General features: G+C 42.3%; 6 protein-coding genes and 1 long non-coding RNA gene across 23 annotated transcripts; 4 read left to right on the plus strand and 3 right to left on the minus strand.

Annotated features, from left to right (window-relative positions):
- Nucleotides 1-583: 583 nt before the first annotated feature.
- Nucleotides 584-15,629, plus strand: saga (S-antigen; retina and pineal gland (arrestin) a). Its single transcript, XM_021612644.3, has 16 exons — nucleotides 584-645; nucleotides 1,048-1,128; nucleotides 1,683-1,743; nucleotides 2,300-2,344; nucleotides 2,600-2,799; nucleotides 3,023-3,082; nucleotides 3,289-3,356; nucleotides 4,056-4,191; nucleotides 5,965-6,049; nucleotides 6,472-6,544; nucleotides 6,717-6,854; nucleotides 13,901-13,978; nucleotides 14,099-14,113; nucleotides 14,250-14,302; nucleotides 14,446-14,455; nucleotides 15,417-15,629. Exons 2-16 carry the CDS (start codon nucleotides 1,081-1,083, stop codon nucleotides 15,523-15,525), a joined length of 1,179 nt encoding a protein of 392 aa, XP_021468319.2. The 5' UTR covers nucleotides 584-645; nucleotides 1,048-1,080; the 3' UTR covers nucleotides 15,526-15,629.
- A 2,381-nt stretch (nucleotides 15,630-18,010) lies between these two features.
- Nucleotides 18,011-22,629, plus strand: LOC110529955 (uncharacterized). 2 transcript variants are annotated; one of them, XR_002474464.3, is made up of 5 exons: nucleotides 18,011-18,109; nucleotides 18,212-18,344; nucleotides 21,190-21,361; nucleotides 21,546-21,621; nucleotides 21,886-22,629. It is a non-coding gene; the product is annotated as an uncharacterized LOC110529955 (long non-coding RNA). The 2 variants fall into 2 exon arrangements; XR_016482388.1 differs by having other exon boundaries at nucleotides 21,248-21,361.
- Nucleotides 22,630-28,182: 5,553 nt separating this feature from the next.
- LOC110529956 (uncharacterized) lies at nucleotides 28,183-33,353 on the minus strand. The gene is made up of 5 exons (XM_090181751.1): nucleotides 33,222-33,353; nucleotides 30,137-30,599; nucleotides 29,691-29,771; nucleotides 29,457-29,537; nucleotides 28,183-29,311 (listed from the first exon to the last, which is right to left on the minus strand). The coding sequence occupies exons 1-5, from the start codon at nucleotides 33,246-33,248 to the stop codon at nucleotides 28,416-28,418; spliced, it is 1,548 nt and encodes a 515-aa protein (XP_090037877.1). The 5' UTR covers nucleotides 33,249-33,353; the 3' UTR covers nucleotides 28,183-28,415.
- Nucleotides 33,354-38,290: 4,937 nt separating this feature from the next.
- proca (protein C (inactivator of coagulation factors Va and VIIIa), a) lies at nucleotides 38,291-46,171 on the plus strand. Of its 2 annotated transcripts, XM_090181752.1 has the most exons (10): nucleotides 38,303-38,439; nucleotides 38,765-38,795; nucleotides 38,970-39,069; nucleotides 41,134-41,291; nucleotides 41,386-41,410; nucleotides 41,747-41,857; nucleotides 42,134-42,274; nucleotides 44,611-44,729; nucleotides 45,077-45,194; nucleotides 45,488-46,171. In XM_090181752.1, exons 3-10 carry the CDS (start codon nucleotides 39,000-39,002, stop codon nucleotides 46,033-46,035), a joined length of 1,290 nt encoding a protein of 429 aa, XP_090037878.1. In that variant the 5' UTR covers nucleotides 38,303-38,439; nucleotides 38,765-38,795; nucleotides 38,970-38,999; the 3' UTR covers nucleotides 46,036-46,171. The 2 variants fall into 2 exon arrangements, with proteins under 2 accessions (XP_021468321.1, XP_090037878.1); XM_021612646.3 differs by lacking the exon at nucleotides 38,765-38,795 and having other exon boundaries at nucleotides 38,291-38,439.
- Nucleotides 46,172-47,842: 1,671 nt separating this feature from the next.
- Nucleotides 47,843-56,253, minus strand: dusp28 (dual specificity phosphatase 28). Its single transcript, XM_021612647.3, has 2 exons — nucleotides 55,456-56,253; nucleotides 47,843-49,362 (listed from the first exon to the last, which is right to left on the minus strand). The coding sequence occupies exons 1-2, from the start codon at nucleotides 55,813-55,815 to the stop codon at nucleotides 49,246-49,248; spliced, it is 477 nt and encodes a 158-aa protein (XP_021468322.1). The 5' UTR covers nucleotides 55,816-56,253; the 3' UTR covers nucleotides 47,843-49,245.
- Nucleotides 56,254-59,158: 2,905 nt separating this feature from the next.
- Nucleotides 59,159-99,505, plus strand: wdr33 (WD repeat domain 33). Of its 15 annotated transcripts, none has more exons than XM_021612648.3 (23): nucleotides 59,159-59,392; nucleotides 62,343-62,570; nucleotides 65,498-65,566; nucleotides 65,798-65,902; nucleotides 69,450-69,545; nucleotides 69,755-69,906; nucleotides 73,767-73,864; nucleotides 80,912-81,038; nucleotides 81,451-81,605; nucleotides 82,174-82,252; nucleotides 82,578-82,688; nucleotides 85,618-85,712; nucleotides 89,748-89,834; nucleotides 90,048-90,187; nucleotides 90,330-90,440; nucleotides 91,304-92,074; nucleotides 92,397-92,457; nucleotides 94,876-95,200; nucleotides 95,541-95,633; nucleotides 96,284-96,444; nucleotides 96,600-96,704; nucleotides 97,105-97,305; nucleotides 98,044-99,505. In XM_021612648.3, the coding sequence occupies exons 2-23, from the start codon at nucleotides 62,367-62,369 to the stop codon at nucleotides 98,154-98,156; spliced, it is 3,459 nt and encodes a 1,152-aa protein (XP_021468323.1). In that variant the 5' UTR covers nucleotides 59,159-59,392; nucleotides 62,343-62,366; the 3' UTR covers nucleotides 98,157-99,505. The 15 variants fall into 15 exon arrangements, with proteins under 15 accessions (XP_021468323.1, XP_021468325.1, XP_021468328.1 ...); XM_021612650.3 differs by having other exon boundaries at nucleotides 94,879-95,200; XM_021612651.3 differs by having other exon boundaries at nucleotides 59,192-59,392; nucleotides 90,054-90,187.
- A 504-nt stretch (nucleotides 99,506-100,009) lies between these two features.
- On the minus strand, nucleotides 100,010-102,113 carry sft2d3 (SFT2 domain containing 3). The gene has a single exon (XM_021612654.3). The coding sequence runs from the start codon at nucleotides 100,935-100,937 to the stop codon at nucleotides 100,263-100,265; it is 675 nt and encodes a 224-aa protein (XP_021468329.2). The 5' UTR covers nucleotides 100,938-102,113; the 3' UTR covers nucleotides 100,010-100,262.
- Between the last annotated feature and the right edge of the window lie 42,066 nt (nucleotides 102,114-144,179).

A 144,179-nucleotide genomic window follows, 5' to 3' on the forward strand; every position in this document is an offset into this window, starting at 1 on the left:
GCCCTTTATCTACTTCCCAAGAGTCAGATTAACTCTTGGATACCATTTTATGTATCTGCATCCTTTAAAAAGCAACAACAACCCTCACCCACATAAGCATTTTGCTGAGTAACAACACGACTGTTTCTACTAACCAAAGCTTTGATTGAAGACTACGATGAGATGATTAGTAGAATCAGGCATGCTGGGTTGTACATCAGTGGGATAAGGGGAGGGTGTGAGGCTTTTTATCTGTAGAACGTGAGGAAGAGGAGTAGCGCGTGACTCCTGGCTAATACTGGAGAGTGTGTGTCCTCGTGTCAGAGGGACCTCTCACACCATCTGTGTGTGTGTGTGTGTGTGTGTGTGTGGTGTGTGTGTGTGTCTCTCTCTCTCTCTAATCCCACCCTGTGCTGAGCAAAGGGGAACCAATCCCAATCCGCTCAACTAGGTACAGTGGGCCCAGGAAGTCTGTGTGTGTGTGTGCACATACGTGTGTGCATGAACATATCTGTGTGTGTGTCTGCCTGTCTGTCTGTCTAAGTGTCATTGTGAGGCAGAGAGACTCACCTGATTGGTCAGGGAATACATTGACGGACACAGGGTACAAATAAAAGTCCCTCCACCACTGTTCTCCTCCGATTGTCTCCTGCTCTAGCAACACAGGTCTGTTTGTGTGTGTGTGTGTGTGTGCATTTTAAGTGTGTATGCAGTCACACTGGGCTACTGTAAATTAAACAGTTTGTTACAATGATGGATAGCAGTTAGGCAGTGAGGGGAACGATGGGAAACAATCGTATTGGATGCTTGGCAGGGCTGAGATGTCATATGTCAATTTAATGTTGATTTGGGGTTTGTGTGTCAGGAGGGGTTTGTATGTCATTGTGAGATACCATGTTCAAAATACACACAGTGTTGTGTTAATTAGGATATTCTTTACATAACTGTAAATACCAGGTGGTTGTTCAAATTAATAATGGCATTAGTAAAGAAAGCATTGGGGATTTGTCTAATCAATTATTTATCTCCCTCTCTTCTCTCTCTCTCTCTCTCTCCGTAAACCCATAGATCTTATACTCATAGATTTTCCAGTTTGCCACCATGAGTCCCAAGAACGTAATCTTCAAGAAGATGGCCAAGGACAAGTCGGTGAGTGTGTGTGTATGTGCGTGTGTTGGCAGGTATGCGTGCGCATGTGTGTCTGTGTGCTAAGCATTATTGTTAGAGTGGCATAATGCAATAATAACAAAATATGACTATTCTTGATATTTCACACATTGACTTATATTCGACAAGCAAACATAACAATAGTTCTGCTCACTTAGCACTTACATATCCCTCAGTAGTCTCTTTCCATAGTTGCTTGTCAAGTGGCTGTGGAAAGAGACTGTTCACTTAGATATTTCATGACTGTGTTGTCGTTAGCAAAGTGATGGCGTTAACAGGTGACACGGATGAAGCCATGCGTATGACAGATTACATTGAGATTAGATTAATGTATTACTCCTCTGAGGTGTGTGTGTGTTAAAGGATACGCAACACATTTTCCCCAAGGAAAAAATGCTTGCAAGTGGGTTTAGAATGCTGTGAAAGTGTTTACATGTGTTTGAGTGTTTATGTGTTGTGTGCATGCATGCGCTAATGTGTTGACATAATTCCAAGTGAAGGCCTCAGGTATGATTTTATGTTTTGTACTTGATCAGGTTGGAGTATACATGGCGAAGAGGGACTTTGTGGATCGTGTGGACTCTGTCGAGCCAGTGGGTAAGCTCAGCTCATACTCTCTTCGTCAATTAAAACAATCCGGCCGTGAACCAATCAGCAACTCAACAAGTCAAAAACGAACCAATCATTACACAGCAAACACATAACACACTAAGGGCATTGCAAATCAAACAATGTAACACACAATTGATAAAATGCTGCCAGATCTAGTTGACTCTACATAACAGATGACTTGGGATGTTGAATTTTCTCAAAGGCCACTTTTGAGGTCAGAAAACATCTGACAAACTTAGATATTGTAATGTCCCTTTAATTGAAACCCCTCATTCAAATGGCTTACTGGATTCACAGTATTGCTTTAGACAAGAGCCTTAGCAATAAACACTTACATCAATGTAATTAGTTCTTCAGAGCCTTTGGCCAGGAATCAATCAAACGCAGATAAACTACCTGCAGATAAACAACCAATATGTGATCTCCACAAACCTCTGAGAAACGGCCTTTAGAAGTTGCTAACCTGCATTGGTTTGAATCCTGGCCGCTGTCTTGTCTAATGCTGTAAATTCTAACCTATGCTGTTCTTCACTCACAATAGATGGTGTCATACTGGTTGACCCTGAGGTCCTCAAAGGAAAAAAAGGTCTGCATCTCACCAAACGTGTGCGTGTGTGTGCATGTGCACATGGGCAAGTGTATGTGCTTGTGTGTGTGGAACAGGGTAATTGGGCTCCATTTTAATTGAAGGCAGTCAATTCAGAAAGTGATCTGAATTAAAATTTATGCAACTTTTTTTTAAAACAACTTTTAAAATAAATTGCTTTTACTTCAACTTTTATTGAGAAGCTATTGAAAATAGCAGTACTTGATGTAATCATATATTTTTGACGCCCCCTAGCGTTCGTCCAGCTGTCCTGCACGTTCCGGTACGGTCGTGAAGATATGGACGTGATGGGAATTGCCTTCCGTAGGGAGATCTACATAGCCATCCGTCAGGTGTATCCGCCCATACAGGACAGGGAGCAGTCCACACACACCAAGATGCAGGGCAAACTGCTGCGCAAACTGGGAGACAATGCCTTCCCTTTCTTTTTCGAGGTGAGGGCCAAGGACCTCAAGAGATACCCACATTTTATTGTACACGCACATTGCAAATTAAAAACACATATACATGTCAAGGAAAACACAAAACTCACATAGGCCTACTCGCCTCATTATGCGCAAACACACACACACACACACACACACACACACACACACACACACACACACGCCTCTCGTTCATCTTAATAACATTTGTGTGTGTGTCTGTGTGTTTCAGTTCCCTGATAACCTGCCTTGTTCAGTGGGTTTGCAGCCTGGCCCTAATGATTCTGGGAAGGTAAGGATTGTGAACCTTGACCTGGTTGTCTCTTACATTGCATCATTTTATTATGTGATATTTGTTCGTTATATTTGAAATGCATACACTGTATTTATTTTCTATTCTGAGTATATTGTGACGATTGACGTATACAGTTCATTTAATCTAAAAAGTAAGAAAAATCTATCTCTGATTGTGAGCATGCTCTGTTGTTGTCTTGGTAGCAATGTGTCGTGGAGTTTGAGGTCAAAGCCTTCAGTGCGGAGAGCCAGGAGGCCAAAGTCCGCAAACGGTCAGTGGAGTTTTCTCTGTCCCAAATAACCCCCATTCCTAACCCCAAGTATCCACCATCGGCCCTGGAGAGCGGCTTTAACAGAAATAGCCGGTTGTGGCTCTATATCACAACAAACGTTGATGGATGGTGTCACGAAACCAATAACTAGCCTACCAATGTTGTTGCACTTGCTTCGTTTAGGGGTCCTAGGCCTAGTTACATGGTCTGTAACTTGAATGAATGTGTGCATTTTTGTGAGAAATCAGCATTTGAGGACCATGTTGGATGCACATGTGCCCAGGGAGACAGCCATTTTCCTTTAGGCAAAGAGCCAGCTCCTTCTTGATCTCTTGGTCGGCCAGTCCAAACGGATTATTATTTGTTCTGTTGGTGACAAAACAGAAATATGTAGAAAAGGAAAAATACAAAAGGCATGACCAAACTAAAGACTCAAAAAGAAACAAAAGGCCTCATGGACACCAAATTAAACCAACAGCTTCACAGCCCTTCCAGCTGGGTCAGTGACAATCACATAATTGGCAGCACCTGTCTCCTTATCAACCAGGCTCAGCACCTGGACACGGTTCCCTTGGGGAATGGAGTGTGGAATTGGTAGTGAGCTGTAGCGTGCTGTCTAAACTACCTAACATATTCCATAACAATGGTTCTATCTCATCCATTCCCTCCCTTTCTCTCCCCATCTCCCTTCCTCTATAGGAGTACCGTGCATCTGATGATCCGGAAGCTGCAGTATGCCCCGGAGAATAGCGGGACGGCCCCCTCTGTGAAGACCACCCGTGAGTTTGTCATGTCCGACAAGCCCCTGCACCTGGAGGCGAGTCTTGACAAGGAGGTGGGTAGGATACCATTAGAGTTAACAACACATCACTGGCCTTAGATTTGATGCATGTGCTCATAAATGATTAGTGAAGCATCTACAGTGCATTCGGAAAGTATTCAGACCCCTTCCCTTTTTTTTTACACATTTTCTTACATTACAGCCTTGTTCTAAAATGGATTCAATTGTTTTGCCGCACACACCTATCTATGTAAGGTCCCACAGTTAACAGCACATGTCAGAACAAAAACCAAGCCATGAGGTCGAAGGAATTGTCCGTACAGCTCTGAGACAGGATTGTGTTGAGGGACAGATCTTGGAAAGGGTACCAAAACATTTATGCAGCATTGAAGGTCCCCAAGAACAAAGTGGCATTCATTATTCTTAAATGGAAGAAGTTTGGAACCACCAAGTCTCTTCCTAGAGCTGGACGCCCTTGCCAAACTGAGCAAATTGGGGAGAAGGGCGTTGGTCAGGGAGGTGACCAAGAACCCGATGGTCACTCTAACAGAGCTCCAGATTTCTTCTGTGGAGATGGGAGAAACTTCCAGAAGGACAACCATCTCTGCAGCACTTCGCCAATCAGGCCTTTATGGTAGAGTGGCCGGACATAAGCAACTCCTCAGTAAAAGGCACATGACACCCCGCTTGGAGTTTGCCAAAAGACACCAAAGGACTCTCAGACAATGAGAAACAAGATTCTCTGGTCTGATAAAACCAAGATTGAACTCTTTTGTCTGAATGCCAAGCATTGCACCTGGAAGACACCTGCCGCCATCCTTACGGTGAATCATGGTGGTGGCAGCATCATGCTGTGGGGATGTTTTTCAGCAGCAGGGACTGGGAGACTAGTCAGGATCGAGGGAATGATGAGCAGCGCAAAGTACAGAGGGATCCTTGATGAAAACTGACTCCAGAGCGCACAGTGACAATGACCCTAAGCACACAGCAAAGACAACGCAGGAGGGGGTTTGGGACAAGTCTCTGAATGTCCTTGAGTGACCCAGCTAGAGCCTGGACTTGAACCCGAACCCGATCTCTGGAGAGAGCTGAAAATAGCTGTGAGGCGATGCTCCCCATCCAACCTGACAGAGCTTGAGAGGATCTGCAGAGAAGAATGGGAGAAACTCCCCAAATCAGGTTCCAAGCTTGTAGCTTCAAACTCAAGAACACTCAAGACTGTAATCGCTCCCAAAGGTGCTTCAACAAAGTACTGAGTAAAGGGTCTGAATACTTATGTAAATGTGATATTGCATGTTTTTATTCGTAAATCATATACACAAATTTCTAAAAAATGGTTTTTGCTTTGTCATTATGGTCTATTGTGTGTGGACTGATAAGGGAAAAAAACGATTTAATACATTTTAGAATAAGGCGGTAACATAACAAAATGTTGAAAAAGTCAAGTGGTCTGAATACTTTTCGAATGCACTATATACAGTGTTTGTTGAAAGTGGGACCAGCAGTCGTATGTATTGAGAGTAGGATTTCTTAAATAGGATCAGGTCCCCCCTGTCATGTTATCTTTTTCACTGTGATCTAAAATGAAAAACTGATCCTAGATCAGCACTCCAACTCTGAGAAGCTTGATACACACGATCCCAGCTTTTGCATGTGCTGGGGCTTGTTCAATGGGGTCCAACATTTCAAACATTGCTGGTATAAATGTTATTTATAGACCTTCGACAATGGGATTTTTTCAGAGCGTTCCATATGGTCATATGGCCACAAAAAAAAATGGCCGCCACAAGGAGCCCTCCTCTCTGACATTATTTCCTTCCCTTGCAGATCTACTACCATGGAGAGCCCATTAATGTGTGTGTCAACGTCACAAACAGCTCCAACAAGAATGTGAAGAACATCATTGTCTCTGGTAAGGAAAGACCAACACGTGTGGCAAACTTTCCAAACTGACACATATGAGAACGAACAAGATATCTACTCAATATTATATCAAAACTGTAAAAAGCAGTACCCCGCAATTTGCAAAGCACCAGATGTAAGAACACATCATATCTCCCTTATTATATTGCTAAATGATTTGTGAAGTATCTATTTAGGCATTATAAAAGACTTTATGTGTCCTGTGCGGCTCAGTTGGTAGAGCATGGCACTTGCAGCGCTAGGGTTATGTGTTTGATTCCCCACGCGGTACCAGTATGAAAAACTTTGAAAATGTAAGCACTCAGTACTGTAAGTCTGGATAAGAATGTCTGATAAAATGTAAATGTAAAAATGTTTTGAAATGTGACTGGAGATGTCATACTCGTTCTTTCTCTATATTTTATTTCTCAGTGGACCAGGTGGCCACTGTGGTGTTGTATTCCAATGACAGCTACGTGAGGGCAGTGGCCTTAGAGGAATCTGGGTAAGCATCCAGCCTTTGAATGAATACATGTTTAAAATACATGTTTAAAATGCACTAAACCACAATGGAAATTATATTTAAATAATTAGAATCAGCTATGCAGTGTGACTGCAATACATACAACCTGGATAGCACCCCAAAATGTCTAACTAGGACTCTCCCATTGGTCTAGGGATGCTGTTGCTGCTGGTGCAAGCCTGAAGAAAGTGTACTCCCTCACTCCCCTATTGGTCTGCAACCGGGAGAGGCGGGGCATAGCTCTTGATGGCAAGTTGAAGCATGAAGACACTAATCTGGCATCGTCTAGCATGTGAGTATCCCGTCAGTCATCGCCAGCTAGTAAAGCAAGTGGTGATGCTGGAGGTCAATCTGGGTCGTGTTCATTAGGACACTCCATAGAAAACATTTGGAAAATGAGAAACGCTTCTTACTGGACAAGTTCAAATAGTACCTCCCCTTTACCTTTCGCAACATTTTCATTAGTTTGTGCCTACTGAACACGACTATGGAACATTCAAATATATTGTGTAGAACAGACATCCCAGCAACCAAAATTGGTTATGTGAAAGTTCCCAGAACACTCGTTAGGTCGTGTGTTCTCAAAACACCAAAAATGTCCAGCTGTGCTGATGATTATACACTGAACAAAAATATAAATGCAACATATAAAGTGTCGGTCCCATATTTCATGAGCTGAAATAAAAGATCCCAGAAATGTATGATATGCACAAAAAGCTTATTTCTCTAAAGTTTTTGACAAATTTGTTTACATTCCTTTTTAGTGAGTATTTCTCCTTTGCCAAGATAAACCATCCACTTGACAGGTGTGGTATTATCAAGAAGCTGATTAAACAGCATGATCATTACACAAGTGCAGCTTGTGGACAATAAAAGGCCACTCTAAAATGTGCAGTTTTGGCACACAATACAATGCTACAGAATCTCAAGTTTTGAGGGAGGGTGTAATCGAATAAGCCCCCACTTCCCGATTGAATAAACCCCCACTTCCCTCCATTCTGCTAGCAAATGTGCAATCTTTGGACAATAAAATAGATGAGTTACTGGCAAACTAACATCTTACTTCAGTGGGTAAATGCTCACCTTTGATGGCTTTTGGAAAGCTGGAGAAGTGTGCTCTTCACAATGAATCCCGGTTTCAACCGTAGAAGGCAGACAGTGTGTAGAGCGTCATGTGGGCAAACGGTTTGCTGATGTCATCGTTGTGAACAGAGTGCCCAATGGTTGCAGTGGGGTTATGATATGGGCTGGCATAAGCTACGGACAATGAACAGAAATGCATTTTATCGATGGCCATTTGAATGCACAGAGATACCGTGATGAGATCCAAAGGACTGTTGTGGTGCCATTAATCTACCGCCATCACCTCATGTTTCAGCATGATAATACACGGCCACATGTTGTAAAGATCTGTACACAATTCCTGGAAGCAGAAAATGTCCCAGTTCTTCCATGGACTGCATACTCACCAGACATGTCACCCATTGAGCATGTTTGGGATGCTCTAGATCGACGTGTACGACCACATGTTCCAGTTCCCGCCAATATCTAGCAACTCCACACATCTGTTGAAGAGGAGGTGGCAGGTAGCCTAGTGCGTTGGGTCAATAACCGAAAGGTTGCTAGATCGAATCCCTGAGTTGACAAGGTAAAAAGCTGTTGTTCTGACCCTGAACAAGACAGTTAACCCACTGTTCCTAGGCCGTCATTGTAAATAAGCTCTTAACTGACTGGTCTAGTTAAATAAAGGTTCAATAAATAAAAAAGAGTAGTGGGACAACATTCCAATCAACAGCCTGATCAACTTTATGTGAAGGAGATGTGTCACGCTACATTAAGCAAATGGTGGTCACACCAGATACTGACTGGTTTTCTGATCCACACACTTACCTTTTTTAAGGTATTTGTGACCAACAGATGCATATCTGTATTCCCAGTCATGTGAAATCAATAGATTATTTCATTTCACAGATTTTCTTAAATGAACTGTAACACAGTAAAATCTTTGAAATTGTTGCATGCTGCTTTTACATATATTTTTTCTCAGAGTAGAATGTTTTTATAAACATTTGTCTGACATTTTTTTTATGTTTTTTTATGTTTATGTAAAAGGTACCCAGAATGTTTCATTAGGTTGTGGGAACAGGATGGTGAGAACATTATGGGGACATCACAAAATATACTGTATATATGTTCCCAAAACACAAAAACTCACCTGAATGAAAATTGCTTCGTGTTCCTAGGAAACTATACAGTATTGTGTTATTTCTTACATTGTTACCCCAGGAAATCTTAGGTTTTATTACACACAGTCGGGAGGAACTATTGGATATAAGAGCAACGTCAACTCACCAACATTACGACCAGGAATACGACTTTTCCGAAGCTGATCCTCTGTTTGGCCCACCACCCAGGACAATGGATCGGATCCCAGCCGGCGACCCAAACAATGGCTCCATAGAAGGGGCAGACGGAGCGGTCTTCTGGTCAAGCTCCGTAGACGGGCACATTGCGCACTGCTCTGCGAGCATCCTACTCGCCAATGTCCAGTCTCTTGACAACAAGGTAGACCAAATCCGAGCAAGGGTTGCCTTCCAGAAAGACATCAGAGACTGTAACGTTCTTTGTTTCATGGAAACATGGCTCACTCGAGTCGGTACAGCCACCTGGCTTCTTCACGCATTGCGCCGACAGAAATAAGCATCAATCTGGTAAGAAGAAGGGCGGGGGTGTATGCCTTATGATTAACGAGACGTTGTGTGATCATAACAACATACAAGAACTCAAATCCTTTTGCTCCCCTGACTTAGAATTCCTCACACTCAGATGCCGACCACATTATCTACCAAGAGAATTCTCTTCGATCATAATCACAGTCGTGTATATTCCCCCTCAGCAGACACATCGACAGCCCTAAAATAACTTCATTCGACTATGTAAACTGGAAACCACATATCCTGAGGCTGCATTCATTGTAGCTGGGGATTTTAACAAGGCTAATCTGAAAACAAGGCTCCCTAAATTCTATCAGCATATCGATTGCGCAACCCAGGCTGGCAAAACCCTGGATCAATGTTATTCTAACTTCCCTCCCCTGCCATCCTTTTGGAAAATCTGAACACGACTTCATTATGTTGCTCCCAGCCAAAAGACAGAAACTAAAACAGGAAGCACCCGCGCTCAGGTCTGTTCAACACTGGTCCGACCAATCAGATTCCACACTTCAAGATCGCTTCAATTACATGGACTGGGATATGTTCCACATAGTGTCGAACAACAACATTGATGAATACGCTGATTCAGTGAGCGAGTTTATTAGCAAGTGCATCGGTGATGTGTACCCACAGCGTCTATTAAAACATTCCCCAAACAGAAACCGTGGATTGATGGCAGCATTCGCGCAAACCTGAAAGTGTGAACCACTGCTTTTAATCAGGGCCAGGTGACCGGAAACATGACCGAATACAAACAGTGTAGCCATTCCCTCCGCAAGGCAATCAAAAAAGCTACGCTTCAGTATAGAGACAAAGTAGAGTCGCAATTCAACGGCTCAAACACGAGAGGTATGTGGCAGTGTTTACAGTCCATCACGGACTACAAAAGGAAAACCAGCCCCGTCGCGGACCACGATGTCTTGCACCACGATGTCTTGCTCCCAGACAGACTAAACAACTTCTTTGCTCGCTTTGAGGACAATACAGTGCCACTGACACGGCCCGCTACCAAAACCTGCGGGCTCTCCTTCACTGCACCCAACATGAGTAAAACATTTAAACATGTTAACCCTCGCAAGGCTGCAGTCCCAGACGGCATCCCCAGCCGCGTCCTCAGAGCATACGCAGACCAGCTGGCTGGTGTGGTTGCGGACATATTCAATCAATCCTTATCCCAGTCTGCTGTCCCCACATGCTTCAAGAGGGCCACCATTTTTCCTGTTCCCAAGAAAGCTAAGGTAACTGAGGTAAATGACTACCGCCCCGTAGCACTCACTTCCGTCATCATGAAGTGCTTTGAGAGACTTGTCAAGGACCATACTGACACCCTTGACCCACTCCAATTTGCTTAGGTCCACAGACGATGCAATTGCAATCACACACTGGGTAGGTAACAACATCTCCACCCCGCTCCTCCTCTTCACTGGGGCCCCACAAGGGTGCATTCTCAGCCCTCTCCTGTACACCCTGTTCACCCACGACTGCGTGGCCATGCACGCCTCCAACTCAATCATCAAGTTTGCAGACGACTCTACAGTGGTAGGCTTGATTACCAACAACGACGAGACAGTTTACAGGAAAAATGTGTCAGGAAAATAACCTCACACTCAATGTCAACAAAACAAAGGAGCTGATCGTGGACTTCAGGAAACAGCAGAGGGAGCAGCCCTCTATCCACATCGACGGGACAGTAGTGGAGAGGGTGGGAAGTTTTAAGTTTCTCGGCGTACACATCACAGATAAACTGAAATGGTCCACCCACACAGACAGCATGGTGAAGAAGGTGCAGCAGAACCTCTTCAACCTCAGGAGGCTGAAGAAATTTGGCTTGTCACCAAAAACACTCACAAACTTTTACAGATGCACAATCGAGAGCATCCTGTCGGGCTGTATCACCGCCTGGTACGGCCACTGCTCCGCCCATAACTGTAAGGCTCTCCAAAGGGTAGTGAGGTCTGCACAGCACATCACCGGGGGAAAACTACCTGCCCTCCAGGACACCTACACCCCCCGATGTCACAGGAAGGCCAAAAAGATCATCAAGGACAACAACCACCCGAGCCACTGCCTGTTCATCCCGCTATCATCCAGAAGGCGAGGTCAGTACAGGTGCATCAAAGCTGGGACAGAGAGACTGAAAAACGGCTTCTATCTCAAGGCCATCAGACTGTTAAACAGCCATCACTAACATTGAGTGGCTGCTGCCAACATACTGACTCAACTCCAGCCACTTTAATAATGGAAAAAGTAATGTAATAAATGTATCACTAGCCACTTTAAACAATGCCACTTTATATAATGTTTACATACCCTACATTACTCATCTCATATGTATATACTGTACTCTATACCATCTACTGCATCTTGCCTATGCCTTTCGGCCATCACTCATTCATATATTTTTATGTACATATTCTTATTAATTCCTTTACACTTGTGTGCATAAGGTAGTTGTTGTGAAATTGTTAGGTTAGATTACTTGTTAGATATTACTGCATGGTCGGAACTAGAAGTACAAGCATTTCGCTACACTCGGATTAACATCTGCTAACCATGTGTATGTGACAAATAAAATTTGATTTGATTTGAATGAAACATTCTGGGAACCTTTTTAAGATCAGAAAAATGTGCTCTGGGAACATTCATGCAACATCAGGCAAATGTGTCCAAACTTTTCACTAGTACTGTGTGTATATATATATATATATATACATTCTTTGAATGTTTATGGGATGTTATCATCCCAATGTTAGATTAAACTCTAACTAGAACTTAATGGGAATCTTATGGAATGTTCCCTGTTTGCTGGGATTTATCTCTAAACAAATAATCATGTAACCTCTATTCTTGTCATTTCTATCTGCCACGTTCATGGCGTTGCTTCCTGAACGCAAATGTTATCCTTTATTGAAACATATTAAAGTGTGTCATTAACCTTTCTGATCTCCCCATCCCGGATCCGGGTTCGTGAATACAGACTCAAGCTCATTACCATAACGCAACGTTAACTATTCATGAAAATCGCAAATGAAATGAAATAAATATGCCATCTCTCAAGCTTAGCCTTTTGTTAACAACACTGTCATCTCAGATTTTCAAAATATGCTTCTCAACCATTGCAAAACAAGCATTTGTGTAACAGTATTGATGGCTAACGTAGCATTTAGCATTAACATTCAGCTGGCAACATTTACACAAAAAAACAGAAAAGCATTCAAAAAAATCATTTACCTTTGAAGAACTTCAGATGTTTTCAATGAGGAGACTCTCAGATAGCAAATGTTCAGTTTTTCCTGAAAGATTATTTGTTTAGGACAAATCGCTCCGTTTTCTGCGTCACGTTTAGCTATGAAAAAACCCCTGTATCCAGGATTGTGTAAATCTATCAGCAAGCTCATTAGCATAACACAACGTTAACTATTTATGAAAATCGCAAATGAAATGAAATAAATATGCCATCTCTCAAGCTTAGCCTTTTGTAAACAACACTGTCATCTCAGATTTTCAAAATATGCTTCTCAACCATAGGAAAACAATCATTTGTGTAAAAGTAGCTAGCTAGAGTTAGCATTTCGCGTTAGCATTTAGCGTTAGCATTAGCGTTAGCATCCAGCACGCAACATTAACAAAAATATAAAAGCCTTCAAATAAAATCATTTACCTTTGAAGAACTTCTGATGTTTTCAATGAGGATACTCTCAGTTAGATAGCAGATGCTCAGTTTTTCCAAAAAGATTCCTTGTGTATTAGAAATAGCTCCGTTTTATACATCACATTTGGCTACCAAAAAAAATCCATAAATTCAGTCCTCAAAACGCAAACTTTTTTCCAAATTAACTCCATAATATCGACTGAAAACATGGCAAACGTTTTTTAGAATCAAGCCTCAAGGTGTTTTTCACATATCTCTTCATTGATACATCGTTCTTGGATACATGCTTTCTCTCCTGAATCCCAGGAGAAAATGACCGCACCTGAAGATTACGCACAAATTTAGACAAAGGACACCGGGCGGACCTCTGGAAAATGTAGTCTCTTATGGCCAATCTTCCAATGATATGCCTACAAATACGTCACAATGCTGCTAAGACCTTGGGCGAACGACAGAAAGTGTAGGCTCGTTCCTTGCGCAATCACAGCCATATAAGGAGAGAATGGAAAACAGAGCTTCAGAAATTCTGCTAATTCCTGGGTGATGCATCATCTTGGTTTCGCCTGTAGAATGAGTTCTGGGGCACTTACAGACAAAATCTTTGCAGATTCTGAAACTTCAGAGTGTTTTCTTTCCAAAACTGTCAAGAATATGCATAGTCGAGCATCTTTTCGTGACAAAATATCGCGCTTAAAACGGGAACGTTTTTTATCCAAAAATGAAATAGCGCCCCTAGAGCTCTAACTGGTTAATAGGATACTACAAAGGCAACACTATAGGGCTGATACAAGTAGCCTTTTATACTGGTGACCTAATTACACGTCTCCACTTTCTTCTTTCTTCATTTCCATTTCTTTCACCTCGTTCTCTCTCTCTCTCTCTCTCTCTCTCTCTCTCCATCTCTCGCTCTCTCTCTCTCTCTCGCTCTCTCACTCTCTCTCTCTCTCCCTCTCTCTCTATTGTGCCCTACAGTGTTAAAGAAGGTGTGCTGAAGGAGGTTCTAGGAATCCTGGTGTCATACAGAGTCATGGTTAAGCTCATCATTGGCGGGTCAGTCCACTGTGTGCGTGTGCGGCGCGTGTGCGTTTGTGTTTGATGCTTGGGTTTGTTATTGGTTATGTTCTTTACTTTGTATGTTTAATACGTTTTTTCTCTTTTATGCTTTCGTAGAATATTGGGATCTAGGTATGATGGCTTTATCTTATTCAGCATTGCATTTCTAAGAGTGTGTGTGTGCTGTTGTGTGTGTTTGTGTGAGTGTTTGTTATGGTTGATTATATTATATGTGCGGTTAATCTGTATCCTATTTGTTTTACTTCAGTGAGGTGGGAGTAGAGCTGCCACTCACACTGATGCACCCAAAACCTGACCTAGGTACAAATATTTTTATTTCAATATGTGGTCATGAGTTACATGAGTTGCATTTTTCTGAAGTTTTCAAGGCTTCACTCTATAGTCCAAAAGTAGCTAACCCATGAAATCTAATCACTTGTGTTGTTATTTTTTGCCTTCTGAAGTGAGGGAAAGGTAAAATTGGATTGTCTTTACTCCATGTTTTGCTTAGAAGTCATATGTGTTTACATGATTGATCAACAATTAATCCTTGGAGGGTGTCATATTCTAAATATGCACCTGGACACATTTTATCTCTCTGTCTTTCTCTTGTTTCTCTCTGACCATGTGTCTTCATCCTCTTATCTTTCTGTCTTTCTCTTGTTTCTCTCTGATCATGTCTTCCTCCTCTTATCTTTCTGTCTTTCTCTTGTTTCTCTCTGACCATGTGTCTTCATCCTCTTATCTTTCTGTCTTTCTCTTGTTTCTCTCTGACCATGTGTTTTCCTCCTCTTATCTTTCTGTCTTTCTCTTGTTTCTCTCTCACCGTGCCTCTCTGTCTTCCTCCTCTTTTCTTTCTGTCTTTCTCTTGTTTCTCTCTGACCATGTGTCTTCCTCCTCTTATCTTTCTGTCTTTCTCTTGTTTCTCTCTCACCGTGCCTCTCTGTCTTCCTCCTCTTTTCTTTCTGTCTTTCTCTTGTTTCTCTCTGACCATGTGCCTTCATCCTCTTATCTTTCTGTCTTTCTCTTGTTTCACTCTGACCATGTGTCTTCATCCTCTTATCTTTCTGTCTTTCTCTTGTTTCTCTCTGACCATGTGTCTTCATCCTCTTATCTTTCTGTCTTTCTCTTGTTTCTCTCTGACCATGCCTCTCTGTCTTCCTCCTCTTATCTTTCTGTCTTTCATTTCTTTCTGTCTGTATTTCCGCTTATTTCCAATCACTGTTTGTCTGTCTTTCTGGCTGCCTACCTGACTCGTGTGTGTCTGTGTGTCTGTGTCTCTCTGTCTGTCTTTTCATACACCTGTTTGTCTTTTCATACACCTGTCTGTCTTTTCATACACCTACCTTCTTGCTTATCTGACTGTCCTCTTGTCTTGCCACCTCTATGGCTTTACATCTGTCCGGTTGTCCATCCACACATTTCTTGGGAGCAGCGAGCTGGAAGAGGAGATGGTGTTTGAGGAGTTCAAGCGCTCCTACATGAAGGGGATGGCCGACGATGAAGAGGAGGGCAACGTGTCTACAGGAGACGCCGCTTCCTGAGCAGGGCCCCTCGTCGCTGGCCAGGCAGCCTCTGTCACAGCACCCCTTGTGGTTGCCTCCAGTACTCCATGCAACGAGAATGGAAAACGGGGATAGTATTGAGTAAAAAGTATAACGATAGTAGTCAAAACAATTGTGGTTAGGTGTTTGAGTCACCCTTAGAGGTAGTTTAGAACATTGCTGGTGGATAATGTATAGTTTATTCACAGCTTAGGGGGTCTGTATTTCAGCCTCACCATCAGTAGACTCTTTCAGCTTTGTAATCGGCAGGATTTCACTCACTGTCTTATGGTCACCGTGAGCACTGGGTAATGTAACATCCATCCCTGTCTTTAATAAAGAGTTTGGCAGCCATGTTGTGAGGTGAATGGTGGCCATTTTGAGTCATGTAAAAGATGCTCTGTTACATTGACTATTATTAGAGTTATCTAGTAGATAAAAGTGTAGTGCACTAGATTACTGGACATATATTTGTGCTTGCAGTGAAGACCAACTGTCTTGTACTTGCGTTATGGTATTAAAAGCTAGAGATGTTCTCACAAAAGCTATAGTATTACATTTTCATAGCATCCTTTCATAGAGGGAAGATACTTTGTCAACGCAGGCTTTACTCAAGCCTATAACAGTAACAGCTGGGGTTAGATTAAAATCTACCTGGGAGGCACACTCTTAGAAAAAAGGTGCTATCTAGAACCCTATTGGGTTCTTCGGCTGTCCCCAAAGGAGAACCCTTTGAATAAACCTTTTGGGTTCCATTTAGAACTCTTTCTACAGAGGGTTTTTACATGGAACCCAAAAGGGTTATACCTAGAACCCCAAAAGATTTGACCTGGAACCAAAAAGGGTTATCCTATGGGGACAGCTAAATAACCATTTTGAAACACTTTTTTTGTAAGAGTGTAGGGCTGCCTTACAGGTGTTGTTGAGGGCAGATTTGTCCCTTGTGCTTCAACAAGTCACACACAAATAAGTATGAACGACACAAAGACGGACGCACGGTCAAACCAATCAAAAACAGACAAAGACCAAGAGTTTACATTTGATTTAGGCGAGGATGAGCACTATACAGAACAAAACACAAGCAACAACCGTCAAATCTATGTACTACAAATCACAAAACAACATACTGTATCTACCTGTATCAGAATGCATCACCAATCACTTTAGATACTATTGAGGAGTATACATCTGTTCCAAAAACCACCTGCACCAAATGGTCCATATTCCATCAAAACATGTTTCAATACCCTTCTGCTTTCACCGAGTCTCAATTCACCCAAATATAGTGTAAGTCAAATATATTGTAAGGTTACTTCACAATTCAGTCGATCAATATCCGAACTTAAACAACTAAGACAGATAATAATTTTGACCGCATGAATTCATTTTTCTTATGCCGTCCGCAAGATTAAATGAATGAACAAAAAATGGTGTGGGCATAGAGAGGAAGGTCTGCAACAGGATACGTGTGCTAGCTGTTTTCAAAGCAAAAGCTGTATGACTATCCGACGTTACCTAACCATCTTTCGAGCTAGCTAGCTTTCGTAATATTAGTTAGCTAGCTAGCTTTCGTAATATTAGTTAGCTAGCTAGCTTTCGTAATATTAGTTAGCTAGCTAGCTTTCGTAATAATAGTTAGCTAGCCAGCTTTCGTAATATTAGTTAGCTAGCTAGCTGTCTTACTTCAATGCTCGGTGGCTTTACTGACAGACGACAGGGAGCCACAAAGCATAGAGGCTAAAGGCTAAAGCTAGCTAGCTATTATACCAAACAGGTGTGTGTGTGCTTGCACGTGTCCGTCTGTACACTGTACAAGGATTGTTCAAGACTATCCAGCCCCAGCATACACAGCTTGGCACACAAAGTTTTGACCATTACACTGCAATCGAGTGAGTATTAATTAATTATCAACAATTGTCTATATGCTGTAGGTAGCTAGCTATAGGTAGTCCTTTCCTCCACTTAATAATGCCAGAGATGAAAGTAATTAAGATGGATCGTTCAATTGGGGCGGCAGGGTAGCCTAGTGGTTAGAGCGTTGGACTAGTAACCGGAAGGTTGCAAATTCAAACCCCCGAGCTGACAAGGTACAAATCTGTCGTTCTGCCCCTGAACAGGCAGTTAACCCACTGTTCCTCGGCCGTCATTGAAAATAAGAATTTGTTCTTAACTGACTTGCCTAGTTAAATAAAGGTAAAACAAAAATAAATAAAAATTAAATTGTTCAACCATTCAATTATTCTCAATGGTAATTAGTATGTCTTCAGATAAATAGGTGAGCATACTGAGTATGCCTCCATATAGCCACCACTACACCTGCACCACTGGGTGAGATTGAAGTTGTCTGTGTTAACAGTGACACTACACATATAAGCAGGCACAGCACTTCTGCCATTCCCTGCCTTGCATGGTATGACTTTGTATATACTAGAGATCTCAAACTACATTTTGGACCTTGAAACCAGTTCCACTGCCTTTTTTAATGTTTCCCTCTAATGAGTGACTGATTTATACCTGGGAAACCAGGAGGGTACAATGAATTATCAGGTAGAACAGAAGACCAACAAGCTCCGGACCTCGTAGGGTAAGAGTTGAATACCCCTGTACTAGAGTATAATTACATATTTCCCTCTATTTTTCTAGAGAAGGACCCGGACAGTATGTAATGTATTTGACTTGTGTGTAGAATATTATTTCTCCATAGAGATGCTGGATACAGAATTACAGTACCTTACGAACCCTCACATCCTACACATGTTCAGTAGAGAAGAACATCAACAGACATGGAGCTGTTGAAGCAGCTAGACCACATCCTACAGGTAACACACACACATAGGAATCGATGAGCACACAAACAAACAAACACATGGTCATAAGTTCCAGATAGAAAGGCTTAAAGTCTGCACCGAGGATCTTATGAGATTTATTTGTGTGTGGTGTAAGGTAACGAGTTGTGTGTACGTAAGGGGGCAGAGTGTTTCCCAATGTGCTCGGTTAGAGGGTATGTATCTGAAGGCTCTAACCTGTGTGTGTGTGTGTGTGTGTGTGTGTGTGTGTGTGTGTGTGTGTGTGTGTGTGTGTGTGTGTGTGTGTGTGTGTGTGTGTGTGTGTGTGTGTGTGTGTGTGTGTGTGTGTGTGTGTGTGTGTGTGTGTGTGTGTGTGTGTGTGTGTGTGTGTAGTAAGTGAAAAGGCAGACTGTGTTGTACCCTGTGTCCTCTCTGAAGGGGTTATTGTGAAGGCTCTAGCCTACTGCTTCTGATGCTGCTCCCTCTGAGGAAGAGCATCCCGAAAAACATGACCTTGATCTCCTTTTACCAGGACACTCACATCTCAACCTCCACATACCAGTCAAAAGTTTGGACACACCTACTCATTCAAGGGTTTTTCTTTATTTCAACTATTTTCTACATTGTAGAATAATAGTGAAGACATAACTATGAAATAACACATATGGAACCATGTAGTAACCAAGAAATTGCTAAACAAATCAAAATATGTTATATTTGAGATTCTTCCAAGTAGACACCCTTTGCCTTGATGACAGCTTAGCACACTGTCAGCATTCTCTCAACCAGCTTCATTTCAATTAGGTGTGCCTTGGTTAAATGTTAATTTGACTAATTTATTTCCTTCTTAATGCGTTTGAGACAATGAGTTGTGTTGTTACAAGGCAGGGTTGGTATAGAGAATATAGCCCTATTTGGTAAAATACCAAGTTCATATTATGGCAAGAACAGTTCAAAAAAGCAAAGAGAAATGACAGTCCATCATAACTTTAAGACATGAAGGTCAGTCAATCTGGAACATTTAAAAAACTATGAAAGTTTGTTCAAGTGCAGTCACAAAAAACATCAAGCCCTATGATGAAACTGGCTCTCATGAGGACCGCCACAGGAAAGGAAGACCAAGTTACCTCTGCTACAGAGGATAAGTGTCACAACTTCCGCCGAAGTCGGCTCCTTTCCTTGTTCGGGCGGCGTTCGGCGGTCCATGTCACAGGTTTTCTAGCCATCGCTGCTCCATTTTTCACGTATTCATTTGTTTTGTCTTGTTCCCTGCACACCTGGTTTTCATTCCCAATCAATCTACATGTATTTATTCCTCTGTTCCCCCTCATGTATTTGTGTAAGATTGTTTGTGTGATACGTGTTTTTGTACGCACTAGGCTTGCATGCGTTTTCTCTCATGTTATTCCATGAAGCCTGTTTGTATACATTTGACGGTTGTGACTGTTTGTGCTCGTTTTACACTTTGCCTTGTTGGTTGGAGATTTTTGGACGCAGCTGCGTCCGTCTGTATATTCTCTCCTGCCGAAATAAAGTGTGCGCCTGTTCACAATTCTCTGCTCTCCTGCACCTGACTTCAGCACACGCCTGACTATAAGGTCATTAGAGTTTCCAGCCTCTGAAGTTGCAGCCCAAATAAATGCTTCACAGAGTTAAAGTAACAGACACATCTCAACATCAGCTGTTCAGAGGAGACTGTGTGAATCAGGAATTGCTGCAAAGAAACCACTACTAAAGGACACCAATAAGAAGAAGAGACTTGCTTGGGCCAAGAAACATGAGCAATGGGCATTAGAACGGTGGAAATCTGTCACACCCTGATCTGTTTCACCTGTCTTTGTGATTGTCTCCACCCCCCAGGTGTCGCCCATCTTCCCCATTATCCCCTGTGCATTATCCCCTGTTTGTCTGTTGCCAGTCTGTCTTGTTTGTTCAAGCCTACCAGCGTTTTGTGTCTCAGCTCCTGCCTTTTCCAGTTTCTCTTTTCCCGCCCTCCTGGGTTTGACCCTTGCCTGTCCTGACTCTGAGCCCGCCTTCCTGACCGCCAACCTGTACCTTTGCCCCCCCTCTGAATTACCGACCTCTGCCTGACCCTGCCTGCCGCCCGGTACTGTTGCCCCACCTCTGGTTTACTGACCCCTGCCTGCCTTGACCGGTCTATTGACGGCCCCTGTTGGGATATTAAACTATTATTTATTCGACGTGGTCTGCATCTGGGTCTAACCTTCATACCTGATAGAAATCTATCCTTTGGTCTAATGAGCCCAAATTTGAGAATTTTGGTTCCAACTGCCTTGTCTTTGTGAGATGCAGAGTAGGTGAATGGATGATCTCTGCATGTGTGGTTTCCACCGTGAAGCAGGTGTTATGGTGTGAGGGTTCTTTGCTGGTGACACTGTCTGTCATTTATTTAGAATTCAAGGAACACTTAATCAGCATAGCTACCACAGCATTCTGCAGTGATACGCCATCCCATCTGGTATGCGCTTAGTGGGACTATCATTTGTTTTTCAACAGGACAATGACCCAACACACCTCCAGGCTCTGTAAGGTATATTTGACTAAGAAGGAGAGTGATGGAGTGCTGCATCAGATGACCTGGCCTCCACAATCACCCGACCTCAACCCAATTGAGTTGATTTGGGATGAGTTGGACCGCAGAGTGAAGAAAAAGCAGCCAACAAGTGCTCAGCATATGTGGAAACTTCAATACTGTTGCAAAAGCATTCCAGTTTAAGCTGGTTGAGAGATTGCCAAGTGTGTGCAAAGCTGTCAAGGCAAAGGTTGGCTAGAGAAGTGGTGGGTGTGAGAAGTGTTTTCACTGTTCTATGAAGTTGATGTGCATTCTCAGTTGTGTTTGATTTGATCTCGTTCTCAGACACTTCTGCCCAGATGCAAAAAGAGTCTGGTAAGCTAACGCCTCAAACTGTGTTCAGAAGGAGCTGGGGTGCAGACAGCAGACAACAGATGTTTGGGGGTCGAAGTAGAGGTGTTTGGGGTGGAGAGGACGGTGGACTCAGTGGACGACATCCCAGCCATTTACCTGATGGGTAAGTTGACATCACTTCTACTTATACAATCAATCAAACAAATTTCAATGGCTTTTTTTACCCACCAGCAGATGTCACAAAGTGCTTTTACAGTAACCCGGCCTACACCAGGGGAACCCGGGACATACAGGGCACCACTGTTCCTTCCTCTCTTTCTCTCTGTGTAATGACATATCCTGTTTAGGCACCTGGCCAGCTGAGTGCAGCTGGCTCTCCCGTCAACATGAGGATCCTGCTGCTCCAGCCCCAAAAACACATAGGTACACAGACACACACACGCAGGAATGCTAGCCTATTTAAATGTTTGTGTGTTGTGTGTCAGAGTTAAGGGATAGTAAGACAGTCTTTGAGAAGAGGTGTCTGGTGTGGGAGGAGGACATGGAGATGCACTTCAAGTTTCTGGACAGAAAGGTGACAAATTAGTCTTTCCTTACACCCTACCATTACCCCCTACTCTCACCTAGCCCCTTACACTTAACCGCTAACCCCTACATTTCCAACATGACCTGATGTGTGTGTTACAGGAAGAGTTGAAGGCGGAGCATGCCTTGTACCTGCAGCAGCACCTGGAGCTCCTTGCCATGATGGCCAACTTCTTGCAGTTCCTTTCACCACGAAAACTGAGCAATGTCTTGTCTTGGACTTCTCCCCTTTTTCTTCCCACTTACCTCCAGGTGGCACATTCAACACCTCTCCTTGTCAACACACTGGCTGGGTCTCAATAGTCTGTTAGCTTCCTCTCACAGGCACTATAGTGAGGACAATACTCTTGTCATTATTATGAACATGAGGCCCTCGATCATCAAATATTAACGCTTTAATGGAAGTTTTGTATTTTAATTGTGAGAAGTGTTTTACCGTTATTGTTTGACTGAGCTTCACTGAAAACAATTCCAATCAACTCTGTTGATATGGCAATCAACTCTGTTGATATGGCAATCGCAAGAGTTAGTTACAGTGTGTCTTATATATTTTCCATGGTTGATTTCTGTTATGAACTTTGTGGTCATTTTAGTAACTGCTACTTTGCTTTTGCTCTGATGTGATCACCCCATAAATTTGTAAGAATTAAGTTACTAATGCTATTGTTTGGATAACTTTACTGCCCTTATTTCCTAGGAAATGATCATGTATACTCCTAATACATAATTCATTACAAAACGGACAGCTGGCAAAGATGTACAATGATTCATAAATGTACAGAACCCGCTGCATTTACTAACAAGTCAATGTGTTTATTGTAACATAAACAAATTTAACAAAACAAACAAGTTCAAGTCAAACAACTTCACGTCAAGAAAAAATATAATCAGTTCCAACATTTGACACCCTTGAAAAAGATCAGCGAAAAGGTGAAAACCTTCAAGTTCCTCTGTGTACATATGACATGGTACGCCCACACAGTGTGGTCAAGGTGCAACAGCGCCTCTTCAACCAATAGAGGCTGAAGAAATTCGGCTTGGCCACTAAGACCCTCAAAAATTTCTACAGATGCACCATTGAGAGCATCCTGTCGGGAAATGTATCACTGCGTGGAACAGCAACTGCACCATCTGCAACTGCAGGGCTCGCCAGAGGGTGATGCTGTCTGCCCAATGCATCACTGGGGGCATACTGCCTGCCCTCCAGGACATTTACAGCACCTGCTGTCACAGGAAAGCCAAGAAGTTCATCTAGGACCTCAGCCACCCGAGCCACAGCCTGTTAACCCCACTACCATCCAGAAGGGGAGATCAGTACAGGTCATCAGACTGTTAAATAGTCACCACTTGCCGGCCTCTGCCCAGAACAGTACCCTGCCCTGAACTTTAGTCGCTGTAACTAGCTGGCTACCACCCAGTTCCTCAACCCTGCACCTTAGAGGTTGCTGCCCCTAAGTACATAGTCATGGAACACTGGTCCCTTTAGTATTGTTTACATACTGTTTGACCCACATATGTATATACTGTATTCTAGTTATGTCCTATCCTATTTAACTCTTGCTGTACATATACCATTCTATCCTACGTATTCTACAGATACACTACATATTGTATCCATAAACTGTCCATAATGTCTATACATCCCATCACATACAGTGCCTTTGGAAAGTATTCGGACCCCTTGACTTTTTCCAAATTTTGTTATTTTGCAGACTTATTCTAAAATTGATTAAATAAAACAAATTATTCAGCAATCTACACACAAAACCCCATAACGACAAAGAGAAAACAGTTTTTTTCTACATTTTTGCAAATGTAAATTTTTAAAAGTTATTAGACTTGAAATTGAGCTCAGGTGCATCCTGTTTCCATTGATCATCCATGAGATGTTTCTACAACTTGATTGGAGTCCACCTGTGGTAAATTCAATTGATTGGACATGATTTGGAAAGGCACACAACTGTCTATATACAGTGCCTTGCGAAAGTATTCGGCCCCCTTGAACTTTGCGTGAAGAATCAACAACAAGTGGGACACAATCATGAAGTGGAACGACATTTATTGGATATTTCAAACTTTTTTAACAAATCAAAAACTGAAAAATTGGGCGTGCAAAATTATTCAGCCCCTTTACTTTCAGTGCAGCAAACTCTCTCCAGAAGTTCAGTGAGGATCTCTGAATGATCCAATGTTGACCTAAATGACTAATGATGATAAATACAATCCACCTGTGTGTAATCAAGTCTCCGTATAAATGCACCTGCACTGTGATAGTCTCAGAGGTCCGTTAAAAGCGCAGAGAGCATCATGAAGAACAAGGAACACACCAGGCAGGTCCGAGATACTGTTGTGAAGAAGTTTAATGCCGGATTTGGATACAAAAAGACTTTAAACATCCCAAGGAGCACTGTGCAAGCGATAATATTGAAATGGAAGGAGTATCAGACCACTGCAAATCTACCAAGACCTGGCCGTCCCTCTAAACTTTCAGCTCATACAAGGAGAAGACTGATCAGAGATGCAGCCAAGAGGCCCATGATCACTCTGGATGAACTGCAGAGATCTACAGCTGAGGTGGGAGACTCTGTCCATAGGACAACAATCAGTCGTATATTGCACAAATCTGGCCTTTATGGAAGAGTGGCAAGAAGAAAGCCAGTTCTTAAAGATATCCATAAAAAGTGTTGTTTAAAGTTTGCCACAAGCCACCTGGGAGACACACCAAACATGTGGAAGAAGGTGCTCTGGTCAGATGAAACCAAAATTGAACTTTTTGGCAACAATGCAAAACGTTATGTTTGGCGTAAAAGCAACACAGCTCATCACCCTGAACACACCATCCCCACTGTCAAACATGGTGGTGGCAGCATCATGGTTTGGGCCTGCTTTTCTTCAGCAGGGACAGGGAAGATGGTTAAAATTGATGGGAAGATGGATGGAGCCAAATACAGGACCATTCTGGAAGAAAACCTGATGGAGTCTGCAAAAGACCTGAGACTGGGACAGAGATTTGTCTTCCAACAAGACAATGATCCAAAACATAAAGCAAAATCTACAATGGAATGGTTCAAATATAAACATATCCAGGTGTTAGAATGGCCAAGTCAAAGTCCAGACCTGAATCCAATCGAGAATCTGTGGAAAGAACTGAAAACTGCTGTTCACAAATGCTCTCCATCCAACCTCACTGAGCTCGAGCTGTTTTGCAAGGAGGAATGGGAAAAAATGTCAGTCTCTCGATGTGCAAAACTGATATAGACATACCCCAAGCGACTTACAGCTGTAATCGCAGCAAAAGGTGGCGCTACAAAGTATTAACTTAAGGGGGCTGAATAATTTTGCACGCCCAATTTTTCAGTTTTTGATTTGTTAAAAAAGTTTGAAATATCCAATAAATGTCGTTCCACTTCATGATTGTGTCCCACTTGTTGTTGATTCTTCACAAAAAAATACAGTTTTATATCTTTATGTTTGAAGCCTGAAATGTGGCAAAAGGACGCAAAGTTCAAGGGGGCCGAAAACTTTCGCAAGGCACTGTAAAGTCCCATAGTTGACAGTGAATGGCAGAGCAAAATCCAAGCCATGAGATTGAAGGAATTATCCGTAGAGCGCCAAGACAGGATTATGTTGAGGCACGATCTGGGGAGGGGTACCAAAATCTTTCTGCAACATTGAAGGTCCACAAGAACACAGTGGCCTCCATCATTCTTAATTAAATGGAAGAAGTTTGGAAACACCAAGACTCTTCCTAGAGCATTCGAGGGAGACTGAGCAAACGGGGGAGAAGGGAATTGGTCAGGGAGATGACCAAGTACCCGATGGTCACTCTGACAGAGCTCTAGAGTTCCTCCTGTCCCATCCTCCAGTATTTATGCTGCAGTAGTTTATGTGTCGGGGGGGGGGGGGGTTGGGTCAGTCTGTTATATCTGGAGTATTTCTCCTGTCTCATCCGGTGTCCTGTGTGAATTTAAGTATGCCTTCTCTAATTCTCTCTTTCTTTCTCTCTCTCGGAGGACCTGAGCTCTAGGACCATGCCTCAGGACTACCTGGCATGATGACTCCTTGTTGTCCCCAGTCCACCTGGCCGTGCTGCTGCTCCAGTTTCAACTGTTCTGCCTGCGGCTATGGAACCCTGACCTGTTCACTGTGCTTACTATTATTTGACCATGCTGGTCATTTATGAACAGTTGAACATCTTGGCCATGTTCTGTTATAATCTCCACCCGGCACAGCCAGAAGAGGGCCTGGTTCTGTTTAGTTTTCTTCCTAGGTTTTGGGCTTTCTATGGAGTTTTTCCTAGCCACCGTGCTTCTACACCTGCATTGCTTGCTGTTTGTGGTTTTAGGTTGGGTTTCTGTACAGCACTTTGATATATCAGCTGATGTAAGAAGAATTTGATTTTGATTTGATGGGAGAACCTTCCAGAAGGACAACCATCTCTGCAGCATTCCACAAATTAGGTATTTATGGTATCATGGCCAGAAGGAAGCCACTCCTCAGTAAAAGGAAGATAACAGCCTGCTTGGATTGTGTCTAAAGGTCTTCAGACAATAAGAAACAAGATTCTCTGGTCTGATGAAACCAAGATTTAACTCTTTGGCCCGAATGCCAAACGTCATGTCTGAAAGAAACCTGGTACCATCCCTACGGTGAAGCATGGTGGTGGCAGCAACATGCTGTGGGGATGTTTGACAGCGGCGGGGACTAGGAGACTAGTTAGGATCATGGGAAAGATGAACAGAGCAAAGTGCAGAGAGATTCTTGACGAAGGGACCTCAGACTGGGGCGAAGGTTCACCTTCCAACAGCACAACGACCCTAAGCAAAAAACCAAGACAACACAGGAGCGGCTTCGGGACAAGTCTCAATGTTCTTGAGAGACCTGAAAATAGCTGTGCAGCGACGCTCCCCATCCAACCTGACAGAGCTTGAGAGGATCTGCAGAGAAGAATAGGAGAAACTCCCCAAATACAGGAATGCCAAGCTTGTAGTGTCATACCCAAGAAGACTCGAGGCTGTAATCACTGTCAAAGTGCTTCTGCAAAGTACTGAGTAAAGGGTCTGAATGCTTATGTAAATGTGTTATTTCGTTATTTATTTTTATTTTTTAAAGAATTTGTTTTAAATTCTAAAAACCTGTTTTTGCTTTGCCATTATGTGATATTGTGTGCAGATTGATGAGGAAAAAAGCAATTTAATACATTTTTGAATAAGGCTGTAATTTAGCAAAATCTGGAAAAAGTCAAAGGGTCGGAATACTTTCCGAATGCACTGTACAAAGCCATAAGGCAAGAAATAGCATAAGTGTTGTTTCAGCCTTTAAGTGTCGTGTCCCTGTCAACACTGCCAGCTTCAATCTCACCCAGTGGTGCAGGTATATTGGTGGCCATATGCTGGCATACTCAGTATTCCCACCTATTTTTCCTCTACAGATATACTCACCTATACTCACTAATTATTATTGAGAATAATTGAATGATTGAACAATTGAACGATCCATCCGAATTCCTTTCATCTCTGCCATTATTAGGTGGAGGGAATAACCACCTATATATAGCTAGATACCTACAGCAATTGTTGATACTTATTTAGTACTCACCTCATGACAGAGAGAGGGTGATGCTCAAAACTTGGTATGTCAAGCCTTGTTAGCTGGGGCTGGATTGTCTTGAACGAGCCGTGTACAGTCTACAGACACACACACACAATTGTTTGGCATGATAGCTCGCTAGCTTTAGCCTTTAGCTCAATGCTTTGTGGCTTTAAATATAAGCTCCCTGTCTTGTCTGTCAGAAAAGCAACCAAGTATTGAAGGAAGGCAGCTGGCTAGTTAGCTAGCTAATGAACTGACGTTGCTTGTTGGTGGCCCTTATTTATAACTAACCTGGCGACAGCTAGCTAGCTGGAGCGATGGTCAGGTAACGTCAGATAGTCACACAGCTTTTACTTTGAAAACAGCTAGCACACGTATCCTGTTGCAGCTCCTGCTCTACACCCATACCGTCTCTGTTCATTAATGAAATCTTGTGGACGACATGAAAAATGTATTCATGCAGTCGAAAATATTATCCGTCTTATGCAGGTTTTTATTTTTTTTAAATTTTACAATAGCTCTAATGTTGAATCCCAAAAATATAGCTCTTATTATCAGACCGCTAATATCGTAAACATGTGAGCGACATGAAGTTGGATTTTTGTATCAAAAAGAAGATAAATTCAAACTAGCTAACTGAGATTCTGTTCTCATATATGGAGCTTATGTGTGAACGTGGAGGTCACAAACCTCCAGGAATGAAATATCCTAAATCTGCACTATGCAAGAATACGCGATTTTGCTAAGCAATACAATCATGAGCACACTCTCACTCATTAAAATCAACAAATCAGTCAAACAAATAGGTCGTTTTGTAGGAAATTTTATTCATTAATGTTATAGGAAACTGCCCAGAGCTAACAGGCCATTGTAGATGGCTTTTGATTTATAGAAGGTGCTCTGTTGGTGTTAACTTCGAGAACTTTGTTAATGTATGTGTGTGTGGATTGTGTGTCTTCCAATTATATGTGTATGTAACCTGTGTCTGTGTAACTGACTCTCACGGACTAAGGCGATGGGGTGGTGGATGGCCCCTCTATCTACCCCCAACTATAGTTCCCCTCGTCCCCACCTGGAGCGCCTGCTGGAGGAAAGTCTCGGAACAAGGGCAAGTCGCAAGAGTCGGGGTAGAGCAGGAAGCCAGAGAAGGTGCTTCTGCTCTCATTGTCAGCATACATGCCGTTGGTGATGTTGTCCTTCACCTGCAGCCACACCCGGTCGCCCATGACCAGGTGGAGCACCACCTGGTGGCTAGCGGTGCCCAGTTGAGCTGGCTCCGTGGTCTTCACGATAGAGTTGAAATTATGGAACAGACCCACCTTCAGCACCTTGTTGAACACCATCAGGTGGTAGCTGAAGACATAGGTGCCGTTCACTGGTGCCCTGTAGATGCCTGTGATGGGGTCGAAATGAAACTGCTGGTTGGTGATGACTTCGGTGAATGGCACGGGCTTGTCCGGTAGCGGGTAAATTGTGCCGAGTGCGGCGGTGAATGAGGACTGGATGGCTGGAGAGCATGGCCCGGGAATGCCCGTCATACCGAGGTCACCCTGGTCTCCCTTTTTACCGTTGAGACCCACAGCACCCTTAGGGCCCAACTCACCTTGCTCTCCCTTGGGCCCACGGATCCCTTGTTGACCGTCTGCCCCGTCTGCTCCATTAGTGCAGTTGCACTCGCCCTTCGCCCCCAGTTCACCTTTCTCACCATTCGTTCCGGGGACCCCAGGGGAACCCATGTGCCCTGTTTCACCCTTGGTCCCCGTAGTCCCTGGAGGGCCTGCTACTCCGGGGAGACCCCTGGCCCCAGCCGGTCCGGGTATCCCTGGTTGTCCTGCACGGCCCTGAACACTTTCACAGGACGCAGGACAGGTCCCTTCCGCTCCCTGGGGCCCCATCTCTCCCTGTGCACCCTCCAGACCCTGGTCCCCTTTGTCCCCTGAAACATACAAAAATGCACAACACACACACATACACACATACATACATACATACATACATACATACACATAGATGAGATCTAAAGTTCCAAAGTTGGATGATGGAGAGATGAGTTTATGTTCTGCATCTGTTGTTTGACTGACCTTTGAAGCCGCGGGCCCCCTTGGTGCCGGTGAAACCCACTAGCCCACGTTCTCCCTTCTCATTTTCATCACCCTTCTGACCTGTAACAAATAGGTAGAAAGTAAGAGAAAGAGAGAACGAAGTTGCAAATCATTTTCTGCAAGCTTGTATTACTGTCATTGCTCAGACATGGAACAGTCCACAGTTTTTTTGCTTTTTTTTTAGTCTTAACAGAATTGACAAGTATCACTTACCCTTCAGTCCTTGGCGGCCCACGAACCCAGGCCGACCTCTGAACCCTGTGAGTCCTCTTCTCCCAGGACTTCCTGGAATACCTTTGTGGGTTAAGAACAATGACGTAAACAATATGTGGCTAGCTAACATACTGTATTTAATATATTATTTCTATGCTTGAGAGTGGCAGAAAGAGAACAGAGAATGAGGCAAAGACTGTGGATGCAGCTAGTTATATCATTTGTTTAGTAAGTTTAGATGGTGTGTAGACCTAAAATACACACCATCTACACACCAAAAGAAAAGGTCCACACTACTAATTAGGGTGAAAAAACGACATGTTTTTGATCCATTTCTGATGAACAATTTTAAGAGAGTGTACATCTCTTTTTCTACTTCTAATGGAACTACCTGGTAGAATAAAGGTGAAATAAAAATGTATACTATTCTATGCCTTTCTACATACCTGGCAGGCCCCTGTCTCCTCTGTCCCCTTTGGGTCCCACGCTGGCCTTGCAGCGGGAGCAGACACAGAACCAGGGCACCTGGTCCATGGGGGGCGGCACTGGCACATCCAGAAGTGTCTGGCAGTACGACATGTCCGGCTCCGACCCGGCCTCAACTACCAGCAGTTCCCCAGTTCGCCAGTTCCCAGTCATGTTCATGTGAGTGCTTGGTGGCATGGGGAAGCCAGGATTGGGGTAGTCGGAGGGGGGCATTGGACCGCTGCGGGCATTCATGTTCTGGTTGTTGGTGGGCATAGGGTAGTCAGATCGCATTGGGTACATGTGGAGGTCCGTAGGGGGGATGGGACTGTCTTGGGAGCCTGTGAACGGGAGAGGGGGCATCTCGTTGTATCCCCCTGTGGGTGAAGTATGCATCGCAGAGGAGATGGTGGTGCATAGGAGCAGTCCCAGCAGACTGGTAGTCTGAGAGAGAGACAGAGAGAGAGAGAGACAGAGAGAGAGAGAGGGAGGGAGAGAAAGAGAGAGAGAGAAAGAGAGAAACAGATGTCCAGTTGTTTTCATGATTTTTGTCTAATATGATAATCATTCAAGAGAACTACTTAATCAATTTCAGTTCTTCAAACAATGACCCAAAACGTATTTTTGCTACAAAATGGGAAGAAAAATACAGTGGTATCTCATCGGGCACAAACTGGTTAAATCAACATTGTTTCAACGTAATTTGTGACATGGCATCTACGTGGAAAATACATTGGATTTGAAAAAAGTCCTTAACGTAAACTGTTTTTTTGAGGGTGAAACTTCAACCACAGGATTTTGTCATCATGGTAACCAATTTTCAACATAGACAAACCTTGTATAAAATATGTTGAACTTGTACCTTTGAAACAACGTCAGATCTTCAACGTTATATCAGAAGAAAAAAACAATAGGCTGGGCAGCATCTCCTACTGGAAAGCTGATCTATCTAGAGCTATCCATTTGGTCTCTCATCCAGGATTTTAACCAATCCCAGCTTCGATATTTGTCACTGACTACTACAGATGTTGTATCATGAGAATGATTACTGAGAGATCTCAAAAATAGTTCAAGAATAGGACTAAATCAAACTTTATTTTAAAGTGCATTTAAAGTTTGATTTGATTTTGTCCTATATTCTTGAACTTTTGATTTTGATTGAGCTGGAGACATTGTCGTGACTCTCGGACGGTTTTATGACTTAACGCCGGTCGTTAACTTTCTCTATTTGACTTTGCCGTATTGAGAATGGAATGTCTGAGTGTTACAGAAGAGAGACTCTTGCTAAAAACCTTAACATCAATTGATTGGACATTGGAATATTAGTTTTGGAATCCAAATGTTTGGAATGGTCGGTGGGGATCCAAACAATAATCACGTCATATCATTAAGCATTTTGTGATATCATTTAGGATGAGAATTGTTTTTCGGGCAAAACTTGTGCCAGTCAGTAGCCACTCCAACATATCAATTATGAATTTGTAGACAAACTGGATATTGAATTGTGTTTGGTTGTCAATGCAGCCGAATATCAACATTTGAAGGAGATGTATATTCTACTTGGAAATGTCCATCTGTGCCTCAGACTTAGCCTGGCTTTAATTCCAGTTTGTCTACAAATTCATAATTTATATGTTGGAGTCATGTCTCTATCTCAGCCAAAAATCTAATTCAGTACTATTCTTTAATTTAGATTTATGGTTGAGATGGAGACATGTATCCAACATATCAATTATTCATCTGTAGACAAACTTGAAAAGACCAGACTAGGTCAGGGGCACAAAAGGTACATCTCCTTCAAATGTTGATATTAGGTTGCGTTGACAACAATTCAAAATCACTTTAGTTAAAACTATCTTACAAATTAATGTGACAGTATTTATTCAACCTTAAAATGAGTAACACACCCATGGCCACATTTTAAGATTACTATAAATGTCTTCTTATGTAATCCTAGAAAGCGTGCATGTTCAAGATAGCATGCAAAGGTCACAGGTCTGTGGAGATCTTCACAATTGCTAAAGTAATCTATTGAGAATCTTGAACAGCATTGATGTAATCTCAACTGCAATCCAGGTCATTTGGTTGTGCTATTAAATGAAGCATGGTGATAACACGTTAAGTTGTTGTAAATCTATCTGACATTGTATTCCCATTTGAACTTTGTTGTGTTTTTAAATGGTTGAAACCGCAATGACAACACATTTCGATGACCAATCAGACATGGTTTTTCCATAGAAATTTGGATGTGCTTTAAGATGGTTGAAAGCATAGTGGTAAAACATTCGAATTCAACAAACTTCTGGCTGTCTTTTGTGTGAATAAAGCATGAAATCTCATTGATCAACGTCTCAACCAAATATTACCCAAATCTCCATGCTGAAATTATGTGGTGTGCCCAGTGGGATGTTTTCAGTTAACCTATAACATACTTAATTTTGTTTATCGCAAAGTTATAATAGTGATTAGTGACTAATGTACTTGTTTCCTGAGAATTATCCACCAATCCCTTACCAATCACTGCACACTAATGTCTAACCAATTTATTAAAGTTCACCATGAAGACTATCATCTACTACAGATAATGCAACAAAACAAATTTGCTTCTTACTATAGGACCACGCAATCCCTACCAACCAATAACACATCAATCACCAAAACACTTATCAACACATCAATTGTACCACTCATCCATCATTCACGACTCACCAATCCCATTGGTCAATACTCGTACAAGAACAGCCCAAACGATCAACGGTCCTAACCAACAGCCTTGACTCACTGGTCTTTTGAAGTTTTCCATTTTTCAAAAGACTGTTACCAGTGAGTGCTCCGTGCGGGTTTTCAACCACCACAGATATCCTTTTCACACTACCTTTACATTTCAAACCAAACTGTGCTGACTCTTTCATTTTTACATGGTCCTTTTCAGCAAAGTTCCAGCAACTGTGGTAGATGTATACAACTAGGCCAACTCAGTACAACTTGGTTTGGCTCAGCTCAGTTCTGCTCAGTAGTGTGAAAAGCCCCAAAGAATCCACTCACAATTTAAAGAGTTGCACTCACCATTCCTTTGGAGTCTTGTGTCATCATGTGCAGGATGAGAGATGCTGGTGGAATGATGAGCAGGACAGAAGCATTGATCAATATATAGGCCTTGCACAAAACAACACTTCTTTGGGTCCACCTCGCACCCTCTAGACCTGCAGACAAAGGATAGGAGGGAGGAATGGAGGGTGGGAGGAGGAAGAGATACTTCATTGTGCTGTGGACAGAGTAACTAGGGCTTCTACCTGTAAGATGACCTCATTAGCGATCGACAGCATGGTCCACAGAATTATAATAAAAACAATAGATGGGTAAAAAAAGTGAGAGAGAGGCGTCACCCGTGTTGCTACAGTATATTCCACCCTATTCCTTGTCCCATGACTCCCTCCACCTTGCTATCTCTTCCCTTTTCCTCTCACCTCTCACTTCTCTCCCTTAATGTCAGTCTTCCTCTCTCTCTTCTCTCTCTCCTTTTCTATCACCTCTACTTTCTTCCCCTTTTCCACTATCTCCCCATCTCCCTTTCCCTCTCATTCTCTGCCTCTCTCTCTCCACCTCTACCAGGTTTCAGAGAAGGTGTTGATGGAGAGATAAGGAGCTCAGACAGAAAGCAGATCTATTTCAGACAGCTGGGTCTGTTGTAACCAGCACTCCAGAGACACAAGCGGCTCCACTGGCCTATTTCAGCTCGTGTCTGTTTATGGACTGGACTGCTGTAGGCCCTTAACAGGAAATGTCAGGACCCCCCAATATAGACCTGGGCCCATATTCATAAAGAATCTCAGAGTAGAATAACTCACCTAGGATCTGTTTAGCCTTTTAGATCATAATGAATCAGATTGGATTGACAGGGGGTGACCATATCCGAGATCAGCACTCATACCTTGAGATTCTTTATGAATACAGGCTCTGATAAACCACATTGGAGCGATTGCAGTGTGTGGAGTCTCTTGTATAATAATTATTTTATATCCAGGACTTGCTCAAAGACATTGGTATGTCTGTAATATTTTCCAATATCCCCCAATATGATAAAATATTGTATTGACACACTTTTATTGAGGAAGCATATGTTGAAGTCTTGTTTAAAGTACGAGAAGGGTGACATGGTCTTGGCATATGTTGAAGTCTTGTTTAAAGTCTTGTTTAAAGTAAGAGAAGGGTGACATGGTCTTGGCATATGTTGAAGTCTTGTTTAAAGTCTTGTTTAAAGTAAGAGAAGGGTGACATGGTCTTGTCTTTGGGTTTTTCAGAGAAAAGGAAACTTTTGTAGAAATATGACCCTAAGGCAAATTAATTAACGGCAATAGTTCAGAGAATTTGTGTGACAATTATTTGTAAAATGTCTGTATGGATTAATAATGTTATGTTCATCAATAATGTTAATTCCATCATATAAGCATAATAAAAGATGCACTATGCAGAAATTGCTCTGCTCTTTTCCTGGTTGCTAAAATCCTGATAGTTTACCTCATTTCAGTTTCAGACAAAACAAGCAAGTACTGTATAGTGTAGAGAATCATTGTACCATCTTAACCGCAGTGAAATATATTTTCAATAACTAAAAATATAGTATTTTCAGCTGTTTGAAGCTTGTGTACAAAACCGAAAGTAAAAGATGCAAAATCAAACACGCATAGAACAGATCTACCGCTTGAACAGATCTACCAACTTGCTTACAATGAGAATGACATATCTATAACCCACATTTCTATGTGAATTTTGTTGTGTCATGAAAAAAGTAACATAATTGCAGCTTTAATATATTAAGTCAAAGTAAATCATGTATTTCATGAGTTGAGGATTTACAGAATATCACAAAAGTGAGTACACCCCTCACATTTTTGTAAATATTTGAGTATATCTTTTCATGTGACAACACTGAAGAAATCACACTTTGCTACAATGTAAAGTAGTGTGTACAGCTTGAATAAGCTGTCCCTTCAAAATAACTCAACACACAGCCATTAATGTCTAAACCACTGGCAACAAAAGTGAGTACACCGCTAAGTGAAAATGTCCAAATTGGGCCCAAAGTGTCAATATTTTGTGTGGCCAACTTCATTTTCCAGCACTGCCTTAAGCCTCTTGGGCATGGAGTTCACCAGAGCTTCACAGGTTGCCACTGGAGTCCTCTTCCACTCCTCCATGACGACATCACGGAGCTGGTGGATGTTAGAGACCTTGCACTCCTCCACCTTCCGTTTGAGGATGCCCCACAGATGCTCAATAGGGTTTAGGTCTGGAGACATGCTTGGCCAGTCCACCACCTTTACCCACAGCTTCTTTAGCAAGGCAGTGGTCGTCTTGGAAGTGTGTTTGCGGTCGTTATCATGTTGGAATACTACCCTGTGGCCCAGTCTCCAAAAGGGAGGGGGTCATGATCTGCTTCAGTATGTCACAGTACATGTTGGCATTCATGGTTCCCTCAATGAACTATAGCTCCCCAGTGCCAGCAGCACTCATGCAGCCCCAGACCATGACACTCCCACCACCATGCTTGACTGTAGGCAAGACACACTTGTCTTTGTACTCTTCACCTGGTATCCATCACACACGCTTGACACCATCTGAACCAAATAAGTTTATCTTGGTCTCATCAGACCACAGGACATGGTTCCAGTAATCCATGTCCTTAGTCTGCTTGTCTTCAGCAAACTGTTTGTGGGCTCTCTTGTGCATCATCTTTTGAAGAGGCTTCCTTCTGGGACGACAGCCATGCAGACCAATTTGATGCAGTGTACGGCGTATGGTCTGAGCACTGACAGGCAGACCCCCCACCCCTTCAACCTCTGCAGCAATGCTGGCAGCACTCATACGTCCATTTCCCAAAGACAACCTCTGGATATGACACTGAGCACGTGCACTCAACTTCTTTGGTCGACCATGGCGAGGCCTGTTCTGAGTGGAACCTGTCCAGTTAAACCGCTGTATGGTCTTGGCCACCGTGCTGCAGCTCAGTTTCAGGGTCTTGGCAATCTTCTTATAGCCCAGGCCATCTTTATGTAGAGCAACAATTATTTTTTTCAGATCCTCAGAGAGTTCTTTGCCATGAGGTGCCATGTTGAACTTCCAGTGACCATTCAGTATGAAGGAGTGTGAGAGCAATGACACCAAATTTAACACACCTGCTCCCCATTCACACCTGAGACCTTGTAACACTAACGAGTCACATGACACCGGGGAGGGAAAATGGCTAATTGGGCCCATTTTGGACATTTTCACTTAGGGGTGTACTCACTTTTGTTGCCAGCGGTTTAGACATTAATGGCTGTGTGTTGAGTTATTTTGAGGGGACAGCAAATTTACACTGTTATACAAGCTGTACACTCACTACTTTACATTGTAGCAAAGTGTCATTTCTTCAGTGTTGTCACATGAAAAAATATACTCAAATATTGACAAAAATGTGAGGGGTGTACTCACTTTTGTGATATACTGTATGTCTTTACGATCAAATCTGCGCATTCACATTTTGTGGGTACGAATGAAGCCCCACCAATGATGACTGTGCTTCTCACATGTTTCAGGGAAAGAGGATTAGGGTGGACCGGTAAACTGGTCTGGGACACAAAACAGGCCCCTAGCGACCGAAACAAACCCCTGACCCTGTTACGCGTGGGGGACCGCCTAGCGGGACGGCCAGTTCTGTACCCATAGTGTCCTGGGGAATAACCACAACCTTTGCTCCAAACACCTTTGTTCCCCCCGCAGAACTCTATTATCCAGGCCGGTTCTGTAATAAATCAACAGTGTGGATACAACAGAAACCTGAGCCATAGAAACAAGGCTCAAGCACAATGAGGATAATGGAGGATGAATGGCTAACCCCAATAACTGGCCTCATTTCCACGCTCTCAGACACAAATACAGGCCAACCGAAGGTGATGTGTTGTTGTCAATGTGCCTCTGGTTTCTAGTACCCTCTGCTCTTTCTCATCTTTGTGCCATTTCAACAGTATATCGAAGGTGTAGTATGTCTATGTGTGTGTGTACTCGTATGTATGTGTGTGGATGCGCGTGTGCGCACACATTTAGTCATGCTTTTCTCTGTGCTCTATTGTTCGTCTATATCTAGTCCTATGTGTTTAAGTTTCAAGTACTTTGAGCTTTAAATTGAGGCTTCCTAAGCTTTTGTGTTGAGAAGGACAGTAGTATTTTAAGGAGGCTATTTGATGCCTTCCCTCTTTCTGAGTTGTGAATTTGCATGGGAGTGTGTGTTACATAATTGAAAAATTAGAGTTATCATTGTAAAGGGTGTGTGTTGGTGGCAGGGAAGTCAAGCGCAGGAGAACGAACTTGGTAAAAACGGAGTGTGTTTAATAAATGTTGATAAAACTAAAAAAAAATGAAATGTACAAAATAACAAAAGTGGGTACAAAACCCGTTGCACACCAACATAATACATGCACATCACATACAATCAAACAATCTCCGACAAGGACATGAGGGGAATCAGAGGGTTAAATACACGACATGTAATTGATGGGATTGGAACCAGGTGTGAAGGAAGACAAGACAAAACCAATGGAAAATGAAAAATGGATCAGTGTTGGCTAGAAGGCCGGTGACATCGACCGCCGAACACCGCCCGGACAAAGAGAGGGAAGTCGTGGCAATCATTCATATCTTCATGCCTTTCATGGACAGGGATGATTTGAGTTTGTCCGTATAGCATCGTTATCCACTTTTGACCCAACTTAACAGAATTTTTTGAAGGTATTGGTAACCCTTCATATGAATTCCTTCTCCATTATGCATTATAAGCACATTCACAATGCCTTATGAGCTATGCATAATGCACTATCAACAACAGAGTTGCTAATAGCTGCTCATAAACATCTATAATTACATACATAAAGTATTATGAGCAGGGAGCATGCTTGTTTGTACTATTTTGTCATGTATCTCTTACATGTTTCTTACTTAATAACTATGAATGATTTAACAGAATTTAGTACATTATATAACAAGATGTATGTACATATTAATGACAACATTTGATTTTATGTGTATGACCATAATTAATGTGTATTCATGTGTGGCTTGCGTGTGCTTTTGCTCATTTGTGCGTGCTCATGTTAGAATGGGAGGTGAGTATTGTGTTAGGGAACACTGACTGAGCTGGACATTAGTAACACAGACTGTGGACTCACAGTAAACATCTGTAGTTAGTCATTAACACAGTTTAAACAGCACATCCCGTCAGTCCTGTCCCGGCCTTGTTTCTGAAGATGTGAGTAAAAAATATATATTTTAATGAATGCTTTGTTTTGGCACTTCTCTTTTTCATCTGAAAATTGTCTGGTTTGATCAATGATATGTTTTTATTAGTTGATGGCAAGGTCATGAGTCAATGCTAATTCACTCTATGGGCATGTGTCCCTCCTCCTATCATTTGGATAGGGCCATGTTTGTGGAGATTCCACAGTCGCTAGTCATATCTTTATAAACGTTGCATGAGGAAAGATGCAACCGAAGTAACCCAAAGCATAGGGAATTAGCACACCAGTTTGTGTTTCTCTATGCATCACTAATATTTGAATCTCTGTGTCTTAAAGAAAAACATTGAAGTGGAGATAATTGAGTTTGGTATGGGACCTCTATTTTTATTTAGCAGTAATTAATGTGGTTTAATGAAGATATAGATCTTATACCAATAGAACTTGCTAATAAATACTGAGTGTACAGCTACTGTGTGAACATCAGATTAACGTAAACATACATCTCTATGCTACCATTCACAAATGTGTTCCCTGTGGACAGTTTCCATTGGCTGCAGGTTCTGTAGACATCATGGGCGAGCTTTTCCTCTGTGTGACTGTGGCTCTCGCTTTGTGGTCGGCTTCAGCTCTCAGCACATCAGGTAAAAAAATGTATAATCTGAAGACCCAGTAGCACGTTTTTCAATGGCATTAAACATATTGTCCACCACCAATATGATGCAATCGCCTGTAAGGTCACAGCTGTACGGACAAACACTGCAAAATGTTTATGTATTTTTGTCATGTTTCTATATAGTATATAATAGTACTGCATGTGCAATAGGAGAAACCAGTGACTGGGTTGTGTGTAGATAGCAAAGGTGTTGTAATTCCAAATATCACAGGACTACAACAATGCACAGTTCTGGTGCTTAAAGAGTTACATTTCCTGAAAGCTTGTGTGCCATGTTGCACAAGCACATTGAATAACATTCTAACCTTACAAGACAGTTCATTGAGGTCTAATAGAAGTTGCCAATGGCAATGCAAAGCAAAAATGAAAGTTTCATATTGGACAAGTACATGGCAGTGGTGGGAAAAAGTACCCAAATGTCATACTGTAGTAAAAGTAAAGAAACCTTCATAGAAAATGACTCAAGTAAAAGTGAAAGTCACTCATTGAAATACTACTTGAGTAAAAGTCTAAAAGTATTTGGTTTTAAATATACTTAAGTATTAAAAGTAAATGGAATTGCTCAAATATATATAAAATATAAAGTATCAAAAGTAAAACTGTGAATAATTTCAAATTCCTTATGGTGTGCACACCAGAAGGCACATTTTCTTGTGTTTTATTTTTTTTTACTGATAGCCAGGGGCACACTCCAACAGTCAGACATTATTTTTAAAATGAAGCATTTGTGTTTAGTGAGTCCACCAGATCAGAGGCAGTAGGGATGACCAGGGATGTTTTCTTTTTAAGTGGATAAATTGGACCATTTTCCTGTTAAAATGTAACAAGTATTTTGGGTGTAAGGGTAAATGTATGGAGTAAAAAGTACATTATTTTCTTTAGGAATGTAGTGAAGTAAAAGTAGTTGTCAAAAATCTAAATAGTAAAGTATAGTACAGATACCCAAAAAAATCTACTTAAGTTGTGCTTTAAAGTATTTTTACTTAAGTACTTTACACAAATCAAATCAAATCAAATGTATTTATATAGCCCTTCGTACATCAGCTGATATCTCAAAGTGCTGTACAGAAACCCAGCCTAAAACCCCAAACAGCAAGCAATGCAGGTGTAGAAGCACGGTGGCTAGGAAAAACTCCCTAGAAAGGCCAAAACCTAGGAAGAAACCTAGAGAGGAACCAGGCTATGTGGGGTGGCCAGTCCTCTTCTGGCTGTGCCGGGTGGAGATTATAACAGAACATGGCCAAGATGTTCAAATGTTCATAAATGACCAGCATGGTCGAATAATAATAAGGCAGAACAGTTGAAACTGGAGCAGCAGCACAGTCAGGTGGACTGGGGACAGCAAGGAGTCATCATGTCAGGTATTCCTGGGGCATGGTCCTAGGGCTCAGGTCCTCCGAGGGAGAGAAAGAAAGAGAGAATTAGAGAGAGCATATGTGGGATGGCCAGTCCTCTTTTGGCTGTGCCGGGTGGAGATTATAACAGAACATGGCCAAGATGTTCAAATGTTCATAAATGACCAGCATGGTCGAATAATAATAAGGCAGAACAGTTGAAACTGGAGCAGCAGCACGGCCAGGTGAACTGGGGACAGCAAGGAGTCATCATGTCAGGTAGTCCTGGGGCATGGTCCTAGGGCTCAGGTCCTCCGAGAGAGAGAAAGAAAGAGAGAAGGAGAGAATTAGAGAACGCACACTTAGATTCACACAGGACACTGAATAGGACAGGAGAAGTACTCCAGATATAACAAACTGACCCTAGCCCCCCGACACATAAACTACTGCAGCATAAATACTGGAGGCTGAGACAGGATGGGTCAGGAGACACTGTGGCCCCATCCGAGGACACACCCGGACAGGGCCAAACAGGAAGGATATAACCCCACCCACTTTGCCAAAGCACAGCCCCCACACCACTAGAGGGATATATTCAACCACCAACTTACCATCCTGAGACAGCTTACCACTGGTACATGGTAGTCCCTCCCTGGTAGTCCCTCCCTGTTATGAACATACCTGGTTTTGTTGGTCAGTGTTTTCCAGTGGTCCTGAGGCCCACATGCTTCTGCGCTCCAAAAGGGCCAACACCTTCCTGGAGGAACTGAAGCCTCCATCGATGGAGCGGGAATGCCTGGAGGAGAGATGTGAGTTTGAGGAGGCAAGGGAGATTTTCATAGCCAGGGAAGCCACGGTAAGCTGTTTTTAATTCAATTACATGTTACGTTTTTGAGTATACCATTTCTGTAAGGAATAATAGACATTGACAGTTTTCTACTACTTTTCAGTTGGAATTCTGGACGGTTTATACAGGTCAGTGAAGTCTTTTGTTTCCGAATAGACTCATATATCCTTCTAACTGCCTTGCATTTTATACTATTTATGTTGTACACTTTGTAAGGACATTGGCAAACATGTATATTCGGGAATCAGTTGAATGAACAAACAGATATCTATCTACACAATGTTTAAACTACAAGCAAATGTTTTCTACCAAAACAGCTTCACTGTCGGTCTCCCTGTGTCAATGTACTGTACCTCTCAGACACAGCGTACAAAGCTTCTGTCCTGTGATGGAGAGAAAATGTTGCCATGTTGTTTGGGCTGCTTATTGTTCAGGGTTACATCTGTCTTTGGTGTGTATCTTAGATGGAAATCAGTGCATTTCAAACCCATGTGTGAATGGGACCTGTGTGGACCTCTACCAGTCCTATGCCTGCCGCTGCAATCTAGGATTTGAGGGAAAAGACTGCGACCAACGTGAGCCCCTGACACCGCTGTGTTTTATACGTTTGCACCTGCGATGTTCTTGACTTTTGAGTGTTTGTTGTGTAGCTTTTTCTGTGATCAACTTTCTGTTTTCTAATATATGAGAAACAAACATTAACATGTGTTTGTCATGTCTGTGATGTGAAACATCTTTTCTGATTTGTGTGTTTTGTCTGGGAGAGTACTTGTTACGTCTCTGGTTCTGGTTCTGTTCCTTGTGTCAGTGCTTCTTTGTGTTTTGGCTTTGATACGGTCTGTTGTGTTTAGCTAGCACAGCCACTAATTGTGCAATAGCCAACGGTGGTTGTGACCATGAGTGCCAAAACCACAAGGATGGCCTGAGGCGTACGTGCAGCTGTGTCCAGGGATACCGTCTCCACCAAAACTCTAGACACTGTGTCCCCGAAGGTAAGAATTACTCTGGGGCCCTGTTTAGAAACAATCCTGGCTATGCCTGGCTCTTTTCTGTGGTACAGGGAATTCTCCTCAAACGGGATAACATTTATGTAGGGGATTGTCTAACTTGTAAGTATGTGTTGTAAAAATGTGTACAAGAGTACACAGTGTTTTGGAAATGTTCATCCATGTGTGTCTTAAACGAAAAACTCGAGCTGGTGGAGAAAGCAGAATGAGACAGGTGGAAAGGATGGGACAGCGATGTTGTGTTTCCATCTTTGCTGACAGCTATGTTGTGTTGTGTGGATAAATTGGTCTAATTTAGCATGTATGGTAACGCCTCAACCCTTAGATACCTCTTCAATTTGAGCAAAAAAAAAGTTCATAATGACAAAATGTTTTGTGTTTTGTGTGTCTACGGTGCCCAAATAAATGAAAATAGAGAGACGTTCTAATTGAGCGAGGCATCAAAGTGAACAACCCACCCACGTGCTTCGGTTGGGTCATTATAATTAAGCAATAAGGAACGGGGGGGTGTGGTATATGGCCAATATACCACGGCTAAGGGCTGTCCTCTAGCACGACGCAATGCGGAGTGCCTTATCACAAATCCCAGAGGAGCCTTATTGCTATTATAACCTGTTTACCAACGTAATTCGAGCAGTAAAAATAACTGTTTTGTCATGCCTGTGGTCTGATATACCACAGCTGTCAGCCAATCAGCATTCAGGGCTCGACCCACCCAGTTTATAATTCAAAACAATGCATTCTAAAATAAATCACACACACCAGTGGGGGTCAGTGACATTAAAGGGTGGACAAAATGGCCTTATTTCTATTACAGCATATTGGATGACTCTCATTCATACTCTAGTCACCCAGTTCAATGTGACAGCGATAGGTTTAGGCTACTACCTGATACTACAATTTTCCCTATACCCATCATGGTTGCTACACCCTAGCCTATGAATGAAAGTTTACAACATAGGTGCCCACAGGTCGAGAGACAAATTTGAGGTAACAGTGATACATGGCACACAGTGACATTCAATACCGCCTTGCACACTCTTGCCTGCACCTAGCTGATATAGGGTGTAATCATTAGTCCAACAGTTGCAAACAATTTTCTATTGGACAAATTCAGGTATGTTTATCCCTGTTTTGTTCCATTTGCTTGCGTTTAAGAAACTTTTTCAACAGAATCGGCGGAATGAATACACCCCTGATCACGTGTAAACACAGTTCACTTTCATAGCAGGCACGTTGTATTCCTTCTCGCATATATGCACTCTCCTCCTCTCACCTCTTCCCTTTGCTTGTGGACCTCAATGCACAACACATCAGCTGTATGTGACCAGGCAAAAAAAACTTTCCAAGCCAAACCGCTACACACAGCCTACATCGTTGTCGCCATATTAGGCCGCTGCATTCATGCAGTAACGTTACGGTGTACAGTCAGTAAGCAGTTACACCAGTGGGCCCGGTGGCAATAAATTAGTAATACCAAAATCTTACCTTGAGTTGGAAGAGTTCTAGTGTTGTGTTGAAAAGTCATAGCCAGGGCCTTCTGTAGTGGCGCAGTGGTCTACAGTCAGTAACGAGGACAAACTGGGCATCTACATCTACTCTAGCTGTGCCACTAGAGATTCTTGGTTCGAGTCCAGGCTGTGTCGCAGCCGGCAGCGACCGGGAGGCCCATGGGGCGGCGCACAATAGGCCCAAGTGTCATCCGGGTTAGGGAGGGCTTGGCCGGCAGGGATATCCTTGTCTCATCGCGCACTAGCTCTCCTGTGGCGGGCCGGGCACAGTGCACGCTGACACGGTCGCCAGGTGTATGGTGTTCCCTCCAATACATTGGTGCGGCTGGCTTCTGGGTTGGATGGGCATTGTGTCAAGAAGCAGTATGGGGTTGTGTTTTGGAGGATGCATGGCTCTTGACCTTCGCCTCTCCTGAGTCCGTGCAGGAGTTGTAGCGGCGAGACAAGACTGTAACTCCTACCAATTGGGGAGAAAAAAGGGGTGAAAAATACAACAACAAAAATAATGTGTTATAGCCAGCTAGCTAACATAGCTCTGTTTGAGCAGGGTGTTTCAGTAGGCTAAACTATTTGCTAGCTAAGAAAGTGAAACTGAAAGTTATATATTTTTTTTATTGTTATATTTAGTATAGTTTTATCTAAAAATTATAACTTTTGAAACGTTTTTTAACTTTTTAAATCTTTATGAAATTCACTCAGGAGGATGGCCCTCCCCTTCCTCCTCTGAGGAGCCTCCACTGACACATTAATGTGTGACTGCTTGTGTTTTAGTGTACAGTACAGTCTCTCTCCATTCCTTCTTACCTTTAGGTGCCCACTCCTGTGGGCAGATACTGGTGGCCAAGACCTCCTACAGTAAACCCATTCAAGGACTACTGCCCTGGCTGGTAGGGGGAGAAATGGGCAAGAAGGGGGAGAGCCCCTGGCAGGTACCATCCATACCTTGATCCATACACTACCCATACATTGAATCTGTTTCAGTACCCATGCACTACAACTGACATCAAAAGTAGTCTAGTGTCAAGATGATTCCACTTCCCAGCCCATAAAGGGAAAAGATAGACATTTCCAGATTTTCAGGGCAATATTATCTTTTTCATTCATTTGGGGTTGAAACATCTAACTGGACCTATACAACCAATGACGTGGGATGTGGAATCATGTTGACATTAGACTACGGCGGAAATCTGAAAACATCTGACGAACATACATTTAGGAGTGTAATACGGCTTTAAAAATTCATAAAGTTGTTTGTGTGTGTGTGTGTGTGTCTTAGGCTCTTGTGTTGAATGCAAAGGGAAAGTTTCACTGCGGCGGGGTCTTAATTGATAAGAACTGGGTCCTCACCGCAGCCCATTGCCTGACCAGTAGCCTTCGCTTCAGCGTCAGACTGGGTAAGTCACATTATACCTTCATCACTAACCCGATACAAGGTGAGTTGATTATTATGATAATTATTATTATACACTTCGCAGACCAATCCTTCTCACCTTCTTCTCCCTATACATGGCCAGATTAGGTTAGTGTTCAATAGGGCATGCAAAAGAAAAGTTTAAAACCAATTGCAATGGAAAATGAGTGTTTCTTATCAGTGGCTGTAAAACACTTTATCCTATGTTGCTGCAACCCGCTCTTTATCACTGATTATCCATATTTAACTTTCACTCATCTACTATTTCAACAACAGGTGACTACGAGCGCTATAAGTTGGAGGGCACCGAAGTCACCGTGCCGGTGATCAAGACCTTCTCTCACCCGAACTATGACAAAGTCACTGTGGACAACGACATCGCCCTGTTGCGCCTGGCCTCTCCTGTCTCCTTCTCCGAGTACATCCTCCCGGCATGCCTCCCTAGCCGCGCTCTGGCCCAGGGTGTGCTCCACCTCAACGGCACACGCACAGTGGTGACGGGTTGGGGCAAGGAGGAGCAGAACTCCCAGCGTTTCACCTCAGCCCTCAACTTCATCGAGGTGCCGCTGGTGGAGCATGAGCTGTGTGCCCGTCAGATGGTCAACAACGTGACAGGCAATGTTCTGTGCGCCGGTGTGTTAGGACGGCGGGAGGACGCATGCGAGGGCGACAGTGGCGGCCCAATGGTCACCTTGTACCGTGATACCTGGTTCCTCATCGGCCTAGTGTCCTGGGGTGAGGGCTGTGGTGACGAGGACAAACTGGGCATCTACACCAAGGTGTCCAACTACAATGAGTGGATTGAGAGTGTGCGGAAGGGGTGAGACAAAGCTACTGAGCCCTAAGACAAGTCCCTCTACGCTTCCAATTCCTTCCGTCCATCCTCCCTACTGAGTCTATCCACCCGGCTACAGTATAGATATGTAACATGCTTTGTGAAATAAATCAACACATTCTCAAGTTTCACAGTTTTTCTTTAATGTTACTTGGCAGATTTGTTATTTTGTCATCTTTACAAACAAAGGTACAGTAGAATACTGGCCTTTGGTATAATTCACATGTTTTATTTTATTTAACTAGGCAATTCAGTTAAGAACAAATTCTTATTTAAGAAGACGGCCTACTCCAGCTAAAGTCTAACATTGCTGGGCCAATTGTGCACTATGGGACCCCCTATCACAGCCAGTTGTGATACAGCCTGGAATCAAACCAGGATCTGCAGTGATGCCTCTAGCACTAAGATAGACCGCTGCACCACTCGGGAGCCCAAAGCTATTCATCCCGACCGGGAATTGACCCCGGGCCGCAATGGTGAAAGCACCAAATCCTAACCACTAGACCACCAGGATAGAGATTCTATTCACACTTTATTTGGATAGTCCCATAAAGATGATCTACAGATGGTCATACTATTTTAAAAAAACTATTTGTTGATAAGCAACTGCTTGCTAAGGTTAGGGTTACAAGTTTAGAGTAAAGGGTAAGGGTTAGGGTTAGGTTAAGGGTTAAGTTTAGGGTTAGGATAAGGGTTAAGGTTTTCCTATGAGATTTACAGTGATATACTTTCTTAAAGGGATTGTAGTTGCCTAATATTCAGCCCTAGTTCGTACAGAAGTATTTTTTCTATTGGCTATTTCTACCTTGTTGTAGCACATAGAGTATCACAGTTAAAGGCCAGCACTTGTACAAACAGTTGTACAACTATTTCTTTTAGAAATTCACAGATATGCAGTCTCAATTTTCATATGGTTGAATTCTTTTCTCTAGTCTAGATTTTTTTGTCTCTTGTCTTGATTTTTTTTATGGCTTAAACATGTCAGACACATAGCTTCAGTAAAGTCTCAAATATTTTAGGCGACACAAGCAGCGCATGGCACATAATGCATCTAAACATAAATCATGTAACACCAAAGACAGGTCATAGATGAACCTATAGCAATGAACAACATTAAACAAAAACTGACAAAGGGAACAGAGTGTTGAAAATGTCTGAAAGCAACCAAGATGTCCCTCATGTATACGTTCAGCAGACAGTCTTATTCAGAAGCAATTAGTGCAAAGTGCCTTCCTTAAGGGTACGTCGACAGATTTTTCACATAGTTGGCTTGGGGATTTAAACCAGTGACCTTTCAGTTACTGGCTCTATGCTCTAACCGCTTTGCTACCACTTGCCCCATAACCATAGAAGGGGAACATCTGATCATGGTTGCAGACAGATTTACATAAAATGGGTGCTGGGATGCACTCCCAATAACAAATCAGGGGGCAAGTGGGCACCCATATAAGCGCCATATAAGAACCCCAACAGCCAAAGCAAATCAAACTTTATTGGTCACGTACACATACTTTGTCAATTTTATCGCAGGTGCAGCAAAATGCTTACGTTTCTAGCTCCAACAGTGCAGTACACCGAACAATGCAAAACCATACACACAAATGAAAAAAATGTAATGAAAGAAATTAAGAAATATCAGAACAAGCAATGTCAGTGTCCAGAATATATATACAGTAACTACTGCTGTACACACATGTTCTATTCATATACTGTCCATAATGTAACACACCATAATATACATATATATATTTATATTCAGGACTCTGACATTGCTTGTTCTAATATTTCTATATTGCTTTCTTTTTATTTTGGGGATTTGCATGTATTGTTTTGTATTGTTAGGTATTACTGCAGTGTTGGAGATAGGAACATATGCATTTCGCTACACCCGCGATAACATCTGCCAAATATGTGTACGCGACCAATAAAATTTGATTTGATTTGCTGCTTTATCTAGTCAATAGCAGCCCTCTATTGTAACGTGTTGTATTACCTGAGCACAGGTCATTCATTGCACCTGCTCTACATTAGCTGCTATAACGAACGTTTAATGGCTAAGACTCGTTAAATCCCTGCAGAGTTAAGATTCAGTATTGCTCAGATAAATATTTCATGTGCAGAGGAGAAACGTTTCTGAGCTGTAGAGATTTCAACGCAAAAAGTCTGTGGTAGTACATCTCCACAAAGCATCCCATCTGGTTTGTCATGTTTTTGACTCTATTCCATTGTAATACTTCCCTCTAGAGGTTAAAGGTGGCACTGCAACAGCCTCTTCATTGTTTGTACAAGGGTACATAAGTGCTGTCAATGACTATAGAGCCAGAGTAACACTCTCTATGCAACCCCATCGAAATATACATTATTGTGACATATCATTTAAAAGATTGGGTTGATTTATGAACCAACTGTACATAATGCATTATGATGGCCCTTACATTGTCTATTATCACCCACTTGTGCATTATAATACCTTTTTTCCATTATATGACTTGCTACAAGCATTCATATCAGTGCATTGCTCCTTTCAGCAGGCTTTTTAAATGCCTAAAGGCTACACATGTATTAATAATACATATACATAGACATATTTTTGATAAAAGGACTCCATATGGCTTCTTATAAGAAGTTATATAAATTCATACTTGTAATGTATCTAGAATGCATTACAAAGCATGTGGCTTTGTAATGCATTGGCTTTGTAATGAACAAATGGAGCATAATTTTGAGGGTAAAAAGTAACACTTCTCTTTGTTTCTCTAAGGGGTAGAGGGGGCCAGGGTCCAACAGGGTGGAGCTCGATGTAGAAGTAGCCCCTAGCCTACCACAGATCTAGGATCAGATTACCCAACCCAAAATCATAACCTTAACCATTAGGAGGATGGAAAATATCGGACCCTGGCCCAGCGATTATAGGGGAAACTTCTACCATCTCCAGAGGTGGGGGCTCCTCTAGACCGGAGGCTGGTCTTTAGATACAATGCTAGTTTCCCAGACATAGATGTCCTTTAGAAATGCTATGTAAAACTCATGTATCATTAAACCTAGTCCTGAATTTAAAATGGAGATGTTCCATTGACCATGGTTTTTAATCTAGGATTAGGCTTAATCTGTGTCCGGGAAACTGGCCCAAAGAGTTTCAGGACAGTGGTTTACGGTGGAGAGCTGCAGGGTCCTAGAGGGTGAGGAATTTGGCACAACATTAGGTTGGGGCGTTGTCCACCTCCCCCTGCCTCTTTTTCAGCTCTTGCTCATATCTTTCCAGCTGGGCCCAGAATCCCGAGTTGGGGTCCACCACTGAGCGTGAAGTCCTCACTTTCTGGAGAAGAAGGTGAAGAAAAGGAGTGTATAATGGTAATCAGTTACCTGATCAGCCCTGGTACACACATACTGTACCTGAATCACGCAACACATTGGGTGCATCTCAATACTCTAATATGACTTCCTCTACTCCTGATGCAATGACATTAAAGAACTGGGCAGGTATTTCAAGCAAGCAAAGTCTTGGTAAGCATCCTTGATATAGCTTTTACTCAGCTGTGGTTCATTAAGAGATCATTGAAGATGAAAGACAGGAGACGAGGACAGGAGACTAGAGGCTTCTGCATGCTTCCCAGCTGAAACAGTTCGGAAGAGTTTGTGCATACAGTACCAGTCAAAAGTTTGGACACACCTACTCATTCAAGGATTTTTCTTTATCGTTACTATTTTCTACAATATGAAATAATAGTGAAGACATCAATGAAAAATAGTGAAGACATGAAAAAAGACTAGCCAGCTCTGCTAGATGAGTAGAATGGAGAGTGAAGACGTATTCTCTTGTTTGTGTCTGGAAGTAGCCTTAGCTAGCAAGATAGCCAACTTTCGCCAGTTAGCTTTGGTGTGAGGCAAGAAAAGTATTATATTATATATATATATTATATTATATAAAAGTATTATGAGAGTTGGATCAAGATCATCTTTGCTCCTTAGCAGATTTTGGGGTTGAATAATCCTTGTGAGAATCAAGGACAGTGGATAAGAGATAACATATTAAAGTGGCCTCCCTGTGAACAGACGTTATGTTTGCTTTGACTATAATTGAAAGGCTAATTTAATAGCGAGGGGATTTCGATGTAATACGTTGTGTGGCCTAAATGGTCTGCGGGAATAACCTTGTGAGAATGGAGTCGTATTTGAATCACTGAATCATGCTTGTAAACAATTGCAAGTGTTTGTTTTCTTACTTGTAGCCTACTCAGGAGAGACAGTTGCCTAAATCTAATGAATTCTGATAATAGCAGGTAGGCAATTGCAATAGAGCTGTGACCATGATAAAACAAGGCTACAACAGCAATGGATCGAAGTTTTGGGTGGTAAGAGGCTGTGCCCACCGAAATGTGTTTTTGCCTTATGAATTTGCTGATATATTTTATACATTTGGCGCATTGTCTTCTAGTAAGGAGAGAATAATCATGGTTTGGTTTCTTTTATTTTCTAAACCTTACGATGTATGACAGTGAACAAAAACATTAAAGAGGGTTGATGTACACTTAATGAGTGTTGACAATATGTGAATGGTAATATGTTATTTGTGAGTTTTTTGATGGCACTCTAATGATGCGATATTTTAGTAAAACAAGGTACAGGGTGAAATAATGAGTAGAGTGGTAATGGAGACTACTGCGCCCGCTGCATTTGGGGGGGATGCTGCGATGCAAGCCGTAGCATCTTTTCAAAAGAGAAGCAACAAATCCTCTTGAAAGCAGCAGGACAAGGAAATGGTACATAGCGGTGTACGGCCTCAGTTAGATCAATAGTGGTTCATAGAGATTACGGTCTTTATGTTAAGGTAGACGTAGGTGTCATGTTCTGACCTTAGTTCCTTTGTTTTGTCTTTGTTTTATGGTCAGGGTGTGAGTTGGGGTGGGCAGTCTGTTTGTTTTTCTATGTTGGTTTTTGTGTTCGGCCTAGTATGGTTCTCAATCAGAGGCAGGTGTCGTTAGTTGTCTCTGATTGAGAATCATACTTAGGTAGCCTTTTCCCACCTGGGTTTGGTGGGTGTTTATTTCCTGTTTAGTGTTTGTCATTCACCTTACGGGACTGTTCGTTTGTTGTTTATTGGTTTTGTTCAGTGTTCATTTTGCTTCATTAAATTATGGACACTTACCACGCTGCGTTTTGGTTCTCCGATCCTTCTCGCTACTCCTCCTCAGAAGAGGAGGACGAGATCCCTGACAGTAGGAGATCACGTCTCAAACAACTTTTTAATAGATGCCTGGGATCAAATATCCCTGATTCCTTATGCTAAATAAATTGACACTTTTTTCCAGGAGAATGGGGGCAGTCATTTTTTTTCTCTCTCTTTGAAATGTTTCCCAAGGCTATGGTTTTTGGGAGAGAGCAGTGAGTTAAATTCTGCAGTGTCGTTAGTATAAAGGTATCTGGATTAGGCTGTAAATTACCAAATAAATAAGGCCTGGCCATTTTTTTTTGCCATATGTTTTACCACACACACACCAGCAGGCACACAACTTACTAGTTATAAATATGGGTTAGTGCCAAGGTATCTTAAAAGGGCAGACAAATGGAATTTCCTGAAGGTTTTTTTCAGAGTTTTAATTGACCGCATGTGAATTATTTTGATAAGAAATGTACTGTAAACTTACTGTAAACCTGGGATACAAAATGTATGAAATGTTTTATTGTTTTTCATGAATTAGTCTAATGTAGTAAGAAACACTTATTTAAAGGGTTTGAATGACCTCTGTCCTGACTTTCTAGTGTGGTTTGATCATTCTCACTGGAAAGCCAAAAGATGTTAGATGATGAATTTAAGGTAATTTGTACTGATGATAATTACGAAGGAGGTTATAATTAATTGTTCTCTATGTAATTCGGACCATGTCTCTAGTCTATTTTTCTATTCCTTGAATCAAGTTATGGGTCCAAGTTTTTCTTTATGTGTCACGTCTGCTCCTGCTCCTCCCCTCCGGCCTACGACGTCGCCAGAGTACTAACCACCGATCCTGGGATTCATCATTACGCACACCTGGGACCCATCATTACGCGTACTTATTAATCATTATGATTCACACCTGAACTCCATTACCTTCATCATCTCCTCCTCTTTATATGTCACTCTGCCATGTTCACTCACCAGTTGGTGCTGTTCTTGTGTATCAGCGTTCTGCCTTATGTTAGTGTCGTGTTCTTGGTTTTGTTGTTTTATTAAAACATTGCACCTGCTTACGACTCACCGCTCCAGTACATTATGGAGTTATTATGGGTAGTGATTCTAATGATATTTTGTTATTTTAAATTGTTTTGTTTTATTTCTTAACCAATAGTGTTGTTTTTACAGTCACTATGATGAGTCTTGTGTCAAAATGGGGAATTACCCACCTTGAGGTTTTTTGGATTGAAGTTTACACACCATGACTGATATGTATTGAGTGAAAAATGAAGGAGTGTATTGTTTCTCTTGTGATGTGTGTTTTGTCCTATATTGTTTTAATTTTTTTTTTAATCCCAAGATTGTTATATTTATTCACCAAATGGTTGTTTTATTTAATAGACCAGAGGATGAACCCAAAGTGGCTTATGGTGCCCCCAATCTATATGGGGGGTTGAACCAGCTATGACTGAGCAATCTTGGTATCAGGTATTTAAGCAACAGCATGGTCTGTAAAGGGTAGGCTCTCGAGCCAACAGTCAAGACTTGAGTCGGCGGTTTCATTATTACATCACCTCCAGGCTGTGTAAGGCCTATCTGATCAAGAAGGGGAGTGATGGAGTGCTGCATCAGATGACCTGGCCTCCACAATCACCCGACCTAAACCCAACTGAGATGGTTTGGGATGAGTTGAACTGCAGAGTGAAGGAAAAGCAGCCAACAAGTGCTCAGCATATGACGGCACTCCTTCCAGACTGTTGGAAAAGCATTCCAGGTGAAGCTGGTTCAGAGAATGCTAAGAGTGTGCAAAGCTGTCATCAAGGAAAAGGGTGTCTACTTTGAAGAATATAAAAATATATATATTTCGATTTGTTTAACACTTTTTTTGGTTACTTCATGATTCCATATGGGTTATTTCAAAGTGTTGATGTCTTCACTATTATTCTACAATGTAGAAAATAGTAAAAATAAAGAAAAACCTTTGAATGAGTAGGTGTGTCCAAACTTTTTGACTGGTACTGTATATATATATATTTTTTTTTTTTTCTCTATATATTTTTTACTATTTTCTACATAAATCCCAAAATGGATGTAGCAACTACAGATTGCCCCTTTAAGTCTATCAAAAGTGTGTGAGTTTGAGCATGTGTCCATTAGGCCTATGGATTGTTTTTATCAGCAGGAATTAGATTGAGCTATAAAAGCCCCACTTTTATTCCATAGACTGGGATCCGTTGCAAGAGCGCATTTTTCACCGGCTGTCCACTGATTTTAAAAAGCAATGATTGATAGGCAGTTAACACTTCTTGAATTCAACCATTATTGGGTTCAAATACACATTTAGATTTATGAACAGCTATCCACAACAACCACAATCCATAAAGCGCAAATAGCTAAATGAGAAGGCAGCAGTGTGATTCACATCAATGTGCAATGTAGATTTGAATAATTTGTGATATCCGTATCGCGGTAGACCTCACTTGTCATCCTTACCTCCAAACGTATATTTAAATTGGATAATCTTTGGATGCCAACAGTAGTCACACCATTGGAAGACATAGCTTGGACTGTAGCCTACAAAAACCTATTCCTTCTCTTTTCCCACGATCCATAAAACCCATTTGGTGTGTCATCATAGTGGTCTCTGACTTGTGGTCAGACTCACTCAAGTGGAACAAACTTAAACTTGCGCCTTTTTTAAATGCTGATTTGAATGTCATTGAGAAAACAGAGAACTGTCAAAGATTTTTTTTGCAAACATCCTTTCTGAATTGAAAAGTAATACTTGAAGTAATCATCTAGTTTTTCAAAAGTATCTGTAATCCGATTACAATATTTTAGATGTAATCTGTTACTCCCCAACCCTGTCTGTAATCAAATCAAATTTTATTGGTCACATACACGTGTTTAGCAGATGTTATTGCTGGTGTAGCGAAATGCTTGTGCTTCTAGCTTCGACAGTGCAGTAATGTCTAACAAGTAATATCTAATAATTACACAACATATACCCAATACACACACATCTAGTAAAGGAATGGAATTAAGAATATACAAATATGTGGACGAGCAATGTCGTAGAATAATATACCTACTGTATAGGATACAGTATCTACATATGAGATGGGTAATGCAAGACATGTAGACATTATTAAAGTGTTCTGCATACCATCCCTACCTTGTCATAACACAACTGATGTGCTCAAACGCATTAAGGAAAGAAATTCCACAAATTAACTTTTAACAAGGCACACCTGTTAATTGAAATGCATTCCAGGTGACTACCTCATGAAGCTGGTTGAGAGAATGCCAAGAGTGTGCAAAGCTGTCATCAACTACTACATGATTCCATATGTGTTATTTTATAGATTTGATGTCTTCACTATTATTTTACAATTTAGGAAATAGTAAAAATAAAGAAAATACCTTGGAATGAGTAGGTGTGTCCAAACTTTTGACCGGTAGTGTATATTGTTCGTTTTGGACTTCGGTCAAGGGTTTTTTCAGCTGTTTGGGCACACATTTTTTCTCTGGGCAAGCCAAAGTCTGTAGCCGAAGTCTATGCCCCTTCATCTGTGATTGGTCAACAGTAGGGATTCTTCAATAAAGTATTTGTTGTCATTCAATGAGAGACGAGTCATTTTCATGCACATTTTTCATTGACAAATAATGCACCAAACATTTAAAATTGCGCAACTAAGATCTCCTCAGCAAAAACTTAAAACATGTATGTCACTTTTCTTGAGTTATCTTATAAATGAATTCTGACTATTTTGAGGAAGCGTATACTGGCTACGGCATCTCAAAATGGACAAACAGTACCATTGACCCTTTTTTTCTCGTTGTTCATGTAAAAGTCTTTTAGGGGAGCATGCCAGACCACTTCGGTTCGGTTCGCCTAGCAGAGTTCAGCTAGGTGCCAGGCGAACTGAAGAATGCTGAGGCCTTTGAGTGTGAGATGCACTCATACTTTTACAACCAGAAAAACAAAGATAGACAGATAATCAGTTGATTATTCTACTTTGCATTAGAGGCTGAGTTTGGGTGAATTCAATTTAAATTCAGTCTATTCAGGAGGTCAATGGAAAAGTCCCAGTTATTGTCAATTAGGATTTTGAGGATTCACTTTGTGAATTGACAGAGCTAGTAACCATCTAGCCCTGGAAAGAAGAACAGTTACATTAAAATGACAATTAGACCAAAAGCCATCTTTAACCCATCACTCCCATCCTCTCCTCCCTGCCTCTTTTTGTCACCTACCGTAAACGCTTCAGCCAATGAGAGCTTGCGGTACTTCATGAGGTACGCCACGCAGATGGTGGCCGAGCGGCTGCGGCCGTTCTTGCAATAGACGACGGTGTGGCCTCCCTTGGATGCCTCGTCCCGGATAGCGTCTGCACAGCTATCGAAGTAGCGGTACAGGTCCTCAGTGGGGTCGTCGTAGACGGGCACACGCAGCGCAGCGATGCGTGACGACTCGGGGAAGGGCTGCTGCTTGGACACGTTGATGCACAGCGTCACTGCCTCCTGCTGGATGAGGTCGTCAGTGCAGGCCGATCGTGCGTTGCTGATGAACAGCGCGTTGGTGACCTTGCACAGCTGGAGCTGCGGCTGGAGCATCTTCGACGGATGACCTTTGACCCTGGTGACACGTCGACCTTTGCTAACTAAGCCTGCGCTGCGCTCACACACTCACTCACACCAAGGTCAACTTTCCTTTCTCCTATTTCACATACATACATGCACTTGTGTACAACACTTTTGACTTGTATCTTTCTCACACTACACACACAAATAAATAACAGTAGCCTACACACTGCACACAAGTAGATTCACACTTTTCTCGTGCACCCCCCCAATGACAATATAAACACATCCAATCACACTTCCAGTGACATTCATCAATTCCACAAACATACATACACTCACTAAAACCATCTACGCACTTGCTCTCTCACTGCAACACACACTCTTCATAGGGAAACTGTCTCTCCTTCAGGCTATGGCATGTGGGGGTTGTCATGTCGGTCAGCTCTGGCCATCTGACTCTGTCCTAATAGCAAGCTATATTTATTGTAGGGGGTAGGCAGGTCCACGGTCAGGCACTCCCTGGGTCCTAACACCAGTTTAGTTCACGTTCAAAGGATCCACAGTGATTCATATTCTATGTGATGAGCTGCGGGTAGATTTAATAGAGTAGGTAATCACTTTTTTTCGTGTAGTGGTCATGCAGTGTGCACCCACACATATGCACAACACACACACATCTGAAGAGTAGATCAGAGAGGAGATTGAATTATATATATTAAAAGAGTATAAATTCACACAGTGGGGGATATGAACTATACAAAAAAGCACACATTTGAAGCTGGTTATGCATGATGGAAAACACATGAATAATTCAATTCATTATGACCATAAACACACCAGTATTCCACAATCATAAATTCACTGATATCCTATGAACTAATCAGAATCACATTGATTCAGAGACATGGACACACACAGACTTGGTGCCAGTCTGTGCAGCTGTCCTGTTTGCTGTGTCACCACCATCCTATCCTCCTGCTTCATCATCACTAGACTTTGGAGGTGAAACTCTGACTGACTCAGCAATTGCCTGATGCCTACTCAAGCCCATCCATAGCTTACAGTATTTATCTGTCTGTCTGTCTGTCTGTCTGTCTGTCTGAAGTGAGAAGGCGGACTGTGTTGTATCCTCTGTCCTCTCTGAAGGGGTTAGTGTGTGAGGGTTCTAGCCTGCTGCACCCTCTGAGGAAGAACGTCCCGAAAAACATAACCTTCCTCTCCTTTCACTAGGACACGCACATCTCAACCTCTATATATCTGTATGTGTGTCAGTTGTTTTAGTCTGCCCTACACATAAAACTGTTTCCTGTGAGAGACAAGTGTTTTCACTGTTCTATGAAGTTAATGTGTGTTCTCAGTTGTGTTTGATTTAATTTAGTTCCCAGACACTTCCACCCAAATGCGTGAAGAGTCTGATGGGTCAACACGTGTGGCGAGAGAGAGAGGAAAAGAGAAGCACTGATCTCAGTTGTCTGTAGGCATATTTAGCTGAGAGTGAGGGAGCGAGAGAGCGAGAAAGAGATGAATGAAGAAGCTAGTAACCAAGCACTGTAAAATTCTATCTTCAAAGAGACAGTGTGGTGAAGAAGGCGCAACAGCGCAATACATTGCAATGTCAGTACTGTGAGACGCCTAAGACAGCGCTACAGGGAGACAGGACGGACAGCTGATCGTCCTTGCAGTGGCAGACCACGTGTATCAACACCTGCACAGGATCGGTACATCCGAACATCACACCTGTGGGACAGGTACAGGATGGCAACAACAACTGCCCGAGGTACACCAGGAACGCACAATCCCTCCATCAGTGCTCAGACTATCCGCAATAGGCTGAGAGAGGCTGGACTGAGGGCTTTTAGGCCTGTTGTATGGCAGGTCCTCACCAGACATTACCGGCAACTACGTCGCCTATGGGCACAAACCCACCAGGGGTGGACCAGACAGGACTGGTAAAAAGTGCTCTTCACTGTCGTGGTTTTGTCTCACCGGGGGTGGTGGTCGGATTTGCGTTTATCGTTGAAGGAATGAGCGTTACACCGATGCCTGTACTTTGGAGTGGGATCGATTTGGAGGTTGAATCTTGTTATGTTCATACAAATATTTACACGTTAAGTTTGCTGAAAATAAACGCACTTGACAGTGAGAGGACGTTTCTTTTTTTGCTGAGTTTATCTTGCATTACTCATCTCATAGGTATATACCGTATTCCATACTATCTATTGCATCTTAGCCTATGCCACTCTGTCATTGTTCATCCATATATTTATATACTCTTATTCCATTACATAGATTTGTGTGTATTACGTATTTGTTGTGGAATTGTTAGATATTACTTGTTAGATATTGCTGCACTGTCGGAACTAGAAGCACAAGCATTTTGCTACACTCGCAATAAAATCTGCTAACCTTGTGTATGTGACAAATAATATTTGATTTGACCGCAGTTTCAAAACTACAATATTTTTTTGTAAGGGCGCAGGTGCAACAGGCGGCGCCCGGTCCAGATTAATTGAATACCCTTATTATTTGTAGTAGTTGTAACGCTCCGCGTGTCGAGTCAGACGCAGGAAACAGAGAGTTCACTACTGTGCTATTTAATGCACTCACGAAACATTGGGTGCTCAAAAACAAATGCCCCAAACACGGGGTACGAGAACAGTACAGCAGACTACATGACCAGGAACAACACGTTCGTCTACTACATACACAAAGGTTACAATAAGTAATCCCGCACAAAGAAACAGGCGGCCCGGCTGTCTAATAAAGCCCAACTAATCATTAACTAACAGGTGCTAACAATAAACATACAAGGAGGGGGAGGAAAGAAAATCAGTGGCAGCTAATAGGCCGGCAACGACGACCGCCGAGCGCCACCCGAACGGGAAGGGGAGCCACCCTCGATCGGACTCGTGACAGTTGTAGCTAGTAGTAGTAGTAACAGTACTCTAATTATGTGATGACATTAGGAATCTTTTACTGCAGGCTTAATGTAGTCAGTCATATTGAAAAAAAATGTAATCAACTTTTCACCCTTGAGGAAAACGATTGCAATAAGAGTGCAGTATAACTGCAGTTAGAATGCAGAATAACTGCAGTTAGAGTGCATTATAACTGCAGTATGCTGCGTCCAAAATAACATTTTCTTTACTTCAGTAATTTTGCAGTATAACTGCGGTTCAACTGCAGTTATTCTGCGATTAATGCGTCCAAAATAACACAGTTGACTGCAGTTAATGCAGATTTTAAAACTGCAATCTTTTTTGTAAGGGTGCAATAGACGCCTACCCGGGCGCCTGGTCCAGATGATCGAATCCTCTTATTGTTATTATTATTATTAGTTGTAGTAGTAGTAGTACCAGTACCCTAATTACGTGATGACGTTTAAAACTCCAACCGCAGGCGTAATGTAGTCAGTCGTGTTGAAAAAAAATAGAAGCTGAACGAGGAGAAAGCGCCGAAATGGAGGCCGGCGTAGGTGGCTAAACACGAGAAGTGACAAACCGATACATTTTCAATAAACTTTGAGGCGCTTATGATTCTCAAAAAGAGTATATCTGAGAAGAATCTAGTTATCCATAGCTAGATAACTCTGCATTGGATATTGTTGGTGAGTTTCTAAGCATCGCGTTGTTGTTGTAAAGACGACTTCCACCGGGCGCCATTTAATTACGTTGTCAAGTCAGGAACAAAACATCAATTTGAAGAGGAACGGATTGTGATGTCTATTTTCGTGTTAGACACAAACCTTGAAATAGCTTACTATCCATCCATACACCGTAAACTAATCCCTTAATAGTTTGGCAGCTAACTAACGTTTTTCTTTGTTATTCATATTGACCTACGTTAGCGTGTTAGCTAAGAATTAGCTAGCAAGCGTTAACGTTAGCTGGCTAGCCACCACCTCGTCCATTTCCAAGACTAGTAACGTTAATGGCTTGTTGACATCAATTTAACTAGTTGGCTAACTTTAGGCTTAGTTTCCCCCAAATAAAATATTATTGGGGTCTTGACTATTGCAGTTGGTCAACAACTTGGATAACAACCAAACCAGCCAGTGTAACTTCACGTTAATTTAGCTAATCAGCCGATCACTGGTTGCCAGGATCTACTGTGCGCTTGCTAGCATTAGCTGGTTCGCTAACTAGCATAGAAACCTCGTGTGCTGCTAGCTAGATAACGTTACCGCGGCAAGAAATTCAGACTCTTGGAACTGAAACAGTAGCCAGATAGCTTATACATTTAGCTAGCTGTCTTAGTAACCAATAGCTAACCAACCTTAGTTAACTACTGGTAGTTAGCTACATCTCTGACTCTGGACGTGATAACTTTTCGGGTAATTTTAGTTAGCTAATCAATTAGCCTAGAAGCAGATTCCAGTTGACGTTAGCTAGCTAGCCTCCTCCCAACCATGCTGGCTTTGGACACCGCAGTATGCTATATTTTGGACCCGGGCTAGGGGTACAAATAAAGTTGTTTGAATAGTTGCATTTGTTGCCCTCACAAGGTAGTTAGTTATGTTTGTCAATTAAACCGCTTTATCGCTTACTTTTGGACTTTCGTGGAAGTTGTCAAATATACAAATCCAACAAGGAACAATTGCACACCGAATCACTGCATATTTCCTCACTAGTGTCCTGGTTATAATGGGGTGTCCTTATGCACAAAATAAAGTGGATTTTATTATGGACACATGTTGGGAAAATGTTGATGTATTGAAAAGAATGACATGAGACAATTTTGTCAACTAGCCTGTTTGATACGAGTCATTTTGTGACGTTTCTGAGCTTAACGTTTGATAAAGGGTATTACTGCCAGTGGGTTCTGTTTTTATTACCACATTATGTAAAATGTCTGTTCATTTAGTTATTTACATGTGAAAGTAATGAAATGCACTTTGATTAGCCTTGTGATACATTTTGTTTGTTCTTTAGGCAACTGTGTTCATTCATTGTCATGCCAAACACGTTTCATGCTAAACAGGTATGACATAACATGTATGACATTGATAAAGGAGTTGGCTACAGTGTGGGACCAGAGCATGTTGGAATATTGCCCAATTATTATAAGTGGTCCCAATCTGATCATAAACATATTAGTATCACTTCTAGTTGTAGGATATGTTTGTGTTTTGATGTTTCTGGTCATTTTCCTTTATGTAAAACCCAGCCTTATGCCTATGCTGTGGATAAAAGGCAGAAGGCAGCCGGGAGTGTTTTCTTTGGTGTCATTGAGATGTTTTCTGCAAATGTGTGTACAGTACTGAATGTTGTTGCTCTCGTAGGCCTATACATAGGCTAATTTACCTAAATTGAGTTTGTGTGGAAAGTGGGGTGCTCAAAGCTCACTTAGGTACTGCTTACATGCGGCATACATGAATGTCACAGTGAAGTAGCGTAGACTGACTGTTGCATTCTTAGTTTGAATTGTGTTCATGGCAGGCTTGCTGTACACCTAGGTTCACCATAGGTTCAATGTACAGATTAATAAGCTTGTTTACGATAGTATGACAGAACAACGTTTAAATGTAACCTATAATTGATGCTTGCAAGATGGTATGACTGAAGCCATGTTTTTTTGTTTGTTTCAATCCCTCTTGTTATGAGAGACGTTCAACAAAAACCTGGAAACCTGTTGCAACAACATCCCTTTTGACACTCATTTATTTAGACTTGCCCATATTTGCATGCTCATCAAACTAGAACTCATCTGAACTGATTTACATCAGTCACTGCTAGTCCAGGGTCAGATGTTTTTATTGACCTGAATAGTATCAGAAGGTATCAGTATCGCAACATTGTTTTTTTCCATGACAAAGGTGAAAACACGAAGCACACCAAACTCTTTGATTCTTTAAGAACCTGCTGTATGTGAAATATTGTGCTATAGCTTGGAAAATTAAATAAATGTGACTGGATGACAACATAATGTTTGTTTCCAACATTAGGGCTGATTTCCTAAATAAGTTCATATCTGCTTTGTTTGTTTTCTTGCCACGATACTAATTGGTATCATCCCGGCCCTAATAAATATGCCTACTTTAAGGTTGTTGGATCGGCTGATCCTAGATTTGTCTAAAACTGTGATCACTTCCCACCTGTGGTATATGTTCGCAGTTTCAGCTGTGCCTGTCCAGTCAGGGGTGGTGTCATGTCTTGTTTTTTGAAAAGACAGAACTCTGCAATTAAACAGCGTCTACTTATAAGTTGACTGTTCTGAGAATTGTATATTGTGGATGTTGGTGATAAAGCTTCTTGGTAGAGGAATGTTGCAAATTCCATGCCCAATCAGTTACATGGGCCGAAGCTGAATTTGTCATCTGTAGTTACAGTATAATTAATCTCCTAAATAATGGCTGCACAAACCTGTTAGACCCGATGAGATGGCTTTGATGCCCTTTCAAAATTGATTTAGTACGCTATATTTTGAAGAAGCACTGTCCAAGTGTTTTGTGAGAATATTGTGTTGTTTAGCATTTTCTCTGTACTCATGGCACATTACTTTTCAACCAACCGATCAATTGCCTCTCACCTCCGCCCCCATTTTCCATCTCTTTCCAGGTTTAAAGGAGCAGCAGATTGACCATGGCGACGGACACCAGCTCCCCGCCACGGTTCTTCCACATGCCACGGTTCCAGCACCAGGCACCACGGCAGCTCTTCTACAAGCGCCCCGACTTCGCCCAGCAGCAGGCGATGCAGCAGCTCACCTTCGACGGCAAGCGCATGCGCAAGGCTGTCAACCGCAAGACCATCGACTACAACCCCTCGGTCATTAGACACCTGGAGGTAATGGACGTGACCTGAAGCATCAGTTATTTTGTGACCAAACTTTTGAGTTCTCTTGTGACCCACTCAATGAACAACATTTTTCCAGCTACCAAAGCACAGGCGTGTTTCTAGAGAAACTGGACTTTGTGCACAGAGTAATGGCGCTGCATTGGATAGCAGCTCAGGGCTCAACATTAACACTTGTCCTATTTTCCAAGACAAGTAAAATAAAAATCATCCAAGAAATAAAATAAATACACAAGTCACTATCAAACAATTTATTCTGATCAAAGGCCAACATTGGAATAATATTCAAATCTGTTTTTCATGTAGGCCTAAACGTACATAAAAAAAAAAGCCTGCATGTCAAAGAGTAGGTAATATGTAGGTGATATTGGCTTACAGTGTCATGTCCAAACCGATGCTGACACGAGGGAGGTGACAGAAAAAGTAGCCTAACCTTTTTAAGATTTTAATTACATAAATATAGGCTAAATGCTGGTAATGTTTGACAAATATTATGAACGATCGAATCCTACTACAACTTCTCTGACGCTCTTTGGCTCATTGGATGTGGCAGGGCTGGCAAACTATCACAAATTACAAAGGGAAACCCAGCCAGAAGCTGCCCAGTGACGCAACCCTACCAGACGAGCTGAATTCTTTCTATGCTCGCTTCGAGGCAAACATGAAACCATGCATGAGAGCACCACCTGTTCCAGGGGACTAAGTGATCACACTGTCCATAGCCAATGTGAATGTCGACCTGTTTAAAGGTCTTACTCACAAGGCCACAGGGCCAGGCGGATTACCAGGACGCGTACTCTGAGCATGCGCTGACCAGCTGACAACTGTCTTCATTGATGTTTCTCTTCCTCAATAGTGTGCAGCAAATTTTACTATATGAAAAGCCTAAATGAGTATGACATCCTGGCATTTAAAGGATACTACATTTTCAAAATGTTATAAAAGCTTAATTTTTGCCCATACCCAACATTACTTCTATTTAGAATGCAAGTACGGGTATTCAGACACGGCCAGTTTCTAATATCCACACGCAGACATGACAATGAACGTGGAGAGCTGTACTTGAGCACTCACTCCCACGTATGTACATTGCATTTGGAAAGTATTCAGAGCCCTAGACCTTTTCCACTTTTTGTTACGTTACAGCCTTATTCTAAAATCGATTTAAAAAAAATCCCCCTAACCAATCTACACACAATACCCCATAATGACAAAGCAAAAACTGTTTTTGTAAAAAATCAAATCAGCTAATTTATAATAATAAAAAAAAGTATAATTTACATAAGTATAGAGGCCCTTTACTCAGTACTTTTTTGATGCACCTTTGGCAGCGATTACAGCCTCGAGTCTTCTTTGCTATGACGCTACAGGCTTGGCACACCTGTATTTGTGGAGTTTCTCCCACTTCGCTGCAGATCCTCAAGCTCTGTCAGGTTGGATGGGGAGCGTTGCTGCACAGCTGTCTCCTGAAATGGTCGATCGGGTTCAAGTCTGGGTTCTGGCCTGGCCACTCAAGGACATTGAGACTTGTCCCGAAGCTACTCCTGCGTTGTCTTGGCTGTGTGCTTAGGGTCGCTGTCCTGTTGGAAGGTGAACCTTCGCCCCAGTCTGTCCTGAGTGCTCGGAAGCAGGTTTTCAACAAGGATCTCTCTGTACTTTGCTTTGTTCATCTTTCCCTCAAACCTGACTAGTCTTCCAGTCTCTGCCGCTGAAAAACATCCCCACAGCATGATGCTGCCACCACCATGCTTCACCGTAGGGATGGTGCCAGGTTTCCTCTAGACGTGTCGCTTGGCATTCAGGCCAAAGTGTTCAATCTTGGTCTCATCAGACCAGAGAATCTTATTTCTCATGATCTGAGAGTCCTATAGGTGCCTTTTGGAAAACTCCAAGCAGGTTGTCATATGCCTTCTACTGAGGGGCTTCCGTCTGGCCACTTTCCCATAAAGGCCTGATTTTTGGAGTGCTGCAGAGATGGTTGTCCTTATGGAAGGTTCTCCCATCTCCACAGATAAACTCTGGAGCTCTGTCAGTGACTATTCGGTTCTTGGTCATCTCCCTGACGAAGGCCCTTCTCACCCGATTGCTCAGTTTGGCTGGGCGGCCAGCTCTAGGAAGAGTCTTGGTGGTTACAAACTTCTTATTTTTAAGAATGGTAGATGCCCCTGTGTTCTTGGGGACCATCAATGCTGCAGACATTTTCCTTCCACAGATCTGTGCCTAGACACAATCATGTCACGGAGATCTACCTTCGACATCATGGCTCGGTTTTAAATGTAACCTTTATTTAACTAGGCAAGTCAGATAGGAACAAAGTCTTATTTTCAATGACGGCCTACCCTGGCCAAACCTGGACGATGCTGAGCCAATTGTGCGTCGCCCTATGGGACTCCCAATCACGGCCAGATGCGATACAGCCTGGATTCGAACCAGGGATTGTACTGAAGCCTCTTGCACTGAGATGCAGTGCCTTAGACTGCTGCGCCTCTTGGGAGCCGCTTGCACCACTCAAATCATGTCCAATCAATTGAATTGACCACAGGTGGACTCCAAGTTGTAGAAACATCTCAAGGACGATCAATGGAAACAGGATGCACCTGAGCTCAATTTTGAGTCTTATAGCAAATGGTCTGAATACTTATGTAAAGTATTTTTGCTATTTTTAATGCATTTGCAAAAATGTCTAAACCTGTTTTTAGCTTTGTCATTATGGTGTGTTGTGTGTAGATTGAGGAAAATGTTTTATTTAATCCATTGTAGAATAAGGCTATAACATAACAAAATGTGAAAGAAGTAAAGGGGACTGAATACTTTCCGATTGAACTGTATGTATTTGGCTAAAATGTGTTTAAATGCGAAGACCTTTGTCCATTTTTTTTCATGGTTCCTTAAATGCTCTCTTTTTTTCTTGACTGCAGAATCGTTTGTGGCAGCGAGACCACAGAGATTTCCGTGCCATCCAACCAGATGCAGGATGCTACAATGATGTAAGTGTGGACAGATACTAGGCTTATATGATTTACAGTTAAAACTGTGATTTTGACCTTCTGGTGTCTGTAATCTAAGAAGAAAATATGCTATCAATGAATCTGTGTCAGGGTGTTAGCAAGTCCTTGTTCCTGGCTAGATCTGATAAATGTTGTACCCATTTGTAGACAATATGCTGAAATGTGTGTATTTTTCTCAGTCATCTCCCTTTATTCCTCTGGCTCTTGTAGCTGGTTCCTCCTGTGGGCATCTTGAGTAACCCCATGAATGCAGTTACCACAAAGTTTGTCCGAACTTCCACGAACAAAGTGAAGTGCCCTGTCTTTGTCATAAGGGTAAGTTTCTTTTCCCTCACACTTTCCGCACTTGTTCAGGGCAGACTACTTGTATTTTTCTGAGACCATGTGAAGCCCATATTACAAGGGTTGTTTATGTTCATTTTATGTCCAATTAAGACCGAGACAACCAGGTGAAGGGAGTTCCTAACTAATCATTAGGCAGGTTTCCATAGACAGCAATGACGCAAAAAACATTGTGACATGTGTAATGGAAAAGGCGGCTATAGCAGAAATGTTCCTAAGATGGACAAAGTTCTTCTGATCAGTGGATGGATTTTATTTTGCTTAACTTTTTTTACTGCGACAAATGATGGAAACTGTGTTTAAAAAAATAAAAATAATTGCCGAATAGTTTTGAAGGTATTTGAAGGTACGCGTATCTATATAGCTCCAGTCCACATTTTAAATGAAATGCCTACTGCTTGCTAAATCTAATTTTATTTGCTGGAGAAGGATTTTTCTGACTTTCAAGAATGCCTGAATATCTTCGCCTTGCTTTTCTGGTTGGCTGGATGCAAGTTTCACCTCTGAATTAGGGCTGGGCTATAAGGCCTAAAAAGCTTTTATTACATTATTATTATTATTATTATTATTATTATTTAAACTAATGGGCAATTCATGATATACAGTGCATTCGGAAAGTATTCAGTTCCCTTGCCTTTTTCCACATTTTGTTACGTCACATCCTTTTCTAAAATTGATAAATGTATATATTTTTTCATCAATCTACACACAATACCCATAATGACTAAGCAAGAACAGGTTTTTAGAAGAAAAAAAAAGGATATCATGTTTACATAAGTATTCAGACTCTTTACTCAGTACTGTGTTGAAGCACCTTTGGCAATGACTATAGCCTCGAATCTTCTTGGGTATGACGCTAAGAGCTTGTCACACTTGTATTTGGGGAGATTCTCCCAACTCTTCTCTGCAGATCCTCTCAAGCTTTGTCCAGTTGGATGGGAAGTGTCTCTGCACAGCTATTTTCAGGTCTCTCCAGAGATGTTCGATCGGGTTCATGCTCTGGCTGGGCCACTCAAGAACATTCAAAGACTTGTGCCGAAGCCACTCCTGTGTAGGGTCATTTTCCTGTTGGAAGGTCAACCTTCACTCCAGTCTGAAGTCCTGAGCAGGTTTTCACTCCGTTCATCTTTTCCTCGATCTTGACTAGTCTCCCAGTCCCTGACAATTAAAAGAATCCCCACAGCGTGATGCTGCCACCACCATGCTTCACCGTAGCGATGGTGCTAGGTTTCTTCCAGGCGCGACACTTGGCATTCAGACCAAAGAGTTCAATCTTGGTTTCATCAGAACAGAGAATCTTGTTTTTCATGGTCTGAGAGTCCTTCTGTGGCCTTTTGGCAAACTCTAAGCAGGCTGTCATGTGCCTTTCAATGAGGAGTGGCTTCTGTCTGGCCACTCTCCCATAAAGGCCTGATTGGTGGAGTGCTGCAGAGATGGTGGTCCTTCTGGAAGGTTCTCCCATCTCCACAGAGAAACCATTTAAGAATGATTGAATGATTGAGGCCACTTTGTTCTTTAGGAGACTTCAATGCTGCAGACATTTTTTGATACCCTTCCCCAGAACTGTGCCTCGACACAATCCTGTCTCGGAGCGCTATGGACAATTCCTCCGACCTCCTCTTGGCCTGGTTTTTGCTCTGACATTCACTGTCAACTGTGGGATCTTACATAGACAGGTGTGTGCCTTTCCGCTTGTGAGTAGCCAGCTAATCCTTTATGTTTAAGGGTATTGTTACAAAGGTTAAGTTCTCCTCTTATTACATGTTGGGACATACCTTAAATGCAAATAGCGAGTTGAAACGGCTTGTTGTCAGAGAGAAAGAAGTGATCTTTCGTCCCTTTTTTTGTGAGTGGCAGGGGGAGGGGCTTGGTGTCTGTGCGAGGGGGAAGGTGCACACAGCACAGATGGAGCGAAGGAAACGAGACCAAAAAGAGAGACACTAAGAAAAATACCTTGATTCTTGCGATACAAGCATTTGGAACATCGTGCTAAAACATACACCACCGTTCAAAGTTGGGGTTCACTTAGAAATGTCCTTGTTTTTGAAAGAAAAGCAACATTTTTCCATTTAAATAACATTAATTTGCTCAGAAATACAATGTGGACATTGTTAATGTTGTAAATTATTATTGTAGCTGGAAACTGCAGTTGTTTTAATGAAATATCGACATAGGCGTACAGAGGCCCATTATCAGTAACCATCACTCCTGTGTTCCAAAGGCACGTTGTTTTAGCTTATCCAAGTTTATAATTTTGAAAGGCTAATTGATCATTAGAAAACCCTTTTGCAAATGTGTTAGCACAGCTGAAAACTTGTTCTGATTAAAGAAGCAATAAAACTGTCCTTATTTAGACTAGTTGAGTATCCGGAGCATCAGAATTTGTGGGTTCGATTACAGGCTCAAAATGGCCTGAAACTCGTCAGTCTATTTTTGTTCTACGAATGGAAGGCTATTCCATTCGAGAAATTGCCAAGAAACTGAAGATCTTGTACAACGCTGTGTACTACTCCCTTCACAGAACAGCACAAACGGTCTCTAACCAGAATAGAAAGTGGAGTGGGAGGCCCCGGTGCACAACTGAGCAAGAGGACAAGTACATTAGAATGTTTCTAAAACTGGACAGACTCCTCACAAGTCAACTGGCAGCTTCATTAAATAGTACCCGCAAAACACCAGTCTGAACGTCAACAGTGAAGAGGCGTATCTCAGACTGGCCAATAAAAAGAAAAGAAAAAGATGGGCAAAAGAACACAGACACTGGACAGAGAAACTCTGCCGGAGTCGCCTCTTCACTGTTGACATTGATCCTGGTGTTTTGCGGATACTATTTAATGAAACTGCTAGTTGAGGACTTGTGAGGCGTCTGTTTCTCAAACTATACACTGTAATGTACTTGTCCTCTGTCTCAGTTGTGCCCCGGGGAGGGCAAGTTACACCATGGCACGGACCGTGGCGATACGTTGGCACATGAGAATTATTAGAATATGGCAAATATTAGTCAATTCTTGCATTGTATCCATGCTGACTTTTGTGGGCTACCTGAGACATGAAACAGTTAGGTGGGAGGGCAGTCACTAATGCGCAATTTTGGAAACACTTCAACCACTACATTTTTATTCGACACAAGGTTTTAGCTGACTTTTTTTGTCATTACGTCCAGCTGTTTTTATCGACACAACAGTTCAATGGAAATGCAACGTAGCAGCCATTTGTTGCATCCATTTTCTATGCAAACTTTTTAAATGTCGACAAAAATCATTGGATAAGTTTATGGAAACATAGCTCTTGCACTGATCAATCAAGTACAAGGGATAGGCCAAAAGCCACACACTTGGCCCACCAGGAAATTAGTTTTCTGCAGAATATAAATGGGCACTTCAGAATGTGATTACTAAGTTCAGTCTCACTCTCTTCCTTTTCTTGCCTATTTTTTGTTCCCTTCTTCATTACCCCTTTAATTGATCAAACTATTCCTCCCTTTCTCCATGTCTCCTCCATCACTCTCCCTCGTTCATAGTGGACTCCTGAGGGGAGGCGTCTTGTCACAGGAGCCTCCAGTGGGGAGTTCACCTTGTGGAACGGACTCACCTTCAACTTTGAGACCATCTTACAGGTGAACATTGAATCCTCCCTCCTATAACACTTTACAATTAACTTAACCTTTGGCTCCGCTGGCTGAATACACTTTCTTAAAAAAAAGTTTAAGGTTAGGCATGGGAGAAATGTCAGCTGTATATCCACTGTCTTCTAGAAATGTGTCTCCAGCCCTGTGTTTTTGGTCCTAGTGCTCTCTCTGACTACGTCTCTCTCTACTCCCCTCAGGCCCATGACAGCCCTGTGCGGGCCATGACCTGGTCTCACAACGACATGTGGATGCTGACGGCTGACCACGGCGGCTATGTCAAGTACTGGCAGTCCAACATGAACAACGTCAAGATGTTCCAGGCTCACAAGGAGGCGATTAGAGAGGCCAGGTCTATACACAATCTACCATTTTCTGTAGTTAACCCCAGCCTATTACTGTTGTTATTGCTGTTTCCCCTGAAAATGATTGATAAATGTACGTCTGTGCTGTCGCAACACTGCACTGATCTTTTCTTATTGCCATCATCATTGCCTGTGGCTCATGATGAGTTGTGTATCTTGATTTTTTCTATACATAACTACTATGTACAGAAAAGGTTGATTTTCACGGTGTTGTTAAATAAAGTGTTGATCTATATCTATATTCAAAAGGTATTGGCGCACGTTAAAAGACTACTGGTTTACATAGATGAGCCCAGGGGGACAGACTAATACCGAATAAAGTGGAGAGGTTGCACTTGACGTTGCTGCATAGGGAGTTTTGAATGTGGCGCACTTCCACAAGGGGACAGTATTATCCCTCTTATGGACACACATAGGGTCTCTCCATGCACACACTTTACCACAGTCCCATGGTTGGTTTGAAGTTTTTTGCGATGTAGGCAAATGCATATCTACAATTCCCACCTTTTGAATCCACCAATATTGCCACTCCCATGTTGTCTCCCATTTAATTTATCCCAGTAACAAAACCCACATCCACAAGTGACCCCATAGCTTCTTGAATAAAGACTTTATTTCTGTTGAACACGCAACCAAATTTCCTCTGGGGTTAGAGCAGTTGGCTATCACCCTTCACTTATAATTCCTATGCTACCCACACGGTTGCTTCGACCACCCACCTTCCCACCACTCCAATAACCCTGCTATATTCAAAGTAAAAAATGCACTATGCCGAAATCGCTCTTTCGTTGCTAAAATTCGAACAGTTCGCCTAATTGTCAGGTTGTGACAAAACAAGCAAGTATAGTGTAGAGAATCATTGTACCATCTAAACCGCTGTGAAATATTGTATTTTCAGCTGTTTGAAGCTTGTGTACAGAACCGAAAGTAAAAGATGCAAAAACGAAACTTAAGAACGGGAAGTATAGAAATAGTGCACATAGAACAAATCTACCGCTTCTTAGACTTGCTTTCAATGAGTGATTGATCTATGACACACTTTTCTATGTGCATTTGGTTGGGTCAGCCAAAAAGTTACATATTGCAGCTCTAATATCTACATTGAATGGGGCGGTGGAGTTAGAGGGATTTATTGAATAAAAGGTTGCCATTGTGTATATTTCTACCTTTGGTGGTGGTTGCCTTCATGGAGCTTTACGAAAATATTCAATAAAGATCATGAATAGGGTTTTATGCTGGGTTTATCTCTGACCTAAAACAACTTAAAGCTTCACCTTTTGAATGCATCATTTCTCAATGCCACAACTTATTTTCTTTGACTGTTAATGTTTGTGAGACACTTTTACTGTCTTGTTGTTAATGTTTTTAACGTGCATTGAATCTCCAGGACCAATTGAAAATAAAGTGTCTCAGGGCTGTGGCCGTAGCCCTGAGAAAATTGTAACAGGAGGATAAGGGCACTGCCATCATACAAGCATTGATGGCTATGCTCAAACTGAAGATTGCAATTAGGGAACTAGTCAAGAAGTTCCTCAGGTGTCTGTTATGTCAGGTGTAGGCTGTCTTTGCTGTTGGTATGAGTCAAGTTCGGGCCTATAGGCTGGGTGGTCAGGGGGGCTCTAGTATGTTAGTTCATCACCATGTTACAACTGTTGCTCCAACTACAGATGGAGCCATATTATCTGATTGACTAACAGGAATGCACTACCTCATGACGCTGTAAAAATAAATCAGTTTGTCTGTTTTCAGACCTAGGCCTAAGCAAATCTGGAAATAATATGGTGCCACTGCTTATCATTTCCATCATTTTGTAAAGTGTATAATTCTTGATCCACAAAACAGACCACCTGGGACATATCTCTACAGAAGTTCAGTTGGTCAAATACTACTGCTCTATAATCTCACACTAGACATCCGAGTTACATTTTCCCCTAGCTTCTACTTGTTTGTGTGCACAAATCTGATTAGTTAATGCGCATTATTCCACTGAAGGGAATAGGAATTGAGGTGGGTAGGACCGCAATGGGACTGACTAAGAGTTGTTGAAGATCATGAATCACTTGCAGATATTGTGCATGTTGATAAGAAGGGCATGTTTAGACTTCATTTTGAATTTCAACAGAACTTCGATTTTTAGCTGGCTTGCTTACTGTTGCTTTAGTGTAAGGCCAAGACAAATGCACTTATTGTAGGTATTGGTAATTTGTGGTGGAGTATAGATGGTAATGCTTGTGTAAACTGAGAAAGATTAATTGAACTTGGGTTTATGTCTAGTGTGAAGCTTGCTTTTGGGTTACAGTTTAGACCGGATTGTGTTTTTTAATTTTTATTGTTATACATATGTATGTGGACACCTGCTCATCGAACATCTCATTCCAAAATCCAGCATTAATATGGAGTTCCCCCTTTGCTGCTATAACAGCCTCCACTCTTCTGGGAAGGCTTTCCACGAGATGTTGGAACATTGCTGCGGGGACATACATCCATTCAGCCACAAGAGCATTAGTGAGGTTGGACACTGATGTTGGGCAATTAGGCCTGGCTCTGTCGGCATTCCAGTTCATCCCAAAGGTGTTCAATGGGGTTGAGGTCAGGGCTCTGTGCAGGCCAGTCAAGTTCTTCCACACCGATCTCAACAAACCATTTCTGTATGGACCTTGCTTTGTGCACGAGGGCATTGTCATGCTGAAGCGGGAAAGGGCCTTCCCCCAAGCTGTTGCCACAAAGTTGGAAGAACAGAATTGTCTAGAATGTCATTGTATGCTGTAGCTTTAAGATTTCCCTTCACTGGAACTAAGGGGCCTAACCTGAACCATGAAAAACAGCCCCAGACCATTATTCTTCCTCCACCAAACTTTACAGTTGTCACTATGCATTGGAGAAGGTAGCGTTCTCCTGGCATCTGCCAAACCCAGATTCGTTCGTCCGGACTGCCAGATGGTGAAGCATGATTATCACTCCAGAGAAGGCGTTTCCACTGCTCCAGAGTCCATTAGCGGCAAGCTTTACACCTCTCCAGCCGACGCTTGGCATTGCGCATGGTGCTCTTAGGCTTGTGTGCGGCTGCTCTTCCATGGAAACCCATTTCATTAAGTTTCCGTCGAGCAGTTCTTGTGCAGACGTTGGTTCCAGAGGCCGTTTGGAAGTCGGTAGTGAGTGTTGCAACCGAGGACAGAAGATTTTTACGCGCTTCAGCGCTTGGCTTTCCTGTTCTGTGAGCTTGTGTGGTCTACCACTTCGCGGCTGATCCGTTGTTGCTCCTAGACGTTTCCACTTCACAATAACAGCACTTACAGTTGACCGGGACAGCTCTAGTAGGGCAGAAATATGATGAACTGACTTGTTGGAAAGGTGGCATCTTATGACGGTGCCACGTTAAGTCACTGAGCTCTTCATTAAGGCCAATCTACTGCCAATGTTTGTCTGGAAATTGCATGGCTGTGTGCTCGATTTTATATACCGGTCAGCCACGGCAGTGGCTGAAATAGCCAAATCCACTCTTTTGAAGGGGTGTCCACATACGTTTGTGTATATATAGTGTATGTGTTTCATTTTGGATAGATACGTTCTAGTGTTATTGACTCAACGTGTTAGTTGTGGGGAAAGACTGTTGAATGAAATAGTATTTGTCTTGAGTTTCCATTACTGGTCCGGCCAAGTTTTGTGAATTTTGTTAAATGCCACTGCACAGCTTGATGGGAGAGGTTGCTGTTGTGCCCAGGAGATGCCCCCCTAAGTGGTTGTACGGTACTAAGTTGTACTAGGATTTGACCCTGTTGTAAACCCTGGGAGCCCAACTGTGTCTTCCTGCATTGTTGATTCTCTTCCTGCCTCACTCTGTCTTCAGTTTCTCACCTACGGATAATAAATTTGCCACTTGCTCTGATGACGGAACCGTACGCATCTGGGACTTTCTACGCTGTCACGAGGAGAGAATTCTCAGAGGTATGTTTTCTGTTGAATACACATACAGCTGTACCTAATTGATACACGTCACTGAACACTGACTCACCCTCCTCCGAAAAAGATACTCCTGCAGACACTTTTTGGTGACTGCACCGCAACATGTACCTTTACTGTAATCATAAGTCTGAACCATCCATGAACACAAACCTTGGTGATTGTATAGGTAGGCCTAGACCAACACCAACTAGGCACGTTGCATGAGCATTGAATTTTAATTTCATTACTTGTATTTTATATAATATAGCTATAAAGGCTAAAGCTAGTTAAATTTCCAAACATATATGTCGTACGTATTTTACGTGGTGAAGTTGGTTAGTAACAGTTATTCCAATAGTTATTGAATGAGTGAAATACTTTGGGCTCTGCAGTACAGAAGTATTGACACTTAGCATGCTATCATTAGCATATTATTTCATGTTTATTATTTTTGATACACCATACTTATGGCGTTAGATAAACCATAGCTAGGTTTTTGAAGCTGCAGTTACAGTTCACACCACTATCTGCAGTAAATAACAGCTGCTTCTTTTTATCTAGCTAGCTAGAAGTGAGTTTGCCATTAATCATTTTTAAGCAGCGTACTACTGACTTAATGTCTATATTACGTAAAAAGTTAGTTTGTTTTTATTTTGTTGTACAGTAGTGGTCATCTAGGGAAAAGCATAACTGATCATCTTTGGTCTCAATACTGCTTATGTTGGGCGCTCATCTTTTAATATCAGAATTACAAAATGATTCACTGTTTTAAAACGGAAGTTCATATTTTGCACCTTAATGTTAGATGGTTTCTTAATGTTTTCCTTAATATTTCTTTACGTTTAATGGTTCTTCCCCTGAAGTAGTCTATGGGCCAGGAGAAACTGTAATCCATGGTTCATTTATATATATATTTTTTTTAACAGCTACCACAAACTTGAGCTAACTTTTGCCACAGCCAGCTAAAAATCAATGGGAGTAATGGGGCAAGTTGCACCCGTTAAAAATTGAATTGCCAAATAGCTTAATCATTTGATATTACTTTAAGGTGATTTGAAAAATTTTCCCCCCGGGAACCGCATGTAACCACTCCCATTTAGATTTTTAGATAACGATGGCTGAAGTTTGTAGTTGCTGTTTACATTTTGTACTGGTCCATCAACTACTTTCATGAGCAACTATCTTACATTAAGTTGTACAATACTGAACTTCCCCTTTATTGTTCATCTTTCAACACCATTTCATGCACTAATACAGTGCATACGGAAAGTATTCAGGCTCTTTGACTTTTTCCATATTTTGTTACGCTGCAGCCTTATTCTAAAATGTATTCAATATTTTTTTCCAACAATCTCCACATAATACCCCATAATAACAAAGCGAAAATAGGTTTTTAGAAATGTTTGCAAATTTATATAAATAAAAACAGACCTTATTTACTTAAGTATTCAGACCCTTTGCTATAAGACTTGAAATTGAGCTCAGGTGCATTTTGTTTCCATTGATCATCCTTGGGATGTTTCTACAACTTCATTGGAGTCCACCTGTGGTAAATTAAATTGATTGGATGTATTTTGGAAAGGCACACACCTGTCTATATAAAGTCCCACAGTTGACAGTGCATGTCAGATCAAAAACCAAGCCATGAGGTCGAAGGAATTGTCCGTAGAGATTGTGTCGAGGCACAGGTCTGGGGAAGGATACCAAAAAATGTCTCCAGCATTGAAGGTCCCTAAGAACACAGTGGCCTTCATCATTCTTAAATGGAAGAAGTTTGGAACCACCAAGACTTCCAAGAGCTGGCTGCCCGGCCAAACTGCGCAATCTGGGGAGAATGCCCTTCCTTGGTCAGGGAGGTGACCAAGAACCCGATGGTCACTCCGACAGGGCTCTTGAGTTCCTCTGTGGAGATTGGGAGAAACTTCTAGAAGGACAAACTTCTAGAAGGACAACCATCTCTGCAGCACTCCAACAATCAGGCCTTTATGGTAGCGTAGCTAGACAGAATTCACTCCTCAGTAAAAGGCACATGACAGCCCGCTTGGAGTTTGCCGAACAAGATTCTCTGGTTTGATGAAACCAAGATTGAACTCTTTGGCATCAATGCCAAACGTCACTTCTGGAGGAGACCTGGCATTATCCCTAAGGTGAAGCATGGTGGTGGCAGTATCATGTTGTGGGGATGATTTTCAGCAGCAGGGACTGGGAGACTAGTCAGGATCTAGGGAAAGTGGAACAGAGCAAACTACAGAGAGATCATTAATGAAAACCTGCTCCAGAGCACCCAGGACCTCGGACTGGGGCAAAGGTTCACCTAACTATACAATGACCGTAAGCAGACAGCCAAGACAACGCAGGAGTGGCTTCCGGGACAAGTCTTAATGTCCTTGAGTGGCCCGGACTTGAACTCAATCGAATATCTCTGGAGAGATCTAAATATAGCTGTGCAGCGACGCTCCCTATCCAACCTGATCTGCAATGAAAAATGGAAGAAGCTTGTATAGTCATACTCCAGAAGAGTCGAGGCTGTAATCGCTGCCAAAAGGTGATTCAACAAAGTACTGAGTAAAAGTTCTGAATACTTATGTAAATGTGATATTTCAGTTTTTTATTTTGTATAAATTTGCAAACATTTCTTGAGACCTGTGTTTGCATTGTCATTATTGTGTGTATATTGATGAGCGGGAAAAAAAAACATTTAATGCATTTTAGAATAAGGCTGTATCATAACAAAATGTGGAAAATACTTTCCGAATGCACTGTAGGCTGAGCAGGATTTATTAGTGATGGTATACTATATCCACAGGAACTGGTTTCAGTGTCCCACCTCCTTGTAGTACATCATAAGAGTACATGGTTTGGTGTGTTTTCTGTCGTGTGTCAGGATCAGGATGGTTCAGCATGATTCACAGTCACATCAAGTCTTTGTTGCATAAACACCATAGTCAGGAAGAAACATTCCTCCTTGATAACATGCTTTGATTTCTTTTAATAATTGCTGGGAAGGGATAGCCTTGTTGCTGGTCTCTGTTCAGCTATTACATTCCACTCTGTGTAGTTTGTCTTTGGCACATGACACGGAGTACAAGGAGTGAGTGGAATGTTAGACAGATACTCAGACTAGCGAAGGGATTGGGGGTAATTCATTGTAGTGCATGTTTGCATCCTTGTGCGAATTGAATAAAATGCTTTCAGCCAAGTATGAATAAAGCAAACATCTTGTTTTAGTATTATGCTAATATGTTCGCAGTTGCAGTCTGACAATTTGTGTACGTTAACTATTCACAGGCCATGCAGAAAGTTTAGGCCTAATCTGCAATTGGCTTATTCACAGATTCTGTACCGTGTGTGCAAGTTTACTTGTCGTCCGACTTCGGTTAAGGCCCTTCTGCTTGCTTTATTTATTTTGTAACAAAATCGTTTTTACTGTGCTCATTGAAGAATAATGCATAAATTATCACTTAGCCTACTTGAAAACAGTTTGTCTTGCTTTTGTTTTTTTTTAGCCTTTCAATAAACTAAACTTTTCTGTGCTCATTGAAGAATAAATGCAGAGTTTTACTTTTACTTAACAAGTTTGCCGTTTCTTTTTCCTCTAGTAGACACCCTGAAATTTTGAATATAACCTAATGCATTACCGTTGGTTGACAACGGTTGTTTTGATTTGTGGGTATTGAGAAGCCTTGTGTACCATAACTAGAGATACACTCAAAGATTTGTGCAAATCTTGAGTGAATTGACTTTTAGTTTATATACACTAAGCAAAAAAAGAAATGTCCTCTCTCTGTCAACTGCGTTTATTTTCAGCAAACTTAACATGTGTAAATATGTGTATGAACATAACAAGATTCAACAACTGAGACATAAACTGAAATAGTTCCACAGACATGTGACTAACAGAAATGGAATAATGTGTCCCTGAACAAAGGGGTGGTCAAAATCAAAAGTAACAGTCAGTATCTGGTGTGGCCACCAGCTGCATTAAGTACTGCAGTGCATCTCCTCCTCATGGACTGCACCAGATTTGCCAGTTCTTGCTGTGAGATGTTACCCCATTCTTCCACCAAGGCACCTGCAAGTTCCCGGACATTTCTGGGGGGAATGGCCCTAGCCTTCACCCTCCGATCCAACAGGTCCCAGACGTGCGCAATGGGATTGAGATCCGGGCTCTTCGCTGGCCATGGCAGAACACTGACATTCCTGTCTTGCTGGAAATCGCGCACAGAACGAGCAGTATGGCTGGTGGCATTGTCATGCTGGAGGGTCATGTCAGGATGAGCCTGCAGGAAGGGTGCAACTTGAGGGAGGAGGATGTCTTCCCTGTAATGCACAGCGTTGAGATTGCCTGCAATGACAAGCTCAGTCCGATGATGCTGTGTCACACCGCCACAGACCATGACTGACTCGCCACCTCCAAATCGATCCTGCTCCAAAGTACAGCTCATTCCTCCGACGAAAAACTTGAATCCGACCATCACCCCTAGTGAGACAAAACCACAACTCGACAGTGAAGAGCACTTTTTGCCAGTCCTGTCTGGTCCAGCGAGGGTGGGTTTGTGCCCATAAGCGACGTTGTTGCCGGTGATGTCTGGTGAGGACCTGCCTTACAACAGGCCTACAAGCCCTCAGTACAGCCTCTCTCAGCCTATTGCGGACAGTCTGAGCACTGATGGAGGGATTGTGCGTTCCTGGTGTAACTTGGGCAGTTGTTGCCATCCTGTACCTGTCCCACAGGTGTGATGTTCAGATGTACCGAACATGTGCAGGTGTTGTTACACGTGGTCTGCCACTGCAAGGACGATCAGCTGTCCGTTCTGTCTCCCTGTAGCGCTGTCTTAGGCGTCTCACAGTACGGACTTTGCAATTTATTGCCCTGGCCACATCTGCAGTCCTCATGTCTCCTTGCAGCATGCCTAAGGCACGTTCACGCAGATGAGCAGGGACCCTGGGCATCTTTCTTTTGGTATTTTTTTTGTTTGTTTGTTTTTTGTTTTGAACTTTACCCTTTTTTTCTCCCCAATTTCGTGGTATCCAATTGTTGTAGTAGCTACTATCTTGTCTCATCGCTACAACTCCCGTATGGGCTCGGGAGAGACGAAGGTTGAAAGTCATGCGTCCTCCGATACACAACCCAACCAAGCCGCACTGCTTCTTAACACAGCGTGCATCCAACCCGGAAGCCAGCCGCACCAATGCGCCGGAGGAAACACCGTGCACCTGGCCACCTTGGTTAGCGCACACTGCGCCCGCCACAGGAGTCGCTGGTGCGCGATGAGACAAGGACACCCCTACCGACCAAGCCCTCCCGAACCCAGGGACTCTGATGGCACAGCTGGCGCTGCAGTACAGCGCCCTTAACCACTGCGCCACCCGGGAGGCCCACTTTTGGTATTGTTCAGTGTCAGTAGAAAGGCCTCTTTAGTGTCCTAAGTTTTTATAACTGTGACCTTAATTGCCTACCGTCTGTAAGCTGTTAGTGTCTTAACGACCGTTCCACAGGTGCATGTTCATGAATTGTTTATGGTTCATTGAACAAGCATTGGAAACGGTGTTTAAAACCCTTTACAATGAAGATCTGTGAAGTTATTTGGATTTTACGAATTATCTTCGAAAGACAGGGTCCTGAAAAAGGGACGTTTCTTTTTTTGTTGAGTTTATTTCACTACTCCCTTAGTTTTGTTTCCACTTAATAAATTGATTGGTGATGTAGCTATCAATTTACCAATTTGTCTTATGTTCTTATTCAAATAATGTGCTTTTACAGCGGAAATGCCTTGCTGCACTTCTAGGTAAAAATGAATTTTGTACTATTTTACTATATAGTCAAAAGGCAAAATTAGCAGCTTTTAACTAAGTTAATGTAGTAAGTACCTCCCTCCCCTCCCCCTGATATTGTCTGGTTTAATAAGGGAACCACAAGGCATTTGTGTTATGTGAGATGGAGTTGATTCAAACATTAACACCGGTATGAAGGACCCAGCAGACTGAGGACATTATTTTCAATGTACCTTGTATTTGTATAATTTTGAGTTAAGTTGAACATGTTTTTAAAAGCTATCAATCTAAGCTAGTTGGAATGTGTCAAGCCATGATTATCTAAGATGTGTCTTAGACTGTGAGGATGCTGAATCGCAGGGTATCCAATTTCTGGTGTGCAGATGATTTACACACACACACACACACATTCACACACAGTCAATCTGCACCCATTTAAAGCCAGACAAAGTGAATGTCTTCTCAATCCTTCACCATGTTTTGTTTTTACATGGAAGTACATTATCACAAGCATATATCTATCTACCTGTGCACATATTCTTGAAATGGAACCCCTGTGTGTGCTTTCATGTAAATATTTAGGCCGAAAGGGTTACGCGCAAGAATGCACTGCTCACAATCACTTGATGTGAACTGTCATAAATCCCAACATATTTGTTTGTAGGATGTTAAACTGCTTATAGCAATGTCAGGTAAAACAAAGGCAACGTTTATTTGGTGTCATGTAGTGCTTATGTAGACCTGAAGAAGGACTTACTTACTACTTGTAGAATCAAAAGGTAAAATTGAGTGCCTAACACCCAGAGGAATTGGCTTGGTTAATTTGTTCCAAATTTTTACAAGATCAACCAGTCATGTTATCACCAATGGTTTGTACACTCATGTATCTCCTATCACACAAATGTACACATTGTTAAACCTTGTTGGTGTCTCAATTACGTGTGTTCACCTCTTTTGCTCTCTCTTGGCATACACACACACACTTTGCAATCTTCCGGTATGTGTAATTACTTTGGATTTGGTCTGCCTCCAAATCTACTATTTTAATAATGTATGTGCATTGGTACAAGTATATTGCCCAAGTTGTATGTTTACTCACCCCACAGTGAGTGAGGGTGGAATTGAGTGACCCCCCTAAACACACCGTCTTTGTCACACACACCCGTGGACCGCACCACCTCTTACATTCACATACAAGTGAACGATAGTATATTTGTCCTGTCCTTTTGCCTCTGACACACACCTACAGATACTAAAGGTGTTCTTCCTCAACAGGTCATGGAGCTGACGTGAAGTGCGTGGACTGGCATCCCACTAAAGGCCTGGTGGTTTCTGGGAGCAAAGATAGCCAGCAGCCAATAAAATTCTGGGATCCCAAGACCGGACAGAGTTTGGCCACACTGTGAGTTTTACCCAAAGGCATCGGAAAGCGGCATGAAGCACCCCATCCCCAAAACCTAGAGCCGCCTGAGAAATGATCTAACAAAATGTGTTACTTCTCCGTAACAATTTGTGCTTTCTTGTTAAAATTGTTGTTTCTCAGTAGATGACTGTTGGTAAAAGGAGCTGTAAAATAGTTCAATCCTTTTTAAAATGCTTGAGGCAACTTGGAGGATAGAAAGAAACTCATACCCTTTTACACTACCGTGCCAAGCTGATATGTACTGTGCTGGCTCTGATATTCGTCCTTTCCACACGGTTCAGGCAGCAACCTGATGCACAACCAAGCCTGCACAGCTCGGCTCTGCTTAGTAGTGTGTAAAAAGTGTCAGTACCTTACTCTCTTCCCATCTTTCACCCTACCTCTCTGTCAGTCACGCCCATAAGAACACGGTGATGGAAGTGAAGTGGAACCTGAACGGTAACTGGCTGCTGACAGCGTCCCGCGACCACCTGTGTAAGCTCTTTGACATCCGCAACCTCAAGGAGGAGCTGCAGGTGTTCCGGGGCCACAAGAAAGAGGCCACAGGTATGCTTTGGCTTGACTGACTTGACTTGGCCTATTCCATTTAGCACCTAGTTCAGCAAATGGCCTCTGCTGTAGTTAGAGGATTGTTATGCCAAATGTTTCTTAGTTTATTTACCCTTCAAATCAAATTTTATTTGTCACATACACATGGTTAGCAGATGTTAATGCGAGTGTAGCGAAATGCTTGTGCTTCTAGTTCCGACAATGCGGTAATAATCAACAAGTAATCTAGCTAACAATTCCAAAACTACTACCTTACAAGTGTAAGGGGATAAAGAATATGTACATAAAGATATATGAATGAGTGATGGTACAGAGCGGCATAGGCAAGATACAGTAGATACCCTCTGTATGCATGTGTGTGTGTGGATGAATATCATGAGTGTTTCTATGGATTGTTTCTGCTGTGCTCTGTCAAGGGTGTGAATACGTCCTCTATCGTTTTTACTGGTGCAGGAGCAACTCCTTGAGTTGACAGACCACTTTATTTTTGTGGTGATCCTGAGTTTGAGACATTAAACTTATGTTAGTGAAATATGTGTGTTAACCCTTTGTCTCCTGTCTCCAGCTGTAGCGTGGCACCCTGTCCACGAAGGCCTGTTCGCCAGCGGAGGCTCGGATGGATCCCTCCTCTTCTGGAACGTAGGGTAAGAGTGACAGCTCCAGCCTCAAATCAACACACAGGATCTCATTTCCTCTACCAATCACTTGCCAGAGGTTTGATTCCTTTGCCAGACTGTCATTTCAACGAACAACGTTTATAAAAAAAAAAAAAATCAGATTGCAAGCATTAATCGTGTGTAAGAGGCAATGCTCATAAATGTAGTCTGGATACCTCTGGAAGTGATAATTCCTACACAACCTATAGTCATGACATTAGACTTGTTACAAAGGACTGGGTTCATTACCAATTATGACTGTTTCATGTCACATCCTGCTCTTATCATTTATTCCTACTGTGCTTTCTGTCAGTGTGGAGAAGGAGGTGGGCGGAATGGAGATGGCCCATGAGGGCATGATCTGGAGCCTGGCGTGGCACCCGCTCGGGCACATCCTCTGCTCGGGATCCAACGACCACACCAGGTAAGCTTACAAGTTGCATACAGTGCATTCTGAAAGTATTCAGTCCTGTTGACGTTTTCCACGTTTTGTTACATTAGAGCCTTATTATAAAATTGATTAAATACAACATTTTCCTCAATCTACACTCAATACCCCATGATGACAAAGCAAAAACAGTTTTTTATACATTTCTGCAAATGTATTAAAAATAGTAAATAGATACCTTATTTACATAAGTATTCAGTCCCTTGAAATTTGAGCTCATGTGCATCCTGTTTCTATTAATCATCCATGAGATATTTGATTGGACATGATTTGCAAAGGCACACACCTGTCTATATACAGTCCCACAGTTGACAGTGCATGTCTGAACAAAAACCAAGCCATGTGGTCGAAGGAATTGTCCATAGAGCTCCGAGACAGGATTGTGTCGAGGCACAGATCTGGGGAAGGGTACCAAAAAATGTCTGCAGCATTAAAGGTCCCCAAGAACACAATGGCCAGACCCCGGACTTGAACCCGATCGAACATCTCTGGAGAGACCTGAAAATATCTGTGCAGCGATGCTCCCCATCAAACTTGACACAGTTTGAGAGGATCTGTAGAGAAGAATGGGAGATTCTCCCCAAATACAGGTGTGCCAAGCTTGTAGTGTCATACCCAAGAAGATTCAAGCATGTATTCGTTGCCAAAGGTGCTTCAACAAATTATTGAGTAAAGGGTCTGAATACTTACGTTAAAGTGATATTTCAGCTTTTTATTTTTAATACATTTGATACAATTTCTAAACGTATTTTTGCTTTGTCATTTTGGAGTATTGTGTGTAGATTTAGGGGGGGAAACAATGTAATACATTTTTGAGTAAGGCTGTAACATAATAAAGTATGGAAAACTCAAGGGGTCTGAATACTTTCCGAATGCACTGTTTACACAAGACATAGAGAATCACAACAATGGTTGTACACGAACTCTCCACCCATACCAGAGTTTATATGGAACAAAAATATCAACGCAACAAATGGTGTGACCACCATTTGCCTCATGAGGCGTGACACATCGCCTTGGCGTACAGTTGATCAGGCTGTTGATTTTTGGAATGTTGTCCAACTCCACTTCAATGGCTATGCGAAGTTGCTGGATATTGGCGAGAACTGGAACACACTGTGGTACATGTCGATCCAGAGCATCCAAAACATTCTCAATGGGTGACATGTCTGAGTCTGGAAGCCATGGAATAACTAGGAAATGTTCAGCTTCCAGGAATTGTGTACAGATCTTTGCATCATGGGGCCGTACATTATCGTGCTGAAAAATTAGGTGATGCCGGCAAATGAATGGCATTACAATGGCCTCAGGATCTTGTCACGTTATTTTTGTGCATTCAAATTGCCATTGATAAAATGCAATTTTGTTCGTTGTCTGTAGCATATGTCTGCCCATACCGTAACCCCACCGCCACCACAACGTTGACATCAGAAAACCGCTCACCCACATGACGCCATACACTTGGTCTGCGGTTGTGATTCATTCTGGTTGGACATACTGCGAAATTCTCAAAACAACGTTGGAGGTGGCTTATAGTCGAGAAATGAACATTAGATTATCTGGCAACAGCTCCGGTGGACATTCCTACAGTCAGCAGGCCAATTGCACGCTCCCTCAAAACTTGAGACATCTGTGGCATTGTGTTGTGACAAAACTGCACATTTTAGTGGCCTTTTATTGTCCCCAGCACAAGGTGCCCCTGTGTAATGAGCATGCTGTTTAATCAGCTTCTTGATATGCCACACCTGTAAGGTGGATGGATTATCCTTGTTAAGGAGAAATGCTCACTAACAGGAATGTAAACATTTGTGCACAACATGTTAGAGAAATAAACTTTTTGTGAATATGGAACATTTCCCTGGATTTTTTATTTCAGCTAATGAAACATAGGACTAACACTTATGTTGCGTTTTATATTTTTGTTCCGTGTAGACAGGGAAGCAAGACTAAATGGAATGGTTCATAAGGTTGAAAGATGAGGGTTTAACAATTCACTGATCTAGATCGGAATCCGGTTCAAAGGTTTAAGATACGAGCACGTTGGTCCGTGGGACTCTTAACTGATCCAAATGTGGCATGTATCGGTCAGAAAACCAATTAACTTTACCAACCACCGGTTCACTAATGTTTTTTACTCGCGTTACTTCCCTTTTCCCTTCCAAAAATGATTGTCTTTTCTGACTGAACTGGGGCGCCCTCTCCCATGTGTAACTGTCTATGACAGTAATGGATCTACAAGTCATCTCACATGCCGAGCCACCCCAATAGCTGTCATTATCCGTTGTAACATTTCTACGCATGGTGCACAGCTTCCAGCGAGAGGTAGGCCTTAATTTAGAATGGAAAACTCATGTTTAAATGCAACAAATGTTAGTGCATCGAATCTCAACTGATCATTTTGAACTAAAACGTATCGTTCCTGTATCATATCGGAGCCTACATTGCTCTTGAATTATCTTGTCTTGCACACCCCTATTGATAGACCTTTCTCCCATATTTCCATTGTCCCATGGTTTGCTAATGGCTCTGTTGGTAGGTTTTGGGTTTGATTTCCACATTGGCCGCATACTGAATGTGTCGCGAGGTGCGGCAGATAGCGTGGGGCCATTAACCTAAAGGCCTCTAGTTCGAAATCACGAGCCGACCAGGTGAAAAGTTGTCTATGCCCTTGTGCAAGGCACTTAATCCTAATTGCTCCAGGGTCGCCGTTGATAATGGCAGACCCTGCTCGGACCCCACTCTCCAAGGGTGTCTCAGGGTAGTTGGGATATGCAAAAAAAACACATTTCCAATTCACACATGAGTATATAATATACACCTGTGAAATAGGACAAATTATTGTTATTTTGGATGTCTGTTCTGGTGTGCTTTGAAGTATTTCCTGCATGATTTATATCCCTTTCAGTAAATTCTGGACGAGGAATCGGCCAGGGGACAAGATGAGGGACAGATACAATCTGAATTTGTTACCTGGGATGTCAGAGGATGGAGTGGAATACGGTATGATGTGTAGGAATATTTTGTGTGAGGTGTTAAGTATGTGTGAGGTGTAAGTAAGTGTGTGTGTGTGTGTGTGTGTGTGTGTTTGAATTTGTCTGTGTATAGAGCCCCACAGTGGAGGTGTTATAATACCCAGAAAACCTAGCAGTCAAACAGGGAAATGCTTCCAATCTTTTTTCCACAATTAATTTTGCCTGTAGGGGATTTTAGAATCACTTAAAATAAGGAATGTGTTTAGTGTAGGCTTGCCCTGGCATAATGTTTTGATAACCATGTAAATCTCTATAGGACAAGGTGACTTTTATCAATATGTTCGGCTCTATTTACTCTGTTTCCAAAATGCTAATTACCATCAAAGTAGACATGCAAGACTACAAATCCCTGCAAGCTCCTACACGTCATCTCTAGCAGACATATTTGCTAACAGTTGTGTCAATTTAAAACTTGCATAAGACAGTTCACAGAATTGTCAATTTAATTAAATTTCCCCAGTTTATTTATTACAATTTCGCTAACATCAGATAGTTAATCCAGACATTCTTACCTTTGTCTCGATTCGGCAGTCAAATGCCAGATCATCATGGCACTTGTAGTTCTTTGATGGCCACATTAGCAGCTAATTAGCGTTTGTTTTTTGGGGGTAAATACAGGCGAATATATTGATAAAAGTCACCTTGTCCAAGAGAGATTTACACGGTTATGAAAACGTCACGCCAGGGTAAACCTACAGGAAACACAGCTCTTGTTTTAAGTGTTTCTAAAATCCCCTATCGAAAAATGTATGGTAGAAAAATTATTGGAACAATTTCCTTGTTTGACCGCTAGGTTTTATGGGTATTATGACTCAAACTGTGGTACTCGATTACTGGGCTGCACAACTGTGTTCACTAGGCAATGGACAGCAGATTATCCTTGTGCAGGGAGGATTATCTAAGCCATAAATGTTATACTTTATGATCTAAAATAGATTCACGACTTCGGGTCCAAGGCGTGGAAGAAAGAAACAGACAATCCAATGATTCTCAATTCCATTTGTGTTTGGGAGAGTTAATGAGGTGAAAAGAACCAATATCGCCAGGCAACCCTATTTGGAATAACCCCACTTTACCTCTAGTGTTTAATGACAACACCCTTAAGTCCTGGCACCAAAGTGGCATCATGACTTTTGAACATACTATGATGGATCTCTACTGTCATTCAATCAATTACAAGAAAGAAAGAGTTGGCTTATCCAAGGCCGATTTCTTTATGTACAATCACTTCAACAGAATCTGGATGAACTGATGTTTTGGGGCTGTTGCTGGGCAACACGGACTTTCAACTCCCTCCAAAGATTTTCTATGGGGTTGAGATCTGGAGACTGGCTAGGCCACTCCAGGACCTTGAAATGCTTCTTACGAAGCCACTCTTTCGTTGCCCGGGCGGTGTTTTTGGGATCATTGTTATGCTGAAAGACCCAGCCACTTTTCATCTTCAATGCCCTTGCTGATGGAAGGAGGTTTTCACTCAAAATCTCACGATACATGGCCCCATTCATTCTTTCCTTTACACGGATCAGTCGTCCTGGTCCCTTTGCAGAAAAACAGCCCCAAAGCATGATGTTTCCACCCCCATGTTTCACAGTAGGTATGGTGTTCTTTGGATGCAACTTAGCATTCTTTGTCCTCCAAACACGACGAGTTGAGTTTTTACCAAAACGTTCTATTTTGGTTTCATCTGACCATATGACATTCTCCCAATCTTCTTCTGGATCATCCAAATGCTCTCTAGCAAACTTCAGACGGGCCTGGACATGACACATCTGGCACTGCAGGATTTGAGTCCCTGGCGGCGTAGTGTGTTACTGATGGTAGGCTTTGCTACTTTGGTCCCAGCTCTCTGCAGGTCATTCACTAGGCCCCCCTGTGTGGTTCTGGGATTTTTGCTCACCGTTCTTGTGATCATTTTGACCCCACGGGGTGAGATCTTGCGTGGAGCCCCAGATCGAGGGAGATTATCAGTGGTCTTGTATGTCTTCCATTTCCTAATATTTGCTCCCACAGATGATTTCTTCAAACCAAGCTGCTTACCTATTGCAAATTCGGTCTTCCCAGCCTGGTGCAGGTCTACAATTTTGTTTCTGGTGTCCTTTGACAGCTCTTTGGTCTTGGCCATAGTGGAGTTTGGAGTGTGACTGTTTGAGGTTGTGGACAGGTGTTTTTTATACTGATAACAAGTTCAAACAGGTGCCATTAATACAGGTAACGAGTGGAGGACAGAGGAGCCTCTTAACCTCTAGCGACGAGCAATCTCGTATCCGGGAGCGTAATCATAGCCTCAAGCTCATTACCATAACGCAACATTAACTATTCATGAAAATCGCAAATGAAATGAAATAAATATATTGGCTCACAAGCTTAGCCTTTTGTTAACAACACTGTCATCTCAGATTTTCAAAATATGCTTTTCAACCATAGCTACACAAGCATTTGTGTAAGAGTATTGATAGCTAGCATAGCATTAAGCCTAGCATTCAGCAGGCAACATTTTCACAAAAACAAGAAAAGCATTCAAATAAAATCATTTACCTTTGAAGAACTTCGGATGTTTTCAATGAGGAGACTCTCAGTTAGATAGCAAATGTTCAGTTTTTCCAAAAATATTATTTGTGTAGGAGAAATCGCTCCGTTTTGTTTGGCTAAGAAAAAAAAACGAAAATTCAGTCATTACAACGGCAAACTTTTTTCCAAATTACCTCCATAATATCGACAGAAACATAGCAAATGTTGTTTAGAATCAGTCCTCAAGGTGTTTTTCACATATCTATTCGATGATAAGTCATTCGTGGCAGTTGAGTTTCTCCTCTGAAGCAAATGGAAAAATACACGCAGGTGGAGATTACGCAATAATTGCAACGGAGGACACCAAGCGAGCACCTGGTAAATGTAGTCTCTTATGGTCAATCTTCCAATGATATGCCTACAAATACGTCACAATGCTGCAGACATATTGGGGAAACGACAGAAAGTGTAAGCTCATTCCTTGCGCATTCACAGCCATATAAGGAGACATTGGAACACAGCGCCTTCAAAATCTGGGGCATTTCCTGTTTGAAATTTCATCTTGGATTCGCCTGTAGCATCAGTTCTGTGGCACTCACAGATAATATCTTTGCAGATTTGGAAACGTCAGAGTGTTTTCTTTCCAAAGCTGTCAATTATATGCATAGTCGAGCATCTTTTCGTGACAAAATATCTTGTTTAAAACGGGAACGTTTTTTTATCCAAAAATTAAAAGAGCGCCCCCTATATCGAAGAAGTTAAAGAAGTTACAGGTCTCTGAGAGCCAGAAATCTTGCTTGTTTGTAGGTCACCAAATACTTATTTTCCACCATAATTTGCAAATAAATTCATTAAAAATCCTACAATGTGATTTTCTGGATTTTTTTTCTCAATTTGTCTGTCATAATTGAAGTGTACCTATGATGAAAATTACAGGCCTCATCTTTTTAAGTGGGAGAACTTTCACAATTGGTGGCTGACTAAATACTTTTTTGCCCCACTGTATGTGAAAATGCTCATACCTGCTCGTAATGCATTAACTACTGCAATTTAAGATCATTCATAGGACATTTCATGCACTCCTGCCAGAATGCATGTAATGCACCCAGAAATGTCACATCTCTGTTGGAGATGCAAAAAGGAACTCTATTGCATGGTCATTTTGGGATAATGTACAGTATGTGCTATCATTTCATTGTGTCTCGAAAGTTCTGTAAGCTAGGTTTTATTGCTGCAAAGAAATGTATAGCTATCAATTGGAAAGCCTTGTATTCACCCTCAATAACAAACTGAAGAACTGAACTATCTAGTTAAAAACAGAAATATTTGGCAGAATTTGGAAAACACACGTTGATCACCTTAAAGAATGTTTTCTATAGTAGGTGTTTGAAGTACTGTAGAAAAAAAGTTTTTTAACTGCAGCCAGACACGTGTCCGGTCAAGGTTACATGATGTCACCATTTGACTTGTGGTTCTGGGTCTGTTTGTTTTCCAGATGACATGGAGCCAAACAGCTTAGCTGCCATTCCTGGCATGGGGATCCCCGATCAGCTCAAAGCTGCCATGGAACAAGAGGCAAGCGGTGAGGACACACACGTACACACATTAACACTTCTCAAACAAATCTTTGTCTCATCAAAGAGATGGTTTGGGGGGGGGGGTTTAAGGTTTACTTTTGCAGTTGAATTAGCTCTAATAAGGTTGCAGCAATGGGCTGTGATTTCCACAGTCTATACAGTTCCAGCAAGGTTGGAGTGGTAGATTGGTGGACTATGGGTAATTATGTTTTCTCAAGATAAAGAGACTGCAGCCGAGGAGGAGATGAGCATCCCGGGTCTGGATTGGGGGATTGAGGAGATTTTACAGAAAGACCAGAAGAAGGTGCCACAGAAGAAGGTCCCCTATGCCAAACCCATCCCTGCCCAATTCCAACAGGTAACTTAGTCTTGAGTCACTTTTGTATGCAAGAAGCAAGAAAAAGAAGCAAGACGGGTCTGCTGTGAGTAAATTTGAGTATTTGCTCTGTGACATTTCTCACTCTTTCTCCCTTTGTCTCCTCCCCCTTTCCTTCCTTCAGGCCTGGGCGGACAATAAGGTGCCTCTTGTGCCACCGGGAGGAGAGAAGAAAGAAAGGATGGATGAGAAGAAAATGGAAGGGAAGACAAACACCAACCCGATGATGCTAGAGGTGAGGTCCTCTTTGAAACAAAAAAATGTGACAAAAGTGTCAGTGACAAAAATGTGCAAGAGAAATGCATTTTAGGTCAAAGGTCAACAAACCTTGCCCTGCAGTGCAGCTACAGGCATTTGTTTCAGATTAAAAGGATAGTTCATGCAAAGTCTATATTTGGGCCTTAACTTGAGTTGTGTCTGAAGGGCCATGGTGACAAAATCCACAATAATCCATTATTTACTTCAGGCTACCATTGTCAGATTTCAACGGAAACGGCCGGACCGATGTTAGCAGAACTGCACTACAAGCCGAAACTCCCTAAAAAATACTTCAAACTAAGTCTGATAGTTGGAGGTAGCGGGGATTTTTTTTACGTGCATACTGCTGAATTAATTGCTGGAATTTGGTTACTCAGAACTGGAACTATGTCCTCACGTAGCCACAGCACAGAGCATCTGTATGCATCTTCCACGGATGACGTCATTCCTCTGTGTTCCTCTCTTAGACCTGTATTGCTTTTCAGATGTGAACAAAACTGACCCGTGAACATAGGAAGTATCAGAGCATTAAATTTTTTAAGTTTCATTGCAAAAATAACATTCTCGTGGGAAAGAAAACATGGACAGGTTCTTGCAAGTATCGACGCTAGTGTTTTTGAGGACGTTCCAGCTCGGCTGTTTACGTTCATGAAATCTGACGAAAATAATAGATTATTAGAAATAATAATAGAATAGATTATTATGGATTATTTCAACATGGTCCTTCAGACAGACACAACTGAAGTGAAGTGTAATTTTACTCAGATATAGATTTAACGTGAACTATCCTTTTAAATGATACGCTGAATCAGGAATGATAGGCTGAATCATTTTCCCCAGCAAATGAAGATGGACCGTATGAATCAGATGGACGGGAACATGCCTCCCCCAGGAGGTCCACAAGGACCCATGCCACCTTTCCCTGGCCAGGGAGGAACCATGCCCCCACCTCCTCAGGGCTTCCCCCAGTCCATGCCCCCTCAGCAGATGCCCCACAACATGGGGCCCCCCATGGGCCCTGGCGTCATGCAGGCTCCGTTCATGCGTCCGGGCCAGATGGGCCCCCCTCCAGGGTCCCAGCACCACCAGGGGCCTCCTCAGGGCATGATGGGTCCCCCTGACCTCCATGGGCCCCAAGGCATGCAGAGGCACCCCGGCCCCCACAGAAACATGGGCCCCCAGGGGCCTCACGGCATGCCTCCCGGACCCAGAGGGATGCAGGGCCCCCCCGGAAACATGCAGGGCCCCCCACCGGGAGGAATGATGGGGCCCCCTCCTCGAGGCCAGGGACCTCCACCACAGGGGGGCATGATGCCCCCTCAGGGGAATATGATGGGCCCACAGGGACCCATGCAGGGCGGGGTGGGAATGGGGCCTCCCATGCAGAACCCTCCCAGGACACACGGCAACATGCCAGGCATGGGGGGCATGCATGGGATGGGCAACATGCAGGGGCCACCCCCAGGTGGGATGCACGGGCCCCCACTGGGTAACATGCAAGGACCCCCCGGGAACATGCAGGGACCCCCTGGAAACATGCAAGGACCCCCAGGCAATATGCAGGGCCCACCAGGCAACATGCAGGGGCCTCCATCCTACATGCAGCACCAGGTGAGATTGTCAAACTAGCTGTAAAACAAAATAAATGTCAGAAATATGAAGGTAGGCTCATTTCATAAGAATGTGGCAAGAGCTTTTGTTGAATCTAAAGAGGTCTGGGGTGGGTAGTTCAGTGGTGGAAATTGTAGCAACATTGTCTTGTTGGTTAGCCAACTTGCTAGCTACATTGAGTTCAAAATAAAAAATTTAAGCAGTAGGGCTGTTTGTGTTGCAACATGAAATGATCCAAGATGGTTCAATTCAATGCTTACTGAAACGCCTCTTTGTGTTGTTTACAAAAAGTCTCAAATCCTAAAAACACCACTTCACACAGGTGGGACAAAACACTGGCCCCATGATGCATGGGATGGGACAGCAAGGACCCAATGGCAAAGGTAGGTGAACACAAATTCTCACGAGTCTAAGATAACGTTTTTTGGTCGCTTACACAGATTTGCAGATGTTATCGCAGTTGCAGTGAAATGCTTGTGTTTCTATCTTCAACAGTGCAGTAATACCTAGCAGTAAAAAAATAAACTATATACACATAATCCAGAAAAAACATCTGAACGCGCAATGTCAGAGACCGGAACAAAATACACTACATGGCCAAAGGTATTTGGACAACCTTTGAAATTAATGGATTCGGCTATTTCAGCCACACCCGTTGCTGACAGGTTTATAAAATCAAGTTCACAGCCATGCAATCTCCATCGATAAACATTGGCATTAGAATGGCCCGTACTGAAGAGCTCAGTGACATTCACCGGGGCAGCGTCAGTTTGCCACCAGTCCGTTTGTCAAATTTCTGCCCTGCTAGAGCTGCCCGGAGCAACTGTAAGTACTGTTATTGTGAAGTGGAAACGTTTAGGCGCAACAATGGCTCAGCTGTGAAGTGGTCTAGTCACACAAGCTGACAAAACAGGAACACCGTGTGCTGTAGCGTGTAAAAATTGCCTCTCCTCAGTTGCAACACTCACTACCAATTTCCAAACTGCCTCTGGAAGCAACATCAGCATCAACTGTTCTTTGTGAGCTTCATGAAATGGGTTTCCATGGCCAAGCCTAAAATCACGATGCACAATGCCAAGCGTCGGCTCTGGAGCAGTGGAAATTCATTTTCTGGCGGTCCCACGGACAAATCTGAGTTTGGCAGATATCAGGAGAACGCTACCTGCCCCAATGCATAGTTCCAACTGTCAAGTTTGTTGGTGGAGGAATAATGTTCTGGGGGTGTTTTTTCATGGTTTGAGCTAGGCCCCTTAGTTCCAGTGAAGGGAAATTAGCATGCAATGACAGTTTGGGGAAGGCCCTTTCCTCTTTCAGCATGACAATGCCCTCTTGAAAAAAGTGAGGTCCATACAGAAATGGTTTGTTGAGATCTGTGTGGAAGAACTGTATATGTGTATATATACACCACCGTTCAAAAGTTTGGGGTCACTTAGAAATATATATATTTTTTTTGTCCATTAAAATAACATCAAATTGATCAGAAACACAGTGTAGACATTGTTAATGTTGTAAATTACTATTGTAGCTGGAAACAACGCTGTGTACTACTCCCTTCACAGAACAGCGCAAACTGGCTTTAACCAGAATAGAAAGAGTGGGAGGCCCCGGTCCACAACAGAGCCACAACGGTCCACAACAGAGCAAGAGGACAAGTACATTGGGGTGTCTAGTTTGAGAAACACCTCACTAGTCCTCAACTGGCAGCTTCATTAAATAGTACCCGCAAAACACCAGTCTCAATGTCAACAGTGAAGAGGCAACTCCAGGATACTGGCCTTCTAGGCAGGTTTCCCATGCTTGTTCAATGAACCATAAACAATTAATGAACATGCACCTGTGGAACGGTCGTTAAGACACTACCAGCTGACAGACGGTAGGCAATTAAGGTCACAGTTATGAAAACATAGGACACTAAAGAGGCCTTTCTACTGACTCTGAAAAACACCAAAAGAAAGATGCCCAGAGTCCCTGCTCATCTGCGTGAAGGCATGAGGACTGCAGATGTGGCCAGGGAAATAAATTGCAATGTCAGTACTGTGAGACGCCTAAGACAGCGCTACAGGGAGACAGTGGCAGACCACGTGTAACAACACCTGCACAGGATCGGTACATCCGAACATCACACCTGCGGGACAGGTACAGGATGGCAACAACTGCCCGAGTTACACCAGGAACACACAATCCCTCCATCAGTGCTCAGACTGTCCGCAATAGGCTGAGAGAGGCTGGACTGAGGGCTTGTAGGCCTGTTGTAAGGCAGGTCCTCACCAGACATCACCGGCAACAACGTCGCCTATGGGCATAAACTCACCATTGCCTATGGGCACAAACTCACTGTTGCCTATGGGCACAAACTCACTGTTGCCTATGGGCACAAACTCACCGTTGCCTATTGGGGTAACATCTCACAGCCAGAACTGTCTAATCTGGTGCAGTTCATGAGGAGGAGATGCACGGCAGTACTTAATGCAGCTGGTGGTCACACCAGATACTGACTGTTACTTTTGATTTTAACCCCCCCTTTGTTCAGGGACACATTATTCCATTTCTGTTAGTCACATGTCTGTGGAACTATTTCAGTTTGTCTCAGTTGTTGAATCTTGTTATGTTCATACACATATTTACACATGTTAAGTTTGCTGAAAATAACAGTAAGAGGACTTTTCTTTTTTTGCAGAGTTTACATATAATGATGCGTAAAGACAGTATATGAATAGTAAAGATGTGTACAGCAGTCGTTATAGAGGATGACTTATATTTCAGTATGTGCCCTCTGTTGTGATGTCTCCGATTCTCCCAAGGAGATACCCGAGGGCCCCCCAACCACCACATGGGTCCTCCACCTGGGGGCCAGGGGCAGGGCGGCCCTGGGGGCCCTGACCAGGGCTCTGGTTCTTACTGGGGAGACTCTCAGCAGGGGCGCCGATCCAACGACTTCAATGAAGGTGGCCAGGACTTCCACGGACGGGGAGAGGAGAGCTGGAGGAGAGGGTCCAGCCAGGAATACCAGGGAGGCCACAGAGGAGGGGGGCAAGGGGGAGGAGGGGGAAATGGGGGAAACTGGGGCTCTTCTGAGGAAAGATTCCCCCGTGATGGAGGAGAGTTCCGAGGTCGCAGGGACGACAGGTGAGCTTACCTTGCTTTTTGGTTGTGACCTTTAACCTCGCGTCTGTCTAAACTTACGTCCGTGCCGCCACCTCTACCGGCTCTCTAACCTACATCTTTATACTTACTTGAAATCTCACCTAAGCTCTCATAGTGTTTACCTGTACCTCTACACCTTAAATCTCACCTCTTACCTACTTTTTCATCATTCTCATCTTAACCCAAACCTTCGTCATCAGGGAACCCCCTCTTTCAAACCTACCTTTGCTCTGACCCTTAACTTACTATATTAGTGGATCTATGGGTTGCTTCTGCCTCGGGTTGCTCAAACTATGGGCTTATGTGCGTGTGTGCATGTCAGGTTTGGTGGTTATGGGAGTCCAGGAGAGGAGTTTGACCAGAGGCAGAGAGACAGACTGCCTCCACCAAGGCATGGCCAGGACTCAGACGACACGTGGGTCTAACTTTCCTACTAACTCGCCTACTAACTCACTGTACCTACCAACTCGCCAACCAGCTTTTCTACTGACTCACAAACTGTCCTAACTGGCAACCTAGCCTTCCTACAAACTCGTCGACTAACCCGCAGACCAACTTTCCTACTAACTACGTACTGTCAAAATACACTGTAAAAACTAGAACACAGATATTATGCATACCAAGGCCAGGATTCAATCCAAGTCGCATTATAGAGCAGTGCATTATAACAGACTTTTAAAGGTAATTTACTCTTGAGCCGACATGTGCATAGTTCACCCTGAATGCAATCTCTGCAAATGTCTGGGAAAATGAATTTAAAAGGTGTGTTGTCGGCTGTCTAGTGCACTGCTTTTTAATTTCCCAAGTTATCTTAGTGGATGTTTCCTCTAAAAAACAGCAGCGGAGGTTCTGTTTTGAATCATGTATTTTGACTAGCAGTTGCAGTATCACATATCACACTGCTGAGAGTAAGCACAATCATATGTGATTTGCTTTATAGCCTTAGTGTCCTGAAGTGTGAACCTCTCCTTTTTCGAAGGAAAGGGTAAAGCATGGACAGTGGAGCATGGATGTTTCATCGGGCCTTCTGTATCTCCACTCAAACGGCGTCTCTTTTCTGTGCAGGTACAGAGGGGTTGGACAGGGTCGCCCTGGGGGGAGGGGGTTCCCTGATGAGTTTGGTGGGCAGGAAGAGAACTTTGACACCTCAAATGAGATGGCCGGAGGTTGGGACAACGGAGGGAGGGGGAGACCCCCCCGAGGAGGGGGCCCACCCAGAGGAGGAGGTGAGACCAGCTGAGTTTGTGTTGTCTGTCCCTCTTTTATGATCTATCTGTCTCTGTCCTTATCTAGTTCTCTCTCTACCTCTTTCTCGTCTGTCTGTATCTGTCCATCAATCTATGGGTCCTATCTTTCATTCATCCCTCGGTTGTTACCTCAGGTGGTGGTGGTGGACGCCAGGGCTTGCTCCCCACCCCTGATGAGTTCCCCCCACACTATGAGGGAGGCAGAAGTCAGGAGGCCTGGGAGGGCGGGCAAGATCAAGGTAAAGGGGCTGTCTTATCGAACCAGGGTTGCGTGGCAGGCCAACAGCTCCCAACGCTAGCCACAAGGAAATAATAGCATAGTAGGCTAACCCTTACAGAAATCATGGCTAGCAGCCAGTCTCACTCCACGTAATGTATACGTTCAAGGTAGTGAAAGGGCTAATCAATGTATATGGCAGCCCCAGAGGATTTTTAGTGCGACACTACTAAGGAATTCATTTTTTAGGGGTTCATTTTGACAGCTCAGCGCCAGGTTATGAAATGAATAGTGCCACACGTAGTGTGAGTAATAGTGTTCGTTTTATCCACATCTCCCCCATTTGGACCCTGTTGGGAAATTACTGTATTCATGTAATTGCATGTGTGTGCGTCTGTGTGTGTGTGCCTGTGTGCTCCCAGGTCACGAGGCATACAGAGAAGGCCAGCGCCCCGAGCACGGCCCACTGCATGACAGCCCGTCCCCTGCCAGCCGTGAGCGCTCCTCCTCCCTGCAGGGCATGGACATGGCCTCGCTGCCCCCACGCAAACGCCCGTGGCACGACGGCCCGGGCACCGGAGACCAAGACTCCCCGGGAGCAGGGGTAGAGGACAGGACAACAGGTATACATGGGAGAGGGGTTAGGGGGGGTATTTGTGTGTGCGTGTTAATGTGACAATGACTGATGCTAAGGCTGTGATTCATGTATCCATTACTTGTCATGTCATGGAGACTTTCAACTACTAGCCTAGCCCACCATGCCTTTATTTCTCTTACAGTACACAGTGCATTCGGAAGGTGTTCAGACCCCTTGACATTTTCCACATTTTGTTATGCACATTCATTTTCTGCACATCTAACACTTCAGTGTTTAATTGCTAAATTGTAATTATTTCACCACTGTGGCCTATTTATTGCCTTTACCTCCCTAATCTTACTTAATTTGCACACACTGTATATAGACTTTTCCATTGTGTTATTGACTGTATGTTTGTTTATTCCATGTGTAACTCTATGTTGTTGTTTGTCAAACTGCTTTGCTTTATCTTGGCCAGGTCGCAGTTGTAAATGAGAACTTGTTTTTATATAGTTTTGCTAAAATGTATAACCTGTTTTTGCTTTATCATTATGGTGTATTGTGTGTAGATTGTTTTTATTATTTAAATATATTTTAGAATAAGACTAACGTAACAAAGTGGAAAAGGTCAAGGCGTCTGAATACTTTCCGAATGCACTGTATTGAGACTATAATCTGTCTTTGCATGTCATTCTTTGTTGTTATTAGGGGTAAGTGGTTTTATGTCCTATTTTGAAATGGAACGGAGTCCAACCCCAGTCTCTTCTCCCTCTGCTCTCTCCAGGCCGACCGCCCCAGAGAGAGGAAGGCGGCTACGGCCCCTCGACCCGCGGCGGCAGAGGGGGCTGGAGGGGGGCGCCCCGCGGGGCCTCCAGGGGAGGAGGGCGTGGCCGGTAGGACTGAAGGAACAACTCGCTACCAATCGACCTACCTGCTCCCCACCAAACCTCCACTCTCTTACCTCCCCATCCCCTTTTCTCTCCTATTCACCCCCCCGCAAAGAGGACAGGGACCAAAAAGAGATACACAACCACTACCGCCACCTCCTGTCCCCCAGATCAGTGGATCATCTCTGGGCTCAGACTACACCTCTTCAGGCCTGCTTGTAAGGCTGGAGGATGGATTGTTTACTGTGTGTATAGGGGCCTCGTGGAGTGGGAAAGGGCCTTTATTGCTGTATGTGTCGAAAGCCTCAGGTCTCTCACTACGAGATGGATGAGTTGCTATCTTTACATTTGGATCCTTTAGACGACAGATTCCGCCCTATGGCTCTTTGCCATACTCATCCTGATTGGTCGCAGGGTGAATATTGCAAGCTGAAGCAATCACTGATTGGTCAAGGTTTCTATTCCAAGTTCAGACATGGGCCACATAACAGAATGTTTTTTGTCAGTGTGGTTTGAACAAAGCATTGTAACAGGCAAGAAACCTGGGATTTATTCAGGAGGGTGCAACGTTTAGAACATTGCAGATAGGCATTGGTAGGATTCCTCATTCTGCATTAGAAAGAATTGTCTGTTCTCAACATATTTCTGTCTGAATGTTTTGTAATGCTGCACCCTCCTGAATAAACCCCTGGACACACTTCATGTGATAATGTGAACTGCCCATAGTTTCTCTTTTCTACATGTACTGTATCAATCACACATAATAGAAAGAGTCCAGGATCTTGAACTTTGCAGATAGGAATACAATGTACAGATCAGACAACTTTTTTGTTTGTTTTGGGAAGAATAGAGAACCATGTCCACTTTGTACATTACATTTATATCTGAAAATGTTCAGAGGGTGTGGCGCCACACTGAAAATGCCCACGTTTCAAGATTCATTATTCCAGGAGAGGATTTGGTCCTTGGCTATATGGGTGCATCCCAAATGGCACCCTATTCCCTATATGAAGCACTACTTTTTAACATGGCCCATAGGGGTATGGTCAAAAGTAATGCACTATATAGGGAATAGTGTGCTATTTGGGATGCTCAGAAGTCCTGTTTGTCACTGGTAGTTAACAAACAGAACAGGGCGTTGAATATGTTATTCCCCCCAAGTCCTCGGCTCCATTTATTTAAGTTCATTTTTAAATGTCCAATAATGGAGAGAAGAAGAATCACTGTCTCATCGCCGGGCTCCCCTGAATATCGAGGCGGCCTTCCTCTCTTTCTAAATGTACAGTTTGTCATGAGATTGTCATATTGCTTTTGTCCATTTTTTTGTATGAGACTAATAGAAATGTGTGCAAAATGTCACCCTCGTTTCTGGTCTTTCATTCTTTGTACAGGGGGGGGGGGGGGAAGTGTGTACTTGTACACCCATAGCCTGGTCCTAGACCGGTCTTGCCATCTCCCTGGTTTGGAGTGACAATGACCATAAATATATGGAACCAGGCTAGTAGAGCCCACGTCATCACATTAACCGTTAATTGAGACACCATTATCAAGGAAGGGTTATATTGAATCAGAACCTAAGACCATACATAGCCTTTTTGGATAGTCTCAATAAGTGATAACCTAAAGGAGGAAGTTAGGATAAGTAAAACCTCAAGGAAAGACAGGAAATATGCATTTGAAACTAGCCAGACCTGAATACAGACTTTCAAATAGCCTACGGTTTTAGAAATACGCTTGATTTAGCTTGCCTGGCATGCAGAATTGGTACTTTTGGTGCTATTCCCTTGGTCCTGCACCAAGTATTTCATTCACTCTAGGCCAATATTCTATCCCTTGGTTCAGGATAGAAAATACATTCCATGGTAAGATTGTACATTTTATTAGTTGAAAAAAAGACATGAGGCTTCATAGTTCTCTGCTGGTCTGTTCCATTTGAGTCTTATTCTGATATATTACTGGGCATGTTGGTCCATCAGAAGTAAATTACAAGAGAAAAGGAATTAACACCATTGTCATGGGCCACATTATGACATTGTTTTGCTAGTGCACTCTAAACTAGTCATTCAGTCCTATTCACAAGAGGGCAAAAGTCCGTTCGGATTAATTGAAGTGGTGGTTAAATTGGCATCGTTTTACCCGTGACAGTCCTTTTGATAGCAGACACTGCCATCCCTCCCATGAATCGAATTCCTGCGCTACCGCCCGGCAGCAAAGAGACGATGTACCCAACGATTACCGCAACCTGGACAATGGCTCCGACGGCGGTAAGTATGGTGCTGTGAAGGCTGAGCGCTGCATAAAGTGTACCTCCAATAGAGCACAGATACACCAACGCGCTGGGAGTCGGCCTCGCTATAAGCTTGCTGGGTCCCCGCAGTATCGCTGCTCCCAGAATCGCGAAAAGAGAGCCGAGAGACCAGAGAAGGGCAAATTTGCGCGCATACAACAGCAACAAGGGTGCGTACAGGGCGGACAGTCCAAAGCACAACGCCGAGAACGCAATACACACTCCGAAAGCGACCAGTCGTTGCGAGCGACTCATTCCCGGAAGACATGGGTCTGGCTCCGTAGACCACGGCCAGGAATAGCCGCTGCCTAACCCTTGGCCTGTCGAACCTCCGCCGCGACTGCTGGAACCAGAGAACGGGCTCGACCAGCTACCGAACCAGCTCCCAGCTACTGAAGTGGATTCGATATCTATGGTCGTACTTGAGCTGGACTGAGATATCGTCTTGGCACCACCTTTAGACTGGGCCAGATATTCTTGAAGATTTCGATTCAATTCCGCCATAACTTCTCGTCGACTTGTATGTTGACAAATTTCCTTTATGTGCGACTGAGTATTCTGCCTGCAGCACAAATGATGACGTCACGTTTACATTGTGGATAACTCATTAAAAATATTAAATTTGAATCCATGTCAATTTGTATTGTGCTTATATTCAAACACAAGAAGGAATTTACGAAACAATTAGAATTATCCTTCAGAAACCACTCACCACTATATCTTTTTTTTCACTATAGTTGTAGTCCTAAATCCCGGAAATGAGTTCGCTCTGGTTCGTTCAGCCATCCCTTTTGGGAAAGAATAGGGCTTTGCAATACACACTGAAAATAAGGTTTGAGGTTAACACAGGTTTAGGACATCCTATGCGTTTTTTCTGACATAAATCAGTTAACATGACCTTAATGAATTATGAAGCCTTTGTGATTAGTTTTATTTTATTATTACATACATTTGTCAAAATTCACAATAAGTGACGTTAGCTGATGAATATGATGTCATAGAACAAAACGTGTAACATATCCTAAGCATGTTATTACCACATAACTTATTTTCGGTGTTTATCCAAAACACATACAAAAACGCCATTAATTTCCCTCAGAGAGACACAGCGTGCACACATTTTGCGTAATCACGTTGCCGTATGGTACATATTACGCAATTGTCCCAATTCAAACCACACTCAGGGTTGTCATGTCTGCAGCTTTCCTGAAATTGGGCCACTTTGAAAACGATGTCGGGGGTGAAAATGTATTGGTCGCTAGTTGCGGGTTTTTGTGCTACTTCTAAATTGCACCGCCATGGCAATTTCTTCAACATAAACAGTACCAACGTTTAGACACACATACTCATTCCAGGGTTTTTCTTTATCTTCACAATTTTATACATTGTTGAATAATAGTGAAGATATCAAAACTATGAAATAACACATATGGAATCATTTAGTAACCAATATAGTGTTAAACAAATCAAAATATATATTTTTGTATTTGAGATTCTTGAAAGTAGCCACCCTTTGCCTTGATGACAGCTTTGCACACTCTTGGAATTCTCTCAAATAAATTTTAATTGGTCACATTTAAATCAAATCAAAGTATATTAGTCACATGCGCCGAATACAACAGTTGTACATCTTACAGTGAAATGTTTACATATGAGCCCCTAACCAACAATGCAGTTAAAAAAAAATATGGATAAGAATAAGAAATAATAGTAACAAGTAATTGAAGAGCAGCAGTAAAATAACAATAGCAAGACTATATATAGGGGGGTACCGGTACAGGATCAATGTGCGGAGACACCGGTTAGTTGAGGTAATATGTAGGTACAGTTAATAAAGTGACTATGCATAGATGATAACAACAGAGAGTAGCAGTGGTGTAAAAGAGGGGGGGTCAATGCGAATAGTCTGAGTAGCCATTTGATTAGCTGTTCAGGAGTCTTATGGCTTGGGGGTAGAAGCCGTTTAGAAGCCTCTTGGACGTAGACTTGGTGGTCCGGTACAGCTTGCTGTGCAGTAGCAGAGAGGACAGTCTATGACTCGGGTGGCTGGAGTCTTTGACAATTTTTAGGGCCTTCCTCTGACACCGCCTGGTATAGAGGTCCTGGATGGCAGGGAGCTTGGCCTAAACAACCTCCCTCTGCAACTGGATCTTGGACTTCCTGACGAGCCACCCCCAGGTGATAAGGGTAGGGAACAACACATCCGCCATGCTGATCCTCAACACGGGGGCCGCTCAGGGGTGCGTGCTCAGTCCCGTCCTGTACTCCCTGTTTACTCATGAATGCATGGCCAGGCACGACTCCAACACCATCATCAAGTTTGCCGATGACACAACAGTGATATTCCTGATCACCGACAATGATGAGGGAGGAGGTCAGAGACCTGACCGTGTGGTTTAAGGACAACAACCTCTCCCTCAACGTGATCAAGACAAAGGAGATGATTGTGGAAAAGGAGGACCGAGCACGCTCCCATTCTCATCGACAGGGCTGTAGTGGAACAGGTTGACAGCTTCAAGTTTCTTGGTGTCCACATCACCAACAAACTATCATGGTTCAAACACACTAAGACAGTCATGAAGAGGGCACGACAAAGCCTATTCACCCTCAGGAGACTGAAATGATTTGGCATGGGTCCTCAGATCCTCAAAAGGACCTACAGCTGCCCTATCGAGAGCATCCTGACTGGTTGCATCACTGCCTGGTATGGCAACTGCTCGGCTTCTGACCACAAGGCACTACAGAGGGTAGTGCATACGGCCCAGTACATCGTACGGCCCAGTAGTGCATATGGCCCAGTACGTCCTGCCATCCAGGACCTCCAGGGAGTGTCAGAGGAAGACCCTAAAAATTGTCAAAGACCCCAGCCACCATAGTCATAGACTGTTCTCTCTGCTACCACACGGCAAGTGGTACCGGAGCGCCAAGTCTAGGTCCAAAAGGCTTCTTAACAGCTTCTACCCCCAAGTCATAAGACTCCTGAACAGCTAATAGCTACTCAGACCCCTCTTTTACGCTGCTGCTACTCTCTGTTTATAATCTATGCATAGTCACTTTAACTCTACCTACATGTACATATTACCTCAATTACCTCGACTAACCGGTACCCCCGCATATTGACTCTGTACTGGTACCCCCAGATTATAGCCTCGCTTGTTGTTTTACTGCTGCTGTTTAATTATTTGTTACTTTAAAAATGTAAAAATCCTATTTTTTACTTAAAAGGATCCACCCTTTTTTTCAATTTTCCCTCGAATGAAATATCCAAATCTCACTGCCAGTAGCTCAGGCATTGAAGCAAGGATATACATATTCTTGATACCATTTGAAAGGAAACTTTGAAAGGAAGTTTGTGGAAATGTGAAATTAATGTAGGAGAATATAACACCTTAGATCTGGTAATAAAAAAAAATACAAAGAAAAAAATAATAAAAATAAAAAATAAAAAATTGTACCATCATCTTTGAAATGCAAGCGAAAGGCCATAATGTATTATTCCAGCCCAGTTGCAATTTAGATTTTGGCCACTAGATGGCAGCAGTGTATGCACAACGTTTTAGACTGATCCAATGAACCATTGCATTTCTGTTAAAAATTTTGTTTCAAGACTGCCCAAATGTGCCTAATTGGTTTATTAATAACTTTTCAAGTTCATAACTGTGCACTCTTTTCAAACAATAGCATGGTATTATTTCACTGTAATAACTACTGTAAATTGGACAGTGCAGTTAGATTAACAAGAATTTAAGCTTTCTGCCCATTACAGATATGTCTATGTCCTGGGAAATGTTCTTGTTACTTACAACCTCATGTTAATCGCATTAGCCTACGTTAGCTCAACCGTCCCGTGGGGGACCCACCGATCCTGAAGAAGTTTTAACCTCTTGAACCTATAGGGGCGCTGTGTCATTATTGGATAAAAAGACGTGCCCGTTTTAAGCGCAATATTTTGTCACGAAAAGATGCTCGACTATGCATGGAATTGACAGCCTTGGAAAGACACAACTCTGACGTCTCCAAAACTGCAAAGATATTATCTGTGCGTGCCCCAGAACTAATGCAACAGGCGAAACCAAGATGATGTTTCATACAGGAAATGCCCCGGATTCTGAAGGCGCTGTGTTCCAATGTCTCCTTATATGGCTGTGAATGCGCCAGGAATGAGCCTGCGCTTTCTGTATATTCCCCGAGGTGTCTGTGTTTGTAGGCATATCATTGGAAGATTGACCATAAGAGACTACATTTACCTGGTGTCCCGCCCGGTGTCCTGTGTGCGTAATCAGTAAGTCCATGCGCATTCCATTTCTTCAGAATTGAAAGTAAACTGCCACGATGGATTTTATCGTCGATAGATATGTGAAAAACACCTTGAGGATTGATTCTAAACATCGTTTGCCATGTTTCTGTCGATATTATGGAGTTAATTTGGAAAAAAGTTCGCGTTTTAATGATTTTTTTCTTTTTTTTTTTTCTTACCCAAACGTGATGAACAAAACGGAGTGATTAGTCGACACAAATAATATTTTTTGTAAAACGGAACATTTGCTATCTAACAGAGTCTCCTCATTGAAAACATCTGAAGTTCTTCAAAGGTAAATTATTTTATTTGAATGCTTTTATGTTTTTTTGTGGAAAATGTTGCATGCTGAATGCTAGGCTTAATGCAATGGTAGGCTATCAATACTCTTACACAAATGCTTGTTTAGCTATGGTTCAAAAGCATATTTTGAAAATCTGAGATGACAGTGTTGTTAACAAAAGGCTAAGCTTGAGAGCAAATAGATTAATTTCATTTCATTAGCCATTTTCATGAATAGTTAACGTTGTGTTATGCTAATGAGCTTGCTGATAGATTTACACAATCCTGGATACAGGGTTTTTTTCGTAGCTAAACGTGACGCAGAAAACGGAGCGATTTGTCCTAAACAAATAATCTTTCAGGAAAAACTGAACATTTGCTATCTGAGAGTCTCCTCATTGAAAACATCTGAAGTTCTTCAAAGGTAAATTATTTTATTTGAATGCTTTTCTGTTTTTTTGTGTAAATGTTGCCAGCTGAATGCTAACGCTAAATGCTACGCTAAATGCTACGTTAGCCATCAATACTGTTACACAAATGCTTGTTTTGCAATGGTTGAGAAGCATATTTTGAAAATCTGAGATGACAGTGTTGTTAACAAAATGCTAAGCTTGAGAGCTAGCATATTTATTTCATTTCATTTGCGATTTTCATGAATAGTTAACGTTGCGTTATGGTAATGAGCTTGAGTCTGTATTCACGATCCCGGATCCGGGATAGGGAGATCAGAAAGTTTAAATAAACGCTTAGTACGCTTTTGCCAAAAAGTTTTTTGAAATCTGACACGCCAGGTGGATTAACAACAAGCTAAGCTTGTTTTTAGTAATTTAATTTGAATTTGGCGCTTTGCAATTCAGCGGATGTTGACGAAAATGATCCCGCTAACGGGATGGGTGCATCAAGAAGTCTTCGTTGAAGACGCATCTCTTCAGTAGGTCCTATGATTGAGTGTAGTCTGGCCCAGGAGTTTGAAGGTGAACGGAAAGGCACTGGAGCAACGAACCGCCCTTGCTGTCTCTGCCTGGCCGGTTCCCCTCTCTCCACTGGGATTCTCTGCCTCTAACCCTATTACAGGGGCTGAGTCACTGGCTTACTGGTGCTCTTCCATGCCATCCCTAGGAGGGGTGCGTCACTTGAGTGGGTTGAGTCACTGATGTGGTCTTCCTGTCTGGGTTGGCGCCCCCCCCCTTGGACTGTGCCGTGGCGGAGATCTTTGTGGGCTATACTCGGCCTTGTCTCAGGGTGGTAAGTTGGTGGTTGAAGATATCCCTCTAGTGGTGTGGGGGCTGTGCTTTGGCAAAGTGGGTGGGGTTATATCCTGCCTGTTTGGCACTGTCCGGGGGTATCATCGGATGGGGCCACAGTGTCTTCTGATCCCTCCTGTCTTAGCCTCCAGTATTTATGCTGCAGTAGTTTGTGTCGGGGGGCTTGGGTCAGTCTGTTATATCTGGAGTATTTATCCTGTTTTATTCTGTGTCCTGTGTGAATTTAAGTATGCTCTCTCGAATTCTCTATTTCTTTCTTTCTTTCCTTCTCTCGGAGGACCTGAGCCCTAGTACCATGCCTCAGGACTACCTGGCATGATGACGCCTTGCTGTCCCCAGTCCACCTGGCCATGCTGCTGATCCAGTTTCAACTGTTCTGCCTGCGGCTATGGAACCCGGACCTGTTCACCGGACATGCTACCTGTCCCTGACCTGCTGTTTTCAACTGTCTAGAGAGAGCAGGAGTGGTGGAGATACTCTCAATGATCGGCTATGAAAAGCCATCTGACATTTACTCCTGAGGAGCTGTTGCAACCTCGACAAGTACTGTGATTACTATTATTTGACCATGCTGGTCATTTATGAACATTTTATGAACATAATTTCCACACGGTACAGCCAGAAGAGGACTGGCCACCCCTCATAGCCTGGTTCCTCTCTAGGTTTCTTCCTAGGTTTTGGCCTTTCTAGGGAGTTTTTCCTAGCCACTGTGCTTCTACACCTGCATTGCTTGCTATTTTGGGTTTTAGGTTGGGTTTCTGTACTGCACTTTGAGATATCAGCTGATCTAAGAAGGGCTATATAAATACATTTGATTTGATTTGCTTAATGAGCCAAATCTCTTTTTCGTCCACTTTCATATTAAAAAATATCCACCTTCCTTGCAAATCATTCCTAACTATTTGCACATTCAGATCAACATTATTTCCACGCAACTTCATCTAAGGATGTAGAGTGAGTTTCCTGTAAACAGGATATGTTATATACCTTTCCTTTTAGCCACGTAAAGACTAATCTTTTTTTATAATCTGCTAAATCGTTACAATTACAACTGGCTTTACTTATTTCACCCTTTACCATAACTAGATACTATTCTCAGTCTAAATTGACCATAAAAAGTGGTTGTAAAGTTACTGCCATCAGAGGTGTTATGACGGTCAAAACTAGAGCTTTCAAATGTCCGATATTTTGGATTCAAGCAATAGGTTCTAGCAATATATGTTTTATTCCCTTGCCTGTTGCCTGTGAGCCAATGCCACAGATGTTAGAAAATTGAGACAAGATATTATGTGTGTAGTAAACCTGAGTAAGTTGATGTGTATGATATTGGATGTTATTAAATACATCAAGATAGTTAGCTAATATGAAGTTAGGTAGCTGGTAATATTTAATTCACTTAGCTAGCTAGCTATACATTTTGTAAAGTTGGCTAGATAGCTAGGTAGCTATGTTAGCCACTCAATTGAGTTAGCCTACACTATAGTATTTACTTACTTGAATAGGTTTTCCCAGCCTTGTGGACGATTGGAAACAAGTTTGTTTGTCACCAGATTGGCTTAGATAATATTTACCAGTGAATAAATTCATGAAATAGAGAATGGATTAAACTATTTACCCATTTAATAACCTATATGCTGCCAGCACACCCACAAGCGAGCCATATGGGCGGCAGGAGCAACATGCTGCAATTTACCACGTACTTTGGGAGTGATTCAGGCCAGAATTCAACCTAGTGAAGCTACTGATACCTCTCACTAAGTCACCTAACATATTCCTAGCGATGTAAAATACCGTCATGAATTAACATGGATTGTCAATGGAGAAGTTTTGTTCTAAGGCGTCAAAATGCCGACGCGTTCACGCCACGTTCATGTCATGTTGACATAGTGTTCACGTCGTGTAACGTGGCACTGACACGTCAGTTTGTGTAAGTTTATTATGAAAGATATCACCATGAACGCCTTAACGTCTACATGACATCTATGTGTACATCATGCTTTCAGGTTGTGTAAACCCGACACTTACATGTCGTGTTAGTTTAAGTGTCTGTTTAATCCATGGAATCTATGCAACACTGTAAAAGTTGTGTGAGGAGGTAGCAGGGCTGAGGGGTAGTTTGGAGTTTAGCCAGAGTGAAATTCTCACGCTCCAAGAAGAGAACAAGGCACTCGCAGCCAAGGTAAAAATCCACGATTCTATAATGGATTGTCTACTCAGGGAAAACAGATTGACGAAGGAGTCGCTAATAGACATACAAAGTCGTAGCATGCGTGAAAATCTAATATTTTCTGGAATTCCTGAGGATGCATCCAATAATCCAGAGGGCGCAATCAGAGAGTTTATGCAATCCGCCTTGAAACTTCCTCTAGAGACTGTAAACAAGGTGGCTTTCCACTGAGTACACAGACTTGGAGCTCGGAGCAACAAGACCAAGTGTCCCAGACCGATCATTGCAAAATGAGACTGCTCCATAACACCATGGCTGTACTAAATTCTACAGGGACTTCAGGTTCCAAAAAAAAGAAATAATAACATATTGTACGGGATACATTTGTACTGTAGTGAAGCTGTATCTATAGTAATGCAAGGTCTCTTTCATGATCATGTGAAATGTCAATTGCTGTGGAAATGCTGGGATGTGTTTTTCAATTATGTTAAAGGTAATTAGGATGCAAATATGATGGTGATACAATATGGATTACAATTATCATCATGAATATTAAGACTATACGCACTACATCTTACACACATAGACACTTAACCATGCAAATTGGCGGAGTTATTATTTATTTGTACGTCAGACATTATAGTCTTACTCTTATACAGATATCATACACACTCTTACTTAAGGACATCTCTCTCAGTAGACAAAACATTACAAACAGCTTCGTGACCAAGTAGATTGGTCGCTTACCTTTGATGATCTTCGGATGTTTGCACTCACGAGACTAAAAGTGACACAATAAATGTACCTTTTGTTCCATAAAGATGATTTAACATCCAAAATACCTCAATTTGGTTGGTATGTTCAGAAATCCACTGGCTCGAGCGGTCACGACATCGCAGACGAGAATTCCAAATAGTATCCGTAAAATTCGTAGAAACATGTCAAACGTTTTTTTATAATCAATCCTCAGGTTGTTTTTACAATATATAATCGATAATATTTCACCCGGGACTGTAGCTTCTTCAATACGAGAGAGAGAGAGAGAAAATGTCTACTCCAAGCAGTTGCGCATGCAAACCGCTGCATGACGCGATGTGATCTTTCTCGCTAATTTTTTTAAATAAAAGCCTGAAACTATGTCTAAAGAATGTTCACACCATGGGGAAGCCATAGGAAAAGGAATCTGGTTGATATTCCTTTAAATGGAGCGAAGGCAGGCAATGGAACAGAGAGCTTTCAGGAAAAACAGCACTTCAGGGTTGGATTTTCCTCAGGTTTTCGCCTGCAATATCAGTTCTGTTATACTCACAGACAATATTTTGACAGTTTTGGAGACTTTAGAGTGTTTTCTATCATAATCTGACAATATATGCATATTCTAGATTCTGGGCCTGAGAAATAGGCAGTTTCATTTGGGTACGTTTTTCATCCAAACATCAAAATACTGCCCCCTACACTCAAGAGGTTAAAGGTTGAGACCGAGTCTGCGTCTCTCACATGGGTAGGCAGACCAATCCATAAATATGGAGCTCTATAGGAGAAAGCCCTGCCTCCAGCTGTTTGCTTAGAAATTCTAGGGACAATTAGGAGGCCTGCATCTTGTGACCGTAGCATACGTGTAGGCATGTAGGCATGTGGGCATACGTGTAGGCATGTACGGCAGGACCAAATCGGAAAGATAGGTAGAAGCACAACATGTAATGCTTTGTAGGTTAGCAGTAAAACCTTGAAATCAGCCCTTGCCTTAACAGGAAACCAGTGTAGGGAGTAGTAATATGATACATTATTTTGGTTCTAGTCAGGATTCTAGGAGCCGTATTTAGCACTAACTGAAGTTTATTTAGTGCTTTATCCGGGTAGCAGGAAAGTATAGCATTGCAGTAGTCTAACCTAGAAGTAACAAAAGCATGGATACAGTTTTCTGCATCATTTTTGGACAGAACATTTCGGATTTTTGCAATGTTACGTAGATGGAATAAAGCTCTCCTTGAAACAGTATTGAAATGTTCGTCAAAAGAGAGATCTGGTCCAGAGTAACGCCGAGGTCCTTCACAGTTTTATTTGAGATGACAGTACAACCAAGATTAATTAAGCATCTCTGTTTTGTCCAAGTTTAAAAGTAGAACATTTACAGCCATCCACTTCCTTATGTCTGAAACACAGGCTTCCAGCAAGGGCAATTTTGGGGCTTCACCATGTTTCATTGAAATGTACAGCTGTGTGTCATCCGCATAGCAGTGAAAGTTAACATTATGTTTTCGAATGACATCCCCAAGAGGTAAAATATATAGTGAAAACAATAGTGGGCCAAAAACGGAACCTTGAGGAACACCAAAAAATACAGTTGATTTGTCAGAGGACAAACCATCCAAAGAGACAAACTGATATCTTTCAGACAGATAAGATCTAAACCAGGCCAGAACTTGTCCGTGTAGACTAATTTGGGTTTCCAATCTCTCCAAAAGAATGTGGTGATCGATGGTATCAAAAAGCAGCACTAAGGTCTAGGAGCACAATGACAGGTACAGAGCCTCGGTCTGACGCCATTAAAAGGTCATTTACCACCTTAACAAGTGCAGTCTCAGTGCTATGATGGGGTCTAAAACCATGGACAAGCACAGGAAGCAGCTCTTTCTGTAGTGTAGTTGGAATAGGGTCCAGTATGCAGCTTGAAGGTTTAGAGGCCATGATTATTTCCATCATTGTGTCAAGAGATATAGTACTAAAACACTTGAGTGTCTGCCTTGATCCTAGGTCCTGGCAGAGTTGTGCAGACTCAGGACAACTGAGCTTTGGAGGAATATGCAGATTTAAAGAGGAGTCCGTAATTTGCTTTCTAATGATCATGGTCTTTTCCTCAAAGAAGTTCATGAATTTATTACTGCTGAAGTGAAAGCCATCCTCTCTTGGGGAATGCTGCTTTTTAGTTAGCTTTGCGACAGTATCAAAAATAAATTTAGGTTTGTTCTTATTTTCCTCAATTAAGTTAGAAAAATAGGATGATCGAGTAGCAGTGAGGGCTCTTCGATACTGCACGGTACTGTCTTTCCGAGCTATTCGGAATACTTCCAGTTTGGTGTGGCGCCATTTTCGTTCCAATTTTCTGGAAGCTTTGTCAGAGCTCGGGTATTTTCTGTATACCAGGGAGCTAGTTTCATATGACAAATGTTTTTAGATTTTAGGGGTGCGACTGCATCTAGGGTATTGTGCAAGGTTAAATTGAGTTCCTCAGTTAAGTGGTTAACTGATTTTTGTCCTCTGACATACTTGGGTAGGCAGAGGGAGTTTGGAAGGGCATCAAGGAATCTTTGGGTTGTCTGAGAATCGCACCCCTAAATTAATCTATGATCGTATGCTATCCATTTGTTTTTTGTATGCGGTTCTTTGTATGCCATTTTAATATTTGAGAATTAACCAATGATATTAGGCCACACTTGGTCATGATTACAGACACCTGTGTGTCTTTTGACACTATATAAACGAGTTACCCTGCAGTGTTTGTGATTATTTGTTGGATGTTACATTTTTTGCATCTGAGCTCCTAGAGTGTACGGCTCTCCTTTATTTTCTAGTTCATTGACTATAACTGCAGAAGTAGCCCTATTTTAGTTTTGCCCAACCTAGGTCGAGGCACAGACACGGTCTCATTGGGGATAGCTGAGCTGACTACACTCTGACTGTGCCAGTGGCAGACTCCACTAAACTGGCAGGCTGGCTAACAGCCTGGCCTGCACCCTATTTCATTGTGGAGCTAGGGGAGTTAGAGCCCTGTCTATGTTCGTAGATAAGATGAGAGCACCCCTCCAGCTAGGATGGAGTCCGTCACTCCTCAACAGGCCAGGCTTGGCCCTGTTTGTGGGTGAGTCCCAGAAAGAGGACCAATTGCCTACAAATTCTATCTTTTGGGAGGGACAGAAAACAGTTTTCAACCAGTGATTGAGTTGAGACTGCTGTAGAGCTCATCACTCCCCCTAACTGGGAGGAGGCCAGAGACAATTACTCGATGCCAACACATCTTTCTAGCTGATTTACACGCTGAAGCTATGTTGCGCTTGGTGACGTCTGACTGTTTCATCCTAACATTGTTGGTGCCGACGTGGATATCAATATCCCTATACTCTCTACACTCGCCAGGTTTAGCTTTAGCCAGCACCATCTTCAGATTAGCCTTAACGTCAGTAGCCCTGCCCCCTGGTAAACAGTGTATGATCGCTGGATGATTTAAGTTTTAAGTCTAATACTGCGGGTAATGGAGTCGCCAATGACTAGGGTTTTCAATTTGTCAGAGCTAATGGTGGGAGGCTTTGGCATCTCAGACCCCGTAATGGGAGGAGTAGAGACCAGAGAAGGCTCAGCTTCTGACTCCGACTCGCTGCTTAATGGGGAGAACTGGTTGAAAGTTTCTGTCGGAGCAAGCGACACTGGTTGAGCATTCCTACCGCATTTCCCTGAGGATTTATACTACTATCTGTACTTACTGGTGGCACAGACGCTGTTTCATCTTTTCCTACACAGAAATTACTCTTGCCTAACAATTGCATCTGAAGCTACCATAAGGCGATCGTTCTCCTGTATATTATGAGTACAACGACTGCAATCAGAAGGCATCATGTTAATGTTACTACTTAGCTTCGGCTGTTGGAAGTCCTGATGAACCATGTCCAGCTAAAGCGTCCGGAGTGAAAAAGTTAAATGAAAAAAAAGTGAGGGAAAAACTGAATATATAAACGGGAATTAAAAGTAAACACCGTAAAGTTGTCAGGTAGCAAAGTAAGGTTAGCAACAAAACGCACAGCAGCACGTAAACAAGTCTGCAAGTTGTGACCGGAAATGACACATGACACAACTCCCTGCTCCCTTTAGGGCAACAAAGTCAAGGTATTGGAGTGGCCATCACAAAACCCTTACCTCAATCCCATAGAAAATGTGTGGGCAGAACTGAAAAAGTGTGTGCGAGCAAGGAGGCTGACAAACCTGATTCCGCTACACCAGCTCTGTCAGGAGGAATGGGCCAAAATAGCTTGTGGAAGACTACCCGAAACGTTTGACCCAAGTTAAACCATTTAAAGACAATGCTACCAAATACTAATTGACTAACTTCTGACCCACTGGGAATGTGATGAAATAAATAAAAGCTGAAATAAATAATTCTCTCTACTACTATTCTAACATTTCACATTCTTAAAATAAAGTGGTGATCCTAACTGACCTAAAACAGGGAATGTTTACTGGGATTAAATGTCAGGAATTGTGAAAAACTGAGTTTAAATGTATTTGGCTAAGGTGTATGTAAACGTCAGACTCCAACTGTAGATACGTGTTTAACTGTTCAATCTGCATAAGCTTGTACTGTACATTTGGAAAGTGTGGCTGACTGCAAGTGTGAACCTGTGCTAGAGGAGTGACTGGCCCGGTAAGTGTGTGAAATGGGAGGGTGTGATCATTGACACTGGCCTGAGAAAGGTGATAGAGCGACACACAGCCATGGTGTCACTGATTACGCTACAACTCCAAGCAGTCTAGGGTCTGGGTTCCCAGAGTCTGACCCTTTTATCACCTGCAGCAGATAGAGGGGGCGTCACAAATGGCATCCTTTTCCATTTATATTGCACTACTTTAGACCAGAGCCCTATGGGTAGTGCACCATACAGAGAATATAGTGCCATTTGGGACACAACCAGAGTTTTTTGTGGGAAAGCAATGCGATGAAATGAGGACTCATCCTGGGAAGTGATACAATTATTTGCATCTGAAATCTTTATTTTATTTAACCTTTTTTTTAACTAGACAACTCAGTTTTGAACAAATTCTTATTTACAATGATGGCCTAATGTCTCATTACACTATATCAATGCCATGAGCCTTAGGACATATTAAAGGTCCAATGCAGCCATTTTTATCTCAATATCAAATCATTTCTGGGTAAGAATTAAGTACCTTTCTGTGATTGTTTTTAATTCAAATGAATGGAATAGAACTGAAAAAAGCTGAACTGAAGTTAACTGAGTTTAACTGAGTTGTCTTGTCTCTCTCTCCCAGCTGACTAGGCTCACTAGGACCATGGCTCTTTGGCTTCGGACTGTTTCTCCGTTGGTGCTGACAGAAGAAGCATTCAAAGTTATTTGAAAAGCTTTGGTCATGTGTCCTTACAGATGAAGGTACCATGAATGGTGATGCAACCAGACTTGAAGATGCCATGGCTGACAATGCTTTGACGATTGACCATCCCATGGCTGAAGATTCCCACATAATGAATGAAGACCTCCACAAGATGGAGGTCCCCAAACTAAAGATCCCACGATGGAAGATCCGATGGGTGAAGGTCTCATCGCTGAAGATCCTACGACTGAAGATCCCATGGCTGAAGATCCCTCGAAAATCCCACCACTGAAGATCAAATGGGTGAAGATCCTAAGGGTGAAAATCCTCCCTCGGCTGAAGCTGGCCATACATTGACAATAGATTATTAATATAATGGAGAAATGGTGTGTCGTTCAATGATGTCTGCCTCATCTGCATTCTACCATTTAGCTCTGACTTGATGATGACTGTGATATTTCAGTTTTATTTTTAAAACATTTGCAAAAATCCATACCAAAGGACAAATTTCCATCTGGTTAATGTCCGTTGCTCGTGTTTCTTGGCTCACGCAAGTCTCTTCTTATTGGTGTCCTTTAGTTGTGGTTTCTTTGCAGAAATTCTACTATGAAGGCCTGATTCACACAGTCTCCTCTGAACAGTTGATATGGAGACGTGTCTGTTACTTGAACTCTGTGAAGCATTTATTCGGGCTGCAATTTCTGAGGTGGGTAACTAATGAACGTATCTGTAACGCTCGTTGTCGGTGGAAGGAAGAGTGGTCCAAAGCGCAGCGTGGAAAGTGTTCATGATATTTATTTTCAAGAAACACTCAAACAAAAATAACAAATCCTAAAACGAAAAATCCACAAATGAACTTTTAAGAAGGCACACCTGTTAATGAAATTCCTTCCAGGTGACTACCTCATGAAGCTGGTTGAGAGGATGCCAAGAGTGTGCAAAGCTGTCATCAAGGCAAAGGGTGGGTATTTGAAGAATCTCAAATATAAAATATATTGTTTAACACTTTTTTGGTTACTACATGATTCCATATGTGTTAAGCCATAGTTTTGATGTCTTCAATATTATTCTACAATGTAGAAAATAGTAAAGGTAAAGAAAAACCCTTGAAAGAGTAGGTGTTCCAAAACTTTTGACTGGTAATGTATAATTCATTTCAAAGTCCAAAAAATGATGTAGAAACTGCAGATTATCGCTTTAATGTGAATTTTTTTTATTTCTATGAAACAGTGTTTTTAAAAAGGATCTATTACAAGGCACTTAATATGGTTATAATAAAGACCAGTAGGTTATTACAACTATTTAACACAGTTGTAATATGTTATTACCTATGTATTCCTTTATGTAAAGTGCTAAAGTGTAGAGCAGAACATAATTTGGATAGTACTTTATTTTACAGTGCAGAATTTACCTGGTATGTACCTGGTACTTACTAGGAAGCTACAAGATAGCAATGGATGCTTTCTTGTATTTACAGTGCCTTCAGAAAGTATTCATACCCTTTGACTTTTTGCATATTTCGTTGTGTTACAGCTTGAATTAAAAAATGTATTAAATGTATGTTTTTTCTCACCCATCTACACCCAATACCGCATAATGATGAAGTGAAAATATGTTTTTAGACATTTTTGCAAATGTTTTCTAAAATGTTTCACATTTTGTTCAATTACAGCCTTATTCTAGAATGGATTAAATAGTTTTTCCCCCTCATAAATCTACACACAATACCCCATAATGACAAAGCAAAAACAAGCTTAGAAATGTTTGTAAAGTTTGAAAAAATTTAAATCTGAAATATCACATGTACATCAGACCCTTTACTCAGTACTTTTTTGAAGCAACTTTGGCAACGATTACAGCCTCGAGTCCAGCTGCACAGCTATTTTCAAGTCTCTCCAGAGATGTTCGATCGGGTTCGAGTTCAGACTCTGGCTGGGCCACTCAAGGGAATTCAGAGACTTGTCCCGAAGCTACTTCTGCGTTGTCTTGGCTGTGTGCTTAGGGTTGTTGCCTTTTTGGAAGGTGAACCATCGCCTAATTTTGAGGTCTTGAGCGCTCCGGAGCAGGTTTTCATCAAGGATCTCTCTGGACTTTGCTCTGTTCATCTTTCGCTAGATCCTGACTAGTCTCCCAGTCACTGCCGCTGAAAAAAACATTCCCACAACATGATGCTGCCACCATGGTTCACCATAGGGATGATGCCAGGTTTCCTCCAGATGTGATTCTTGGCAATCAGGCTGGTCTGTGGTCTTGTTTCTCATGGTCTGAGAGTCCTTTAGGTGCCTTTTGGCATACTCCAAGCAGGCTGTCATGTGCCTTTTACTGAAGAGTGGCTTCCGTCTGGCCACTCTATCATAAAGGCCTGATTGGTGGCGTGCTGCAGAGATGGTTGTCCTTCTGTAAGGTTCTCCCATCTCCACAGAGGCACTCTGGAGCTCTGTCAGAGTGTCCATCAGGTTCTTGGTTACCTCCCTGACCAAGGCCCTTCTCCCCAATTTTTTTTATTTTACCTTTATGTAAGTAGGCAAGTCAGTTAAGAACAAATTCTTATTTACAATGACAGCCTAGGAACAGTGGGTTAACTGCCTTGTTTAGGGTCAGAAAGACAGATTTTTACCTTGTCATTTCAGGGATTCGATCTAGCAACCTTTTGGTTACTAGCCCAACGCTGTTGCAGGAATTAAATTGCTCTATGTTTTAACACCCAATTAAAATTAAACACTCAAGACCCTTATTCTATAGTAATGGACAGAGCCCAGTCTTAAAGTCAAACAGCAGAATTTATTCACGAGAGTACTGAACACGATACAGTTTACCACAGGTTATAAACTGAAAATGACGTCATTAGTTCCAGTACCAACCCGTGCCATCTCCTTTCTAATACAAAGGCTGCATGGTTCTCACATCGTCTCTCCCTATTAAGATAATATACGACCTGAGCTCAGGACAGCTTGTGTAGATAAGCATTCTAGCCAGTCTGGCTATGAGTTCATTCATTTCTACCATGGTACAGACAGTCATTGTTCTAATTCTTGATTATATTTCCACACATTATATTCAGTACTAAGATTAAAAATAAAATTCATACATATACAGTAACATAATAGTATTCTGATTAGTACATATACAGTAACATAATAGTATTCTGATTAGTCAGTTCTGATTGAAATGTATACATAATTAGTCATCATTGATAAAAATTCCCTTAACAAACGCTCTAACCACTAGGCTAACTTACCGCCCCCGATTGCTCAGTTTGGCTGTGCGGCCAGCTCTAGGAGGAGTCCACACTTCTTCCGTTTAAGAATGATGGAGGCACTGTGTTCTTGAGGACCTTCAATGCTGCAGAAATGTTTTGGTACCCTTCCCCAGATCTGTGCCTCGACACAATCCTGTCTCGGAGCCCTACGGACAATTTCTTTGACCTCATGGTTTGGTTTTTGCTCTGACATACACCGTCAACTGTGGGTCCTTATATAGACAGGTGTGTGGCTTTCCAAATCATGTTCAATCAATTGAATTTAACACAGGTGGACTCCAATCACGCTGTCGAAACATTTCAAGAATGATCAATGGAAATAGGATGCACCTGAGCTAAATGTCAAGTCTCATAGCAAACGGTCTGAATACTTATGTAAATAAGGTATTTCTGTTTTTTATACATTTTCAAAAATGTAGAAATACTGTTTTTGCTTTGTCATGTGTGTAAATTGATGAGTAAAAAAAATATTTTATCAATTTTAGAATAAATTTTAGAAAAAAGTGGGAAAAGTCAAAGGGTCTGAATAATTTCCGAATCCACTGTACATAAGTATTCACACCCCTCAGTCAATACATGTTAGTCAACTTTGGCAGTGATTACAGTTATTAGTCTTTCTGGGTAAATCTAAGAGCTTTGCACACCTGGATTATACATTTTTAAAAAACATTTTTCTTTTTAAAATTCTGAAAACTCTGTCAAGTTGGTTGTCGATTATTGCTAGACAGACATGTTCATGTTTTGCCATGGATTTTCAAGCCGATTTAAGTCAATACTGGAACTAAGTCACTCAGTAACATTCAGTGTTGTCTTGGTAAGCAACTCCAGTGCATATTTGGCCTTGTGTTTTAGGTTATTGTCCTGCTGAAAGGTGAATCTGTATCGCAGTGCTTGAGGCGTCACTACAGACCCGGGTTCGATTCCATGCTGTGTCACAGCCGGCTGTGACCGGGAGACACATTAGGCGGCCCAGCATCGTCCGGGTTTGGCTTTGGCTTTGGCTGTGGTAGGCGATCATTGTAAATAAGAATTTGTTCTTTACTGACTTGCATAATTAAATAAAGGTTAAATAAAAAATAATAAATAAATAAATATAATACAATTCTATGTATTTTTATAGTAAAAACTCATCCTGGAATTGTTTTAAGATTGACATACCAAGGATCATTTAACTATTTGATTTAGGACCCGTTTAGGTATTAAAAAAAATATGTATACAAAATGATTTGGTGAAACATTGAAGTTGGCCTTACTGTTATTAGCCCATGGAAACACAATGAATTACAGACTCATACATGGAAAAACAGATGGTCCTATCTATCAATAGGTGCCCTTCTTTGTAAGGCATTGGAAAAACCTCCCTGGTCTTTGTGGTTGAATCTGTGTTTGAAATGTACTGCTCGACTGAGGGACCTTACAGATAATTGTATGTGTGGGGTACAGAAATGAGTAGTCATTCAAAAACCATGTTAAACACTATTATTGCACACAGAGTGAGTCCATGCAACTTATTATGTTACCCCTGAACTTATTTAGGCATACCTTAACAAAGGGGTTGAATACTTATTTACTCAAGACATTTCATTTTTTCATTATTTATTCATTTGTAAAAATGTCTAAAAACATAATTCCACTTTGACATTATGGGGTATTGTGTGTAGGTTAGTGACACAAAATCTCAATTTAATTCATGTTAAATTCAGGCTGAAAACATGACAAAATGTGCAACAAGTCAAGAGTGAATACTTTCTGGAGGCACTGTACTTCAAAGACCTTACACAATTGGTAACTTCCTGGTTCCAATGGTGCCAAGTGATGCCTGTTGCAATAATTCCCAAAGAAACCAATAAGTACATAGTCAATATTGTGTTGTTATCATTTCATCATGTTGTTTATTTAAAGATGAGGCCATTTTTGTACCATAAAATCAAATGATATCACAATTTAAGTAGCAGAGGGAGCAATAGTCTTAAAAGAGTGATCTCAAAAAGAGTGATCTTCAATTGTATTGTAAGTGTCCCGGTCCACCGGTTGAGGGTAGTATTGGATCTAATGCTCACATCTTTCAGCACAGTTGGTTTGGTTAGATGTGACGTTAGATTTAATATTAGATTTAATATTAGACCCATCAGTTTCTGGACCATTCAGACAGCCCTGAATGTGTTCGCATTCAGTGAAGGAGGTCTGGGTGATACTCAGATCCAGACTCATTGTGGAGAAGAAACTAACGTCCGTAGGTGTGGCGTAGAGTTTGGCCAGAGCAAGGGGATTGGGTAGCCAGGCCAACTGGCAAATTGAGATCAATCTGGTCTTGAATTCAAACAAACACCTTGTTATTACAAGTAGTTTGGTCACCTCAATCTGTGCGGTGTGTGTGTGTATGTGTGTGCGTGTGGATGTGTGCGCTCAAGATAATTACAATTTCAGCAGCGTTTGCCAGGTGATTACCCCCTCAATCCCCTGTTTAATTTGATAAGTCATGCATTGATTTTACTCAGAGCTGGAACCTAATGGAGTATCTTTCCCAGTGCCACAGTGATTTGTAAGCCTGGGGCAAAAATGACAACTGCATTGGTGGTAGAAAAACAGCTCTTGACTCTTTTCAGATAAATAAAAATTCAAACACTGAATGATGTCAACCACCTGCACACAAACACTTGCATGGGTTGAAAGTACCAGAGCCATGTAGGGAAAAAGACTTCAACTTTGTTTAATGGAACAGCCCCCCCTTTCACGTTACAGTGAGGGAAGTAGCTAGCTCGTGTAGCCAACCGAAAGGTTGCAAGATTGAATCCCCGAGCTGACAAGGTAAAAATCTGTCGTTCTGCCCCTGAACAAGGCAGTTAACCCACCGTTCCTAGTCTGTCATTGAAAATAAGAATTTGTTCTTAACGGACTTGCCTAGTTAAATAAAGGTGTAAGAAAAAAACAACACTTGTGTGGCACTAGCGCACTACTGGGTAGTGATTACCCTTGCTGTAATGTTAAAATAACTGCAGGAAAGCAGTGTTTGGCTGGCGGGGGTGAAGGACACTGTGTGCCAGTGTCCTAGCTAGCTAGCTTGCAAGCAGTATGCAGTAAGTGATGAGAAGTGGATGCAGCAAGTAGTGGGTGTGGCATGTAGTAAACACGGTCTGCAGATAGACCTTTCTCGATGTCTGAGGTGGAACTGTGTTGGATCTGTCAAATTGTTGAACAAATGCTCTTGTGATAATTGTCATGAAGCCACCGCCCCACTTGTGTTAGAAGTTCAGCCAGAGAAAGTGTAGGTTATATAGAACGTTTTGGATTTTTTTATATTATTAGGAGTTTATCATCCTAATCAAGGAGTGTAACTTGGAATAACTTGGCTAAAAACGTACTGCAATTACTTCTTCTGTTTGACCATTTGATGTATTTTATGGGATACATAGACAGTTGGAGAGAGACAGGAAAGGTTGGAGAGGAGTGTGTCAGAAGTGCCCCACCACACATCAACACTGGTATATTATGTGTTCTGGGAACGGCGCCATTGGCACTAACCATAAGACCAATCGAAGACACTGTTGAACACGTTTACTTCCCAAAAGGAATCTTACAGCCAGAAAAGAAATGTAATTAGTAATTAATTATCTGAATGAGCATGGGGACAGAGGATATGGACAGAAGAACATTGTAGTTTTTTGTTCCTGCAACCATTGTATTTGACCTGGTGGCTATTTTTGTCTCAGTGCCTTTCTTCAACAAGAGACTGCCAGACATAATTCTGTGTATGTCTACAACAGGTTATTGCGGAAAAGAGTACATATAAAAGAGGTGCTGAAGATAAACCAATGCATAAAAATATACTTAGTCGGGAAGCAAGTACAGGGAGTGTTTTAATGAATAAACACAACAAACACGAAACACAAACAACGCACCAACATGAAACATAGTCAATAACACCTGAAGAAAGAACCAAGGGGAGTGACAGATTTATGGAAGATAAACAGGGTGGGTGTCATGAGGCGCAGGTGCGGGAGATGACGGTGACAGGTGTGTGGGAAAATCAGCAGCCTGATGACCTAGAGGCCGGAGAGGGAGTATAGATGACACTTACAAACATTCTATGCTTAGGGTTCTTAGGTTGCCCCACAAATGCCACCCTATTCTCTACATAATGCACTACTTTTGACCAGAGCCCTATACAGTGGTTCCTCCTTTAAAAGTTGTGTCATACTGCAGCACATCTTGCGGGCTGCTGCAGCATTTTGTGGCACGTTATCTATTTGTCAGCCATTTTTTCTGTTAATGCAAGTTAGTGCTAGTTTGACCACCAGAGGACATATTTGAGAAGCATTTGATAGTCCTCCGTATTGGCATTAACACAGTGGGACTAAATATTTCCTAACGATATCACAACTTAAATATAGCCTACTTACTCCTCAATCGAATCAAGGAAATCTTGGTAATTATTTTCATAGTCTCTAAGAAAACTATCTTGGGCAGACACTCTCGAAAATCACGTCTGCTGCTTGTAAGAAAACAAATGAATGTCTATGTCGCTGCCAAGCCCTCAAATACTTTGCCCGTCTCTCACTTTATGAAGGCCACTGCTAACCGGATTCCTTGGGACATCCCTACCCTGAACCCTAAACCATAACCCTTACCTAACACTCAGCTTAACCCTCATCTTAACCATGTTACGTTTCTACTTAATTGAGATAAGGACATCCCGAGGATTCTGAATAGCACGGACCCTCTGGGAAAGCCTATGAACTTGTGTATTCAACTGAAAGAAATGGACACAATTCTTATTGGTTGTCTGATGTAGGTTACTGGGAACTGGTAACAACACAGTCTGTGATTGGCTAACAGATAGATCTGTATACAGCGAGACAAGATAACATACCATCCCATGAGTTGTTGCGGGAAAGAAATTGAACATGATCTTTTCTAGGCCATGAGTGATAACAGGAAATACAGAAGCTGTAAGCTACACTATAGCTCAAGGTGGTTACATGGGAATGTTGGCTTGCATGGGGAAAACGGTAAGTTTCTAACATTTATGGTTTATATTGAATTAATATCAATATAAACTATGCACCTTATGACTTTAATTAACATGCAGGCGTTAGTAAGGCGTTGGTATGACGACATGCTAGTTAAATGTTCAATGGTAGGTGACAGCATAATTTTATTAACACTCAGGCGTCACGCAGATGTTAGTACGGCGTTGGTATCATTTTATGTCAGTCAGATGTTCAATGGTAAACAACAGCCACACGGTGGTACTGTTGCCTAGGCTGAATTTAGGCCTCTATCACCCCCCATACATACTAATGTACAAGTAAGTGAGTCTAGTGAGTGTGCGGAGAGAAAGAGCAGCATACAAGCATGTAGCAACAACTTTTTACCAGTTGTGGGTAGGTTATTAAGATTGTCATTATGGAGACACTTATTTCCAACACTTTTTCCATAAAACATATTAACGCTCTAGAACTCAAGAAATAATGGTGACAATGCACAGGAAAACGAATTTGGACTAAATTCGCTTGGAGGGGGTTTAATTTGCATTCTAATGTCGACTTTGCTTATGGAAAACCATATCAAGCAAAGGGTTTTACGCATGAAATGGACATTTGAAATGGAAGTTATGGAACTCCCTCAAGTGCTTCTGTTATTTATTTATTTATTTTATTTTACCTTTATTTAACCAGGTAGGCAAGTTGAGAACAAGTTCTCATTTACAATTGCGACCTGGCCAAGATAAAGCAAAGCAGTTCAACAGATACAACGACACAGAGTTACACATGGAGTAAAACAAACATACAGTCAATAATACAGTATAAACAAGTCTATATACAATGTGAGCAAATGAGGTGAGAAGGGAGGTAAAGGCAAAAAAGGCCATGGTGGCAAGGTAAATACAATATAGCAAGTAAAACACTGGAATGGTAGTTTTGCAATGGAAGAATGTGCAAAGTAGAAATAAAAATAATGGGGTGCAAAGGAGCAAAATAAATAAATTAATTAAATACAGTTGGGAAAGAGGTAGTTGTTAGGGCTAAATTATAGGTGGGCTATGTACAGGTGCAGTAATCTGTGAGCTGCTCTGACAGTTGGTGCTTAAAGCTAGTGAGGGAGATAAGTGTTTCCAGTTTCCAGAGATTTTTGTAGTTCGTTCCAGTCATTGGCAGCAGAGAACTGGAAAGAGAGGCGGCCAAAGAAATAATTGGTTTTGGGGGTGACTAGAGAGATATACCTGCTGGAGCGTGTGCTACAGGTGGGAGATGCTATGGTGACCAGCGAGCTGAGATAAGGGGGGACTTTACCTAGCAGGGTCTTGTAGATGACATGGAGCCAGTGGGTTTGGCGACGAGTATGAAGCGAGGGCCAGCCAACGAGAGCATACAGGTCGCAATGGTGGGTAGTATATGGGGCTTTGGTGACAAAACGGATTGCACTGTGATAGACTGCATCCAATTTGTTGAGTAGGGTATTGGAGGCTATTTTGTAAATGACATCGCCAAAGTCGAGGATTGGTAGGATGGTCAGTTTTACAAGGGTATGTTTGGCAGCATGAGTGAAGGATGCTTTGTTGCGAAATAGGAAGCCAATTCTAGATTTAACTTTGGATTGGAGATGTTTGATATGGGTCTGGAAGGAGAGTTTACAGTCTAACCAGACACCTAAGTATTTGTAGTTGTCCACGTATTCTAAGTCAGAGCCGTCCAGAGTAGTGATGTTGGACAGGCGGGTAGGTGCAGGTAGCGATCGGTTGAAGAGCATGCATTTAGTTTTACTTGTATTTAAGAGCAATTGGAGGCCACGGAAGGAGAGTTGTATGGCATTGAAGCTTGTCTGGAGGGTTGTTAACACAGTGTCCAAAGAAGGGGCCGGAAGTATACAGAATGGTGTCGTCTGCGTAGAGGTGGATCAGAGACTCACCAGCAGCAAGAGCGACCTCATTGATGTATACAGAGAAGAGAGTCCAAGAATTGAACCCTGTGGCACCCCCATAGAGACTGCCAGAGGTCCGGACAACAGACCCTCCGATTTGACACACTGAACTCTATCAGAGAAGTAGTTGGTGAACCAGGCAAGGCAATCATTTGAGAAACCAAGGCTGTTGAGTCTGCCGATGAGGATGTGGTGATTGACAGAGTCGAAAGCCTTGGCCAGATCAATGATTACGGCTGCACAGTAATGTTTCTTATCGATGGCGGTTAAGATATCGTTTAGGACCTTGAGCGTGGCTGAGGTGCACCCATGACCAGCTCTGAAACCAGATTGCATAGCAGAGAAGGTATGGTGAGATTCAAAATGGTCGGTAATCTGTTTGTTGACTTGGCTTTCGAAGACCTTAGAAAGGCATGGTAGGATAGATATAGGTCTGTAGCAGTTTGGGTCAAGAGTGTCCCCCCCTTTGAAGAGGGGGATGACCGCAGCTGCTTTCCAATCTTTGGGAATCTCAGACGACACGAAAGAGAGGTTGAACAGGCTAGTAATAGGGGTGGCAACAATTTCGGCAGATAATTTTAGAAAGAAAGGGTCCAGATTGTCTAGCCCGGCTGATTTGTAGGGGTCCAGATTTTGCAGCTCTTTCAGAACATCAGCTGAATGGATTTGGGAGAAGGAGAAATGGGGAAGGCTTGGGCGAGTTGCTGTTGGGGGTGCAGTGCTGTTGACAGGGGTAGGAGTAGCCAGGTGGAAAGCATGGCCAGCAGTAGAAAAATGCTTATTGAAATGTTCAATTATGGTGGATTTATCAGTGGTGACAGTGTTTCCTATCTTCAGTGCAGTGGGCAGCTGGGAGGAGGTGTTCTTATTCTCCATGGACTTTACAGTGTCCCAGAACTTTTTTGAGTTAGTGTTGCAAGAAGCAAATTTCTGCTTGAAAAAGCTAGCCTTGGCTTTTCTAACTGCCTGTGTATAATGGTTTCTAGCTTCCCTGAACAGCTGCATATCACGGGGGCTGTTCGATGCTAATGCAGAACGCCATAGGATGTTTTTGTGTTGGTTAAGGGCAGTCAGGTCTGGGGAGAACCAAGGGCTATATCTGTTCCTGGTTCTAAATTTCTTGAATGGGGCATGTTTATTTAAGATGGTTAGGAAGGCATTTTTAAAAAATATCCAGGCATCCTCTACTGACGGGGATGGGGAAAAGTCCTCAATCTGCTGGCCATCAATTAGCCTGTAACTTCAGTGTATTGTTGTTTTAGCCTTGTGTTATTATGCAATTATTACTGGCCATGTTAAGTTAATGAAATGGGAATTTATCAATTGTGATCATGGTCACAGTTCTATTGCAATTGCCGATCAGCTGTTGTTCGAATGCATTAGATTGAAGGTAACAGTCAATCAGATTAGGCTACAGGTAAAAAAAACAACTTGGTTGTTGTTGACAAGCCTAGGCCTATTCAGTTCATATCCACATTTTAATATTTGATCCAGTGATTGAAATTACGACCCCATCCTTAGTAGCCTAATCCAGCAGGCTATTGGGCAACGGAAGCATTTCTTACCTTGAAATCGCCTCGCTGTTCATGATTAATAAATTAGTCTGTCAATTTGAACTAAGCAAGCTGCAAAATTGTTCATTTTACCAAGGCTACTGAAATTACAGTGCCTTCGGAAAGTATTCAGACCAATTAACTATTTCCACAGCCTTTCCACATTTCCACAGCCTTTCCACATATTTTTTTTAAAGAAGATATCCTTAGCAAATTACTCACAATACCCCATAATAACAAAGCGAAAACAGATATTTAGAATTTTTGCCAAAAAATAAACAGAATACATTAAATACCTTATTCAGACCCTTTGCTATGAGATTCGAAATTGAGCTCGGGTGCATCTTGTTTCCATTGATCATCCTTGAGTTGTTTCTACAACTTGATTGGAGTCCACCTGTGGTAAATTAAATTGATTGGACATGATTTGGAAAGGTGAACACCTGTCTATATAATGTCCCACAATTGAGAGTGCATGTCAGAGCAAAAACCACACCATGAGGTCGAAGGAATAATCCGTACTCCTGTACTCCCTGTTCACTCATGACTGCGTGGCCATGCACGCCTCCAACTCAATCATCAAGTTTGACGACGACACTACAGTGGTAGGCTTGATTACCAACAACGACGAGACGGCCTACAGGGAGGGGGTGAGGGCCCTTGGAGTGTGGTGTCAGGAAATTAACCTCACACTCAACGTCAACAAAACTAAGGAGATGATCGTGGACTTCAGGAAACAGCAGAGGGAGCACCCCTTATTCACATCGACGGGACAGTGGTGGAGAAGGTGGAAAGTTTTAAGTTCCTCGGCGTACACATCACGGACAAACTAAAATGGTCCACCCACACAGACAGTGTGGTGAAGAAGGCGCAACATCGCCTCTTCAATCTCAGGAGGCTGAAGAAATTTGGCTTGTCACCAAAATCACTCACAAACTTTTACAGATGCACAGGCTGTATCACCGCCTGGTACGGCAACTGCTCCGCACACAACCGTAAGGCTCTCCAGAGGGTAGTGAGGTCTGCACAACGTATCACCAGGGGCTAACTACCTGCTCTCCAGGACACCTGGATGTCACAGGAAGGCCAAAAAGATAATCAAGGACAACAACCACCCGAGACACTGCCTATTCACCGCGCTATCATCCAGAAGGCGAGGTCAGTACAGGTCCATCAAAGCTGAGACCGAGAGACTGAAAAACAGCTTCTATCTCAAGGCCATCAGACTGTTAAACAGCCATCACTAACATTGAGTGGCTGCTGCCAACATACTGACTCAATCTCTAGCCACTTTAATAATAATAAATTGGATGTAATAAATGTATCACTAGTCACTTTAAACTATGCCACTTCATATAATGCTTACATACCCTACACTACTCATCTCATATGTATATACTGTACTCTATACCATCAACTGCATCTTGCCTATGCCGTTCGGCCATATACAGTGCCTTGCGAAAGTATTCGGCCCCCTTGAACTTTGCGACCTTTTGCCACATTTCAGGCTTCAAACATAAAGATATAAAACTGTATTTTTTTGTGAAGAATCAACAAGTGTGACACAATCATGAAGTGGAACAACATTTATTGGATATTTCAAACTTTTTTAACAAATCAAAAACTGAAAAATTGGGCGTGCAAAATTATTCAGCCCCTTTACTTTCAGTGCAGCAAACTCTCTCCAGAAGTTCAGTGAGGATCTCTGAATGATCCAATGTTGACCTAAATGACTAATGATGATAAATACAATCTACCTGTGTGTAATCAAGTCTCCGTATAAATGCACCTGCACTGTGATAGTCTCAGAGGTCCATTAAAAGCGCAGAGAGCATCATGAAGAACAAGGAACACACCAGGCAGGTCCGAGATACTGTTGTGAAGAAGTTTAAAGCCGGATTTGGATACAAAAATATTTCCCAAGCTTTAAACATCCCAAGGAGCACTGTGCAAGCGATAATATTGAAATGGAAGGCGTATCAGACCACTGCAAATCTACCAAGACCTGGCCAGCCCTCTAAACTTTCAGCTCATACAAGGAGAAGACTGATCAGAGATGCAGCCAAGAGGCCCATGATCACTCTGGATGAACTGCAGAGATCTACAGCTGAGGTGGGAGACTCTGTCCATAGGACAACAATCAGTCAGATATTGCACAAATCTGGCCTTTATGGAAGAGTGGCAAGAAGAAAGCCATTTCTTAAAGATATCCATAAAAAAGTGTTGTTTAAAGTTTGCCACAAGCCACCTGGGAGACACACCAAACATGTGGAAGAAGGTGCTCTGGTCAGATGAAACCAAAATTGAACTTTTTGGCAACAATGCAAAACGTTATGTTTGGCGTAAAAGCAACACAGCTGAACACACCATCCCCACTGTCAAACATGGTGGTGGCAGCATCATGGTTTGGGCCTGCTTTTCTTCAGCAGGCCCAATCTTCAACAGGGAAGATGGTTAAAATTGATGGGAAGATGGATGGAACCAAATACAGGACCATTCTGGAAGAAAACCTGATGGAGTCTGCAAAAGACCTGAGACTGGGATGGAGATTTGTCTTCCAACAAGACAATGATCCAAAACATAAAGCAAAATCTACAATGGAATGGTTCAAAAATAAACATATCCAGGTGTTAGAAAGGCCAAGTCAAAGTCCAGACCTGAATCCAATCGAGAATCTGTGGAAAGAACTGAAAACTGCTGTTCACCATCTCTGCAGCAGTCCACCAATCAGGCCTTTATGGTAGAGTGGCCAGACGGAAGCCACTCCTCAGTAAAAGGCACATGACAGCCCACTTGGAGTTTGCCAAAAGGCACCTAAAGCCTCTCAGGCCATGAGAAACAACATGGTCTGATGAAACCAAGATTTAACTCTTTGGCCTGAATGCTAAGCATCACATCTGGAGGAAACCTGGTACCATTCCTACGGTGAAGCATGGGGGTGGCAGCATCATGCTTTGGGGATGTTTTTCAGCGGCAGGGACTGGGAATCTAGTCAGGATTGAGGGAACGATGAACAGAGCAAAGTACAGAGAGATCCTTGATGAAAACCTGCCCCAGAGCACTCAGGACCTCAGACTGGTGCGAAGGTTCACCTTCCAACAGGACAACGACCATAAGCACACAGCCAAGACAATGCAGGAGTGGCTTCGGGACAAGTCTCTGAATGGCCTTGAGTGGCCCAGTCAGGGCCCAGACTTGAACCCGATCAAACATCTGTGGGGAGACCTAAAATTATCTGTGCAGCAACACTCCCCATCCAACCTGACAGAGCTTGAGAGGATCTGCAGAGAAGAATGGGAGGAACTCCCCAAATACAGGTGTGCCACGCTTGTGGCGTCATACCCAAGAAGACGCAAGTGTGTGTAGATTGATGAGTAAAACCATTTTTTTAAATCAATTTTGTCATCAGGCTGTAACCTAACAAAATGTATAAAAAGTCAAGGGGTCTGAATATTTTCCGAAAGCTACCTGCATCTAGTTAACCAAACCATGGCAAAGTTTAATTACAATCATAAACCCACATTTTAGTCTGTTGGCCTAGCCTATGCTTATTGAAATGACAATTCAATCTCGCTATTAGGCCTTTCATAATGGTTTGTAGTCTTAACATCTGACACATAATAATGGCACAATTGCCAGAAAATAGCCTAACATTACTTAAGTTTAGTAAGGGCGGATAATATTTTCTCTTATCTTACATATTCAAATTCCTTTATTAGTCACATTAGTCTGCAATAATTATTATTTTAATGGAAAAGCAAATTTAGATTCTTAGGTCGTTAGAAGCTAAATCAAAATTCCTTCTTAATTCGCTCCGTAACGTTATGGAAAAAAGGTTTATTGGCCAAATGTTTCACACCCTGATCTGTTTCACCTGTCTTGTGTCACGCCCTGGTCTTAGTATTTTGTGTTTTCTTTATTATTTTGGTCAGGCCAGGGTGTGACATGGGTTTATTATGTGGTGTGTTTTGTCTTGTGGTTTTGGTAGGTATTGGAATTGTGGTATAGTGGGGTTGTTTAGAAAAGTCTATGGTTGCCTGAAGTGGTTCTCAATCAGAGGCAGGTGTTTATCGTTGTCTCTGATTGGGAACCATATTTAGGTAGCCATATTCTTTGAGTGTTTCGTGGGTGATTGTTCCTGTCTCTGTGTTTGTTTGCACCAGATAGGCTGTATAGGGTTTTGTGTTACGTTTCTTGTTTTTGTATTGTTTGTTTTTCATCTTTATTAAAGATGTATGAAAATTACCACGCAGCATTTTGGTCCGCCTCTCCTTCATCGGAAGAAAACCCTAACATCTTGTGCTTGTCTCCACCTCCTCCAGGTGTCGCCCATTATCCCCTGTTCATTTATACCTGTGTTTTCTGTTTGTCTGTTGCCAGTTCGTCTTGTCTCGTCAAGCCTACCAGCGTGTGTTTTTTCCCGTACTCCTGTTTGCTCTAGTCTCTGTTTTCTAGTTATTCCGGTTTTGACCTTTCTGTCTGCCCTGACCCTGAGCCTGCCTGCCGTTCTGTACCTTTCTGACACTGCTTCCAACATTGATAGGTTCATGTACCATGGGCAAAATATTGTTTCTTGCTGTATTATTGTAGGCTATACCAAACTCATTATAGGCTAGTAGATTTCAGCTTCCAATGTCAATAGTTTAATTTACAATTGGTATTTTTGTAATCAGCAGTCAACTATTAATTAAGCAGATACATATTGAGTGTGTAACGGTCTTCTTCCTCCTCTGAAGAGGAGTAGTAGGAAGGATTGGAGGACCAATGCGCAGCGTCGTACGTGTTCATGATTCTTTTAATAGAAAACTGAAAAATACAAAATAACGTGAAATAACAAAAAAAACGAAACAGTTCCGTGTAGAACACAGACATAAAAAATAATCACCCACAAATCAAGGGTGAAAACAGGCTTCCTAAGTATGGTTCTCAATCAGGGACAACGATTGACAGCTGCCTCTGATTGAGAACCATATCAGGCCAAACACAGAAATACCAACTCATAGAAAAACAAACATAGACAACCCACCCAACTCACACCCTGACCATTCTAAAACAAAGACATAACAAAAGAACTAAGGTCAGAACGTGACAGAGTGTACACAGTTTACCCAATGCTTGCTCCTATCTTGGTGAGTAGGTCAAACTGGCCCTGGTCAAGTCAAAAGTACCTTTGTAATTCCTCTCCAAAAAGGCGTAGTTCCATGACCAGCCGATTTTACTCCCCATGCTGCTTTCTGGTCTGCAGCAGCAGCTGGACCCAGAAAGACCTAGGGCGCCGACGGGCGTTATTGTCCTCAAACAAGGAGCTGGAGCTTCCTAAACTTCGGTCTCAACTAACCAAGTTTCCATCCAACCTTTTTATGTGAGTAAAGTAGGCCTACATGTCGAATTAAAAAAATGTCATGACAGGGCTGATGGAAACATTTTCTTTCCAGATGTTGACAAAACAAAATACGCTAGAAAAAGGTGGGATTTTACGGTTGGTAAAATTAAATAATTGTCAGGAGAAATGCTTTTATGCGCATCTATTGATAGACCAGCGAAGTAAACTTGGAGACACGTGATGACGTGATGACATGTTGTGTGGTCCTCCCACTGAAGCATGCAGTTTATTAGGCTACAGATGAAATACGTTATGAATGTATTTTTATGTTCACTACATCATCACGCAAGTCAGTGGAAACATCTCTGGTGGAAAATGTGCATATTATTTTTTATACAGTATTAGATTATTAGCATGAAAACCTGTCACCAATTGGATGGAAACCTAGCTACTGTGGTAGATGAATGAAAACTGTTCAGTGAAATAGCCTATATATACATTTCCTGTGAAAATGTCCCTCTTAAATATACCCTAAATACTGCAAAAAATAATAATATTGTAGACACAAAGCTGAAAGCTACACATAAGCACCTTCTTCAGTGGTTTATCTATCTATTCAGTTTCTGTGACGACATGGCAAACCGACATACAGTGCCTTCGAAAAGTATTCAGACCCCCTAAGTTACAGCCTTATTCTAAAATGGATTAAATAAAATAAAAAATGAATACTTTATTTACACAAGTATTCAGACCCTTTGCTATGAGACTACATGCTACAACTTGATTGGAGTCCACCTGTGGTAAATTGTAAGGCACTGTACAAGTTGGAAATATCCAAAGCATGCACGCACGGCAGCCTAGTCCAGCTCGACTTTGGTGATGTCATCTACAAAATAGCTTCCAATACTCTACTCAGCAAACTGAATGCAATTTATCACAGTGCCATCCGTTTTGTTACTAAAGCACCTTATACCACCCACCACTGCGACCTGTATGCTCTAGTCGGATGGCCCTCGCTACATATTCGTCGCCAGACCCACTGGCTCCAGGTCATCTACAAGTCCATGCTAGGTAAAGCGCCGCCTTATCTCAGTTCACTGGTCACGATGGCAACACCCACCCGTAGCACGCGCTCCAGCAGGTGTATCTCACTGATCATCCCTAAAGCCAACACCTCATTTGGCCGCCTTTCGTTCCAGTTCTCTGCCGCCTGTGACTGGAACGAATTGCAAAAATCGCTGAAGTTGGAGACTTTTATCTCCCTCACCAACTTCAAACATCTGCTATCTGAGCAGCTAACCAATCACTGCAGCTGTACATAGTCTATCGGTAAATAGCCCACCCAATTTACCTACCTCATCCCCATACTGTTTATATTTATTTATTTTTCTGCTCCTTTGCACACCAGTATCTCTACCTGTACATGACCATCTGATCATTTATCACTCCAGTGTTAATCTGCAAAATTGTAATTATTCGCCTACCTCCTCAAGCCTTTTGCACACAATGTATATAGACTCTCTTTTTTTTCATTTTTTTCTACTGTGTTATTGACTTGTTAATTGTTTACTCCATGTGTAGCTCTGTGTTGTCTGTTCACACTGCTATGCTTTATCTTGGCCAGGTCGCAGTTGTAAATGAGAACTTGTTCTCAACTAGCCTACCTGGTTAAATAAAGGTGAAATAAAAAATAAAATAAAAATAAAAATGTATGGCAGATGAGTTGCAGCAGTGCGGATTGTATCCCATTGAAATTAAAAACTTCTTAGGGATAGTGGACTGTATTCGGAAGTTTGGATATCTGAGGTGCCTAAAGTAAACTGCCTGTTACTCAGGCCCAGAAGCTAAGATATGCATATAATTGGTAGTATTGGATAGAAAACACTCTAAAGTTTCTACAACTGTTACAATAATGTCTATAAGTATAACAGAGTATAACAGAACTAATATGGCAGGTGAAAACCCGAGGAGAATCTATCTGGAATTTTTTTGTTGTTATTGAGCCCACCACTCATTGTAATGGCAGTCTATGGGAAAATCAATGGAATACATCCCAGATTTCAGTTCCCAGTAGATGTCAACAGTCTTTAGAAAGAGTTGCAGGCTTGTTTTTTTTAAAAATTAGCTCGAATTTGTAGTTTTTCTAGGTGGCTCCCATTTTGGCTGTAGTATTGTGGCGCGCGTGGATGAGGGTGCGCACTTCGTTATTTATCTCCGGTAATGAACATACTATTCTCTGTCTTAAATTTGATTGTTTATTACATATTAGGGTACCTGAGGATTGATTAGAAACGTCGTTTGACTTGGACAAAGTTTATTGGTAACTTTTGGGATTCATTTGTATGCATTTTGAATGAGGGAAACCGGTGGATTACTGAATCAAGCGCTCCAACTAAACTGACTTTTTGGGGATATAAAGAAGGACTTTATGGAACAAAAGGACCATTTGTTATGTAGCTGGGACCCTTGGGATTATAAACAGAGGAAGATCTTCAAAGGTAAGTGATTTATTTTAGCGCTATTTATGACTTTCGTGACGCCTCTGCTTGTTTGGAAAATGTTTGTAATGCTTTTGTACGTGGGGTGCTGTCCTCAGATAATCGCATATTATGCTTTCGCCGTAAAGCCTTTTTGAAATTGTTTAGTGGTCCGAAAATGTTGGAAACAACTTGTTGGGGCTAGGGGCAGCATTTTCACTTTTGGATGAAAGGCGTGCCCAGAGTAAACTGCCTCCTACTCTTTCCCAGATGGGAATATATGCATATTATTATTGCTGGTGGACAGAAAACACTCTGAAGTTTCTAAAACTGTTTGAATTATGTCTGTGAGTATAACAGAACTCATATGGCAGACATAAACCTGAGAAGAAATCTAAACAGGAAGTGAGAACTCAATTTTGAAAACAGTGCCATTTGATGTCCATCTTAGATATGGATGAGCATGCACTTCCTAAGGTTTCCACAAGATGCCACCGTCTTTAGATTTTGGTTGTATGATTCTACTGTAAAGGAGGGGCTCATAATAGCTCTTTGAGTGGGTGGTCTGGCAGAAAGCCACAGTCTCATTGCGCGCAGTCATGAGAGAGTGTTCTTCCATTCCAATGCGTTTCTTCAGACAATGAAATTCTCCGGTTGGAAACTTATTGCTGATTAATGTTTAAAACATCCTAAATATGGATTGCATACATCATTTGACTTGTTTCTACGACCTGTAACGGAACTTTTTGAGTTTTTGTCTGGAGGAATTGCTCATGCTTTTTGAGGATTGAATGCTGGGCTGAACAATCTAACAACAAGTGGCTAAATTATGGGCTTTATGGAACTTTATGGAACAAATCAGTCATTTATTGTCGAACTGGGATTCCTGGAACTGACTTCTGATGAAGATATTCAAAGGTAAGTGAATATTTATAGTGTTTTTTGTAGCTTCTGTTGATGCCAAAATGGCTGCTATTTCTTTGGCTAATTGGGGTTCTGAGCGCCGTTCTCAGATTATTATTTTTCCGTAAAGTTTTTTTTATATCTGACAACGGTTGCATAGAGGATACGTTTATCTTTAATTCTGTGAATAACACTTGCATCTTTTATCAATGTTTATTGTGAGTATTTCTGCAAAATCACTGGATGTTTTGGAATCAAAACATTACTGCACGTAACGCATTACTGCACGTAACGCAATGTACTCTGAGATTTTTATATATATATATATATATATATATATGCACATTATTGAACAAAACACACAATACATGTATAACATGATGTCCTATCAGCTGATGGAGATAATCAAAGGTTAGTGATTCATTTTATCTATATTTCTGCTTTTGTGACTGTGAAAAATGGCTGTGTGTTTTTGAATTTGGTGGTGATCTAACATAAATGTTGTATTTTCGCTGTAAAACATTTAAAAAATCGGACACGATGGGTAGATTAACAAGATGTTTATCTTTCATTTGCTGCATTGGACTTGTTAATGTGTGAAAGTTAAATATTTCGAAATAATATTTTTTGAATTTCCCGCGCCACCTTTCCAGCTGAATGGGGGGGTTGTTCCCCTAGGGGAACGCTAGCCATAACAGGTTTTAACTTGGTTGACCATGCTGTAGGTCAAGTAACTGTTTCTTACATGCATATGCTTTGTGGACTGGCCCTCGGGTGATGAAACAAAGGTGTGGTTGAATGTATTCTGTCTCGGCCTTAGGCCTATATATCACAGTGGGAAGGCATATGAACTAACAGGTTGCAGAGAAAGCAAGGTTGTAATATGGATTTTTTTTCTGGCTTGCTTCCAAACTTACCTACTCACCGCTAATTTAAATAGTATTGGAAATGTTCCAGACATGTGTGACATCTTAGAGTAAAATAAGTGCACTCTATATGTGTGTCTAGGTCATTAGGCAGCATTAGACATGCACCTGTCTTGAGAGTGGGCAAGTCTGTTTATTTTTGTACAATTGCTATGGCCTAATGTGAAACCAAACTAAAATTAGTGCAAGGCAAAAAGATAACAGTGGCTAAATGCCAGAGGGGATGAACTATTAACATAAAGAGTAGTTACTGTGTGTGTGACATAAGGATGAAACCTGTATAAAAAGTGTGTGCCAAGGCTGGAAAGGGAGTTACTTCATGAACCAGCTTGGCTTATATTACATTATATTACATTGTAATAAAGTACATAATACATAATATATCTGCAATGATCATTGGAATGATTGCCTGTGATATTCCCCTATTGATTTATCTTGCCGGGACAGCTTTTGTTGTCAAAATGGGAAGCACTGACTACTGTAGGGAATCATTGTACCATCTAAATTGCTGTGTGATCATCCTACTCTGACATTCTTAGCAAAATATGTTCATTACATTAGGCAAAAGTTACAACAAATCTATCTGATGTAATTCAAATGAGTTTCTCTATCGTTTAAAAAAAAGAATCTAGAGCACATATACAATGTAGAACAAATGTGTCATTGACAAACAAATTTGATCAGATAGGTGTGTTGTAACTGTTACCAAATAATTGCATTAACATATAATGCAAAGAATGTGAGAATAGGTTGATTCCCCTAGCGGTTCTCGAACACAGGCCACCAACATCGAACACCCTAACCACTGTCCCAAGGGATATCTCTAGGGCATTAACTTATTGGGCTAGTAAAGTTAGGCCTTGTCCAGAAGAAACCCTAACGCCTCCTCCCTAAGCACTTATGTAGATGAAACAACTTGATAGATGTAAGCAATTGGGTGAATGCACTTTGAAGTAAATCTCAACTCTATTAAAAGTACACTCATGAAAAACTATTTTATTGACCATGTGATTCACGAGTATCATTAAAACAGGTTAACATGCCCCACCAACATGAGACAACTTTACAGAAAGCCCATTAATTGCTGAAATATGTAATCAAATGCATTATGAGAATAGTCAGATTAACCGATACCTGACATGGACATGGTGGCATAGTGGGAAGATCGGAGTACCATGAATCAAGAGGTTGTGATTTCAAAGGACATAATAATTACTGTATAAATAAACATGCACAATATAATCACGTGTATCAAATACACTGCTCAAAAAAATAAAGGGAACACTAAAATAACACATCCTAGATCTGAATGAATGAAATATTCTTATTAAATATTTTTTTCTTTACATAGTTGAATGTGCCGACAACAAAATTACACAACAATTATCAATGGAAATCAAATTTATCAACCCATGGAGGTCTGGATTTGGAGTCACACTCAAGTCACACTGCTTTCATCTGTGAAGAGCACAGGGCGCCAGTGGCGAATTTGCCAATCTTGGTGTTCTCTGGCAAATGCCAAACGTCCTGCACTGTGTTGGGCTGTAAGCAAAACCCCCACCTGTGGACGTCGGGCCCTCATACCACCCTCATGGAGTCTGTTTCTGACCATTTGAGCAGACACATGCACATTTGTGGCCTGCTGGAGGTCATTTTGCAGGGCTCTGGCAGTGCTCCTCCTGCTCCTCCTTGCACAAAGGTGGAGGTAGCGGTCGTGCTGCTGGGTTGTTGCCCTCCTACGGCCTCCTCCACGTCTCCTGATGTACTGGCCTGTCTCCTGGTAGCGTCACCATGCTCTGGACACTACGCTGACAGACACAGTAAACCTTCTTGCCACAGCTTGCATTGATGTGCCATCCTGGATGAGCTGCACTACCTGAGCCACTTGTGTGGGTTGTAGACACTGTCTCATGCAACCACTAGAGTGAAAGTACTGCAAGCATTCAAAAGTGACCAAAACATCAGCCAGGAAGCATAGGAACTGAGAAGTATCCTGGTCACCACCTGCAGAACCACTCCTTTGTTGGGGGTGTCTTGCTAAATGCCTATAATTTCCACCCGTTGTCTATTCCATAAGTTCTATTTGACATTAAGGGAATGGTCTCTTGGAAACAATCCCTGTATCATGGGAACATTCCTATGAAAATGTTAGTTAATGACCTTAAGGGAACGTTCTCTAAAGTTGTAGGAACGTTTGTTGCTAGAAGGAAATGAGATGCAGTGAACGTAATGGGTGGAGTAGAAAGTGCTGCTGGGTATTTAGGCCACAGTCCCACAATAAATAACACCATATATAGATTCTACAGATCCCTACTGAGTAATCCTAACCCCACTTTTACTTCGGCACATTTAGATTTTTCTCTATAGGCCAATATGTAATTGGTTGAGTCTAATCCTGAATGCTGATTGATTGAAACCGCAATCCAGCTGGTGTCTATTCCACAAGTTACCACCGGCTAAATCTATGACTTAAAATGCCTATTTACTCTGTCCTGACTGCACAATACACTATCTCATCAGCCCTGCCAGGCACTTTACAAACTTGATCTCCACTATAAAGAGTATCCAGACATTATCTCACATTTCTTTTAGACTAACATTTAGTTTTCAACAGTGGAGGTTTCAATAAAATGTTCTGTCTCTCTCCGACATTTGCAACATTGTTTCATACAGTTGGGCCATGCTCCTCTCCTGTGTATCAAACGTAAAAAAAGCGGATCCAAGAAGTGCTCTGCCTATACTGTGGAGGGAAAGATCATCTACTCAGCCATTGCCCTGTTCGCCTCCCACGGAGAGAGGAGAAGGGTCCCCCTGCTGCCATAAAGGTAGGTGTGTCCTTATTTCTAAATATCTCCCAGAAGCAATTCTCCGTCCCAGTATTGATAACCTTGAAGGGGGTTACCAAGTACGTAGAAGGCTTGATAGATTCGTGGGCAGCAGGTAATTTTATCGATCATCCGCTAGTACAAGAGCTTGACATTGCTCTAACACCTGTCAGCCCTCCCTTAAGGATTAACACCCTGGATGGGCAGCCATTGAGCTCAGGCTTCATCATGCACCTGACACAGAGCGTCACCACACCGAAACCATTCAACTCATGGAACTCTCATCCCCCAAAAAGCCACTCATCCTCAGACACCCATGGCTTTGTCATCACAACCCTGCCAAATCGTGGCAACAAGGTGAACTACTGTCCTGGTCTTCTACCTGCTTCACCAGTTGTCTCAGCCTACACTGCAGAGCCACCACCATTGAGGACTCTGCTTCGGCAGTACCACCCACCATACCATCTGAATAGGCCCAGTACAGCGACATCTTCAGAGAAATTAAGGCACCACCACATCGCCCAGGAGACTGTGCGATTGACTTAATCCCTGGAATGGGCCGTGTTTACCCCCTATCTATCCCGGAAAATGAGGCAATGGAGAACTACATTGATGAATCACACAAACGGTTTCATTCGTCCTTCTTCTTCCCCAGCTGCATCCAGCTTCTTCTTCGTTGGAAGAAAGGATGACGGTCTCCATCCATGTAGGCGACGAATGGAAGACAGCCTTTATCACCGCTCGAGGGCACTATGAATACCTGGTCATGCCTTACGGACGCGCCGGCCGTCTTCCAATCCTTTATGAACAAGGTTTTCCAGGAGATGATCAACCGCTTTCTCATTGTCTACATTGATGACATCCTGATTTACTCCCTGAAGGAACACATACAGCATGTGCAAAAGGTTCTTCAACGACTCCTTGACCATAACCTTTATGTGAAAACGGAAAATAGTGCCTTCCATGTAACCTCGGTAAATTTCCCTGGCTTCGTACTGACACCTGGAGGGGTCAGCATGGATGAGAACAAAGTCACCGCCGTCAGTAACTGGCCCAAACCCACCACCGTTAACCAGTTGGATTTAGGGGGTGCTATTTAAATTTTTGGATGAAAAACGTTCCCGTGTTAAACAAGATATTTTGTCACGAAAATATGCTCGACTATGCATATAATTGACAGCTTTGGAAAGAAGCCACTCTGACGTTCCCAAAACTGCAAAGATATTGTCTGTGAGTGCCACAGAACTGATGTTACAGGTGAAACCCAGATAAAAATTAAACCAGGAAGTGCCACTTTTTTTAAAACCGCCTCATGCCAATGACTCCTTATATGGCTGTGAATGAGCTTACGTTTCCACGTTTTCCCCAAGGTGTCTACAGCATTGTGACATCTTTTTAGGCATTTCCCTTGAAGAATGGCTGTAAGGGACCATATATGGCATGTGGTCACATGGTGTCTACCGCAGAAAACATTGCGTAAAATACTGAAGTAGCCATTTTTCCAATCGCTTCTTATGAGAAACCAACTGCCTCGACGGATATATTATCAAATATATTTGTTAAAAACACCTTGAGGATGGATCCTAAACAACGTTTGCCGTGTTTCTGTCGATATTATGTAGCTAATTTTGAAAAAAGTTTGGCATTATAGTTGTAGCATTTTTCGGTCGATTTCTCAACCAAGCATGGTGAAGAAACGGGAGCTTTTTCGCCTACAAAAATAATATTTTTAGAAAAAATGAACATTTGCTATCTAACTGGGAGTCTCCTGAGTGAAAGCATCCGAAGTTCTTCAAAGGTAAATTATTTAATTTAGTTGCTTGTCTTATTTTCGTGAAAATGTTGCCTGCTGCCAGCAGAGCCTAGCATAGCATTATGCCATGATAAACTTACACAAATGCTTGTCTAGCGTTGGCTGTAACGTATATTTTGAAAATCTGAGATGACAGTGTTGTTAACAAAAGGCTAAGCTTGTGTTTGAATATATTTATGTCATTTCATTTGCGATTTTCATGAATAGGAAAAGTTTCTAGGTGTATTTATGTCCGTTGCGTTATGCTAATGCGTTTGAGAATATGATTACGCTCCCGGATACGGGTTTGCTCGTCGCAACTGGTTTTAAGGAACTCCAACGTTTCATTGAGTTCTCCAACTTCTATCGCTGGTTCATTCGGAACTTCAGTTCTACTGCCGCTTCCCTCACTGCCCTTACCAGACAAAATACCCGGACCCTTCAATGGACTGATACCGCCGTGACTGTGTTCAACAACTTGAAATACCTCTTCACCTCAGCTCTTGCCCTTCGCTAACATGATCCAACCCTTCCTTTTACCCTGGAGGTGGATGCCTCCGAAGTAGGAGTAGGAGCCATACTCTCTCAGCGGGTGGGAACACATCCAGAATCACATCCCTGTTCTCCAGGAAGTTATCCCCTGCTGAGAGGAATTACGATGTGGGGAACAGAACTCCTCGCCATCAAGCTGGACCTCGAGGAGTGGCACCACTGGCACCATGCTTCCATTTTCATGTTACTTACATCCCTGGAAAGAAAAATCTATTAGCTGACGCTCTCTCCCACCAGTTTGACCTTCCAACCAGTAACTCAGACCCTACACCCCAACTGATGCAATGGTGTCACACGCACTTGGGGTCAGGACATCCGGGCATTACGTAAATCCCTTACGTCAGATGCCAGTGAGGACCACCAGAACTTCCGGGCTAGAAGTTTGGTGGTCCTCACTGGCATCTGACGTAAGGGATTTACGTACTCTCCTGTCCAGTCTGCGCCCAAACCAAAAGCCCTCCATCTCCCTTCCGCGAAGCTTCAACCTCTGCCAATCCCTCACAGACCCTGGTTCCACATAGCTGTTGACTTCATCACAGACTTTCCTGAATCCTCTAACACCACCTTCCTTGTCATAGTAGACCGTTTTTCAAAAATGTGTCATCTGGTTCCTCTTCCTCATCTATCCAACACGTGGAATTGGCGGAATGTATGTTTCAACAAGTGTTCTGTCTATATGGGATTCCGGAGTACATCGTCTCTGACCGCGGGCCCCAGTTTGTCTCCTGGGTGTGGCGAGCCTTCTGTAACCGACTGGGGGTCGCCCTGTCGGTCTCCCTCAGCCTCTCCTCCGGGTTCCACCCCTCATCCTTGATTCCAAACGCCTGAGAGGTCGCATCCACTACCTAGTGGACCGGGAAGGTTATGGGCCTGAAGACCGGTCCTGGGTCCCCGACCAAGACATCCTTGACCCAGAGATGATTCAGGCATTTCACCATAACCGTCCGGTTCGTCCCACTCCCCGACCTCAGGGTCGACCCCCGAACAGACCCACTGGACATCAGCCTTGATGCAGAATGTTGGGTCAGTCCACGACCTCGTTGAACCAGCCTGTCAAACCTCGACCCCGATGTAGGCATCCACCTCTGCTTCCCCGCCCGCCCCACCCTCCGTTGCCATTGGGTCGTCAGGAGCCTCGCTTGGGAGGGGAACTGCAAGGTTCTGCTTTTCTTTTCTTAGTTAACCTTGTGTTCTTTTTCTTTGTGTTCTGGAACGTAACTCTGTCTTTAATTTTTGTTCATTGATTTCACCTGTGTTCTCTTCTCACCTCGTCTCATCAGCTTCCTATTTAGTTCAGTTCTTTCTGTTTGTATGGTTGTGAGGTATTGTTTGTTTTTGACTGCCTACCTGTGGCTGACCATTGCCTGCCTGAGACCACAATTCCTGCCTTCTGCGAAGGCTTAAGAAACATCTGCCGATCGCGGCACGTGAATCTACACCTTGTTCTCCCTGAGTATGCATTACACAAATGCAGCTACTTTGGTGTTATTCTGGCTGCACTTTTGACGTGACTGTAAATTAGCCGTAGTTGGCTAGCTAGCAAGCAAGGGATAAGAATGTTGCCAGCTAGTATGGCAATGAAACATTTAGAACGAACGACTGCATAGATGCAGAACAAAAAGACTGAACAACTGAGTCACGTCTCTAGCAACCGAACCAATAGAACAACCAGCCGGCTTGGGTAGTAACCCTAGATTTGTGTCGGGACTATGTCTTTTGGAAGGATGAAATAGTATGAGTAAATTCATCAAAATAACATTTTTAATTAAAATATGTCAATTATTTGGAATTGTTGATAAACCGTTGTATAAAAATGATAATGCCCTCAAAGCAAGTGTTTGGAGGATATATTGGCAAGGTTAGCTGGCCATCGACTTCGTCTCGGGCCTAACAACACCCGTGCCAATATATCCTCCTAACACCGACGGGAATTATCACTTAAGGGGTGTATTGCATTGGGACCATTGGAGTGGGTGGAGTATAAAGTGCTGCTAGGTATTTATAACCTGTCTATAATAAAGTGATGCTCTGCCTTCTTAACAACACTATCAACAAGGCAGGTCCTACAGGCCCTAGTTTTGTCGCACCTTGACTACTGTTCAGTCGTGTGGTCAGGTGCCACAAAGAAGAACTTAAGGAAATTGCAATTGGCTCAGAACAGGGCAGCACGCCTGGCCCCTGGATGTACACAAAGAGCTAATATTAATAATATACATGTCAATCTCTCCTGGCTGAAAGTGGAGGAGATATTGACTTCATTACTACTTTTATTTATGAGAGGTATTAACATTTTGAATTCACCGAGCTGTCTGTCTAAACTACTGGCACACAGCTCGGACACCCATGCATACCCCACAAGACATGCCACAAGAGGTCTCTTCACAGTCCCCAAGTCCAGAACAGACTATGGGAGGCACACAGTACTACATAGAGCCATGACTACATGGAACTCTATTCCACATCAAGTAACTGACGCATTTAAAAAACAGATTAAAAAACACATTGTTGAACAGCGGGGACTGTGAAGCAACACACACACACACACACACACACACACACACACACACACACACACACACACACACACACACACACACACACACACACACACACACACACACACACACACACACACACACACACACACACGCACACAATACATACACATGGATTTAGTACTGTAGATATGTGATAGTGGTGGAGTAGGGGCCTGAGGGCACACAGTGTGTTGTGAAATATGTGAATGTATTGTATGATTTTAAAATTGTATAAACTGCCTTAAAACTTCTTATGGCTTGGGGGCAGTATTTCGACATCTGGAAGATGCCTAGAAGCTAGGATATGCATATAACTGGTAGATTTGGATAGAAAACACTCTAAAGTTTCCAAAACGGTTAAAATAATGTCTGTGGGTATAACAGAACTGATATGGCAGGCAAAAACCTGAGGAAAATCAATCCAGGGACGGGATTTTTTTGATGTGGGTACTTTTCAATTGAATGCCTATAGAGTTTCTAATGGGTTAGGACCCAGATTGCAGTTCCTATGGCTTCCACTAGATGTCAACAATTTATTAGACATGGGTTCAGGCTTGTTTTCTGAAAA

This window comes from Oncorhynchus mykiss, chromosome 8 (assembly GCF_057628025.1).
Source record: "Oncorhynchus mykiss isolate SJ-2025 chromosome 8, ASM5762802v1, whole genome shotgun sequence".
NCBI classification, from domain to species: Eukaryota; Metazoa; Chordata; class Actinopteri; order Salmoniformes; family Salmonidae; genus Oncorhynchus; species Oncorhynchus mykiss.

What these genes read in the sequence shown, in the direction of transcription:
- LOC110529956 (XM_090181751.1), bottom strand. Translation starts at nt 33,248, where the DNA reads ATGATGACACAAGACTCCAAAGGAATG. An exon ending in CACAAGACTCCAAAGGAATG is followed by an intron (nt 30,600 to 33,221) that starts GTGAGTGCAACT and finishes TCTCTCTCTCAG; the next exon opens with ACTACCAGTCTGCTGGGACT. An exon ending in AGGAGACAGGGGCCTGCCAG is followed by an intron (nt 29,772 to 30,136) that starts GTATGTAGAAAG and finishes TAACCCACAAAG; the next exon opens with GTATTCCAGGAAGTCCTGGG.
- wdr33 (XM_021612648.3), top strand. Translation starts at nt 62,367, where the DNA reads ATGGCGACGGACACCAGCTCCCCGCCACGGTTCTTCCACATGCCACGG. An exon ending in CGAGGTCGCAGGGACGACAG is followed by an intron (nt 95,201 to 95,540) that starts GTGAGCTTACCT and finishes TGTGCATGTCAG; the next exon opens with GTTTGGTGGTTATGGGAGTC. An exon ending in GGAGGGCGGGCAAGATCAAG is followed by an intron (nt 96,705 to 97,104) that starts GTAAAGGGGCTG and finishes GTGTGCTCCCAG; the next exon opens with GTCACGAGGCATACAGAGAA.
- proca (XM_021612646.3), top strand. Translation starts at nt 39,000, where the DNA reads ATGGGCGAGCTTTTCCTCTGTGTGACTGTGGCTCTCGCTTTGTGGTCG. An exon ending in GGGAAAAGACTGCGACCAAC is followed by an intron (nt 41,858 to 42,133) that starts GTGAGCCCCTGA and finishes TGTTGTGTTTAG; the next exon opens with CTAGCACAGCCACTAATTGT. An exon ending in TCGCTTCAGCGTCAGACTGG is followed by an intron (nt 45,195 to 45,487) that starts GTAAGTCACATT and finishes TTTCAACAACAG; the next exon opens with GTGACTACGAGCGCTATAAG.
- saga (XM_021612644.3), top strand. Translation starts at nt 1,081, where the DNA reads ATGAGTCCCAAGAACGTAATCTTCAAGAAGATGGCCAAGGACAAGTCG. An exon ending in AGATGGCCAAGGACAAGTCG is followed by an intron (nt 1,129 to 1,682) that starts GTGAGTGTGTGT and finishes GTACTTGATCAG; the next exon opens with GTTGGAGTATACATGGCGAA. An exon ending in CCTTCCCTTTCTTTTTCGAG is followed by an intron (nt 2,800 to 3,022) that starts GTGAGGGCCAAG and finishes TGTGTGTTTCAG; the next exon opens with TTCCCTGATAACCTGCCTTG.
- sft2d3 (XM_021612654.3), bottom strand. Translation starts at nt 100,937, where the DNA reads ATGGCGGAATTGAATCGAAATCTTCAAGAATATCTGGCCCAGTCTAAA.
- dusp28 (XM_021612647.3), bottom strand. Translation starts at nt 55,815, where the DNA reads ATGCTCCAGCCGCAGCTCCAGCTGTGCAAGGTCACCAACGCGCTGTTC. An exon ending in CATTGGCTGAAGCGTTTACG is followed by an intron (nt 49,363 to 55,455) that starts GTAGGTGACAAA and finishes CTTCTTCTCCAG; the next exon opens with AAAGTGAGGACTTCACGCTC.